This window comes from Zalophus californianus, chromosome 1, assembly GCF_009762305.2.
Source record: "Zalophus californianus isolate mZalCal1 chromosome 1, mZalCal1.pri.v2, whole genome shotgun sequence".
Taxonomy (NCBI): Eukaryota; Metazoa; Chordata; class Mammalia; order Carnivora; family Otariidae; genus Zalophus; species Zalophus californianus.
In genome coordinates, this window is record NC_045595.1 from 131,874,083 (window position 1) to 132,018,261 (window position 144,179).

At 36.9% G+C, this 144,179-nt stretch overlaps 2 protein-coding genes and 1 pseudogene across 9 annotated transcripts; 1 reads left to right on the forward strand and 2 right to left on the reverse strand.

The window, feature by feature from the left end:
* The first annotated feature begins 34,319 nt into the window (after nucleotides 1-34,319).
* On the forward strand, nucleotides 34,320-92,120 carry FXR1 (FMR1 autosomal homolog 1). Of its 8 annotated transcripts, XM_027583865.2 has the most exons (19): nucleotides 34,357-34,483; nucleotides 46,638-46,791; nucleotides 53,740-53,792; nucleotides 55,573-55,666; nucleotides 65,333-65,404; nucleotides 65,812-65,960; nucleotides 66,186-66,279; nucleotides 66,732-66,848; nucleotides 68,164-68,334; nucleotides 69,760-69,838; nucleotides 73,436-73,545; nucleotides 78,653-78,739; nucleotides 80,127-80,184; nucleotides 80,272-80,334; nucleotides 84,412-84,615; nucleotides 86,403-86,603; nucleotides 87,306-87,386; nucleotides 90,859-90,950; nucleotides 91,697-91,867. In XM_027583865.2, exons 2-19 carry the CDS (start codon nucleotides 46,642-46,644, stop codon nucleotides 91,865-91,867), a joined length of 2,046 nt encoding a protein of 681 aa, XP_027439666.1. In that variant the 5' UTR covers nucleotides 34,357-34,483; nucleotides 46,638-46,641. The 8 variants fall into 8 exon arrangements, with proteins under 8 accessions (XP_027439667.1, XP_027439664.1, XP_027439666.1 ...); XM_027583863.1 differs by having other exon boundaries at nucleotides 34,355-34,483; nucleotides 80,127-80,334; nucleotides 91,697-92,120; XM_027583867.1 differs by lacking the exon at nucleotides 87,306-87,386 and having other exon boundaries at nucleotides 34,359-34,483; nucleotides 91,697-92,120.
* Nucleotides 92,121-99,102: 6,982 nt separating this feature from the next.
* On the reverse strand, nucleotides 99,103-105,021 carry DNAJC19 (DnaJ heat shock protein family (Hsp40) member C19). The gene is made up of 6 exons (XM_027583873.2): nucleotides 104,854-105,021; nucleotides 103,980-104,031; nucleotides 103,827-103,900; nucleotides 102,575-102,654; nucleotides 101,641-101,711; nucleotides 99,103-100,428 (listed from the first exon to the last, which is right to left on the reverse strand). Exons 1-6 carry the CDS (start codon nucleotides 104,854-104,856, stop codon nucleotides 100,358-100,360), a joined length of 351 nt encoding a protein of 116 aa, XP_027439674.1. The 5' UTR covers nucleotides 104,857-105,021; the 3' UTR covers nucleotides 99,103-100,357.
* Nucleotides 105,022-111,728: 6,707 nt separating this feature from the next.
* LOC113915937 lies at nucleotides 111,729-113,498 on the reverse strand (annotated as a pseudogene).
* Between the last annotated feature and the right edge of the window lie 30,681 nt (nucleotides 113,499-144,179).

Sequence of the window (144,179 nt, forward strand, 5' to 3'; positions counted from 1 at the left end):
GACTTGAGCCAAAGGCAGACACTTAACGACTGAGCCTACCCAGGCACCCCTGAACCACCACTTTAAATCACATTTTACGGTCTATACCTCATGGGAATCCAAAATTCCAATTCCCAGGTCATTATGTTAACCAGCACTTCAATCTCCATTAATAATAGGATTCTCTCTATTTATCCTCTCATTTAGCAAGGACATGATTATAGGGAGGCCTTTGCAAAAGGGGACATGTTAGACTTCTTTCTTGTTTGTTTACCTCCTCCCACATTCTCAGCTCCCTTTGCTGGCCCCTCTAAGTTGGAGTACTAGGAGGGAGGAGAGGAAAAGGAGGCAGAAAAGTTCTTCCATGATTGGTACTATTTTTTTTTAAGATTTATTTATTTATTTATTTGACAGAGAGAGAGAGAGAGAGAGAGAGAGACAGCGAGAGAGGGAACACAAGCAGGGGGAGTGGGAGAGGGAGAAGCAGGCCTCCTGTTGAGCAGGGAGCCTGATGTGGGGCTCGATCCCAGGACCCCGGGATCACAACCTGAGCTGAAGGCAGACTCTTAACGACTGAGCCACCTAGGCGCCCCTGATTGGTACTATTTTAAAATGGCTTTGCACTCTCTGGTTTGGCAGATGTTTAAAGCTGAGTCATTCTTTTTTTTTTTTTTTAAGATTTTATTTATTTATTTGAGAGAGAGAGAGAGAGAATGAGAGATAGAAAGCACGAGAGGGAAGAGGGTCAGAGGGAGAAGCAGACTCCCTGCTGAGCAGGAAGCCCGATGTGGGACTCGATCCCAGGACTCCAGGATCATGACCTGAGCCGAAGGCAGTCGCTTAACCAACTGAGCCACCCAGGCGCCCAAAGCTGAGTCATTCTTAAATATGGTTTTATGGATTCTTTGGAGACTATCCTGCTAGATCCTTCCAACTGCAACTCCCATTACATGAATCATTCTTTCTGTACTTATAGCAACTGATACACCTTAGTTGCTGGTGTAAAGGTAGCGCAATTCTCAGATTCTCTATTGGTGACCCATTACCTTTCCAGGCAATCTTCTTAGAACTTCTTGCTATGTGAAATTATACATTTTTCTTATTAAGTCAACTGAGTCATAGTCTTAGATTATCTGCAACCAAGGCACTTTTACTGATAACAATGACACATCAAATTGTATTTTTCCCTTCCTGGTGTTCTGCTTGTTTTATTGGAGGGGAGTTGCCAATTGTTGAGAAGTCTAATGAATTGAATATGATTATAAATAAAAATTATAATAAGGAATTATATTTTAAAGTCCTGAGAGCCTTATCCCAAAACAAACTAATGGCAAGGCTCCCAGACTTTTCTCTTTAAACCTCCCTAAGTGAGTTTTTTCTAAGATTGACAGATTTTATTTTTACTGTATTTTGGAAATCAGATGGAATGCCCATATGTTGTAAGCAATAACTGTAATATATTTGCCTTAAAAACTGATAAGAAACCAAAAGAACTAGAACGAAGAGCACTAATTTTGTACCCAGCTGCATGCTAAACACACAATGAACCAATTTGAACCCAAATATTACTGCTATTTTCAGATGTCTGTTTAATTTCTTAAGTAACCCATGAATATGTTCTATTATGAAAGATTCAAACAATCCCAAAGTTCCTTTCCTTTTATAAGTATTTACATATATACACACATATAACTTTAAATATTTCACATAAATGGAGTCATCGTAAATGTATTGTTCTGCGGCTTACATTTTTAGTTAATAATTTGTTTTGAAAATTTTCTAGTTGTACAGAACTCATTTTAACAACTGCATGATATTCAATAATGGAATGCATATAATTTATTCAACCATATCTATTAATGGATATTTAGGTTCCTTCCAATTTTTAGTTATTACAAACAATGCTACAACAAACCATAAACATTCCTTGCTTCACATTTTTCTGCAGCATTTTGAAAAATCAATTGAGACAGTATATACGTAGAAGAACAATATATCCCCTGAATGACTCCCATATGCTTGATTAAAGTTCTTGCTTCATTACATATAGAGATTTATCTAACAGGTTATAATAACATATTAATTGAACAAATGGATCACTGCCTGTGTGGATGTTACCTAAAATAGTATGCTTAATAAAAGTCTCACGTCTCAAAATGGAACTGCCACAGACAAGTTCACGAGCTGACTGATCTAATTGGGAACGCAGGCTGACTTTAGGCATGGTTTATTAGACCAAATTTCTTTCCTTCCTTCTTCCCTCCCTCTCTCTCTTCCTCCCTCCCTACTTTCCCCCCTTACTTCCTTCTTTCCTTTTTTCCTACTTCCCTCCTTCCTTTCTTCTTCTCACCCTTGTGCATATCAGTAACCCCTTATTAAATGTTAGAATATACCTTTCAAGTCTTGGTACTTCCACTAACCACTGAGACATATCTGTGAAATAGTTAACGCTGTATGAACAATTACTAGGAGGAGTTTCTAATTTTCACAACTTTGAGACTTAAAGATCAGTTTTTAAAAAGTGGTTCTCTTTCAAGCAATTACAGAATTATACTTGTCAGGCTGTTTTTCATTACAAAGGAAGACTTGCATTATGTTTTTATTGCCTGGAAAAAAACCCAGCCATGTTTTTCATGTTATCATGTAATCTATAAATAGATTTTCTCATTCAGCAGAAAGGAAGCAGAAATTTGATAAGTTTTACATAAGATATCAAATATTCCTATGGTTCATGGGTCAACAAACTGAACTACACCAAATCTCCCTCATATACTACAGTCCGCATTAGCAGTAATTCTTAGTTTAGCAACCTAAGAAGAATATTGTAACAGAATCAAGGTCTGAAGGCATCAGAAGGTATTTTTAGACTTCAGTGGGATCATGATCTGTTCTTTTTAGGTGTGGGTTTCATATATTAAAATTCAGTGGCTAGTTTTCCCAACTTCATAAAAGCCTTCAGGAAAAATGCATGAGGAAAAATTCTGTGGGGTCCCAAACAGTAACAAGGGATATGTTTTAATTTTATTTCCAGTGTTGTTTTCAGTAGTTATTCAACTTGTTTACTGTTATGCCCTAGATATACCTAGGCAGCCAGTTGTAAAAGGCTTTTGTGATTTGGCAGTATAAGAGAACATAAAAGAATGGACACTGAGCTATTTCCAATTAGCACAAATGCCAGGTTAGATACCAGTCAAGTGCGGCGACAGATAACATTCCTTGCATGTGTAAGGAATTTTTGTTAAACAAGACTTCCTGCCAGGTTGATTTAATTTAAACATACTAAATAAAGAAAACTTCCGGAGACTTTGTAAATAGATTTCTTAGAAGGCTATAAAACTGGCTTGGCTCTCAGTTAAGTCTTTTTAAAAATCTTAATTATACTCTCTCAGCATTTTCATACTAACATCCATAGCAATCTCTTTGTACTTTGACCAAAGATTGTTTTAAAACGTAATGAAGTAGAATCGTGCTTTCATTTGCATCTGCAAAGGCACTTACAAAATTAGGGAGAATTTTTTAAATGCACTAGTAAATCCACAAGAGATTTTCATTTAATTTTGATTCATCCTAAATAATTTTAGGTAACTGTCAAAATGATTTCATATCACTTGTGATTTGTAAATCATAAATGCTTTCTCAGGTTTTGACTGTATGATGACATAGTGTTCCAAAATGAGTCAAGTATTTAAAACTTGTATTTTTTTTTTTTTTAAGATTTTATTTATTTGAGAGAGAGAGAATGAGAGCCAGAGAGCACGAGACGGAAGAGGGTCAGAGGGAGAAGCAGACTCCCCGCCGAGCAGGGAGCCTGATGTGGGACTCGATCCCGGGACTCCAGGATCATGACCTGAGCCAAAGGCAGTTGCTTAACCAACTGAGCCACCCAGGCGCCCTTAAAGCTTGTATTTTAATCACATAGGGGCAAAAAGTGACTACTATCAATTCTTAATTTTGCAGCATGTGCAATTTATTTATTTATTTTTAAAGCTTTTAGTTATTCATTTGACAGAGAGACAGAGAGCACAAGAAGGTGGCGCGGCAAGCAGAGGGAGAGGGAGAAGCAGGCTCCCCACTGAGCAGGGAGCCCGGCATGGGGCTCCATCCTAGGACCCTGGGATCATGACCTGAGCCGAAGGCAGACGCTTAACTGACTGAGCCACCCAGGTGCCCCATCAGCATGTGCAATTTATTTGATTCCTGCTCGGTAGTGGATGGGGTTAGGTCATGAGAGGTGAAAGTTCCACTCATTATTCATTTTCTCTGACCAAAATTTGCCAAATATTCACCATTAACTCCTTGGTTGCTTTTTTATAGATAAGGAATATAAGGCATAGAGATGTTGAATAAGGAATATAAAGCATGGAGATGTTGAATAACTTTTCCAAGCCCACATAACATGTCAGTAACAAATCAGAATAGTCTTTCTGGAAATTTCAGGATGTGACTTAACCTCCCAAATGATCTTAAAATGCTAATGCAGTGACTGAACATAGCAATGAATTGTAGCTGATGCCATAGAGCAGAAGCTTATTGTATTTAACACTTTTCCTAAGAGGGAAAAAAAAAGGGCAAAGTATATAAATAGAACAAGAAATATAATAAATTACCAATTAGCATATAAAAATATGTACTCTCGGGGCACCTCAGTGGCTCAGTCAGTTAAGCATCTGCCTTTTGCTCAGGTCATGATCCCAGGGTCCTGGGGTCGAGTCCCACATGGTGCTCCCTGCTCAGCGGGGAGTCTGCTTCTCTCTCTCCCTCTGCCTCTCCCGCTGCTTGTGCTCTCTCTGTGTGTCAAATAAATACACAAAATCTTAAAAAAAGGAAATATGTTCTCTCACTAAGAATTAAAAAAAAGGTAGGCATACATGGGGTACCTGGGTGGCTCAGTCGGTTGGGCTTTCAGCTCTTGGCTTTGGCTCCCGTTGTGATCTCAGGGTCCTGGGATTCAGCCCCACCTCAGGCTCCGCGCTCAGTGGGGGAGTCCGCTTGGGATTTTCTCTCTCCCTCTCCCCCTGCTCTCTTTATCTCTCTAAAATAAACAAATCAATCTTAAAAAAAAAAAGTAGGTTTACATAGAACAAAGACTGGAAGAATACATACCACTTTTAATAGTAATTAGTTTTGGGAATCAGGATTGTGGAAGGCAAATCTTTCATTTTTAAATTTAAACATTTTTGTATTGTTTACATTTGTTATAATCAAATAGCATGATAGTCAACAAATATTTATTGAACTTCTACAGTGTACCAGCACTGTATTTGGACTACATCAGTGAACAAAACAAAACTTCCTGTTGCTATGAAGCTTCCATTCAGCTTCTATTATATTGGAGTTCAGAAAACAGCTGAGACACCTTTAATGTGAGTTTAATGTAAACTGCGGCAGAAAAAATTAACAGAGGGAACTGCTTTCTCAAGCAACGTAAGTTACATCAAGGTAGATATGTTTGTTTTCAATGACTAGGGGAAAAAAGCCCCATGCGGAGGTGAAAAATGGACAAAACAAACACATTAAAAACAGGATTTAGTGATATCATAATAGGTAAACTGTCTTTAACTCCAATACTAGCTATGTTCCATGATTTCAAAAAGTTATCTAAAGGATGAATCAGAAAACATAAAAAGTAAACCAAGAAGTGGAGTTAGAGTTTATACTTATAATAGAATATGGTTTCTGGAGCACATTTAAGAAATTTGCATGTTTTTGTAACTTGGGTGTCAGGTGACATGGGAGGAGTATATCTATGAAGGAGATGAGAGTATAACAAAACACAATGTGAAATGCAGCTTTGAATCTCAGTCCACCTGGTTCAGCTAATTTGCTGCACAAGGCAATTGTACATACTCCAGAGCAGGAGCATTTAGTGCATTGCAGCTGAATAAACCGAGGGGCCAACAGATTGCTTCAAAATCTCCCTTTAATTAAAAATTGATTCCCTTCTTACAAGAGCCAATTCATATTTCTTATTTAATATTTTCCATTATCAAAAAGTGGTTTACACTGTTCCACACTTAGAAGGCTCTACTTTTTTTTTTAAAGATTTTATTTATTTATTTGATGTAGAGAAAGACAGTGAGAGAGGGAACACAAGCAGGGGGAATGGGAGAGGGAGAAGCAGGCCTTCTGTGGAGCAGGGAGCCTGATGCGGGGCTTGATCCCAGGACCCTGAGATCATGACCTGAGCCGAAGGCAGTCGCTTAACTAACTGAGCCACCCAGGCACCCCAAGGCTCTACTTTTTATTTATGATCACATACATATTTTTCAAATGCCTTTCAGATGGATACATGATATGTGTCCACATGTGTTCAGATATATATGTGAATTGTGGATGATATTAGGTTTGATTTTTAAAATGTTCTTAAGTGTATATTTGAAGATTTTCTCTGCTGCATGATACATGTTATCTGAGTTTGATTTTAAATACTACCAGAAAGTTTTCAAAATGCTATATATACCATGTACTTCGTAAGTCATACTGAAGAAAACACTAATTTCTGAGTACTCATCCATAACAATCATAGCTATATTCCTATTAAATACAACAAATTATGCTATAGAGACTATTCCACATATGATGGTGAGTTTTGTATCATATACTCATTAAACTTTCATTTTGTTCATCTTGGATTATGAAAAATATATTTTTATTATATATAATACATACTGTGAATCTATTAATGTTTATAATATGTTAAAATATATCATACAGACCTATATATTACATGTTTTTTATATATTGTATATATGTTTTTTCTTAATTTATTTAACTAGCAAATAAGAGGCAAAATAATATCAGTGGACAATGATTTCTTAATATTAGAAGAAAGAATGAATATTCTTGTTATACTTAATATTATTTTTCAAGTGTTAATACTTACCAGTTAAGCATTCCACATTTTAAAATCACATTTTCCTAGGAGTGAGGTGAATTATGTACTATGAAGTGAATCAAAATACTCTTGATTCTTTTACACATGATTCTTTTAAAAGGTTCTTGGTAAAATCAAATAGTCATCCAAGAACTGATAGACATGTTTTTTGGAATTGTCTATGATATTTTTATTGTTAAGTTCTACTTTTGGTTTTACCTTCTCAAACCAGAAGTTCTATTTTATGGAATATGAACTAAACTGATGCTGAAAATCTTGAATTCATGCCTAAAGCTCTGAATTTATGAAATACAAGTTAATTGGAGCAGGTTGGAATGATTAATTTTGCTGTGGTGTTAGGAATCAGAAAGAGTAGGTTTTCGTTTTCTTTCAAATTCTGATTTAACTTAATGTCAATGATAATACCCACAAAATATTTACATATTGTTTTAGTAGCCATCAACAAAGGCTAGGGGAAAGAAAAAAATAAATACCTAACAATTGTTGGAGACCCGAATTTGCCAGGAATTGATACAAATGTTTTTTCTTCAATCTCTACAACAGTATTATGAGATCGGGAATGTTATTTTCAACGGTTTAAATTTGAAAGAAAGTAACTTTCTCAACGTCACACAGCTATTAAATGGCTGTGTGGTTGAACCCAGGATTGGTGACTTCAGAAACTCAGCCCTTCATTACTCTACCCTGATGCCTATCGGATTGGTCTTAATTTCCTTTTGTTTCCTGGTTCACTGTTAACTTCCTTATTTGTATCCTACTTTCTTTTCTTCTCACACCCCCTCTTTCTTTCCGTTTCCAATATGAATGGAAAAACACAAGAGAACAAGTACGGCTTCATCGTATTGGGAAAAATACAATATGAATATCTGAGGCATTTTACCTTAATTATTTTCAAATTCTTTAGGGTAAAGCTCAAAAGCAGCAGAGTCCTAAAGGATTTTATCGGTGAGGGACTGGTAGGAAATTGAAGACATACTCAAATTGGATCATTCAAGGACAGTTTTAAAAAGAGACTATTTTAAAAGTGCCCTCAGGATGTAGGGAAACTACCATATGAGATAGTGCAGTAGGAATTGGGCTGCCTTGCCACTGGTAGGCCTGCAGAGCAAGCGGATTTGTGGCTTCCAGAACCTGGAGACTCGGAAGGCTCTGTGGAGAGGGCGTCTGACAGATACTCTAACCTTCAGTCAATGGATGCAAACAGATGTGAGATGGTGGAACCGGCTCCCCATGGCTACTGCCCTCCTACCATCTCCTTCAGGGGCTCTGTCTTAGTGGCAACCACTCAAAGCTAGAAGGCAAAAAAAGCCTGCGGAGGCAGCCTCTGCCGGTCAGCCTCCCAGCTCACAGAGCAGGCTGAAGGAGAATGGAGAGAGGGCCTAGTGAGGTAAACAGAAGATAATCCAGCACAAGGTCTAAATTGTGATAAAAAGAGGCAGTGCAACTTCTCTAGCAAGGGGTGATTCCTTGGCTATCAAAAGCTTTCGTTTTTGCTAATATCAGAAATAGTTCTCCCTGATTAATCCCCATCAAAATGCATGTAATTTCTTTGTACAAATTGCAATGACATTAAATATTTTATCTACGCCTGATTAATTTATTGTTTCTTTCACGCATATCATTGTTCCTAAGTTTTTGCAATGTGTATATTTCATGTATGCTACTGCTGAGTCATAGAAAGGAGCAGGGCTGGGGCCTCCTCGGTCAGATGGCTTGGCCCTGGAAAATGTTGAGAATGCTATGGTCCCCAGATACTAGCCACAGGTAGCCTGTACGGCACAATGCTTAAGAATAAAGATTCTGAGGGGAGCCCAGGTGGCTCGGTCGGTTAAGCAGCTGACTTTTGGTTTCAGCTCAGGTCATGATCTTGGGGTTGTGAGATCGAGCCCCACATCAGGCTTTGCACTGAGCCTGCTTGGGATTCTCTCTCTTTCTGCCCCTCCCCCTGCTTGCTCTCTCTCTTCGTCTCTCTCTTTCTCTAAAATAAATCTCATTCTCCCCCTGCCCCTACCCCTCCCCCCTCTCTTTCTCTCACTCTCTCTCTCTCAAAATAAATAAATAAAATCCTAAAAAAAAAAAAAACAAAAAAACTACAATAAGGGCTCTGGGGGTGCCTGGGTGGCAGTCAGTCAGGTGTCCAACTCTTGGTTTCAACTTAGGTTGTGATCTCAGGATCATGAGATCAGGCCCGTGGTGGGCTCCATGCTCAGTGCAGAGTCTGTTTGAGACTCTCCCTCTCCTTCTGCCCCCGCCCCCGACCCTGCTCACTCGCACTCTCACTTTCTCTCAAATGATTAAATAAATCTTAAAAAAAAAAGAAAAAAAGACTAAGGGCTCTGAAGCCAGATTCTGCTACCTGCTAGCTGTATAGTGTTGGGAAAAATTATTTCTGCCTATGCTACCTATTCATAAAATGGGGAGTAATGATACCATCAACCTCAAAAGGTCATTCCAAAGTTTGATGAATTAACATGTGCAAAATGATGCCTGACACATTATAAGCACTACAACAATGCCTGACACATTATAAGCACTAAACAAATGGTAGCTTTATGGTCTCAAAAACGATGTTTCTGGTCTGACACAAATGAGCTGATTGAAAGAAGACTATGCATAAGAGTAAAGATAGATCAGTATACATTACAATTCTAAAAGTAACTCAAAGTGACTTCAAGACCGCATAAAGAAACATTGGGGCAGAAACCGTATCTAAGTGGCCAATTTGCAGCAAAAACATGAGTCCAGAAACCAGTTTCGCAGTATGGCGTCTCACATCAAATCTGCTTTATGTTTAGGTTGACTGTCATAGTTCCCTTATTCCACAACACTTTACCAAGTATTTTTGAGTCATCCAAGTGACCACAGGTCAAATTGTTTTCCCTCTGGCTCCTCCTCACTGATCCCATATCTCAAATGTCTTGAATGAGCCACTTTCCCTCTCTATGTCTCCAGCTCTGATCTGGTTTCATTTAATGCTACTTTATTTTCTTTGCTCCTGGGGACAATGGTTTTTTTTCACCATTTCTGTTCCCACAGTTCTCTTCTTAACTTTGCCTAGTTCACGCTTAGGGCCCTTGGATTATTCTCTCCAGAAACCTATAGCTTTATCGACTTTATTCCTGTCAAACAATTTCTACTTCATATAAAGTGATTGCTTTTGAGTAGTCATTTTATATATATGTCCTTAACTTTTGTATCTCCAAAAAGTGAAAGCACAGAAAGCATGTTATCATAGGTAAATGAAAAAGTATTATTAGTAATCTAACAAGCTCAAGGTTTTCTAAATTGTAGGCCATGACCCCATTATAGGTCATAAGCTAAGTTTAGTTGGCAGACTCTAGAATTGTTTTAATTAAGCAAAATATAGTAAGATAGGATGGGATAAAAAATAGAAAGCAGCCATAAAATAAGACTATGCATTGTTTCATGTAACTTTGTTTTAGTTATTTATGTGTGTATGTGCTTGGTCACCATGTAAGGTCACCACGTAAAATGTATTTCTTACTCTGGGCTCAAAATATAAAAACTTTGAAAGCCACTCTACTATATCTCATTTACTTGTTTGTTGCTTTAAAAATGCTCTTAGTCCTTTCTATGAGAACATTTTTATGTTTTCAATTAGATTGTAAGCTGTTTGAGGGAAAGGACTCATTTCATTTACCTTTTGCATAACAGCTCCACTGTTTAGTTGACCAACATTACTGAAAGCCTTAACACATACAATATACTAAGGATTTAATAAACATTGGCCATTTTGACATTTATATAACTAAAGAAAAATGAAGGGAATGCTAGCTGAAAATAAATCATAAATGAAATATCCAATTATAACAGATCTCCAGTTTATCTTATTTGCTCAATACCATTAAATTAAATGAAAAATTTCTCTCAATACTATACTCCAGACCAGGCATTTTTCTAGGTGTTTAAGGGAGAGATGTGATTAATATATGGTCCCTGCTTGGAAAGAGTTCATGATCTATAAGAGATATGTGTTTTGATGAAAGAGAACTGAATGGTAAGTATTAAGCATTTGGTGTTTTCCTCTCACAACATTCTTTTTTTTTTTTAAAGATTTATTTATTTGAGAGAGCGAGAATGAGAGAGAGAGAGTACATGAAAGGGGAGAGGGTTAGAGGGAGAAGCTGAGCAGGGAGCCCGATGAGGGACTCGGTCCTGGGACTCCAAGATCATGACCTGAGCCAAAGGCAGTCGCTTAACCAACTGAGCCACCCAGGTGCCCTCTCACAACATTCTATTAAAGTGGGTATCATATTCCCACTTTAAAGAAGTGGAAACATGTTTAGAGATGTTAAAGTACTATTGGGATTTTAATCCCTCTAAATTCAAACTCATGACTTTCCACCTTATCCACTGTATTAGGCCTGAAATTTTTATGTGACTTACTTTGCCAAATCCCAGAATGTGGAGGGGTGTAGAACTGTAACATTCAGATTTATTAACTAATCAATAAATTTTTGAGGGCCTACTATATGCTCATGTTCTAGAAAGAAGATAAACATGTGAAAACTTAGCATAGAAATTAGCTACCAAATGCAAGGAATCCCACAAGATGAACAAAATCAATTGCCAGAGGGATAGACTTCATAAGAACCGCTACAAAAGTCAAATTGTAGAAAATTGCTATCGAAGTCAAATAAGTCAAGTTAGGTCTGGTTACATACAGCATTGCAAAGCATTTCAAAGAAGTCATAGCTCCTATATAACAAAATTGGAATAACCCTATGAACCACTGCTTGTATGCCTCCCCCAAACTCATTCACTCTAAAATGTGTAAATCTGGACCAAAATGGCTGAGAATACCAGTGTCAAGTAATTATGGTTTACTGTAGTAGTTTTCCCCATAATTTTACAAAACTCACAGTTTCCTCTGTGGCAAACTTACAATGAAATCTAAAATGGAGAAGAGATAAAAGCAGAGCTAATCGTGTAGCAACGAACGGTCACACAGAACAACACTGTTCCCACCCAAAGTGTCCAAGTGTTATATGATTAGAAATAATTCAGTCGGGCTGAGTTTCCTTGTTTACTTCACTACTTACTGGCATTGGTGCCAACCCTCAGGGGACAAGAGGAAGTTGGAGGAGCATACATTTAAACAGCCTTTAGGAGTTTATAAAATACATTAATACATATCATTTTCTCAAAACAATCCTGTATGATAGGTTCTGGCAGAGATTTTAGATACTTGGGTCAAGATTGTGACTTTTTTTTTAATTATTTTTTCCTTCACGAGTATACATACAAGTGGCTTTAAAAATATGTTCTTAAAATAATGTTGAAATCAAGAAAATATTTTGAAATACAGGATTCCTTGGTAATACCAAAAATCCTTTGCATTTTATCTCAGAATAATAATATATTGGTGATTAGTGATGGTAAAATGAGTCTAAACTTTTTCATTGTCTTATTCAGTATGCTTTGAGACTTCCTGAATAACTGAACATTTTACATTCTTGGTTCTCTTGATTTTAAATTGCCAAGCAAGAAAGGTTTATTTTTTTAAAAGATTTTATTTATTTATTTTTTACAGAGAGATTGACAGCAAGAGAGGGATCACAAGCAGGGGGAGTGGGAGAGAGAGAAGCAGGCTTCCCGCTGAGCAGGGACCCGATGCGGGGCTCAATCCCAGGACCCTGAGATCATGACCTGAGGTGAAGGGAGACGCTTAACCGACTGAGCCACCCAGGCACCCCACAAGAAAGGTTTAAATTATGTCAGCTTTATATATTCATACCTTTTTTGAAATATACCTAAGCTCCATATACATTGATTCACGGGATTAGAATCCTGATTATACTTAATATGTTTCCCATTCTTTAAAGTGGGGATAAAGTTGCTCACCTAAGGATAATCTATTGTAAAATTTACCTGTCAGATGTCAAGTTTGTGAAGGTTTATGGATGTGTCTTTAAGTATTTTCATTATAAAGCTTAACCTTGAATGACATGGGTTTGAATTGCACAGGTCCACTTACATGCGGATCTTTTTCAACAAATACAGCATAGCACTATAAGTCTATTTTCTCTTTCTAATGATTTTCTAAATAAAATTTTATTTTCTCTGGCTTACTTTATTGTAGGAATATAGTATGAAATACATATACAAAATATGTGTTAACTGACTGTTTATGTTATCAGTAGGCTTCTGGTCAACAGCAGGCTGTTTGTAGTTAAGTTTTGGAAAGTCAAAACATTATATGTGGATTTTCCAATGTACAAGGGGGTTGGCACCCCTATCTCCCCTCTTTGTTGAAGGGTCAACTGTAATTTCCATATATTCCAATTATAGAGGTATTGTGTAATTTCTTACTGTAAGATCTCAGCTTAACCTCACTTCCTCTAGGAAATAATGCATTGCCTTTTCCCATGATTATGTTATGATACCCTGCCCTGGGGTCTAATAGAATCCAGTCCTTTCCCCATCTGTAACCTGTCTCATTTTATTATAATTCCTTGTTCATTCACCTTCTTGCCTGATAAACTGAAAGCTCTTAGGGAACAAGGACTCTATCTGTTTCTTACCATTATATCCTATGTGTACCTAGCATAACATACAACAGAGTAAAAGTCTAATAAATACTTGCAAGGTGAATGAAAAATCAAAGTTGGAGCTCTTTCTCCTTTTCATAAAACTTTCATTATTGAAGATTATTATTTTAAAAAATAATTTTATTAGTAATACAATTCCCTAAGATTTTGATCACTTTAATCTTCCTCTAACCCATTAATATGAACATTTTTGCATGGAAAATGCAATCATAATAACAAATAATATTAAAATGCCTTCACAGCATATTTGCCTAGAAAACTGGTGTCTTTGAATGAGGAGTCATTAAGATGATATTCAGAGTTATCACACTTGTTGAGTTGCTATGAGTTAATTACATATTATTCTCTAAAAATGTTGTCTTACCAAGGACGTCATTTTCCCCTAAGAAGACAATACTTAGTAGAGAGGAAAAAAATGTTTCTATTTTCTAGCCATGGGAGAAAAAGAATTTACAAAGCAAGATCACGAAAAGAAATAAATCTATAAGCAACTTTCAGAAAACAAAATTGTAATAAAATATCAAGACTGCACTGGTGCTTTAACAATTTTTTTTAAGTTCTCAAGCCATTTCTTAGGTGAATTGTATAAATTTTGGTCTTTCTCATGATAAATACCAAGCCTATCTTAGTTTAAAAATACAATATGAGGGTCGCCTGGGTGGTTCTGACGGTTGAGCATCTTGCCTTCAGCTCAGGTCGTGGTCTCAGGGTTCTGGGATCAAGCCCCACATCTGGCTCCCTGTTCTTGGGGAGCCTGCTTCTCCCTCTCCTCCCCATTCTTGCTCTCTTTCTAAGTAAATAAAATCTTTAAAATGAATAAATAAATAAATAAAAATACAATATGACCTCTGAATAAGAGTATGATAGTTTCTATTTTGATATTAAAGCTTATGTACAATGTAATTAGTAAATTGGAGAATTCAAAGGAAATTGGAGATCAAAGAATTATCTCCTTTTTTCCCTCTTTTCTCTCACTGTTTACTCCCTGGGGAGGGGAGGGATAATTCACATAATATAAAAAATTTTACTCAACATATACCCATCAAAAGAAAATGAGAGTCAAGTAAATTAACTGTATATATATATATATATATATATATATATATACACAAATATATATCTATTTGGCACTTAACAAATGCTTGACATGTTGTATATATCCCAGAAGTGTTTAATTGATGGATGAAAGAAAAACAGATTTTATAATTAGTTATTCTTAAGATCACATTAGAATTTTCAAAAATTCTATCTTAGTCTCCATACAAATGTGGATTTGCTTATATTTTTTATGTTAACTAATACATCTAGTAATACTTGGCAGATGAAAAAACTTATTTATGGTCAAGAACCTAGCTTTATTTAGTGGACTGAATCCAATACAACTTCTACATCACTGCTTTTATGGTTTCTTAAAAGCAGTGTGTCATTAGAAGAATTACTGCAACTCCTTTTTCTTAAATCATTAACTTATTCACAGAGAGCAGAATGAAAAACTCACAAAAGAAAAACAAACAAACAAAATAGCTAAACCAGGTCAAAAGATTCATCAAATCTAGGACAACCAAAACTTTTTTTGTCTACCTTCAATTAGAGATGTCTTCTTTCCCATTTTGCCTAACTGAATCTACCTGATTTAATGTTCTTTATATAGAAGTATCTTCCTCTCAACATCACCAAGTATAGATCTAAAGCAAAACAATTTTAATCAAATTCACATGCAGATTATATGGGCTCCAGCCAATTCCTCTTAACATAATTGACCAGAACTGTGGTACTGCCGTGCTTTATAGAGTTTTAGAATAATTTTCTTTGATGCACATTTCATATCATTATGATATGGACTGTTTAAAAATGTCTTATAAAATTGTTTCCCTCTCCTGTCTTATTAACTCTTGAGAGTACTGAACAGTAAAAATTTTGGAAGTTATTTATTTCCATCTTTTTGGTTTTGAAATTTCCTTTATATCGGAAATCGAAGAAAACACTATTAAATTTCAGCTGTTTCCAAGTAGTTTTACTTATCCCAAATATATATTTTTTAAATAAATATATTTTAATAGATAATTTATATGTATATTTTAAGTAAGCTCTAGACCCAGTATGAGGCTTGCATTTATGACCCTGAGATCAAGAGTCACATGCTCTACTGACTGAGCCAGCCAGGCACCCCTCCAAATATATTTTGGAAGTGTTATGAAGTATGTGTTATCTGCAGTTATGTCTCATAGAAATGGCATAGTCAAAATTAGCCAAAGATGTTAAGTCCAAAAGACAAGGAATTGTACAGTAAAACTGGAAATGCCTATCATTTTTTTAGTTTGTAAATCATCTTTAAAACATTTTAATATATATCATACATTCATAAAAACATAAAAAGCAGACCATCTAGAGAATAAAATAATCTCAGAATGAACACCCATAAACCTGGTAGCCTAATAAATAAAACATTACTGGTATCTTAGAAACTTTTTCTATGTCAGTCTCAGATTGAAAAATCTTTCCTTCGGGATGCCTGGGTGGCTCAGTACATTGTCTGATTCTTGATCTTAGTTTAGGTCTTGGTCTCAGCTTAGGTCTTGATCTCAGGGTTATGAGTTCAAGCCCCACCTTGGGCTCCACGCTGGGCGTGGAGCCTACTTAAAAAAAAAAAATCTTCCTTCTCCGATCTCAAGAGGTTAGCTGCTATCCTGATTTCTCTGTTAACCAGTCCTTGACTTTTCCTATAATTTATATCACCTATCCCTAAGCAATTACCTGTTTATTGTTTAATTTTAAAAACCTCATTAACAGGGCGCCTGGGTGGCTCAGTTGGTTGAGCGACTGCCTTTGGCTCAGGTCATGATCCTGGAGTCCCGGGATCGAGTCCCACATCGGGCTTCCTGCTCAGCAGGGAGTCTGCTTCTCCCTCTGACCCTCTTCCCTCTCGTGCTTTCTATCTCTTATTCTCTCTCTCTCTCTCAAATAAATAAATAAAATCTTTAAAAAAAAAAAACCTCATTAACAAACCCAAATCTAGATCTATATAGGTCTATATTGCTACTGTTACACATACCTTCCAAGGAGAAGAGAAACTGAACAGAGTTTTTATGTTATAGTCTTGTTTCAGCTTCCCTGAGAATTTAAATTTAAATGAGCCCCTTTTTAAGAATTCAGTGAGCAACAGTTGGTTAAGCAACTGCCTTCGGTTCAGGTCATGATCCTGGAGTCCTGGGATCGAGTCCCGCATCAGGCTTCCCGCTCAGCGGGGAGTCGGCGTCTCCCTCTGACCCTCTTCCCTCTCGTACTCTCTATCTCTCATTCTCTCTCTCTCAAATAAATAAATAAAATCTTTAAAAAAAAAAAAGAATTCAGTGAGCAAGGCCATAAGTGAATAGATAGAGCATCAGTCAAGACAGTAATGTGGGTCAACTTGAAAGAAACAGACAATGAAAGGAGGACAAACTTACACAGGATCATTACTCAATAACATGATTAATATACCCAAAATGTAATAGGAATGTATATATATACCTATGTGTGTGTATATGTGTGTGTGTGAATTTCTCTGAAGTATATAAATTACATATATAAAAACCACATACATGCAAAAACTGCATACATTCAATGGACTGAATGGTTATGTTCCTCTAAATTCCTATGTTGAAATCTTAACCCTCAAGTAATGGTTTTAGGAATTGGGACCTTTGGGAAGTGATTAGTTCCTGAGGGTAGAGTCTTCATGAATGGGATTAGTGCCCTTATAACAGAGGCCCCAGTGAGATCCTGTGCCCCTTCTACCATGTGAGATTATAGTGAAAAGATAACTATCTATGAGGAAATGGGCTCTCACCAGATACCAAATTGCCAGCACCAGGATCTTGGACTCCCTACCCTCCAGAACTATGAGAAATAAATTTCTGTTGTTATAAACCACCCAAACTGTGATATTTTGTTATAGTGGTCCAAATGAACTAAGACAATTATATATTTATTTATTTTAGAAAATTAGAAAGAGCCCCTGGATATTAAAAATATGATAGCAAAATGGGGTGCCTGGGTGTCTCAGTAGGTTGGGCGTCTGACTCTTGATTTCGGCTCAGGTCATGATCTCAGGGTCATGAGATCAAGCCCTGCATCAGGCTCTGTGCTCTCTCTCTCTCTCTCAAATAAATAAATAAATCTTTTTAAAAAAATTCTGATTCTAACAGTGTAATCAGTGCTTCTGGAGTTTAATAATAATAACTAGGCACTCATTATATGCCAGACACTTGTACTCAGCACCTTTACATATATTGCTTCACTTAATTTTCTCATTAGTCCTTAGGAGTGGCTATTAGTATTCCTCATTTCACAGAAGACAAAACCAAAGCTTAGAGGTGTTAACTAACTTGCCAGAGATCATATAACAAAAACCCAGGTCAAATTCAGTCTTTCTAACTCTAAAGTTCATATACTGAACAGTTACATTATAATACCTTGTACCATTAGCAAGCTAATTAAGGTGGAATGGGCACAAGGGTTAGATAAGTTTCCTCAAAGGATGGTGGAGGAAGTCAGCTTAAAACCAGCCAAATGGGGCACCCAGCTGGCTCAGTTAGTAGAGTGGGCAGCTCTTGACCTCAGGTTTGTCGGTTTGAGCCTCATGTGGGTGTAGAGATTACTTAAAAATAAAACCTTTTAAAAAAAATGGACAAATGATGTGATAATATGGGCGAGGAACAGGAATCTGAATTTGAGAACCAAATCATGTCTGTTGACCTTCTGAACATGCTTCCACTTTTCTTAGACACCACTGGTGTTATCAGACATCAAACTTTTCAGTCCTGGATTCTCAGCAGAGCATACAGGATACTCTTTCTTTGTTTTGAAAAATTATATTTTTCAAATATAAATTGTCTCTTTCCCAGAGACAACCACTTTTAACTTTTAGCTTATTATTTTGCTATCTTCTATATCTCTAAATAATATGTAGGCATTATCTACTGACTTCCCACTGTGGAAGAGTAGGCCTCAGCTCTCTTCTTTTTACTGCCTCTACTACATATGCACACTTTCTATTGTTCTGTTGTTCTTCCTCTTATTTAGTCTTATTGGAATTTAGGTTGGATTATCATATATATTATATTATATTATATTATTATATTATATTATACTTATATGATATATATTCAGAGCTGAGCCATAAGATAAATAAGAGTTACTTTTCTGGGATGATTTTATATTTTTCCTAGAGTTTTAATATTTTTTTACCTTGCTTAATGTTTTAATTACTTATCAACAATTAAGTCCCAAACTCTTCACAAGTTGTCTAAACATCATTTGAAGGGGTGCCTGGGTGGCTCAGTTCATTAAGCATCTGCCTTGGGCTTAGATCATGATCCAGGAGTCCTGGGATCAAGCTCCATGTCTGGCTCCCTGTTCAGCAGGGGAGTCTGCGTCTCCCTCTCCCTCTGCCCCTCCCCCCACCACCCCGCTTGTGCTCTCTCTCCTCTCTCTCTCTGTCTCTCTCAAATAAATAAATAAAATCTTAAAAAAAAAAAGACCCTGAGATCATGACCTGAGCCAAAACCAAGAGTTGGTCACTCAACTGATTGCGCCACCCAAGCACCCCTAGAATCAGTATTTTAATTTAAGCATGAGACTAATTTATGTGAAATCACTATGGGCTCTTTGTGCTTTCTAAAACTGATTCACTGGGGCGCCTGGGTGGCTCAGTCGTTAAGCATCTGCCTTCAGCTCAGGTCATGATCCCATGGTCTGGGGATTGAGCCCCACATCGGGCTCCCTGCTCTGTGGGAAGTCTGCTTCTCCCTCTCCCCCTCCCCCTGCTTGTGTTCCCTCTCTCACTGTGTCTCTCTCTGTCAAATAAATAAAATCTTTTAATAAATAAATAAATAAATAAAACTGATTCATTAACAGATTATGGAATCAATTCAGTGGATCATTATCAACTTTTAAAAACAAAAACAAAGTAGTAATTAATAAACCAGAGTACTAAATGTAGTGATCCAAAGGGGTATGTGCACCCCAATTTTTATAGCAGCAATGTCCACAATAGCCAAACTATGGAAAGAGCCTTGATGTCCATCAACAGATGAATGGATAAATAAGATGTGGTATATATACACAATGGAATATTATGCAGCCATCAAAAAATGAAACCTTGCCATCTGCAACAACATAGATGGAACTAGAAGGTATTATGCTAAGCGAAATAAGTCAATCAGAGAAAGACAATTATCATATGATCTCACTGATATGTGGAATTTGAGAAACAAGGCAGAGGATCATAGGGGAAGAGAGGAAAAAATGAAAGAAGATGAAACCAGACAGGGAGACAAATCATAAGAGACTCTTAATCTCAGGAAACAAACTGAGGGTTGCTGGAGTGGAGGGGAGTGGGAGGGATGGGGTGGCTGGGTGATGGACACTGGGGAGGGTATGTGCTATGGTGAGTGCATATGATGTACTGATGAATCACAGACCTGTACCTCTGAAACAAATAATACATTATGTGTTAATTAAAAAAACGAAAGTTAATTAAGAGCAATTGAACTAGACCATAAAAATTAAAACTGCTCCATCAATGGCTAAGGCGTCATAATGCTAACCTAGGAACACCATTCTGACCAGGCCCACCCCATGCCGGTGGGGCCCAGGGTGAGAAAAGAAATGAAGGCCTAACCACATGTAGAAACATTTTGAAGTAATAAACCAAGTGGACAGACTGTTAAAAAATAAAAAATAAAAAACAAAATAAAACAAAACAAAAAGCCCAGAGTACTTTGTACCAATAATGGTTTATTTAAATATTTGAGAAATATTGGCCTAAGTGTTGATGGGAGTGAAGCATGCTATCTGAAGGTAGTGGTGGTTCTCTCCTTTAAGTAAAAGCATAGTCACAGAAAAATAGGTTAAAGGTGTTATGAATAATTGTGTTTTTCAAAGTTTTTGCTGCAATAGTAAGCTATAATAAAATCTAAAGTCAAGTCCAATAAAATAATTCCTAGTTTTCAAAACTACCAAAGTCCAAAATGGTGTTTTTTGGAGTCCATTGCATCCTAGCTCATCTTGCATGCGTAAGAATAAAATTCTGAAGTCTTATAAATAAATTTAGTTTATACAAGTGTCTTTGACAAAATTTCATTTTTTAAAAGAAGAAGGTATATATTTATCATTCAGACCTTGGTTTCTAGATCCAATTCCATGATAAAAGTAATCAGGGCTCTCCAGAGAAATGACTATTTCCATAACAGAGGGTAGAAAAGTATAAAATGAACTTAGAACATATTGTCATGCAAGAAAGTACATATTGCTTAAATAGTGATGAGCCATCTTAAAAGAACTTGCTAGCCAGTTTGAAGAGATTCCTGCTGGCCAAATCTTTGACAAGTTGTGAATAAAAAGAAATATTTAGAAAAATATTGGGCTGAGGTAGGGAAAATACAAAATGAACCTCAATCATCTTATAGTAACAGAAAACAAGTAAATACACAAAAATGAAACAATGGGAGTTTATCAAAAGACAAATGGAAGTTTATCAAAAGACTCCTGTGTCTTTTGGTCAATGGCCAAAGCTGGAACAATTTGAACAAAATAAATAAGTAGTATTGGATTATATCCAAAGTATAAAATAAATTACCATGATTCCATACTCATATAATTAAATGATTGAATAAATAAATGAGAGTGAAGGGACAAATTTCCCTTACTGTTAGATTTCAAAAAACATATGAAGATACTCTTTCCTCCTAGAAATTAAGCTTAATTCCACTTCCCCCTGTCCATTCCCCAAAATCCCTTGCCTTGAGTGTGGTTTGGATTTTTTTTTTTTTTTTTTTTTAGAGAGAGTGTGCATGCATGCACACATGTGGGGGTGGGGGTGGGGCAGTGGGCAGAGGGAGAGGGAGAGAGTGAATCTTAAGCTGGGCATGATCACAATCTCAGCAGAAATCAAGAGTTGGACTGTTAATCAACTGAGCCACCCAGGCACCCCGGTTTGGATTTATTGACTTCCAAAGAATACAGTATAGATAAGGGAAAATTGCAGTGGAAAAATCTGGGAGACGCTAGCTTACCCAAGTGATCGAGGCTAATATCATTAGTAACAAGTCATGTTGTTGACATTTTACCTCTGATATGATGTGATGAAGACACTTCACCTCTATGGTATTCTTCTTCCAAATTCATAACTCCAGTCTAATCATGAGAAAACCATCAGATAAAAACAAATTGAGGGACATTGTAAGAAATATCTGTCTCAAAACCATCAAGGTCATGAAAAACAAAGAAAGACTTAAGAAACTGGCACAGACCAGAGGAGACAAGGAGACATGACAACTATATGCAATCTGTTATCTGGTATCCAGAATTGGATCCTAGAACAGTGAAAAAGTATTAGTGGATAAACTGTTGAAATTTAGTAAAGTCTGGAGTTTGGTTAATACCAATATTCCAATGTCAGTTTTTTGGTTTTAACAAATCTATGATGATAATGTAAGAGTAACATTAGGGGGAACTAGGTGAAGGATATATGGGAACTCTCTGTACTAACTTTGTAATTTATCTGTAAATTTAAAATTACTCCAGGGGCACCTGGCTGTCTGTAGAGCATGCAAATCTTGATCTCAGGGTTGTAAGTTCAAGTCCCACATTGGGTGTGGAGCCTACTGTAAAACAAACAAACAAAAAAATCATTCCAAAATAAAATGTTTTAAAAAAGAAGCAAATATAATTTAATAACAATGTTAACAAAGAGTTGAAAGCAAAGAACTCTAGTATAAGGAGGCTCATAATCTTTTATGCAAGTTCTGGAAAATACACAAAGAAATGTGGAGGTAAGCAAGTTTTTAGAAAGTTGATCACAGCCCCCAGATGATAAGAATTTGAGATCACCGGGGCGCCTGGGTGGCTCAGTCATTAAGCGTCTGCCTTCGGCTCAGGTCATGATCCCAAGGTCCTGGGATCAAGTCCTGGGTTTCCCGGCTCGGTGGAGAGCCTGCTTCTCCGTCTCCCACTCCCCCTGCTTGTGTTCCCTCTCTCGTTGTGTCTCTTTCTCTCTGTCAAATAAATAAATAAAATCTTAAAACAACAACAAAAAAAGAATTGAGATCACCTATTTTCAGACTCATATTTAGAGAGTTTGAGAATTTTCCTAAGGTCACCTGGCCAGGCAAGTCATGTGAACAGCTCTTCTGTGATATAGCCTCTGCTCTAAACTCCACGTTTTGATGAAACCATATACTTTTTTGCATGAACTGTCTGACCTCATAGAGCCACATCTTTGCTTTATTTTACCTTTAGTGGGTTCCTATTGTTCTCAGTATAAAATTTAAACCCCTTGGGCGCCTGGGTGGCACAGTCATTAAGTGTCTGCCTTCGGCTCCGGTCATGATCCCAGGGTCCTGGGATTGAGCCCCGCATCGGGCTCCCTGCTCAGCGGGAAGCCTGCTTCTCCCTCTCCCACTCCCCCTGCTTGTGTTCCCTCTCTCGCTGTGTCTCTCTCTGTCAAATAAATAAAATCTTTTAAAAAAATTATAAAATAAAATAAAATAAAATTTAAACCCCTGGGGGCCTGGGTGGCTCAGTGGGTTAAGCATCTGCCTTGGGCTCAGGTCATGATCCAGGGGTCCTGGGATCGCCCTGCATCAGGCTCCCCGCTCAGTGGGGAGTCTGCCTCTCTCTCTCTCCCTCTCCCCCCGTTCGTGTTCTCTCTCTCTTGATCTCAAATAAATAAAATAAAAAAATTTAAACCCCTTAATTGTTTGCCAAGGATCTCTAGCCAGGTTCATCTCTTGTCATATCCCCCTTATACTCTACTCTCCAGCCATTCTGCCCCTCACGAAATATTTTTCCTCTGACTAGAATATTGTGCCCTTCACTACTGTCCCCATTCTACATGGTTAAATCAGGAATCATCTTTCTCAGGTTTCTGCATAATGGCAATCTTTCAGAGAGGTGAAATGACTACCCTAAGGTAACCACAATAGAACTGGGCCTGCCAAAGAAAGCAGTTCTCTGGCCTTCTGGCCAAATATGCTTGAACAGTTTTCTTTCTCATTAAATTACATTATGAATGGAACTCCAAATAAATGCGGGAGAAAAAAGCAGCATTCCACCAATCATACTAACAAATTAAATTTTTTTCAGTTGTCTAAGTGCTTATTCTTATCTATGTGCACAAATAAACTTTACATAGTTATATCATTATGCAGACTGACTTTTATGTTCTGCTTTATTTTTTATTCACATATTGTTAAGCATTTGCCATATTATTACATAGATTAGGTGTTTATTTTTATTATTCCTATTCCTAAATTCCATACATTTATTCATATTTAGAACCTAAAATATTTGGAGTTCTAGGCAAGATGATGTTGTACAGAAGCAGAAATAAATCTTGGCTCTAGAGGAGTTTTTATCTAGTTTACATTAGTCAGAAACTTTGCTTTCTATCTTTTATTAATATTATTATTATTAAATACTATAGTCTATATTAATAAGATAAGATTATCTTGTGTTCAGTAAGTTATACTATGTACCCTTTTTCCAAATAGTCCCATCTATAAATTGCATTTACTCTTATTTCACTTTCTCCTCATAAGCTTTCCCTAATCTCAATTGCTTCCCTGATCTTTTTTTTTAAAAGATTTATTTATTTATTTGAGAGAGAGAGAGAGAGCACAAGCAGGAAGGGAAGGGAAGAAGAAATCTCAAGCCGACTCCACGCTGAGCACAGAACCTGACGCAGGGCTGGATCTAACATCATGCGCTGAGCCAAAACCAAGAGTCCAACGCTTCATTGACTGAGCCACCAGGTGCCCCTGCTTTCCTTATCTTAAATGCTGAATAGTCACCACAGACTCCCAAAACTTAATCTCTACCCTACACCTCTACTAAAACTTCACAGGATGTTTTGAAAACATCTCAATGCCATATTTCCAAAATAGAACTTCTCATCTGCCTCCACAAATCTTCCCTTATGTTCTAAACTAATAGCATCACTATGTGCCCAATTGCCCAGATAAAAGCTAACATTTATCCTTGAGTCTCTCATTTCTCATCATATCTCTAGCTATTAGATCCCATTGCTTCAACATTTTAAATATCTCAATTTTATCTCTTTTTCATTCTTATTGCTTTTATTTGTGTTCTATTTATCTCTTATCTAGCTTGCAATAGCCTTTTAACTGGTTTCTGTCTTCACTACTGTGATTTTAAAATCTTTCTCCCTCTCTACTAATAAAAATTTTCTTCCTTAAGACCCAAACGTGGTTAAGTGATCTCCCTACTTCTGAACTTGTGATGGCTTGTTCATTATCTAACTCCATCACCATTTACTGAACATCTAATATATACCAGGCATTCTTCTAAGTTCCTTATACATATTATTTCATTTAATCTTTGCTCAAAGTTGCAGCTAGCAAGTGGCAGAGCCAGTAGTTTGACTTAGCATTGGTCCTCTTGTATTACATTACATTACAGCTGTCTTTCAGAAATATAAGAATTCTAAACCTCTTGACATGGCTTATAGTATTCATACCGATTGGGTCCAAACTCCATCCATCATTTACCAAATATATACTAAATACCAAGTACAGTTGAGTATAAACAGAAACTTCTGAGGCGCCTGGGTGGCTCCGTCGGTTAAGTTCTGCCTTCGGCTCAGGTCATGATCTCAGGGACCTGGGATTGAGCCCCACATCGTCGGGCTCCCTGCTCAGCGGGGAGTCTTCCTCTCCCTCTCACTCTCCTTCTGCTCTCTCCCTCTCTCTCTCTCAAATAAATAAATAAATAAATAAATAAATAAAAATCTTAAAAAAAAAAACCCAGAAACTTCCTTCAAAGTGCTTACAGGTTGGTGGAAAATAATATGAGTGCAAAATGTTTCGATTAAGTGGTATAATACAATGAGATAGAAATAGTCCCAAATTCTATGTGAACAGACTAAAAAGCTTCAGCTGGACTAAATTTTCCTCTTTCATACATCTGGTCATTTTTCATGCTGTTCTAGGGTTTGGAATGTCTCCTTCCTTGACTACATGACAACTACAGTGTCTGCAAGGTGCCACTAAATAGTCTTCTGCTCTGTGGGGGCACACTGACTTCTCAGCACAGAATTGGCATTTCTCCTTGGCATATCCATTTTACATGGGGCAAAGTTGTAAAACAGTATGTTCTGTTTGAATTGTATTGCTTATTTATGGAGCTATCCTCTACCCAACCCCCAAACTATAAACAGAGATCAGTCTGATTTTTCTTTATTTTTTTAAAGATTTTATCAATTTGAAAGAGAGAGTGAGAGAGAGCATGAGCTGGGGGAGAGGCAGATGGAGAGGGAAAGGAGAGGGAGAGGCAGATGGAGCGGCAGACTTTCCTGCTAAGCAGGGAGCCTGATGGAGCGCTTGATCCTGGAACCCCGGGATCATGACCTGAGCTGAAGGCAGACACTTAACACCCAGCAGCCCCAGTCTGATTTTTTATATTCCCTTCTATCACCTAGCATTGGTCATACACTATCAATAATTGCTTAAAACATAAAAGATGTCACCATTTTACTGTTTACCATGTATTTGGCTTTCTTTTAAGTGTTTTAGATAAATCAGATGAATAAATTAATAAAATGAATGAATGAATAAATAACAGAAATAGTCTAGAGAGAGGCTGGTTGGTTAAGGCTGTGCTTCACAGATTCCCAGAGTCACCGGTAGGTTCTGCTCTCTTTTATTGTGGTTGGTAGAATTTTATTTATTTATCTTTTAAAGATTTTATTTATTCATTTCAAACACAGAGATACAGAGAGAGAGAGCATGAGCAGGGGGAGAGGCAGAGGGAGAGGGAGAAGTGGGCTCCACGCTGAGCCAGGAGCCTGATGTGGGGCTCAATCCCAGGACCCTGGGATCATGACCAGAGCCGAAGGCAGGCGCTTAACCATCTGAGCCACCCAGGTGCCCCGTCAGTAGAATTTTAATATGACTCTCCTGATGCTTGCTCCCTGGGTACTGATGTTTTTGTGTGGGAAGAATATGTAACTAGCTTCCAACCAATAGAATAGGGGAAGGTGAAGGAGTTTTGCAGATGTTGTTAAAGTTCCTAATAAATTGATTTCAAGTTACTTAAAAAGGAGATGATCCTGGATGGAACTGACCTAATCAGGTGAACCCGTTAGAGGAGCATCTAGAAGTCAGAGACCATGATGGTTAATTTTGTTAGCTTGGCTAGTCTATTGTGCCCAGGTGTTTGGTCAGACACTACTACTGTAGATGTTGCTGTGAAGGTATTTTAAAGATGTGATTAACTTTTATATCAGCAGCATTTGTTTTGAGTAAAGTAGATTGCTCTCTCTTTTGTGTTTTTTTCCAATACCACCCAACAATTCTCCAATTCTCAGCAGACACTAACTGGGTGTTCTACAAATTTTAACTCAATTTTGACATTATCAACCTAGAGATAGCATCAGATCCCACAGTTTAAGGGACCAGTCCCATAAGACGTCACCTACCGCAGAGGCCAATAGCCAAGTCCAGGTTGTCCTGGGCTTCAGCCCACAAATTGGAGTTTTCCATGACCTCTTCCTTGGGTTTAACTAATTTGCTAGAGCAGCTCACAGAAACATTTACTCATGCTTACCAGTTTATTATGAAGGAAATTATAAATGAGACAGATGAAGTGGTACATAGTGTGAAGTCAGGAAAGATCACCAGCATAGCAGTTTCTGTCCCTAGGGAACTAGGAAGCACCACCCTCCCAATATGTGGACGCATCAACTTATCTCCTGGTTCAAGACTTTTTTGGGTTTTTTTGTTTGTTTGTTTGTTTTTACAGAGCTTTAATTTGCAGCCACTCACCCATGTTCATTACCAGAGGTCAGGGGTGGGGCTGAAAGTTCCAACCCTCTAATCCCTTGGTCTTTCTGGTGACCAGCCTAATCCTGAAGCTATCTGGGGGGCCCCATCCTAAAACACCTCATTGGCATAAACTTAAGAGTGTTCAAAGAGCTTCCATATGATTAACAAAAGACACTTTTATCCCATTTAGGAAATTCCAAAGGTGATAGAGAGAGACAGAGACAGATAAAGGAATTGCCTCAAGCAACAGTGAGGGCTGGAAAGTCTGAAATCTGCAGGATAGGCCAGCAGGATGGAAGTTTGCAATAGGTGTTGTGGTCTTGAGTCTAAAGGTGGCTCAGTCGGTTAAGTGTCTGCATTCAGCTCAGGTCATGATCCCAGGGTTCTGGGATCGAGTCCCACATCGGTCTCCCTGCTCTGTGGGGAGCCTGCTTCTCCCTCTCCTCCCTGCTTGTGCTCTCTCTCTCTCTCTCTGGCTATTTCTGTCTCAAATAAATAAATAAAATCTTAAAAAAAAAAAAAGGTGACCTGATACATATCTTTAAAAAAATAAAGGCCTTATCCATTCCTTCCAGTGGGTGTATATTATTCAACTTTATGGATAAGTTTGCTCTAATTACTGCTCTATGAAGGGTGAAGTTAGGCTCTGATTTTTATTCTTTCCTCTTTTATTTTTTGTTCTTAATTGTGACTGTGAGTTCCTTCCACCAATGAAAAATCCTTATGAACAATCTTGCAACCTTATTGAGTAGATCTGTAAAAAAGAAGTCCTACAATTTGAATTGCTGGCTTAAACAGTATGATTAACTTAAACATTGATATCATTTAAAAATGTCTCCATGGCGGGGTGCCTGGGTGGCTCAGTCGTTAAGTATCTGCCTTCTGCTCAGGTCATGATCCTAGGGTCCTGGGATTGATTCCCGCATCGGGGGTGGAGAGCCTGCTTCTCCCTGTCCCACTCCCCCTGCTTGTGTTCCCTCTCTTGCTGTCTCTCTCTGTCAAATAAATAAAATCTTAAAAAAAAAAAAGTCTCCACTGAGGTTGAACCAATTTACACATTTGTTACCAATATGACCCTTTTCCAAATTTTTTTAACACTTATTTCATCAAACTTTATATATTTCTATATATTTATTATTTATATATGTATATTATTTATAAATCTTTATGTTTCAGAGAGGGAAAAAGTGTTATCTAGATGTATTTCTTTGTTGAGGGTTTTAGTTGTGTTTTTAGTATGTTTATTTACCATTTATATTTAGTATTATGTCAACTGTTCATGTCCTTTATCCATTTTTCTTTGGGATTATTTGTGTTTCCTTATGGTTTTCAAGAGATCTTTGTACGGTAAGGAATATAGTCGTCCCTCCCCCCCAGTCTGTCTTTTGACTTTCTTTATAATTTTTTTCCTTTGAGAAGTTTTAAATGTTCATGTATTCAAATTTACAAGTCTTTCCCCATTGGCTTCTAGGTGTTTTGTTTTGGCAGATTCAATTAAAAAGTAATTTAAAAGGTACCCATACTTACCTGTACTATTTTCATGGTTATTTTTACACTTGGTTTTGTTTCAATAGGAATTTATTTCGAAGCAAGTAGTAGAGTAAAAATTTTAGTAGCCTAAAAGCATTGTCTTCACATTAATAAAATTTTCTTTCTCATTTACATATAATTCAAACTAGAAAATGACAAAGCTGGACTTCAAAAGGGCAATCCATGTTCAGAGCCCACGCTCTTAATTTTATTAATTATTCTTCAAGTGGACATGTGATCTAGTCCTTTTTGCTTTAAGTTCAATTTTGCATTAGGTTAGGGCCTTGGGGAGGAAGGAGATTCAATTTCTGACTTGCAAAATAAAACCAATATGGTTTCTTTCTTCTTTCACCTTAATTTTCCAATGTCATAAGAAATAGATTGAGGGACTTACTACAATATGAAGACAACTAAACTCAATTTAGTTAGGTTTAATGTTGTTTTCTTTAATATTAATTCTTATACTCCATGTTTGATAATACCTAGTTATAAAAAAAATCAAAGATGCCTGTGGAACAAAAGCTGAAATATTTTAAACTATGACTCCTGAGTCTTTCATTAGTTATTTATAAAATAGGACACAATTTGTTTTGGAAACTGTTGGTTGAAATATTAAAAGTTAGTTCACACTTTTTTTAAGTTTATTTATTCCTTTTAGTAATTCTACACCGAACATGGGGCTCACACTCACAACCTTAAGATCAAGAGTCACACGCTTTTCTGACTGAGCCAGCCCAGCACCCTTATTTCACATTTTCTAAATCTTTGTTTCTTCAGGAAGGAAAACTCATAGTCCCAATTTAGTCAAATTTAAATTATTTTCCAAGTCAGTACTTAGAGAAGATTTAAAACGATGATAGTATGTTTCCATATCACATTTCATTAATACAACTCAAACTAAATATAGTGCCACAAAGTTGATAAAAATCTTAAATTCTTAGTGTTTCAGTAGCTCTGTATACAAAGTTTCATTATGCACGTTTAATTCTATTTTTAAAGAACACATTATTTTTTTCTAAAGATTTATTTAATTATTTTAGAAGGAGGAAGGGGCAGAGAGAGAGGCAGGAAGAGACTCCCAAGCAGACTCCCCCTCTGAGCACCAAGCCCAATGTGGGGGCTCGATCTCATGACCCCAAGATCATGACCCCCAGCTGAAATCAAGAGTCAGACACTTAACCAACTGAGCCACCCAGGCATCCCAAGAACACTTTCTTATTTCATTTATAATTTTTTAAAATTAGAAATGGTACTACTTATCATGGCAGAAAACTTGGAAAACCGAAAACAGGGAGAAAACTGATCATTCATAATGATACTGCCTTAAGATAACCATTGTTAATTTTTTGGTAGAAGTCTTTACAATGTATTTTCATGCAATATATGTATATATTTCCTGTACAAAATCGATTCCACAAATAGTATTTAACCATCTTTTTTTATAGGTATGTTATAAACATTTTCTCATATCAATAAATTTTACTCTAAAACTTCATCTCTAATGGCTGCAGAATAGTCCATAGCATAGTGTTTAAAACATGATAATACTTTTTAATGTGAGAATCAAGTGATTTGCTCATTCCAAAAAATCCAAACAGTGCAAAAAATATAACAATTATAAAATTTATGTCAACCATAAGTCCACCTTCTGGAAATATACACTACTAATACACTATTTTAAATGTGATTATGCATGCTGTTTTGTGCCTTTCTTTTCCTTTAAAATTTTTTTTTACTTTTACTTTTTTCCAGTTTTATTGAGATATAATTGACATTCTTCCCTTTTAATAACAAACATCCTTTCAAGAACATGGAAATAGATTTACATCAAAATTTTAAACTTTGTGTAATATTTCATTATGACTATAACAGGGTCATTGATGGAGGTTTTAGAAATGGAAAGGGGAAGGGTGCCTGGGTGGCTCAGTCGTTAAATGTCTGCCTTGGGTTCAGGTCATGATTCCAGGGTCCTGGGATGGAGCCCCACATCTGGCTCCCTGCTCTGCGGGAAGCCTGCTTCTCCCTCTCCCACTCCCCCTGCTTGTGTTCCCTCTCTCCATCAAATAAATAAATAAAATCTTAAAAAAAAAAAAAGAAATGGAAAGGGGAGGGAGTTCCTGGGTGGCTCAGTTGGTTAAGTGTCCAGCTCTTGATTTTGGCTCAGGTCATGATCTCAGGGTTGTGAGATTGAGCTGCATGGGTTGGGGGGGGGTGTCTGTGCTCAGCAGGGAGTTTGGGGGAGATCCTCTCTCTCCTGCTCCCTCTGCCCCTCCTCCTGCTGGCGCATGTTCTTTCTCTCTCTCCCATATAAATAAATCTTAAAAAAAAAAAGGAAATGGAAGGGGGAAGACTTAAATTCTAGTCTGCTACTTAAAACTGTGCGATCCTAGATAAATCACTGGTTGCTGTGAATCTCAATTGCTTAATGGAAATCATGAGGTCAACTTAGCAGTAGTAGTAAAGTTTTAGCAGGAACGGGTGGGGGTGGGGGCAAACTCAAATGTTTTTAGCATGCATGTCCTGAAGAGGACCAACTTTAATTCTTCAAAGTTCAGATAATATGGAATACTTTAGTTTGTGTCCAAATGGAATTTTTGTAGCCCTACCCAAAGTCACTCACATTGGGAAGCAGAAGAAAACAATACACTGAAGGCCAAAACAAGAAAGAAAGAAGGGAAGGAAGAAACAAAGATGAAAAAGAGAAAGAAAGGAAGAAGGAAAAACCCATGAAGCAAACTAGACCCTCATCCATTGCTGATGGAAACACAAATGGTGAAGCCACTTTGTTTTTTTCTTTTTTTTTTTTTTAAGATTTTATTTATTTATTTGACAGAGAGGCACAGCGAGAGAGGGAACACAAGTGGGGAGTGGGAGAGGGAGAAGCAAGCTTCCCACCGAGCAGGGAGCCTGACGTGGGACTTGATCCTAGGACCCTGGGACCATGACCCGAGCCTAAGGCAGACACTTAACGGACTAAGCCACTCAGGAGCCCGGTGCAGCCACTTTGGAAAAGAGTCTAGCAATTCCTCGAGAGATTAAGTGGAGTTATTACCATATCAAGACAGGGAAACTGAAGGACTCCATAAAAATCTGCTTTTTGCTCCTTTTTCCTGCTTCTCCACCCCACTTTACACATGCCTTGTAAATCGCATCTATCCTCCTTGTAAGGGACAAGGAGTAATGGTTCTCCAGAATAAATAACATCTAAAGAAGGACCAGGTGAGAATGACCAGGGAAGCTATCCTAATGCACATTCCAGACCACTGGAGCTAGACATCTGAATGCAAGACTCCCTGGTTCCAGGGAATGACACCTGGGCCCTTGTCTTTGTTCTAACTGGTTCCTGGATGCCTGAGAGGACCATACACCAGAACTCCGTCCTCAATAAAACCCCCCAGGCCCCGAAGAAAGATGAGACTCACTCCTTTCCTTTCTGAGTCTCCTGGACACTCACTCTGTTAATTGCTTTCTCTTTTTCTTCAATAGACTCTGCTTTCACCTCCTGCTGGCTCACGTTTGATATCCATCCTGTATGAAGCCAAGGACGGCCAGCCTGCTGGCATCAATATGAGCCAGCAATTTCAATTCCAGGTATATACCTAAGAGAAATGAAACATACATCTATTAACTTGAACAGGAATCTTCATTGCAGCATTATTCCTAATAGCCAAAAAAGTGTAAACAACTCAAATGTCTATCAAAGGATGAATGAATTAATAGAATGTTATATATCCATGCAATGGTATATTTGACAATAAAAAGGAATGAGTAGTGATACATGCTTACAACATGGATGAATCTTGAAAACACTATGTTCACTGAAAGAACTGTCATAAAAGACCACATACTATATGATTTATTTCATGTATATGAAATGTCTGGATTAAGCAAATCTATAGATAGAAAGTAGGTTAGTGATTACATAGCTCCTGGGGCTTGGGTGAAATGGGGGGACTGCCCACAGGTACAGGAATTCTTTTGGGACTGATGAAAATGTCTGAAATTGATTGTGGTGGCAATTGCACAACTCTGTTAATGTACTAAAACCCGTTGAATTGGACACTTTCAATGGATGAAATGCATGGTATATGAATTCTATCTCAATAAAGCTGTTGGAATAAAAAGCAAACTAAGGCATTGTAATTCTGAAAGATCATAATAAGATGGTATATAAAGTGTTGGACAGATGAAGCCCTTAATAAATGGTGGCCATAACTCATTGAGGGAATTTAGTTTGTTTACATTTTCCTCACCATAATCAACATTTTATAAAGATCATTTTGGGGGCGCCTGGGTGGCTCAGTCGTTAAAGTGTCTGCCTTTGGCTCTGGTCATGATCCCAGAATCCTGGGATCGAGCCCCGCAGGGAGCTCCCTGCTCTGCGGGGAAAGCCTGCTTGTGTTCCCTCTCTATGTCTCTCTCTGTCCAAAAAAAAAAAAAAAAAAAAGGTAATTTTGTATATAGCAAAACAATACCGAATACTGTTGCAGACTGTTTTCTTTCTGAACCTTTGGAGATGTAGATGTGCTGATGAGACGTTATGTACATTATTTTTAGGACCCCCTGTCCTCAGAAGGTCTGGGCCCATGGGCATTACTTTGTGAGTATGGAGTGCCAGCAAAGCATCCTTTTTAAAGTTTTTCTGTCAAAATGGTAATAAAACACACACATAAAATAGTCCTAGGATTTTTTCCAAAGGCTTTGCTTTGGGAAAAGGTTTTGGTAGTTAAAATAGATATTCAAACTATCTCCAACACAATGCTTGGTAGAAAGCCATGCAAGATGACTCTGCTTTGATCCGTTCTGTGGAAATTTGCATGCATTGCCGAGGGGGAAAACGTGGTGTCCTGCTCAGTACCAAGTTTCCCTATTTCTAACAATGGGTATTAACGTAAACTCTCATGCAAGTTGTAAACACGTCTGACTCAAAACTAACTTCAATACTTAGCCTGACTTTTAACTAGCTGAAATGTTGAACAGGTGGGGACAGGGATCCAGCGAACTGTGTGAGGAGGTGTGGGACTGTGCGTTTGAGTGAAAAGAAGGCCACCGATTTAAATAAAAAAGTGCGAGATTAAAGAATTTGGAGGACAAAGTATGTACAATTTTAGGCTCCCTCCCCCGCCCAAAGGTTGTGCCAGTGGGCAACTGGAGCCCCCAAACTTGCTCTTCCCTCGTGAGGAAGTTAGTTCAGGGCTACCAGCACTTGCAAGAAGTTTAGGGGCAGAATGCCCGAGCGCCGCGGTAAGCAGATGAGTGGGGCAGACGGCGGCCGGACAGTTCACGCCGAGGCGGCTGGAGGTACCCACCGGCCGGAGCAGGAAAAGCAGTGGGTACGGGAGGGCGGGGACGTAGGGGTGGGTCAGCAAAGGTCTGGCGATTGTGTCGGGAGGCGAACGGGGCGTTAGCAGCGGCGGGCGGAGCCCAGGACCAGTGATGTAAGGAGCGGAGGGATCCCACTGGGAGCGTCGGGTTTGCGCTGTGAGACCCCAGGGGTGTGGGGCGGGGGATCCCAGTCCCCGCCCTGTTTTCCCCGCCCCTCCCCCCGGTCGCCTTTACGCCCCTCCCCCTCCTCCCCTCTGGTTGGAAAGTTTCTAGAATCTCTTCCCAGCGGCCTTTGCGGTTCCAACATGGCGGAGCTGACGGTGGAGGTTCGCGGCTCTAACGGGGCTTTCTACAAGGTACTGACCCTCTTGCCGCTTTGTCGGCTGTTCTGGGGGCTAAGGCAGGTTTGGGGGAGGGCTGGTGGTCCCGGAGAGTGAGGTTTGGAGTCGAAGAGGGCGGCCAGGCCGAAGCCCGGTGCTGCTGGGTTCCTCGCTTCTCCCCCCTCCACCCGCGGTTTAACGGTCTCGGGGGCCGGGGCTCCGTTATGTTTTGAAACAACACGTCGGACACCTCTTGCGTTTTCCTACTTATGAACCTTCTTCTTGGATGCTAGTGCGGCCCTTCGCGCGCCGGTGAGGAGAAGCCGAGTCTCTGCTGGGCCGCGGGGAGCTCCCTGGGAGCAGGCCTGAGCGCCGGGAGGTTGGGGAGTCGTGAAAGGAGGTGGTGGGATTGTGTGGTCACAGCCGCTCCCCCGCCCCTCGGACTGGGCCGAGCGGGAGCGCCTCGGCCCGCTGCTCCGACCCCTCCCCACCCCTTTGGGGGGGGGGGCTGCGTCGCGGAATCTTAAGAATTCACCTTTGTATTAGGGTCTCGGGATAATAAACTTTAGTGTCTGACGGGGAAGCGGGTGCCGAATTGAGGGTTAGGATCGAAGAGAAAACTGGAAAACCTTGTAATGTGGCGGGTTGAAATATTTTTGCGGCCTGGGAAATTGGGCGGCGCCTTAGCCCCTTTATTACGGAAGAAAAGGCTAGAGTTGGAGGCTTTAAAGTAAGATTGAAAAAACGAAGTCGATCAGGGAGACTGGTGGGGAGGTGAGTAATTTCTTAAATCTTAGTTATCCAGTGTTTCTGGGAAGAACTGTTGATTTTTGTTTCTTCCCCACGAGGTTTTTTGTTTGTTTGCACCGGGAGATGCATTATTATGGGATGGGGACTGGAAAACAGAGGAGGAATTCGAGAGTAGAGGAATTTAGTGGGGGCTTCCAGTGTAGGGGTCACATAACTGAAAATGAAATTCTTACAGTTTAGTTTTGCCATTATAACGGCCCCTTGTCCCGATTCTTTCTCCAAAAGTATACCACGATATTACAAGATCAATACAAAATCTCCCCAGCTGTGTCTGTCAGTCAGTCTTACTAAGCCAGGATCTCAAATGTTTGAGAGTCCTGGCTATTTTTATGAAGGGCCTTCTCTTAATACAGGAGTATTGGGTGTACGCAGAATATGTTCTCCCTGGGTTTCATTTCAGCGTACCTTTTGTCCCACGGGGTGGTCGTAATTTCCTTTGGTTAGCGTTGTTTTCCCTTTTGTAGTTTACTGATAAGCTATGTGGATTTGCTTTAACTGTCACGTGGTAATAACCTGGTAGGGAATCACTTGGCGTCTAAAGGATCTCTCTAAGCTTTTTACAAGTTTAAGTCACCTTAGGTGGTCAACAAAAAGTAAAAACAGTGACTGCCCGGTGGAAAGGAGTCTTTGCTTGACTCCATATATATATATATTAGCAGTCTAGATTTAACATTTGGCGTCAAACAAAAGATCTAAGTGAAATTTGAGTAGATATTTCATTGACTTCTGTTATTGAAACCTAGTGGTTGCCTTCTCTTACCCCAGATACAGTTGTGGCATAATGCACAAAGAAGGGCTTGCCATATTTTTCCTGTCAAGGGTAGGTAAGGTTCATCATTTTTGCACACCGCCCGTGGAAAAGTTTCATATTCCCACTGTATGGTGATACAGTTGTTGTGTAACGGAGGTATGCTTTTTTTTCCCCTGGCAAATTGAAAAAGTAAAATTTTTTTGCCTTTGTAGCATGTGGATGGTAGATAGGACATGCCTTTTTTAGCCAAGTATTTGTGTTGATCGCTATAGAAAATACTTCTTATTTTTATTTTATAAGATTATTTAAGGTTATCAGTTTGAAAGTTTAAGATTGTTTACAGTTTTTTTTTTAAGATTTTATTTATTTTGAGAGTGAGAGAGCATGAGCAGGGGCAGAGGGAGAGAGGGAGAAGCAGAGTCCCTGCTGAGCAGGGAGGCCGGCGTGGGGCTCCATCCGAGGACCCTGGGATCTTGACCTGAGCTGAAGGCAGATGCTTAACCGACTGAGCCACCCAGGCGCCTCTGTAGTGTTTGTTTTTTCAGTTTTTTAAAAATCAAATTCACAGTGATTGTCCCCATTTTGGAACCCTGAAGTATTGTTGATCCTTATCCTTACTCTACAAATCTGCTTGGTTCTACTTAGACGTTGAGTCCATTACTCATTTTTACTTCACAAAGGAAGGTGGTACTTTGGCAAAGGTTGGGAAGGATCCTAGCCACATTGTGTGTACTAAAATAATTGCACTTGAACGTTTGGAATTTTATGTTTTCGTAATCCACTTGTACATTGTGGAAACTGGGGTCCTCAGAACTCTGAAAGATCGAGAATGGTGAGGCGGGAGGAGACCTGGATTTGAAGTTAGATAATGGTAAACTGAAAGTACAGACCTAGAATTCCCATGTGTTTACCCATCCGTGCACTCCTGAGCATATCTTTTCTGTAAAATGAAGGGTTTGAAGTAGTTCATATCCCCTGTTTTTTAATCCCACGGAACTGCTCACTTGGAAAAAAAATTGGTTTACTGAACAAGCAATTTATTATTTTAACTACACTAATTGTTTTGGATTAATTTGCATGTGGTAAAATTCACCTTTCTGGTACATAATTACGTGAGCTTTCGTAAATGTCCTGTAGCAACCACCAACATGATGGAGATAGAAGAGTTCCACTGTCCCCCAAATTTCTCTCATGCGCCTTTGTAGTCACCTTCTCTTTTCACCCCCAGATCCTAGAGGGTTTTCCTGTCCCCATAGTTTCACCTTTGCCAGAATGTCCTCTATGTAGATTCATACAGTATGCTGAGGGTTTTGATTCTGGCTTCTTTCATTTAGCATAGCAGCAATTTAATTTTAAGTAAAATTTTCTAATTTAAAAACAATATTGGTCAGTGAGGGCATTTTGGAAACAAAAGTTGCCTTTGGATAACAGCTGTTAACATTTTGGTTTATTCTCTCCCTGGTGTATTTTTTCGTTGTGCAGGTGATTCTGATTTTCCTCATTTTCTCCCCCCCCACCCCTCGCCACACACAGCTGTAAATGCTAATCGCAGTACAATTGCAGTCATGGGTTTAGTAGCCAGTATCATCATGCCTTGAGGCAGTGCTCTGTAGACATTAAAGATTTTCTGGTGGAACTGAAACTTCATCTTACAAATTAATTGGAACCAGTGAAAAGCTAAAAGAAGATGTGACCTAAAATTAAGATCTTGTTTTTTTAAATACTGTTTTGCATCTTGCTTTTTTTTTAAACAATGTATCTGTAGTTTGTTAAGGAGGTAAAAACTTGATATGCTTCTCTTTGCAGCTCTGTAAATCTTTGGGGATTGGGAAGAGTGGGAGATATGTTAAGTACCTGATAGGGGATATAATTTTATATAAAAATTTGTTTATAGCCTTTTTTACCTAGAGTGAGGCATCTTAGGGTTTATACTACTGGCCATTGAAGGTGCTTTTATTTAAGATAGAATTTACATTTTATGTTTGTTAGTGTATTTATAGAGTTGTGCAACCATTATCACAACCTTACTTTAGAACATTTCAGTCAGCCCCCCAAAACCCCTCTGCCCATTTGGAGTCTTTAAAATGCTTAACAACTGATGTATGTGATACTGTGCTTTGTAATAGCATTGCAACTTGCATAGCCGTGGGCAGAATATAATTTAAATAGAAGTTGAAAGTAAGTCCCTCGATTTCTGGCTGATGTAAAGGAAAGTTTCCATGGTGTTCCAAGGAAATGTGTCATCTCTAAGATGGCTGAGTGAAATTTCAGGCCTTCTCTAGAAGACAATTACTTTTGGAGTTCTGCAGTTTCAGCTTTAACTGACTACAAATTTTAAAGCACTACAATATTTCCAAAATTTCCTATTATTTACCTTAACTTAATATTAAAATGGAATTTGAGTGTAAATTATGCAGTAGGTTTATTAACATTAATGATGATGACCTATCGAATTTTAGTAGAGGAGTTTCTTGATAGAGTACTGACTTTTCAAAGTTAGCATTGAATATTGATTTCTTTGTGCAGATTAGTAATTAAGAAAAAGATAGTGGTTGTCTTAATACTAGGGACACTGTTAAAAACACGTTTCAGATATTTTAAAGATAATTCTCAGTTGTACTTTTTTTGTTGAAATATTTTTTTAGCGAAAGATTTAACTTAATACTGTACATATGGGGAGTCCACACATGGAAATTCCAAAGATCGCCCTAATCATGCAGATTTTAAAATGTGTTTTTATAAAAACATAAAAGAACTAAGATTTAACTGAAAAGGTCATTGAATTTTTAAAAATTAAACTTTTTTGTAAAGTTTTGTTTTTGTATTATAAAAGCAATATGTAAGTATGAAAAAATCTGAAAACAGAAAAGCAACAAAAAAATTTTACCTACCGAGAGATATATTGTCAAGGCCTGGCTTTATGTATGTACAGAAAACATACTTTATCCCATATTTTCACGCGCCTTTGTTTTTTTTTTTTTTAAAGATTTTATTTATTTATTTGACAGAGAAAGACAGTGAGAGCAGGAACACAAGCAGGGGGAGTGGGAGAGGGAGAAGCAGGCTTCCCGCTGAGCAGGGAGCCCGATGTGGGACTCGATCCCAGGACCCTGGGATCATGACCTGAGCTGAAGGCAGACGCTTAACGACTGAGCCACCCAGGCGCCCGCCTTTGTTTCTTGTAACATCAGATATTTGTGTGCATTTTGTAAGAATAGTTTGCTGTGTCTCTTATTTACTGGATAGCCTATGAAGCTTATACTAATGTTTTCTGATTTTGTTCGTTCAAAAACTCCATTAGATACTTTTTTTTTTAAAGATTTTATTTATTTGACAAGGAACACAAGCAGGGGGAGTGGGAGAGGGAGAAGCAGGCTTCCCGCAGAGCAGGGAAGTTTTACATACTAGGAAACTGACAATAACAAGTAACTTGTCCATAAATAAACTAGCTGAAATGAGATTTCACTCTAGGGCTTCTCACTTCCAATGCCTAATTTAGTATAGCATTAGACGTTCTAAAAAGGAAATCTCAGAGTAGTGGGCTTATACTTAAGTATTTTAGTTAGACAAGGCAGGGTGCCTGGGTGGCTCAGTCTGTTAAATGCCTTTGGCTCAGGTCATGATCTCAGGGTCCTGGGATCCAGCCCCTTGTCAGGCTCCCTTCTCAGTGGGGAGCCTGCTTCTCCCTCTCCCTCTCTCTCTCTCTCTGTCCCTCCCTGCTGCTTGTTCTCTATCTCAAATAAATAAAATCTTAAAAAAACCAGGCAAGGCAAACACTTGATAATTCAAGAAGCGAGTTCTCTACCACAATGTTAAGGATGTAGTAAACTAGTTTTTTTTTTTTAAGTTTTATTTATTTTTAGTAATCTCTGCACTCAGCATGGGGCTCAAACGCATGACCCTCAGGTCAAGAGTTGCATGTTCTTCTGACTGAGCCAGCCAGGTACCCCAAACTAGCTTGCCTTTTTTTTTTTTTAAGATTTTGTTTTTTGAGTGAGAGTGCATGAGCAAGCACAAGTGGGGGCGGGGAGAGGGAGAAGCAGGATCCCCATCCCAGGACCCTGGGATCATGACTTGAGCCAGAGGCATATGCTTAAAGGATTGAGCCACCCAGGCGCCCCGCCTTCTTCTTTTTTTTTTTTTTTAAGTAGTGGGAAGAGCTATAGGCGTTCCATGAGTGATCCTAATTCTTGTACTAGGTGGTCGTAAGACCCCTCTTTTTCTTTCATCTGCAGTATTAGGCAGTTAGATTGCTTTTTAACAGTTTATCAAGTGGTGGTCTCTGCTAGGTTCTGTTCGTTAAGGTTCTGTCTAGTTTTTTTTTTTTAAGATTTATTTATTTTGAGAGTGAGAAAGAGAGAGAGAGTACACGAGAGCAGGGAGGGTCAGAGGGAGAAGCAGGCCCCTCGCCGAGCAGAGAGCCCAATGCGGGACTTGATCCCGGGACTCCAGGATCATGACGTGAGCTGAAGGCAGTCGCTCAACCAACTGAGCCACCCAGGCACCCTGGTTCTTTCTAGTTCTAAGAAAACTATGGAGCACTCAGGCTGTCTATCAGACTGTGCAGATACTTTATATGAATTTATCTCGTCTCGTCTTCTGAATCACAGGGAAGGGGAGATAATGTTACCAGCAGCTGAGGAAACAGGCAAGTGAATCTAGGTCCGTAAAATTAATAGGCTGATTGGAAGTTCAGATTGGTTTTTCAGACTTTGGTAAAGTATGATTTTTTTTAAATACATATATTTTTATTACAGAATTAAAATAAAACCCAAAATGCAATATTCTAAAAAACCAAAAATTTACTACCAATACTAACCTACAAGTTTGCTGTGCTACAGTACATGTACGCAAGTCAAGAAATTAAGAAAACTTAAATATTTAGAAACATTCAACATCAGAAGCTTTAAATTCTAACTGTAGGAAAACGTCAGAAAGCTACAACCTGCATTTTTATTTTTTATTTTTATTTTTTTTGAAGGTTTACTTATTTTAGAGAGGGAGCAAGTTATGCATGAGTGGGAGGGACAGAGGGAGAGGGAGAGAGAATCTTAAGTGGACTCCCTGCTGAGCGGGACGTGGGGCCGGATCCCAGGACTCAGATCTTGACCTGGGCCAAATCGAAACCAAGGGTCAAACTCATAATAACTGCACCAACCCAGGCGCCCCAACAACCTGGGTTTTTAAAAAAGTATTTTCTCTAAAAAGAATCCTATCAGCTATAAATAAAAATCTGAACAGTTTTATACTGAAGCTAATACTCAGCTGCACTTAAATCCACATTTTTTTTTAAGATTTTATTTATTTCAGAGAGAATGAGAGCACAAGAGGGAAGAGGGTCAGAGGGAGAAGCAGACTCCCTGCGGAGCAGGGAGCCCGATGTGTGGGACTCGATCCCAGGACTCCAGGATCATGACCTGAGCCGAAGGCAGTCGCTTAACCAACCGAGCCACCCAGGCGCCCTTGAATTCACATTCTTAGCAGAACAGTTGTCCAAGTACACATGCACACTCCTCACATTATTATTACAGGATAGCCATTCTTCATCTTCCTTCTCTTATCATCATCATCATCTTCTCATCCTTCTTTGAGCCTGTTGGCCTGCCAGGGCCCTTTTTTCCTCCTTCAAAGTGATTTTTTTAAAGTTCAAATACATGGCTTATTTTGTTATTAATTACATACTATTCCTAACAAGCTGTTAATACAGTGGGAGTCAAGAGAAAAATGATTTAATCATGTTTTAAAATTTTAAAATGGGATTACCGGGTGCCTGGGTGGCTCAGATGGTTAAGCGTCTGCCTTCGGCTCAGGTCATGATCCTAAGGGTCCTGGGATTGAGTCCCGCCTGCATCGGGCTCCCTGCTAGGCGGGGAGCCTGCCTCTCCCTCTGCCTCTCTCTCTTTCTCTCATGAATAAATAAACATTAAAAAAATGGGATTATCTATTAAAACATTTTGGATGCATTGGATTAAAATTATTGACATTAATTTACCTGTTTTCATTTTTTTAATTTAAATATGGCTACTAGAAATCTTAAAACTAGGTATATGCTTTGTAAATATACTTTTCTCAGTTGCTACTTCATATTGCTCATTGTACAATGTATTTTGGGAAATATTTGAAATGCTTTATGCATAAGCAGTTGTAGGTTTCAACTACATGCATCCACTTACATGTATAAATGTATTTTGTCCTGATTTTACCATTTTTTCTAGCTTTACTATAAGAATACTGTATATAATACATATAAAATATGTGTTGATAGATTGTTTATATAATTGACAATGCTTCTGTTCCACAGTAGGCTATTAGTATTAAGTTTTGGAGGGGTCAGATGTTTTATGTGAATTTTCAGTTGTCTTGGGGTGAGTACCCCTATCTCCTGTGTGTTCAAGGGTCAACTGTACATGAAACTTTTTCAAATTTTCTTATGATGAGGCACCTCTGGGTAATCTTGCCACATAGTATTGCGTATTAAAAGGTTTTAGCATATTATTTGGAAGATGTTTATTCAATAGTAAGAGTCTTTGATCTGTTAAATTTTCTAATACCAAGTCTTAATACCTTGAGCAAAACAAAATACAAAGGATTCCTTTGTTGATTCAAATGTATATATTATTTATACATACAATTTTAGTTTATTTGTCCTTATATTAAAAGATGCTGAAAGCAGTGGCAAAATTGAGCCGGCATTAAATCTCAGTTAAGTATCAGTTGTTTTAACTTGTTTCCTTTACTTTAGCCTCAGCATTTTTGGCTTAGCTTTTTTGGGAGAATGAGTAGAGGTCTCCTCCAGTAATAACTGATGAAGTTTGTAGTTATTTTTGGCAGATGAACATGGCATGCCTTCTCTGTTGATTTCTTCAGGGTCAGACTCTCAGGCTTTCTGTATCTCTGTGTTTCTTACAGTGGCTAATTAATCATAGTACAACTTTTCTTTCTTTCCATTTTGTAACTTTCTGCTTTTATAGTTTTTCATATTATAGGATATTTTCAAGTCTTAAGTTTTCCGGTGGCTTGTTATGTGTATTTAGTACATCGTAGGGCTTTTGTCTGTGTTTGCTGAATGAACAGATGAATCCCTCATTCTTGGCTTTGGGACACACTGATTTGTTTTTAATTTTAGGTAATGTAATGGCATACATGCAGAATTAACTTCATTTCTGATTCTAATTGACTCAGTTGAAAAATTTTTTTTAGCTGTTATATATTGACCTTGGTTGAGTTCTGATGTGGTCACAGAACTTTACAGATACCTAGAACTATGGGGAACTTCAACTTCTTGCCAACTGGAAAGTCATAATAGTTTCAGGTGGCTGTGTGGAACCACTAAGGAATTCAAGGAGAGCTGTTGGACACGTGAAATTAACAAGCCAAGAACAATGATACACAAGTGTTATTAGGTATTTATGCATTCTTATGAAATCTTCATATCTTCATTGTCATTTTTTTTTTTAAAGATCTTATTTTTTATTTATTTGAGAGAGTGAGAGAGAGAGCACAAGAGGGGATAGGGTCAGAGGGAGGAGCAGACTCCCTGTCAGGGAGCCCAATGCGGGACTCAATCCTGGGACTCTGGGATCATGACCTGAGCCGAAGGCAGTCGCTTAACCAAGTGAGCCACCCAGGCGCCCTTCATTGTCAGTTTTTAAAACAGAATAGTTAAATGTTCAGTACTAATAAATGCTGAAGGTTTACTTGGAATAATTTTTTTCCGTGTTAGAACTTACTCCATAATGCAATAACTTTTCTAACATAATGTAATCAGTAAATTTGTGGACTTTATTTGTAGAACATGTGTCCATTGATTTGAAATGACTTCCACTTGTAGATTTAGTTGTGCAGGTCTTCAAAAAAAAGTACTACTTGAAGTTAAATTTGATTGCAGTATTAGTCTTAAATATTTGTGCTTGTTATTGGAATCAAATTACAATTCAAATATTTTAGGTGTAGGCATCAAACTAGTTTGTTAATTAGAATCTAGATTTGCGATCCCTAGGTATGGAAGAATTAAAAAGATAACGGAGTGGTGCTGTATATATGTGCTGTATGAAAAAAGTGCTGGTTGACATCATGCTTTAGGATAGTATTTCAATTCTTTTAAGAATATATATATTTTTAAAGGTTTTATTTATCTGACAGAGACACAGAGAAGCAACACAAGCAGGGGGAGTGGGAGAGGGATAAGAAGCAGGCTTCTTGCTGAAGAGGGAGCCCGAAGCGGGGCTTGATCCCAGAACCCTGGGATCATGACCTGAGCTGAAGGCGGATGCTAAAGGACTAAGCCACGCAGGCGCCCCTCTTTTAAGAATATTTATGCTTGCATATGTATAATTTTACATGTAGGCATTGAGTATTCACGAACTTGCTTTGTTGTAAATTTTTTTCCTTCTTTTTCTCCTTGCTCCCCTTTGCCACATAATCTCTCATTCCCACTCCATTTCGGGTAATATGTATAGCCAGGTATACATCATACTAGATTTTTCTCTACACTTAATAGAATGGTACATAGATACATACTCATATACACATGTAGGTTTTTTTTTTTTCCCCCCAGTATTGCTCTCTAAAAATAGGATTGTCTGTATTTTGGCTGTCTTCCCTTGGAGTGTAGTTTATTTTTAAATGGTTACATAATATTTCATGGCAAGAATTATGATATCCAGCCCTTCCCCAGTTAGTTAATAGACACTGTTTTCAGTTTTTTGCCACTCCACATACCTCTTTCCATTGGAGAGGTTTCAAAGAATGGGAAGCTTGGTGGAAGGGAACTTTTCTTTTTTAACTCTAATAAATGTTAACATTATTACTAAAAGGCTTAACCCTTCCTATTTTCTCTGTCAGTAAATACAAAAGCTTTTCTGTACATCCTTGCCAGAAAATCTTTAATTTTGGCCAGTCTGTTGGATATAAATGGTTATCTCAATGGAACTTTCGTTTGCACGTTCCCTCTTGTGAATTTTAATGTTTGTTGGGCATTTGGATTTGCTTTTCCATAAACTGTTGTTTGCCTGTTTTCCTATTGGATGTCTTTTGTCACTTTTTGAGATCTCTTAGGACTCATTCATTGTAAGAGTGCCCCCTTCTCATTTAATACCTGTTGACTTTTTGGTATCTCTGGTTATAGAGAAGTTTTATTTTTTACATACTGAACTATTTTTTACTTATCAGGGCTCCAGGGTTACCAGTTCTGGTTAAACGCAGCCTGTGTCATGTTTATACATAGAATTTCTTAAATTTTCTTGTGTTTTTAATTCATTTATTTTATCTTCACTACACCAGGACTTATTTTTGAATATTCATAGGCAAATGTGCTAGTACTGCGTATTAAAAAAAAAAATCTGTTTTCGGGTTTTTTTGTTTTTGTTTTTGCATATGGGGGAGTTAGGGGGAGGATGCCTAGCATCCAGGAGAGCTGTCTCATTCAGGTTGGATAGAACCTTCAGAGAATTGCTCCAGAAAGTCTCTGGAGTGCTCTGGGAAGAATGTAAAGACTCTTTGAATGAGGACATTGTGACTTGCTTTGTAGCAAAAATACAGCCAGTTAGGAGTCTTATTACCCTTACCTTACTGCCCTCACCCCTCTTGTTTTACCTGTCACATAGTAAGTGGATCTGAGACCCAATCTTAACAGTGAACCATTGTGCTGTAGTGAGGTTTTTTTTTTCCTTCTTTAATGAGTTATTTCTATATCTGTTACCTGAATACACAGTCCAGAAACATAAATGTTTAATTGTCAATTGTTTACATTGCTTGATATAAAAGCACCAGAAGGAAGATTTCTCATGGTATTTTGGGGGAGAGTAGCTTTAAGTACTTCGGGCACTTGAATGCCTGGGAATACTAAGAAGCTTTGATTCTTTACGTTTGCAAATTAAGACATATATAAAGTTACGCAATGATGATTACCTGTGTTAGGAGCCTCTAAGTCAGTTTCTCAACATAATAGAGTGTCTCATCCAAATTATAACTCAAACACTATTTTCTCAGTTCTTGTAAGGATAGTGCATAGCTAGTACCATTCTAGATGCATGGGAGAGAAGTTAGTTTATTATCCATAGTGAATGTCTTAGTGATTGGGCTGTATTCTCTTAGAATCCTAGTTAAAAAATACTGTGTGCTGTATTCAATTTTATTTTTACTCTTGTAAAAAGGATCATAGCATGTAGAGTGCAAAGCAGGACAAGAAATGATTCTGATGACGTGTTGATTTGAGGTATGCAAGTGAGCCAACGGCAGGGGTGTCTGTACAGTTAAATTGGGGTTTAGAGTCTAAGGAATAGGCTACTTTTCTATACACAGATTTGGGAAGTTAGTGGAAGATCCGTACGGTTTCATCTAAAGTGCCATTAGTTCTGAGAGACACTAAGAAGTGTTGTCAGTTAACGTCTGTAAATGGTAGTTCATACTTATTTTTAAGATCTTTTAAGTAGTTTCTACGCTCAACGTGGGCTCAAATGTACGACCCCAAGATTGAGTCTCATGCTCCACTAACTGAGCCAGCCAGGCACCCCTGAAAGATGTCTTTAAACGCTTGCATGCATAAAATAGAAGATATAAACAAACTAAATTGGTTAGAACATCTTCACATTCAGGTGATTGTGTTTCTTCTTAAAATATCTTCCTCAGTGCCATGGAGAGCATTGATGTTGCAAGCATACTTGAAAAGAGCTCTCCTCTATTATCTCCAGGATTTTCTTGCAAGAATTTTCATCCACTCTGCAAGTTTTGGTGCTGGTGCTTTCTTGATTTTATCAGAAGGTGTCAACAGAACAACCTTCTGGTAAGAAACCTTAATCCTTCCTAAAATTGGCCTTCATTGGTTTGCTGAATGAAATGTCAAGAGGTTGTAGTCAAGTGGTGCAGAAAATTACAAGCAAACCAAGTTTGAACATGCTCAGTGACATTTATATCCTGATTGCCATGTGGTTATCTGCTATTCTTTAAGATTTGCCATCAATTGTAAGATGTATCCTGGTTTCAGAGATACTAAATTGTTAGATTTAGTATCTAACAAATTGGGCTGGGAAGGTAGACTGGGGCCAAACAATGAAATCAGTAAATAAACGGTTAATTGATCAAAGGATAACAAGTGATAATCAAATCTGCAGTGGCAGTTCTTGGGGGTGGTGCATGGAAGGACCTGAGGTGAATTTTGTACAAATTATGCTTTATTAACTTTTCCTTTCTCTTGGTTGTGTTTTCATAATCATCTTTATCCACAGCAGTAATTGATGCAGCTGGGGAAAATGGAGAGTTAGCCCATATAGAGGTAACACAGAATCTAACAAACCGTGCCCAATGTCTTTAATATAGAGAGAATTTATTGTAATCCACATATTTTTAGAAATACAGTAACTTGTCACAAGTTTGGTTCAGTAGTTAAGTCATCAACTGTGATGTTTTAACACACTGGAAAAATGTTATTTGACTGTTGTGGCCAGGTAGAAAAATAAAATTTAAAAATTTCATGAAAGTGATCCTGAGAAAGACTTTAGGAAGAAAAGCTTTGATAGAAGTATTAAAGATAGAGTGAATCTTAAATTATATAAGAATATTTTGAAGGAGGCAGTGATGATTGTGAGAACTTTTTACCTTTTGCTTAGAATAAATGTGAACTAGAGATTTTTGATGGATCCTTTGCTTGGAGTCTCAAAAAAACCTACCCTCCATTTAGGAAGATTATATGGTTTCTTGTGGCAGTTTTTGGCTCAGTCTGTTGGCAATCAGTAAACTCTTCTAACAAGAATTTTGAGTTTGGGGCGCTTGGGTGGCTCAGTCGGTTAAGTGTCTGCCTTCGGCTCAGGTCATGATCCGATGGTCCGGAGATTGAGTGCTGCTTTGGGCTCCCTGCTCGCTCACTGGGGAGTCTGCTTCTCCCCTCCTACCCCTCCCTCCTGCTCGTGATCTCTCTCTCTCTCAAAGTTCTTAAAAAAAAAAAAATTTGAGGTTTAAAAGTTACAGCTTTAGGGTATATATCTTCGGATTTTGGATTTTCCACTCTAAAATCTTACTTTAAATTGAGGGTTCAAGTTGTCTGGTTTCTGGGTAGTTTGCTGAGTATTAAGCTTTTTGAGTTTGTTTTCTGTTTGATAAGGAATGTAAATTTTGTGATGTAATGAGTTGCAATTATAGGAGGTTACTAGTGGATTTTTGAGAAATTTAAAGAAATGGCTGAATTTGAAAGGATAGTTTACCTTGCAGTCAAAGGAATTTTTCTTGACTAGGATGTGTTCTTAGTGATTTAGTGGGAATGCTCTCTAAGGGATTCAGGCATCTTTTTAGATTTGTAAATCACACTTCAAGCAAGGCTTTTGATAAATTGGTTTAAACACTAAAATTTTGTTTCGAGCCTTTTTTGGTTAAGATAGCTTGCCTTTCCAGTTGTGAAGTATATATTGAGGTCCCCCCCACCCCCCGGGAACTTTGCCTTAAATAGGCTTTTTAGGAATGGCGCTTTATTTCTTCAAATTAGTATTGCTACCAAACTTAACCTTTTGGAATTTAAAAGTACAAATCAGGAAAAGCATTTTATCATCTGATTGGAAATGAGTTACTGAAGAGAGCTCCAGAGAGATGAGTGTTTGAATTCAGCATTTATAGCCGTCTAGGGAGTGAATTTTGGGACTATGTAGCTGTATGTGGTTTTAGCTTCCCTTTCACTAAAATGAGGGATCTGAAAGGTCTGTAAATGAATTTTTTTTTTTTTTTAAGTAAGCATTATGCCCATTGTGGGGCTTGAACTCACAGTCCTGAGGTCCAAGAGTCCCATGCTCTACTGATTGAACCAACCATTTGTCCCAGTAGAAATTTTATCTTCGGAATCAGGTAACTTTCCCACAGACAGGGTCCCTGATTTTTATCCTGATTTTTGACTATATTTATAATCTTGGTCTTTCAATTTCTGAAATAATTCATACCATGTTTCTTTCTGCTTAACCAGTTGGATTCCCCCCCCATGACTGCCCTCATCAAGCTGAAAACCTGTTTTTCAGCTGTAGTGTTCTCTGTCATCACAAATGTATCTTTAAGTTAGGTAGATAATTCTCTGCACTTTGTTCTTTCCCCAAGCAGTTTAAGCTCCCACCTCAAAATTGTTAGGTTGCTTTTTGTATTCTGAAATGGAATGATCTACAGAACAAAAAGTGGGAGGAGAAAAGCAAAGTTCAGAACAAATCACAGTAAACATAAGATTTTTTATTTTTTTAAAAGATTTTATTTAGTTTTCGACAGCGCGAGAGAGGGAACACAAGTAGGGGGAGTGGGAGAGGGAGAAGCAGGGAGCCTGATGTGGGACTCGGTCCCAGGAGCCTGGAATTGTGACTTGAGCTGAAGGCAGACGCTTCACGACTGAGCCATGCAGGCACCCAAACATAAGATTTTAAAAACGATTTATATAATTAAAACTACAACTTATTTTTTCTGTGACTACCCATTCACATAGTTCATACCCATTGTTACTTTCGCTTATTAGCTTGTTCACCTGTTAGCTCACCTGAGACTATAAATTGGGAATTTAACTCAACTGTGTTTTACCCTCCTTTCCTTTCTTTGTTATGATTATTTTTAGCTTTTAGGTAGTGTAAACTTAAGCATTTTGTGGCTTTTTTTTTTTTTTTTTTTTTAAGATTTAGAGGGAGAGCCCACGCGTTTGTGTGCGCCTGTGAGGGGCAGAGGGAGAGGGGTGAGGGAAAGAGATCCTCCAGCAGACTCCCTGCTGAGTGCATGGAGCCTGAGGTGGGGCTTGATCTCACAACCCTGAGATCATGACCTGAGTGGAAATCAAGAGTCAGATGCATAACTGAGCCACCCAGGTGCTCTTGTGGCTTTTGGGTTTTGTGTTTTTGGTTAGAAAGGTCTTCCTTAGTCTGAAGTTATAAGTAACTTAGGTCTCTCGGAATCTCTGTTGATTTAAAAAACTTTGAATCGTTCATCCATTATATTTTTGGTGAAAATGTCTATTTTCATTTTTTCCCAATAATTATTCAGACGTCCCAATACTATTTAAAAACAAACCATTCTTCCTCCTATTTGTAATTTCCTAAATGACTTAGACCTAGTTTTGGAATTTGTTTTGTTCTCTTAAAGTGTGTGTGGGTTTTTTTTTTTTGTCTTGATTGTTATAGCTTTAAAATAAGCTTTAATATTTGGAAGGGATAATGTGTTTTCTTTACTCTCTACTCCCACTTAAAAGTTTCGATTTTGAGTGTTTTAACTTACTTTAAATATAGACATTGGTGTTATTAAGATTAATCTCTTTTCCCCTAATAGAATCATAAACTCTTAGTTATTTTAGTGGGGTCCCACTTAGGGGCATGTTAAGTTTTTACAGTATCAAGATCTCCTAAGGATGTGATAAGATTTACACTTTCCTGAATATTCTATATATATATATATATTCATTAGTCGAATTTCAAAGATTCTGCACATAGCTCCTGTACATTTTTGTTGTTGTTGAGGGCATTCCTAAGATTTTAATTTTTCATTGCTGCTGCCGTTAGATTATTTTTTGTCTGTTTTCTTTTCCAGCTGCTTATTATTTTATCTAGAGAGCAAACTGATTATTAACTTGCCACCTTATTGAATTAAAATTTTTTTAAGGCTGTATTGCTTTTAAAAAAAATCAGTTCTTCAAATAGTACTTCTGTAGCTCAGGGATTTTTGCTGTTTTCTTCATCCCTTCCCTTACCTCCCATTTTACACATCGTTTGTGGCATTCCTGGGTTTTTACTGTGTAATGTTCTATTTGTTGCTTTGTTGGGGACAACATTCTAAAGATACTTTGATCACATTTTTGATGTGTTAAACTTCCTTGTTGCTTATTGATGATACTTTGTAGTTAAGAATTTCACATAAGCATACAAAGGGACAATTTTATAATGTTTCGGAATTTTCGTGTTTGCATATTATGTGGGAAGAGGAAAAAGAAATGTAAAAGGTTTTATTCTGAGAAATACAGGTCCTGGGCCAGATGAATGATGAATAGGAAGAGAGACAAAATCCCCAAAGGTTGGATTAGAACATGAGGAGGTACAGAAGTTGTGGAGACATAAAGTCATAAGGCCCTGCTGTTGTCTTGTGCAGACAAATATGACCATTGTTATTTACTGTCCCCTGACTTGGATTTTGGCAATGACCTAACCCTGCCATTTTGCGGCTTGAGTGAATAGGGAGCTAGCGTCATCATTCTGGTGACTTTGGAGCATACAGAAATACCATGAGAAGTGATGTCTGAGTCCTGCATCAAATGGACAAAATTTCATGGAGTTCTGGCCTTTAGAAGCACCTTATCCCTAGAATCAAGGGTTTGGGGATTAGAAAGTGTTTGCTAACTAACAGTTTATTGTTAGTCTATTTAATTTTATGTTTGGAGGGTATTAGTAATTTGAGTAGGTGTCTAGAGTTGTATTTTTTCTCAAAAGTTTGTGGAAAACATGCACCCAAACAAAAATGATGGTGGTGATGGAAGTAAAGTGGGGATGGGTTGGAAAGAGTTGAGTAAATGTTGACTTTTAGATAGAAAAATAGATTTTTAGTATAACGAAGGGTAAAATTTCCCAGTGGCTTGGAGCTCTGACTTGAACTCATTTTGTAAATTATACAGAAACTGCAAAGATTTCTTAGTAAAACATTCTAGACTCTGAAAGTTGTGAAGGACTAGAAAACTTTAGTCAAAGTCGAAAAGGACTAACCTCTTGATGGTAAGATATGTTTTACTTCATATTTATGAACTTGGAAATTCTCAGTTTCTAAATATTCCTTACAAGTGTTAAGGGTATTAATAGAGATAGATTTGTTGGTAACATAACTATGAAAGTGCTGACCACAGTGATTGCAGAAAGTGATCTGTGGTTGAACCTACTGGGAATAGAGAAACAGGCCAGGCTGTCATTATTATGGCATGGTCAGATAATCAGAACTGGAATGGCAGCTCTTAATTTTTAACTTTGGGAAAGAGGAATAAAAATGTCTCTGGCATTGCATGGCAGGAGTTGGTATAGCACTCTTGAATGTATCCAGAGTTTAGCCTCACATGAGGATATTTGCATTGAAATGTCCCATAGCACACAAATAAAGCAGATAATAGACATTTGAAGCTGGAGTGACATCAGGGCCAAATACAAAATCATGCAATTGAGTAGCAAATGTGAGAGGAGTGCAATGACTTTAGATTTATTTAGTTACCTATGTTTTGTGATTGGTGAATCTATATTAATGAAAATGATTTTATATTTAGCCACATCTCTTACCTTCTCCTTTCCAAGAGTTTCTATCTTTAGATTTTCTGGGGTGGTAGTAGTGATCTGCTCACTTTTCTTTTGGTTTGTAATGCTTAGAAAAATGTCTGACATATAGTAAGCATTTCAGTATTAGTAACTGTTGTTTTATTTTTTAAATTACTGATACTTCTGTTTTGTAAATTTCCAAAATGTTGCAATTTTTTCTTTGCTCTTTATTGTCTATTCTTGTTGGTTTATGCCTTAAAGTTCCTTTAGTATTACTAAATGGATTTTTGGGGGAGGAAGATGAAGTAAACTGGAAATGTTCATCCCTGCCTTGTTTTAACCAGGTACTGCAAGTGTGTTTATTTAGCTAGTTTTTAATGGATATTATGGAGTCTAGTGTGATAAAAATGTTTTAGAAAATTATTTACTGAGTACCTTGTGGCTCAAAGTATATGTAAGCATTTGGCTAAGGTTTGAGAACTTCGCATTTCTTCTTGACAGTAATACAAAGTGTCACTTAATGTCAGTTGTAATCATACAAATGTAAAGTGGACTGCACTCCCAAGGTTATGCAGTGGCAGAGCAAGAATTTGAACAGTTTTTCTACACCCGTCCTTTGCTCTTTTTTGAATGTCAGATCTTAGAGTTTCTTTCAGCAGTATCAAATGAAGATAGATTAAAAATATTAGTTTGAAAATTAATTTTCAGACTAGAAAATGACCACCGATTTTTATTGTGAATCTTTATATTCATTCCAAAATGGTTTTGAAGCAGTGTACTTAACTATAGTTCAATTTTTTTTTAAGTGAAGGAGGAAGGGAAGTTGGTAGGAAAAATAAAATTAAATTAACTGAAGGTTAGTATTCAAAATGTAGTTATGATTTTTACTAATGGTGGAGGGTAATATTTATTGATATTTGTAATTTCACCAAGTACTATGGTGAACATTAAATCTCAATTTTCATAATTCCATGAGGAATGATGTTGTAATGAACCATTAGGTTAAAATTATGCCCAAGAATATGTAAATGCAAGAGCTTGGGATATGAATCCTGGCAGCCTGATTCTAAGAGTCTGAACTCCTAGTCACAGTCCTAAAGACAGCCTTGCTCAGTTTGAGTATCGATTAGTATCTATGATGTTTTGTGGGTGTACATTCATTTTTTCCTAATTCTAGGGTAGGTGACACTATGTAGAAACAGATTCAAAGAGGCTAACTTCTGAGGTTCTATAGCTCATAAATGATGGAGATGGAAATCAAACCCACATCTGCCTAATTCCAAGCTTTGTGTTCTTTTCGGTGTTCCATATTTGTATGTGTAGTATAGGCTTTTGCAGTTAATGTAATTTTTTTAAGTGCTCTCTCTGCCCAAAGTGGGGCTTGAATTCACAACCCTCACAACTCAAAAAGTTGCATGCTCTACCGACCAAGCCAGCGAGGCGCCCCTAACGTAAGGTTTAATTGGATATTGACGTGCTTTTGATAATGTTTTTGTTTTTTGCAGGGATTTATCAAAGATGTTCATGAAGACTCCCTCACAGTTGTTTTTGAGAACAAGTAAGTCATTTTTTATCGATAGAGATCTTAAAGATTGGTTGTGCTAAATTCGTGTTTGCTTCTGGGTGTTCTAGTTTTGATAACTTTTCACCTCTTTCTCTGCCCACAATATATTTGTTATTTTTTCATGACTTTTTTTTTTTTTTGCCAAAACATGTGAACATGAATTAGTATTTTTTGCAAAAATAGATGGCACAAATGGAATTATACTATGCCTAATTCTTAAAATCACAGAATGCTGGAACGATGTTGTAGAAGGCCTTCCAAATGGCTGCTGTTGTGTATTGGGCCACCTTTAATTTACACTTGATATTAATAAGGAATAATATCAGTTTTATAGTTGTTGTAGGGTCTAGGTCTTGTTTAGAAAATGTGTAAGACAGGGCCACCCAGGTGGCTCATTTGGTTAAGCGGCTGCCTTTGGCTCGCATCATGATCCTGGAGTCCTGGGTTTGAGCCCGCATTGGGATCCTCATGCAGCGGGGATCCAGCTTCTTCCTCTGCCCCTCCCCCTGTTCCTGTTCTCTCTCAAATAAATAAATAAAATCTTTAAAAAAATGTGAAAGACAGTATGTTGGGCTTGGTTCAGAAGAGTTTTAAAGGAGCACTGTATAATTGAAGGTCACAAGTCTTCAACTTTCACTTTTAAGCTGCTTCTGGAATGGCCTGAAGAGAGCTCTGCCCAGCAGCTGTTTCATGTAGAAACATGTGTTGGGGTGATTCCTGTCTTTGAGCAGCTGCCATTTCACAGTAATGGTGAAGAGAAAGCACTCAAAAATCTTGTCTCCTGATGTTTTGCCTAGCATCTGCAGTTGGAAGCTATAGGAATTTATTTGCTATTTTATGTGTTAGTGTGCCTCCCAGGCATATGAATGACTTCTTAGAATAGGGAAGAATTTTTTTTTTTTAAAGATTTTATTTATTTATTTGAGAGAGAATGAGAGCACGAGAGGGAAGAGGGTCAGAGGGAGAAGCAGACTCCCTGCTGAGCAGGGGGCCAGATGTGGGACTTGATTCCGGGATTCCAGGATCATGACCCTCAGGTCATGCTGAAGGCAGTTGCTTAAGCAACTGAGCCACCCAGGCGCCCGAATAGGGAAGAATTTTTAACTTTATCAACCCAGTTTTTGCAATATGACACAAAAAATGTTATCTAACCAACAGCCAAGTTTGTTTTAATTTGGTTATATTTGCTATAAAGTTAAATGTCAGCTTTTCCCAAGTTTTAATATTAACATATTCATTGCAGAAAATGTTAATTCTGTTTAAGAAAGTTAAATCTTGTAATTCAGCTGTGCAAAATAACTAATTTTCTGCATTTCTGTGAACATGTACACACAAAAAATGCAGTTAATATTTTATAAGCTCTGAAATTGTTCCTTTGATAGGTCATATAGTTGTAAAATTGTTTGAAATAAGTTGGTTGCACTATTCATTGACAGTGTAGATGTGACATTATTTCGAGTCTAAATTATTACGATGAACTTAAGCTATTAAAATGTATGTACTGTTCCTTGAGTAATTTTGATGGCAATACATAATTAGTATTAATGATGCTAATTTATAAACTTCATTAAGAGTCATGCAAAATCTATTTTACCTCAACAGACTACTTACTTGGAAAAATATAATATGAATGAAGGTTGCTTTTTATTAGAGAAAGCTAAATGATTAACTCACACTCAAAAAATACACACTACCATAGACTGTATAGCTTCCATATTAGGGACTTTTAGAATAATCTGTTTCAGATTTGTTAATTCCTTTTCTGATCTTTCAGCTGGCAGCCAGAACGCCAGGTTCCATTTAATGAAGTTAGATTACCACCACCACCTGACATAAAAAAAGAAATTAGTGAAGGAGATGAAGTAGAGGTATGTATTTTAAGTTTTTGTGTGTGTCTTTTTTTGTTCTAAATAAATATTCTTTTAGGAAAATCTGTTTAGCTGATAGACAATAAATTTCTTTTCTCTAGTCTTTCTATTATTAATTGGCTGTGTAATATATATAGCAGGGCTTGAGTTTGAAATCAGAACTGGGATTCATATATTAGCTTTACCATTTTTAGCTTTGTGGCCTTGGTCAAGTTTCTTTACTATGAAAATGAAAATAATTTGGGAGTAAGAATGATAGTGTATTTGAATTGGTTTGTATGGAATCTGGCACAGGGGGCTGTGTGGTATTGGTTGCTGTTTTCCTTTTTGCTAATTACTTTAAATTTTTTCTTGTACTTTTTTTTCTTAGTATCTTTGTAATATATTAATAGTCCTTTATTGTGATCATTAATATAGTTGATACATAAAAATGTGAAATATTGTAATTAGCATACAGCCTTGTTGAATAGTTTAGAAATGTCCAGAAAATTTTTAAAAGTACAGAAAAACCAAAAGGACTAAATAGGAATTAATGTGAGAAGGAAAAAACCACTGTTCACCATTTTTGTTATTCCTAGGCTCTCTCTCGCCCCTATTTTTAAAAATAAAAGTGGGATTATATAGTGCTGCTGCTTTGTACATTGCTTTTATTCACACTTAGTAGAGTTTGGATGTCTATTTTCAATATGTTAGTGTTGTTAAATATGCTTGATGTTATGTGAAATGAAACATGGAAATAATTGTCAAATAGAGGTGTTGTGAGTCTGTTGGAGACAGAAAATTTGATTTGTGATTTTCAAGAAATTGATGTAATTCCTTCAAGGTGCTCTAATATGCTAAATATATTTTTCTAGTTTATGTAGGATGGGATTGGGGGAACTGGAGGTATAGGAGAACCTATACAGATGAAATATCTGTGTGAATGTTTTTATAAGCACTTAGGAGTACATACTCTGAACCAATGTTCTGAGCACTTGGCGCATGAACTCAGTTATCTGTCTTTTATTTTTTGTAATTCTTAATAGTAAATTTTGAGTTCCCATTAATTGTAGATGTTATATGCTAGGAAACCAAAGAATGGTGGCTCGTTTTAATTCCTGGCAGCCTAAACTCCTTGCCATTCTGAAATTTGGCCTAGATTTTAATTACTTGCTCTAAGTTCACTGGGCACCCTTTTGCTTTTGCTAAATCAAAGTATGTTATAACTTAATTGTGTCAGGGCACCACGAGACCACTCTGTAATGGTATAACCTTCACTTTACTTTTTTCTTTTATAGTTTACTTCCACCAAAAGTGGGAACTAAGAACTTTTTTTAAGATCTGTAGCTGTAGTCTAGGTGTGGTGTGTATTTGTGTCCTTTAGGGAAATGTCATAGATGGTATGGGAAGACACAGGGAAACAAAGTGGGAAACTGTTTGCCGTAAAGTAAGGAGTGTGAAATAGGGTACTGGTGCATACTATGAACTGTAGCCATGATGCTGCTGATTACTACTCTACTTGTTCACTTGGACTTTAGACTCCAGTGAAAATGTTTTTCTCAGTATTGAATCCTTTTCTAATCAATATCTTTTTGTAAGGATGGGTAAAAGAGCTTGATTTGTTTTCATTTTTCAAAATTTCTGTTTTAGAAGTTTTTTCTTACGGAATTCTGGTGATGGGTTAGGTCAAACAAGGAATGACTTCATTTTGGAAATGTTCTAGAATTAGAAATGTGTGGTGGTCAATTTTGAGACTAGTGCTTTTCATACTTTTTAAATTGTTCAGATAATGAAACGGTAAAGGCTCAGATTAAAGGAAAAAGTTGGTGGTGTGCTCATGGTGCTTTCCCCTGTCTCAGACTAAGAAGTTCCTGGACCATCTTTTTGGCCTGCCTCTCCAGCTGTGTACAAAATATCGGTGTAAGAGATGGAATGATTTGAAAATTGATTGCAGTGTTTTCTTTCACATTGTATTTTATGGTTTAGTCTTGGTGAAATTTGTTCCTTAAATTGTGAGAATCATTATCTGAAATTAAGATGTCATTTTTTTCCACTTCTGAAAAATTTGAAAATTCACATAAAGAAGTTTAAAATCGATCTTGCCACCCACGGATTCACTGGCTTTTTCTTTGTCCTTTTTTCTTTTTTTTTTTGGCCACCATTAGTTAGGAAACTGTATGACCTGAAATGTTTAGGAATTATGGTTGTTAATTTTGAACCAAATACATTTTTGAAAATTCCTTACTCTTTTTAAATTTTTAAATTTTTAAAAATTTTAATTCTAGTGTAGTTAACATAGTGTTCATTTAGTTTCAGGTATACAATATAGTGATTGACTAGGTTCATATATATTACTCAGTGCTTATCAAGATAAGTGTACTCAAAATCCCCTTCACCTTTTTCACCCATTCCCCCACCCACCTCCCCTCTGGGAACCATCTGTTCTCTGGTTTGTACTTTGGTTTGTCTCTTTTTTTTTTCCTTTGTTTTATTTCTTACATTCCACATATGAGTGAAATCATATGGTGTTTGCCTTTCTCTGACTAGCTTCTTTTGCTTAATATTCTCTCTAGCTCCATCAGTGTCATTGCAAATGGCAAGATATCGTTCTTTTTTATGGCTGAATAATAATCCGGTGTGTGTGTGTGTGTGTGTGTGTGTGTGTGTGTGTGTACGTGTGTACACACACACACACACACCCCCCACGTCTTTGTCCATTCATCAGTTGATGCACACTTGGGCTGCTTCCATAGTTTGGCTGTTGTAAATAATCCTGCAGTAAATATAGCGGTGCATATATTTATAACCCTTTGAATGAGTATTTTTGTATTCTTTGGGTGGATACCCAGTGGTGTGATTACTGGGCCTTAGGGTAGTTCTCTTTTTAATCTCCTCCTCCTTTAAATTCAAATAAAGTTTAATGTAAAAAATGATATGATACAGAATTATATAAAATAAAAAGCGAACTTTCCCTCTTAGTGTAGGTATGTTTGTACACTCTAGCTTAAATCTCATTTACCAGAGTTGTGTTTTTCTTTGCATTTTTAAAGAATGTTTTTTTTTAAGTTACAGAAATTGGGATTATGTTATATATTTGTGATTTCTGTATTCAGTCAGTTGGGATATAATAGACATTTTCATGCTGTACATACAGATTTACCTGATTCTTTCTAACCACCCCATAATATTTTTTAGTACGGATGTATCATAATTAGAAATTAAAATTACTGGCAGATTTTTTGCTATTGCCAAAAAATAAAACCCAGAGTTAATGTCCTTATGTAAATCATTTTCTGATAGTATGGAATCTAAGTGGTTCACTTGCTAAATTGGAGGCATGTGTATTTAAAATTTTGATGGTACCAAAATGTACCAATTTTGTCCTCCAAAAATGCATTTTGATTTACTACTTCATACTTTTGCTAACACATGGAGTTCAGTCATGACAGTTTAATTCTTGTAGGTCAGGAATGGTTGAATATTGACAATTTCATATGGTTTATCCTAAAAAATTTTTATTTTATTATGTTAATCACCATACATTACATCATTAGTTTTTGATGTAGTGTTCCATGATTCATTGTTTGCATATAACAGCCCGTGCTCCATTCAGTACGTGCCCTCTTTAATACCCATCACCAGGCTAACCCATCCCCCCATCCTAAAATTTTACTACTATAAAAGTGGCTACTTGAGGTTCATATTTCCAGTCAATTTACGAGGCTTACATGGAATTATAGAACATAAATTAGTGTCATGGTCTAATGTCCTCAAGAAAACAGTATATGATTTATAGGAGAGAGATGGTTTTGAAAGGTTTAAAATTCAAAGTTTTATTTTTAAACCCTCTTAGTGCCTTTTTTTTTTTTTCCCTTAGTGGCTTTTTCTTTGACTTTTTATTTAAAAAAAAATTTTTTTTATAGATTTTATTTATTTATTTGAGAGAGAGAGAATGAGAGATAGAGAGCACGAGAGGGAAGAGGGTCAGAGGGAGAAGCAGACTCCCCACTGAGCAGGGAGCCCGATGCGGGACTCGATCCCGGGACTCCAGGATCATGACCTGAGCCGAAGGCAGTCGCTTAACCAACTGAGCCACCCAGGCGCCCTTCTTTGACTTTTTAAAAAGTGGCGTATAGGGCACCTGGGTGGCTCAGTTGGTTGAGCGACTGCCTTCGGCTCAGGTCATGATCCTGGAGTCCCGGGATCGAGTCCCGCATCGGGCTCCCTGCTCAGTGGGGAGTCTGCTTCTCCCTCTGACCCTCTTCCCTCTCGTGCTCTCTATCTCTCATTCTCTCTCTCAAATAAATAAATAAATAAAATCTTAAAAAAAAAAAAGATTTGAAGAAAGAAGAAAAAAAAATAAAAAGTGGCGTATATTTTAAAATCTAACGTTTAGTAGAATTAAATTTTTTCAGTAAGTATTTGCTTGGTTGATTTTGCTAACTTAAGATTGCTAAGAAAATGCTCACCTTGTGGAATTGGAAGTAATGGGAAAATGATTTCTAGATTTTCTTAAGCTGGATATATAATATAGTATTCTGGGATATTGGAAGTGCAGTAGAAAATGTTTTTTCTCCAGTGATTTCACATGTGAAGTGTTTTGTCTCTTATTATAGATAACTGCTTTGTTCAGCAAGTTAGTGTATGAGCTCACACAAACACATTCCATAGGAAGCCTGACACTCAAGCCAGTATATAATTTTACAGGGTTTTCCTCTTGGGTTTAATATATTTGATTAAGCAACTTTTTTTTTTTTTTTTTAATTGTGATGCTTTCTGGTTGAGGTAAGATTGGCAAGTTTCTGTTCTTGTGACATAAACCTTTTATCTTTTACGGTGGCTTGTCAGACATTATGTTTCTATGTCTTTATGTTTTAATTATAATGGGATAGATGCCTTGAGAGAAATAAGGGTAATAAGAATAATTTGAGATCAGAGACTCCCTTACCGGAAAATTTAAGAAAAACTTTTTTTTATTTATTGGGGGGAGGGTTGCGGGTTGGGGGAGAGGTAGAGGGCCTTTGAGATCATGTGAGTTGGGGGGAGGGGCATAGAGGGAAAGAGAGACTGTCAAGAGGACTCCCTGCATGGAGCTCAGGGCAGGGCTGTCTCACGATCTTTAGATCATGACCTGAGCTGAAATTAAGAGTCGGATGCTTAGGGGCAGTTAAGCATCTGCCTTTTCTCAGGTCCTGATCCCAGCATCCTGGGATCGAGCCTCACATCAGGCTCCCTGCTCAGCAGGGAACTTGTTTCTCCCTCGGCCTGCTGCTTCCCTTGCTTGTGCTTGCGCACGCGCGTGTTCTCTCTGTCAAATAAATAGATAAAATCTTAAAAAAAAAAGTTGGATGCTTAACGAACTGAGGCACCCAGGCGCCCACGCTTACGTTAAAATTTTTAAAATTCAGTATTTTTTTTAATGCAAGAGACATGTAGTTTCCATTCTACCTTTATTATATTTTAAAGATTTTAAGATTTTATTTGACAGAGAGCACAAGTAGGCGGAATGGCAGGCATTCTACCTTTAAAAAATACCTCAATTTGATTCTTGCACCCAGTCTGAAAATTTTACCTATCTGTATTTAGTCTGTCTTATAATGCCAAGTTTATTGTTAGTCTTAGTGCTTAGGAAATTTGCATATGTTAAAGAGGTAAACATTCTTGTTTATTATATGGGAAATGGCTATTTTCCAAGACTTAAGAAACCCATTTGTTAAAAGTGTCAGCAACGTATTTGAGAAAATACTATTACATAGGTAGATAAATCACGTTAGTGTGTTCTAGATGTTAAACTTGCTTTCCTAATGGACATTTTCCATTCATAATAGGTTACGATTGTAATGAGATGAAATAGTGAATATAGAGGAACAGTACTTATAAAACTGGCTGTTATGATTAAGTATTCAGTTTAATGGTTAACATTATTTAGAAATTTTCTTAGTTAATTTGGTGAAAACTGGTAAAAAAAATTATTTCTGGTGTTCATATTTGGTTTTGACTTTGAAAAGGATAGATATTATTAACTTGACTGAAAGGTTGATAACATTAGGATCCAGACTGGAATTCCATTTAAGTAACAGTTTGGTTGTGGGTTAGAATTTAGAGGCTGTTTTTTAGTATGGTTTGACTTGGAGTTACTTGGCAGAAAGAACCCTGAAATAGAATTCTGGAATTTGATTTTTCATATTCCATCCTCCACTCCGTGAAATTGGACTTCTTCAGCCTGAGTACTGTTGTGCTTTTAGGTCTTTCACGGGTCTTTTTTTTAAAGCTCTTCCTTGGATTTGTAGACACTTAGAATGTTAAAACAATGAGGGCTATTGCTTTAAAGCGTGATTTGCTCCTTGGGAATAGTTTGGAAATTTAAAGTCAGAATAAAGGGAATTTCTATGAGGTGCTCCTATTCCAGTGATGTAGTCATAAATACAGTAGTCAACGTCTGGGGCAAAGTATACTAGGGCATAGTTTTAATGCTGCAGCATTAAAGTGATTTTTTATTGTGTGAGATAAACTGTTCATTTTGGAAAGAATGTGATTTGACCCACTGCACTCAAGTGGAGCCAGATTCATAGTGTTTGATACAAGCTCAGGAACTTGGATTTAGTTGGCTTTATGAGAATGACTTTGTCTTTCAGCGGTAGAGTTTTTAATGAAGCTTACAGAGGTAGGTTAAGTATAAAATGGAATCCAGCATTTTAATGTTCAGTGAGAAATACAAAGCCTCAAGGCAGTCCAGAATGGTTTATTCTCTTTTTTTGGTGGTAAGCTTACATAGGAAGCCACATGCCTAGAAAATTGTGTTTTGGTGAAAGTAGAATTAGAGCAAAGGGATTTAGGTAATTTAAAGACCCATTCACTCCTGCCCCCCCCCCCCCGGAAACTTTTGAGGCACCCATTCACTAGATCACCAAGAGATACTCCATTCTGTTTAGCTGAACTGCCTTTCTGAGACAGTGTTTGGAATGGGCACTTTCCCTCTTCTTCTTAGGTTTTCTTTTAGTCTGGCATACTCAGGGAAAATGGTCATCAGCACTTACCATTTGGGCCCAGTGGGCCATTTTTAAGAAAAATTTAAGTCTGTTTACATATAATTTCACAGAAGTTAATAAAAGGATGCTCATGGTCCACACTAAGTATCTTAATGAGCATTTAAACATAGCAAATATAGGGACACTTCGGTGGCATAGTCGGTTAAGCGTCTGACTCTTGGTTTTTGCTTAGGTAGTGGTCTCACGGTGGTGGGATAGAGCCCTGTGTTGGGCTCCGTGCTCAGAGCGGAGTCTGCTTGAGTTTCTCCTTCTCCCTCTAGGGCCCCCCCCCCCCGCCGCCTGTGCGTTTTCTCTCTCCTCTCTCTCCCTCTCTCTGGAATAAGTAAATCTTAAAAAAAAAAAAAAAAGGGGCATAACAAATACAACTTTTTATTCCATATTTTCCTGGTTTTGACAATACATATACCTAAAATGAGTACAGGTCTCTAAATATTACTTCTCATCAGCTATCATGCATAAACGCAGAATAAATTCATCTTACAAATTCTGATATCAAATTTAAAACACATCTAGTAAGTTCTAGTTTATCATTTCATTCTGGTTCATCTTATACTTGGATTATCAGAAATGCAGTACTTTAGGAATATTTTGGAACTCTTAGTGGCTTCTAATTTTATTGAACAGAGCATAGTCATCTTTGTGTTATAATTATACCATTTTCATATTTAACCAATTGCATTGACTAATCCATTGAATTTTTTGCATGTCTTCATCATTTGTTTCTAGTCATCTTTGCCTTTGGCATTTGTCCACTTCGCTGTATGGGGGTACATTTTGGTGTACAATCATAAAAGATGAAAGAATATGGTCACGTGTCCTTTTAGAAAAACAGAATGGTCCCGAGTCTTGTTGCAGGATTTTGTATGATGAAGTCCTAGTTTGATTAACTGGGTGAGGATACTAAATTTCCCTTTTCTACTTAGAAGTATATTGTTTGGGAATATTCATCATCTGAAGGCTTCATGGTGGGAGATTCTGCTTATAATTTCACATTCATCATTAGAATCTAGAGTGCTATTGTCTGTCTCTGCATCAGTCCTGATTCCTCTAATAATTGTGAAAGCCCTTCCTCTGTAAATTTTGTCTTTGCAGTTATGGGTGGAAAATTAAAAATTCTGAATTCTTAACTGTTCAGTGAAAACCAAAAGCAGACTTCAAGAATGGTGTCTCCAGTCTTTTTATACTTTCTTGAAAGACTATGCAGTAAAGAAACTACAGGATGATGCAATAGTAACGCTATATTTCACTGTTGTGTTCTTCCAGGTGATACCATCATTCTTCTTCTTTTTTTTTTTTAAGTCTTTTTTAATGCACAGTTGGGAATAATTGATGAATGATGATGAAATAGTGAAGTGTTTCAAGATACAGAAGAAAAAGATCGCTAGATTTCCCCTTAAATTTATAAGAGGTTCCACTGGATATATAATTGCAAGATAGAATGAATTTTGTTTTATTCTAAAAAAAAGTAAAATTTATTGTTTTTTGGAGACTATAAGAAAGGATGAAAGTTACGAAATAGATGGGCTCATAAAGAAATGCAGAGCTAAAATTGAGTCCCCTGGAGCCTGATTGGTATGTAGATCTTCCTTTTTTCCCATCATGGTGCACAGTAAAGTTGATCATGAGGTTTTGGCTTACTCAGTTACATTTCCAGTATTCCCCCACTTCTAAGATTACTCTCAAATCACCTCAGTGAGGCTTCAGGCTTTCCAAAACTATTTGCTTATTATCAGTAGTTGTTTGCATTTAACCCAAAGATGGGTGTTAACATATATTGGTAGATTTCTCTCTCCTCCTCTGCAGAGACATCCTTTGTTCATATAATAAAAGATTTTTATGGGGCTCTTCTTGGTTGTCTCTTCCCAGATTCCCCCTTCCCCCAATTTTCCACATATTGAAAATATATCAAGATGCTGTACCATAAGAAATAACTCTAATACCTAAAGGAAACTTCCCTAATGTGTCACGTTACGAAATACCTGATAATTAAAAATACAGAGCAATATAAGATAATTTTTTTTATGGAAGAGGTTTGTAAGATTCTTACGTACTGTGCTAGATGTACTAAATGTGTATAATTTAAATTTTTATTCAGCTGAACAATTTTAGTGCATTTGATTTAGGTTCTTCAGGAAGGAATCTAAATATCATATCCTTGAAGGTTTTTAAAATTGGGTTTCTTTTTGAAAACCATTCTTGATTTCAACATCTTAAAAATATTGTTATGAGATTTGAAATGTCTATAATTTCTAGCTTATCCTTGTGTCTGATACTTGAATCATCAGAATGCAGTGCTTAAAAGTGAACAGTATTGACAAACTGTGAAAGAACTCTGTTTTGCACTATGTTAAACTGCCTTGTGGAAAGCCTTCTTTCAAATAATATTTATGTTTGGAAAACCTCATGAATTTGGAATTAGATTTTCAAGGAGCCAGATTACCCAAAAAGGGTTCAGTTTTGGTTTTCAGTAGTAAAATTTAAGGATACATGACTTCTTTTATTAAATTATGGTTAGCTCATCAATTTTAGTGCAGTGACGTTTTTCTAGAGTTTAATGGGATTTGGCATATATAGTAAGTCATTATAATGTTGAAATCTTTCAGGATGAATGGATAAAGGCCTTTTTTTCTCTTCTCAGGTATATTCAAGAGCAAATGACCAAGAACCATGTGGATGGTGGTTGGCTAAAGTTCGAATGATGAAAGGAGAAGTAAGTGATGTTTACACTTGCATTGTGACTAGTGTGCAAGGAAATACCTCAGCTCTTGGTTTCTGTAAATGTTACTTCAATTCTTAGTTTTTTTTTTTAAACACCTAATTTGGAAATAATTGATCATACATTTTAAAAATTCGTTAGACCATTTATTTATTTATTTTTTTCCTGAATTTGCAAACCTCAAAGCTTCTCTTCAGGGATACACTTCAAGGATGTGAGGACCACCAAGGTTCATGTTGTAAGAGCCAATAATCTAGTTTAGGCAAATCAGATTGATGTAACTAAGCTGTGCTTAGTATTGTGCCACAAGGGGGAGGGTCTGTTGGTTAAGCTGAGCAAGGCAATTAGAACTCATTATTTTTGTTCAGATGGGATTTTTAAAGTATTTTGATGTCTTTTAGTTTTATGTCATTGAATATGCTGCTTGTGATGCCACTTACAATGAAATAGTCACATTTGAACGACTTCGACCTGTCAATCAAAATAAAACTGTCAAAAAAAATACCTTCTTTAAATGCACAGTGGATGTTCCTGAGGATTTGAGAGAGGCGTGAGTAATTTTGTTTACTATTGAATTGCTTTGTGAATTAAGAGGATTTTTTAGTGTTATAAAAATCTTTTTTTCCCAAACACCCAATGAAAAACTTCTGATAGATAATCTTTTTAGTAAACAAAAGTTTTAATGGGTAATGTCAAAATGAAATACTTAGTTTGCATTATAATTGCCTTCTGAATTTATTATTTAGGTCTTAAATATGAATTAATTTCTCCCTAGGTGTGCTAATGAAAATGCACATAAAGATTTTAAGAAAGCAGTAGGAGCATGCAGAATTTTTTACCATCCAGAAACCACACAGCTAATGATACTGGTAAGATAACTACATATTTTAAGGTAGCCAATGGATATTTCACAGGTTTTATAATTAAATATTTGAAAAGATAAAAGCTAACTTGGTATGCAGTGTATTTGTTAATGCATATGAAAGAAACTTTTTTTTTACAGCTATAAAATGTTAAATTTCTATCTTTTGTGTGGAATAAGGAGGAAAAAATCTTAATATGGCATTCTTAACAACATGAAATTCTGAATGTGTGGGATCCTGGATCCTCCCCTGCCCCCAACCCCAATCATTTGAATAGCAGAACTAAATACGGGACTTCAGAAAGGGGAGTGGGGAGTAGGGTTACCTGTGGGAGGGGGCGTGGTGGGGGGGAGAGAAGTGTAGTAGATGAGGGTCAAGGACAGCTTTACGTGCAAGGTTCTTATTTGTATTATCTAGAAAAATAAGATTTTTTGAGTGATTAACTTGTTTGTTTATAGTCTGCCAGCGAAGCAACTGTGAAGAGAGTAAATATTTTAAGTGACATGCATTTGCGAAGTATTCGTACGAAATTGATGCTTATGTCCAGAAATGAAGAGGCCACTAAGCATTTAGAAGTAAGTGGGTTTATCAGAAGGTTTTTTGTGTGTCCCATTTAGTTTCATAAGTATATTATTCACGTTCCCTGGCTTAAACTACTTGACTATTAGGTAAGGCAACTTGGGACCTGTTTTGTGGCTAATACCAGGAGGCATTGTGCCCTTAGAACAATTATTTTTTTTCTGTTACTTTCCCCAAACAGCCTTCGTTTGCTAAATGCCTGTTGAGTTTTTTGTTAAGACTTAGATAACAGGTGCGAAAGAACTTAGAAACTCATAAAGATATCTAGTAGAACTGTATTCCTGGTTTTTCTTTACTCTGTCCTTAACCTTTTTTTACTACCCTTTTAGCTGTCATTCATAACACACTTCCATTAGTTAACTAGTTGACTATAATAACTCTTACGTAAGAGAGGAGGGGAGGACACAGCATGTACGTTTTAAAAAAGAGCCTATTTCTTTTCTATCCCATCCTAAGGTATTCCTTTGTTTTCTCTTATTCTTCATTGCCACACTAGTAGGAGACTCTTCCCCCTCCCCCATGCACCACATTCAGATCTTAGAGAAATTGAGGTATATAAACATATCTTTATATGTTTAGGACGTATTTGCAAGTACCGTTAATAATTTGAAAGGTTCCAAACAAGGGATATATGGTGAGTGAGAATTGAAAAATGAATCCTCTGAATTGGAGAACTCCTTATATCAGTAATTCCAGAAAATTGTTTTAGAATTAACTATTTTCTGTGATCATGATTAATATACTTATCAAACTGTTTTTCCTCTTCTATTATATGATCCCAAATGAGTATCTTTTTTTTCTTAGTTTTTTTTTTTAATTTTGGTAAAATACAACATAAAATTTACCACTTAATCATTTTTAAGTGTGTAGTTCAGTAGTGTTAAGTCTGTTCATGTTGTTAATCAACCAATTTCCAGAACTTTTCATTTTGCAAAACTGAAACTATATCCATTAGACAGCCACTCCACCCCCGCACACCTCAGGCAACCACCATTCTACTTTTTATTTCTATAAATCTGACTACTCTAAAAACCTCGTATAGGTGGAATCGTAACAGTATTTTTTTTTTTGTTCCAACTTATTTCACTAAGCACAGTGTCCTCAATCCACATTGTAGCATGTGTCAAAATTTCCTTTTGAAGGCTGAATGATTTTATATGCCTATATCTCATTCTGTTTATCTGTTCAGTCAGTGCACATTTGGTTTGCTTCCACTTCTTGACTATTATGAATACTACAAGCATGGGTATATGAAAAACTTTTTGTTTTTGATGTTTTGTAATATAAGTTCTAATATACCTCTTTTACTAGTGCACAAAACAACTTGCAGCAGCTTTTCATGAGGAATTTGTTGTGAGAGAAGATTTGATGGGCCTGGCAATAGGAACACATGGTAGTAACATACAGCAAGCTAGGAAGGTTCCTGGAGTTACAGCTATTGAGCTAGATGAAGATACTGGAACATTTAGAATCTATGGAGAGGTAAGCTATTGTCTGTCCCCCATCTCAGTAACTTTATTTAAAAAAATGTTTTTCAATAACTTTATTATAACTATTGTTTGATTGTATATTATTTGGGGCGCCTGGGTGGCTCAGTTGGTTAAGCGACTGCCTTCGGCTCAGGTCATGATCCTGGAGTCCCGGGATCGAGTCCCGCATCGGGCTCCCTGCTCAGCAGGGAGTCTGCTTCTCCCTCTGACCCTCCCCCCTCTCATGTGCTCTCTCTCTCTCATTCTCGCTCTCTCAAATAAATAAAATCTTTAAAAAAACAAAAAAAAACAAAAAAAATATTAGAGTGTCTGTGAGTTCAAAGAGCACAAGTGAAGGGGGTAGGGACAAAGACTCCCTATTGAGTAGGGAGCCCAGTCCTCCCTAGGACCCTGGGATCATGACCTTAGCTGAAGGTAGACACTTAACCGATTGAGTCTCTCAGGTGCCCCTCAAGTCATGACTTTTCATAAATAGTTGTTCTCATGAAAAGCTGGGTTATATAGTGAATCTGACTAGAGGCCTGATTTTCTTTCTTTTTTTCAAATTTTATTTCTGAAACCTTTAAAAGTGGGCAGTATACAGTAATTAAGACAGAAGGCTTTGGAGCCACACTGTCTGAATTGGAATTGTCTCTACCACTTGGAGTGAGCTTGGAGAAAGTTAGTTACTTAACTTCCCTGCATAAGTTCCTCATTTAGAAATGAAAATAGTAGTGCTTATGTTATGGTCTGTGAGGATTAAATATACTTAAAAAATTTTTGTGTTACATGATATGATGAGCACACAATACACTTCATCTGTTGTTATTAAAGAAGAAACAGTAAAAGTGGAAGGTAACTTCCTGAGAACTATAGATTCCCTGTAGAGAGACTCCCTTCCCCAGTCTTTCAGTCTTAAAATTTTACCCATTAGAAGTTAGGAATTTTAATGATCTTATCAGTAGGTACTTTAAAAAAAATGCATCTCCACAAAAACAGCTTTTTAAATAATTTATGTTGAGAGTGAAAAAAAGTGTGGACAGTGTAGACAATATGAATAATTTGTATTTAACATTCACCTAGAGAAATTTAACACGGGAGTATGGACCAAATATATTTACGATTGGGTTAAAATTTGGCTAATGTAAGTAAGCTAAATTCTATTTTCTCAGCTTAGGGTTCCCTCCCCTTCCCTTAGCGATGTTCTAATACTATGTTTTTTTCCTAGTCTTTTAGTAATTCTTTTTTTTTTTTTTTTTTAAAGCACTTCATGAATTACTTGACCTGAAATGTCACTTTAGTGGGCTGAGCAGAATCTTGTACTAGAGCATAATAAATCAGAATTTCTCATTTCTTGTGTGGGTTGTTTTTTTTGTTTTTGTTTTTTTTTTTGGATTGGCGTTTTCTTCAGGGTTATATTTTATGTTTTCTCCTGCAGAGTGCTGATGCTGTAAAAAAGGCTAGAGGTTTCTTGGAATTTGTGGAGGATTTTATTCAGGTTCCTAGGAATCTTGTTGGTAGGTATTTCTACTAAATGTTAAATAAGTTAAATGTTATTATACAACAATTTAATTGAAATTTAATCTTGTCTGATACCGTATTTATAGTTACATGGAGCATTTGATAGCCGTACTTTTAATTTTTTAGTGATGTATGTGACTTGTATCTCGTTATTATCGTAACAAAAAGTAAAGATATTTCCTTCTGTACAGGGTGCCTCACTAATATGACCCATGATTTTTATAACAGTTTGTCATTACATTTCTTAAAAGCCATTTCACCCCTTGGGCTTGCTCTTCTTATTCACTTAATGTTTTTTTTTATCACTCATATGTCCATCAAAATTGTCATGGTATTTTTTTAGAAGGTGTTTGTGATTTTTTTTTTCTTTTGTTTAGTGCAGAAGAAAAAGTAAGAGTGGACTAACAATAGGGTAATAAACTTCTACACAGTAGGCCCTGAATAAATAATAATTGGTTGTTGCAAAGGCATAGAATAAGGTAAGAAGTCATGGGCAGGAGAGAAGAATGGTGATGATGATAGAAGGGGAGGATTCACTATTAAGTTTCTGACACCATTATGGAAATTATGAACCCATGGGCTATAAGTTAAAGTGACAGAATTTTGAGTTTGAAGCTGTAGTTAAAGGAGCTTTATAGCTTGGGTGAGTTGTTTAATAGCTTTGTTATTAATATTCCCTACATTGGTGTTATCTGTCCTTTTAAATGCTGTTTGAGACAAATGGAAAAATTTTGGTCATGCATTAAGTAAATCCTGTGATTATCCTAAACCTTGAAAAGTAAGCATTAACATAAAGCAGAGACATTTACTAGGAGGGGCTTGAGTTTTTGTCCATTGCTGTGTCTGATGAGTTTTTTGACCTTATTGAAACAGAGCCTCTTGGGCTCCATTTATATACAGTTAGGCCTGTTTTGCCTTTTGGAAATGACTTTTTTTGCTATAGGTGTTCTAGTTGTCAAATCCTGTTTCAAAAAAAAAAAAACCTTAATAGAAAACACATCAAAACTTCCACTTTAAAAAGATGCTTGTTTTGACTAGTAACAAGTTAGCATACTCTGGAAGAAGAACTTGGACAGTTTCTTGGTATTCAACTATTAGTTTGTCTCTTCTCCCAAGCATTTGGACAGGTATGACATAGTGCCAGATAAGTAAGCTCCATTTTATTGGTTCTTGTTCACTGTAGGTTGAACTGCTGGAGAGATGAGATGTTAAAATTAAGTATAAGCTTGAAGAGTTTTTGTATAATTCTAACAAATATTAAGGTACAAAATATCAAATGTTCATCATTCTCAAATGAAGTCACCTTTAACAGGCTGCTTTTGAAAACGAATCCCCTATTTTCTTTAAATCACAATTATTGACACCTGTTGGTAGTAACATTGTGGTTGCTGCTTTACATAACAGATTTAACTTAGGTTTCTTCACTTGTAAAACTGATTTGGAGATGAGGGTGTGAAAGGAAATCCGGGTTCTTTCCAGCCCAACAATTCTATAGAAGAGAGCCTTGGTCTTACAGAGTTTGTGATAGTGTTAATTTTGAGTAAAAATTCCTGATATTTCAGAAATAAGGAAATTGGGTATATTTGTAGTTCTCTGGTTCTTCTCTTTATTCATTTGTCTGTGCAATGATGTACTTGTCATGTCTCTTTTCTTCTACTCTTGTCTTGGTTCGCTTTGGTGATGTGGGTTATTTGGGACTCTTCGGAAAATACACATTAGCAGCAACTATTATATGTTGGTGAAATACTCAGAGGTAGTGTAATGATTTCTTGGTTGTTGTATATAATAATACATTTCCCTCCAAAATGTTTTATGGGTGAAGCAGTCTTTTGAAAAATAGTACATTCTTAGTCCAAGTGAAAAAGAAAAAGTGGACTGAGGAGTAAAAGGGAATGAGGACTACTTGGTGGGTAAGTTCAAGAGAATTCTCTTACACATTCGGGTTCTAAGAGTTCTAGACCCCTGACCATAGCCACCCCTCCTAAGTCAAAAGAAAATTATTATATGAACGTTGATTTAAAAATAAACTGAAACTTTTCACCTCCTGGAAGCCTTCCTTAATCACTTCTTTACTCTGTCCCTTCAGCATTTATGCTCAGTGCTCAATTTATACTACAGGTCTGCTTCAGTTTGTCAATATGCTTTGGAATTTAATGGAAATGATCATTTAAAATATTGACGGTCTCTGGTGGGACTAAATAAAACTTTCAGGTAGGTCCCTGCCACAGACCCCAGAAGGGTGATGGATGTACACTCACCACTGGTATAGTTCATAGAAGGAAGGGGCAAAGATTCTGGGGGAGGGATTATGATATATCAGTCTGATTTTTGTATTTTCGAAAAGACATTTGCTTATTTTTAGCAGGGTCAAGGATGGAGTTGCTGCTTGAGCTTCACTGTGTTAACAATGAAGGTTGCTTTTATATACTGCTGCTAGGGCTGCTCAGAGAAGACCTACATCATGTGAATTCCCTGTCCTACTCTTATTTTTTTCTTTTTACCTGTTCAGTTGCTGCTGCTTTTAAACTTAGGGTTATTAATGGGGAAGGAGGTTTGAGAATAGGGATAGAAAATCCTGTAATGGTGTCTTTGCTGTACTGACCCATTTACTCTTGCTGTTGTTCCCTTATTTATTCTTTAATGGAAACTTGTTTTTTCAAGCATGCAATAGGAATTAACTCCCATTTTAACCCCTTTCAACTGAAATTAATTTATTCTGGAAATAGATTGCTGATTTAAAAAAGAATGAGGGATTTGGACTTAGTAACTTTTATAAGGGATACATCTATTTCATACGGGGAAGGTTACCTGTGAATATTTACTTCTTTTACCAGGTAACACTATCTATTACTGCTTTGCTATTTTACTAGTTTGCTGTAAGTTCCTAAGGGGGAGAGAATTTCCTGTCCCCCCCTTTTAGTTTCTCTTTTAGTTATTGGATACTCAGTAACTGCTGTTTGACACACTTAAATGTTAAGTGTGGAGAAGGTAAATAATTTGGAATTTATGTCAATATATTGTATTTCATACCTAGGAAGACAGCATTAACATATACATACTATATGTATTTGTATAGCTATGAAGTACTTAAAAACTTGGTCAAAAATGTTAAACGTAAACATTTCATTGAAGGAGAGTATTCATTTTAAAAGTATCTTCAAGTTAATAGGTGTGTTTTGGACGAATAGCAACTTGAATATGAAAGCAAGATTGAATTTGTTAACAGTGCCAAAATAAGTTTCTTTTGCCTTTATACGTCCAAAGTTTTGGAATGGGTTACATTGATATTTTAAAAATATAGAAATGATGGTAGAGCACATTAAAAAATGTTCTAGACTTGGAAAATGACTTACATGTGAGTAACATTGTCAATCCTAGTTAATAATAGCCTTAGGCACTCTGAAGAGAAGGAAGTTTTTCAGACCAAGGATAAAATTCCTCCGTAGTCCTCAGGGTGAATATATTGAGAGTATAAAAAGATGGAGATTTGCTTGATTTTTTAATTTGATAGCAAGTCAAATTATTTGGGCTAGTGTTGGAAGGATAACAGTATTGGTTTTAACTTACTGTTATATTTTTTTCTCTTATTAAAGGAAAAGTAATTGGAAAAAATGGCAAAGTCATTCAGGAAATAGTGGACAAATCTGGTGTGGTTCGGGTGAGAATTGAAGGAGACAATGAAAATAAACTACCTAGAGAAGATGTAAGTATTTAAAATGTAATTTAATCCCCCCCTTTTTAAATCGTGTTCTGTTCCTGGTTGATTTATAATGTTTTTTTATATTTTGGAAATCATTTTGATGAGTTTTAACTAGTGAACTACTTACAGTCTGATGCAGTGGATTTTTTTCTTTTTTTAAATTTTATTCCTCACAATATTGCTTTCTGTGCTTAAGGAATCCACAAGTCATCTTTCAATTGTGGGCCGTGGGATCTTGATTGGTTTCTCAGTACTTCAGTAAAAAGCCAATTTTTGATAAAATGGTTTCAATTTGAGAATTTTAACAGTTCTTTTTTGTACTTAAGTTTGTTATAAAGGAATTCTTAGTAAATAACTGTGTACTTAACCTTTTTTAGAATCTGAAAACACTGATCATTTCTTAACTGAAATCTTTAATATTTTGTGTTGTTATTGTGACACGAACTTTCTGAAATTTCTTTTTCCGTCTCCTTACATGTTCATGTTCTGTCTATAATACTGTTCTTTACTCCTCATCCATAACTTGAAGGATCTCTTACTTTGTTGGCTCCAGTGGCTTAAACTTTGTATGCCTATGAATGAATATAAGGCAAGGATTTTCCTCCCATATTATCTCTCGGGAAGCAGCTTCAGTTTTGCACAATAGATTCTTGCTTACTAGCCTGTTGGAAAGAATGCGTTTTCTTTAAAAGAAAGATTAGCTCAGATAACCTCACATCAAGTATTGGATGTTGTAAAGATGTCTGTTAGGGAGCCACTTCCTTTATTCCTTTTAATTAGAACGTAGAGGCAAAGCAAACAAAACGATTAACATAGGACTTAGTATTACAGAAATGAGTACTTGTGGCTGAGATTTGTTTCATCCTACACTGCTTCCAAAATTGCTATAAATCTCAAATAACCTTTACTTTGAAGCAACCCTCCCTCCTGAAGAGGATTAAAATCGAGGTGTCATAAAAATTCACACTTTCCCCTTTCTTTATACCCCCTATTTAATGTATAAAAGAATGGTGATCCATTTGGCATACAACCACTCCATAAAAGTGGTCTGGACATCAAGGTGTTTATTGGTCAGGACCATTATATGAGTCAACTATAAATTTCTTAGCTTGATATGAGTAGCTACTCTTAGTTTGTTTTATCCCTAGTTGCTTTCCAGTGTTTAACATTTTGTTGCAAAGCTAATTCTTCTAAGTCTGTCTTCATAAATAAGAACTTAACTTTACTGTTTGTAGTTTTGGTTATTGTTACCCCCATTTCTGTGTCAGGGTTAAGAAACTTAAATGCTTATAGAAACCAAGCAGATTACTTGGTTTCTGGTTGGGATATACAAGATACACATAGGGAGGGTACATGGTCTCTTTCTATAAAAGAAGCAGATGCTGCTTAGCTTTAATCTGGTTGCTATATCTTTTGATAAGAGAAGTTGGAAACCTATAATATACAAAATTTAAAAATTTTCAGAACATTGCATGTTAAAACAAATTTGAAGGTTGGTATTCACTTATTTGGGGCCACCATTTCATAATTTAAGCTGTCTAAATCCCCTGACAGACTGTTTATAACTGGTTTATGCTGAAGTCTTTGGTGACCCACCTTGAGCCTGAGATGACCTTTCCCACCTATGTGTCATAGCAGTTACTGTCTATGTAATTGTGTATTTAATGATTTTTCTCTCAACCTTATATTTTTTGTTATCTCACCAAGCCACATTATGAACTCTGAAATCAAGAAATAAAGTCTGAATTCCCATATTCTCTGTTTTTCTCTAGCTCAATGAAGTGTACAGAGTTAGATGCTCAGTATTTTCAATCCGTTTTTAAGATTGGATTTGAGCTTTTCACTGTAAAAGAAATACACTTAATGTAAAAGTTAGAATAGCACAGAAGGATATAGTGTGAAAAGTAAATGTGTATCTATGTCCTGTCTGTGTGTCTCCTCTCTCCATTGTGTCTTAGAGATTTTAGCCTGTTGCTGGTTGCCTTTTAATGTTTTTGTTTTGCTACTAAAAACAATGCTGCAGCAAATATCCCTTAACCACTGGAGAGTAAATTCTGGGATGGGTTTTTTAGATCAAAGGGTAAAAGGCATTTAAATATTTAGATCTTAGTTTTCCCACACATTCTTTTTTTTTTTTTTTTTAAGATTTATTTATTTATTTTGAGAGAGTGAGAATGAGAGAGAGAGAGAGAGTACATGAGAGGGGGGGGGAGGGTTAGAGGGAGAAGCAGGCTCCTTGCTGAGCAGGGAGCCTGATGCGGGACTCGATTCTGGGACTCCAGGATCATGACCTGAGCCGAAGGCAGTCGCTTCACCAACTGAGCCACCCGGGCGCCCTTTCCCACACATTCTTTCCACCAGTGTCGGAAATGGGTCTATTTTCCACATACTTGCCATTACAGAGTTTTATCAAACTTTTAATTAGTGCCATTCCAGTGTACATGTTCTCTCCATATGCTTAAAAGACATTTTAATTTTTCTGTTAAGCAGCTTGTCTTTTGTATATTTTTTGCCTTTATTACTAAGTTGTTAGAACTTTTGCATTTTAAGGAAGCTAGTCTTTTGTCTTTTTATATTTGTAGCAAATACTCTTTTTCCTTGATTATTTCCCCCCAATATAAGTTTATGTTGGAATTTTTTTAAGGCTTTTGCTTTATGACTTAAGACTTGCATTTTGTGTCCTGCTTGGCGGGATCTTTCCTACATGTAGATCATTTAGAGACCCATTTATATTTCATTCTCCAGGTTTTTTAAAAGTATGTAAATTTTTAGGGGCGCCTGGGCGGCTCAGTTGGTTGCGCGACTGCCTTCGGCTCAGGTCATGATCCTGGAGTCCCGGGATCGAGTCCCGCGTCGGGCTCCCTGCTTGGCGGGGAGTCTGCTTCTCCCTCTGGCCCTCTTCCCTCTCGTGCTCTCTGTCTCTCATTCTCTCTCTCTCAGATAAATAAATAAAATCTTTAAAAAAAAAAAGTATGTAAATTTTTCACTCCAATAAATTTTTGGGGGCGCTTGTAAGGTATTAGGAACCAGGGATCCTGCTTTATTTTTCCCAAGTGCTAGTTGGTAGTGTCAGTGCAATCTGTTAAATATAAGTAACCAGTGTTTAGCATTTTTTAAAAAATCTAGAAATTTCGGGGCACCGGGGTGGCTCAGTTGGTTAAACATCTGCCTTCGGCTCAGGTCATGATCCCAGGGTCCTGGGATTGAGTCCCACTTCGGGCTCCTTGCTCGGCAGGGAGCCTGCTTCTCCCTCTGTCTGCTGCTCGCTTCCTGCTTGTTCTCCCTCTCCCTCCCTCTGACAAATAAAATCTTAAAAAAAAAAAATCTAGAAATTTCATGGAAATAACTCTTAGAAACAAATTTGTATATTGAGTATTAATCATTTACTTTTCAAATTTTTTATTATGGCTCTATAGTAGCCATTAAAGTATTCCATAAAATATGTCTTTAAGGTTGCATTCTTAACTGTACTTTTCTTTGGAGGTAACTATTGGTGATAGCATCTCAACTTCAGGGTCAAGGCATTGTATTTCTCTTACTCTCCTTACAGATCGTCTGTCTGGAATGACTTTTCCTTTACCTCCTTGGTAAAATTTTGTTTGTTTTTAACATTTACTTTAATAATGTTCTTAGGAGTTCCCCTAAGTTTCCACATTTGGGATGGCATAATCCACATTCTACTTAATATTGCTGTGTTTTTCATTGATAACCACTAATGCTGTGCAGTAAGATTATTGCAGGAATGTTTAGTATCTTTTCTGAGATTGTGATTGCCTTTAGGGATTTTATTTATCCTTTTTCATTAGTGTATATTGGGGCAAGTGACAAGTGATTGTTACTTGGAATTAGGTAAGTGGATATGAAATTGGCTGGCTCATTTGCTAATTGTATGACTTTGGGGCAAATTGCTTTCTCAACTGTAAAATTGTTGGAGTTTTTTTTTTTAATTGGAGTGTTTCTTAAAGTTACTTTTTAATGAATATTAAATAAGATACAGGTGAAGAATAATATACTCCTAGAAATATGGTATGTGCTTAAAATATTTTAGATCTTTTTTAATCCTCCATCTTTCATTCACTTTGCTGTCTTTCTTACCTGCCCATGAATTCCTGAGGACAGAGTCAAGACTTCTTACTTCTTAAGCTTCAGTTATAGTCCTTTTTTTCATGCCCTCTTAAGCCAATCTGTTTGAATAGCTGTTAGGAACTCATCTGTAGAATCAAGAAAATGAGACACTGAATCTGCCTGGGGAAGTTTATTTAGGCTCTACTCCTTTTTTCCTTAGCCATTAGGAAGGTAGAAGTGTATTTCTTTATAATTCAGCAAAATTAATCCTTTGATTGGCTTTAATATTGGTGACTAAATATTTGCCCATATCAGTAATTCCTTTATTTTACATGGTGTAAATATTTGTACTCTGTACGTTACACTGTTAATGGTCAGGAAGCACTACTTCCAATATACAACATTGACAGTTTTGTTATGTGAGCACGTATTAGGGATAACCTACCTAATGTGCTTTACCTTTTTAAAGCCATCACTACCAACGTGATCTATCTGGTCTATAAATTTATACCAGTTTGAAGGAAAATTTCATTAAAAGGCGGTTTATATATGGAGAAAGACTGAATTAGGAATTAGAAAATCTTATATAAACTGGTTATTTTAAAGGTAATTTAAATTTTTAGCATACTTAAATTGTAGGGCAAATACAATAAGTTATTGAAAACCTCAGTATTTCAAATTACACTGATTTTTTTCTTAGCAGTTTATTTTTTTATTTTTATTTTTTAAAGATTTTATTTATTTGACAGACACAGTGAGAGAGGGAACACAAGCAGGGGGGAGTGGGAAAGGGAGAAGCAGACTGAGCAGGGAGCCCGAAGGCGGGACTCGATCCCAGGACCCGGGGATCATGACCTGAGCCGAAGGCAGACGCTTAACGACTGAGCCACCCAGGTGCCCAGCAGTTTATTTTTAAATTTTGAATTTTAGTAGATATAAATTGCTGTATTTTTAGAAAAGTTTTCCAAATTATATATTGGTATGTGAAATTTAGGCTAGACTTTGTTAAAATATGAAATACTGAGGATGTTGTGTTTTCTTACAGGGTATGGTTCCATTTGTATTTGTTGGCACTAAAGAAAGCATCGGAAATGTGCAAGTTCTTTTAGAGTATCATATTGCTTACCTAAAGGTTTGTATACTGTTCACATTCATATCATTGTTGCTTCATATGTTAAACTGCAAAATACATCAATTTTATATTCATATTAAATTTCAAATCATTAAATATTTTTTTAATTCAGCTTCAGCTTTACCCTGTTCTCCTACTTGAGAATTCAGGAGTAAAAGATCTGTTTGCCATAATAAAATGATTGGCCTTAATGCACATTGTTTCTCTTTTTCTCTGAACTTTGACATTCTTTCCTTACTGTTTAAGAAATGGTCACACTTATGTTCCTGTGATTTGACTGTCCTCACCTTATGTATATACATGTGCTATACTGAAACCATTTTGTTTTTACCTTGATGTTTTAAATGCAAATAGGGCAGGGAGTAAGATGGGCTTTCTTGGTAACTGGTATTTGAATCAGAGGTGATACCCCATAGACATCATTTGGTAATTCTTAACCATTTTTAAGATAGTCTATTTGAGTTGATAAATAAAGAGCAAAGATTTGAAAAAAGAAATGGCCCATAAATTATTAAAAGTTGCAATTGTCATTTTCTACTTTATCTTTTATTATTAAGTTTCTCTTCTAATATCCTCAACTGTTCTGTCTCTAGTAGGTTTTAGTCCTTTTAATCACTCATATCATTGCTGTTACGTTAATATTTTGAAAGCACACATGATGTCATTCTTTTAAAACTCATGTTTATAAATCTCAATTCAGTCTGGCATTTTAAAGCCCATGCTTTATCTTCCAGTACTCTATTACTACTTAGCCAGAAGCTTTGTCTGGTCGCCTTACCTTCACATTCTGTAATGACCTCGGTTTCTGAATGACCCAGTCTCCTAGTTCATGTAGGCCACAACTCAGGTGTCACTGTTTTGATGGAAAAGTAGCTTAATAGTCCCTCTCATACATGGCACCTGTATCTCACTTAATCAGAGTTTTAATTTCTTGAAGGCTGGATCTGGTAATATTGTGTAATTAGTCGCTATTTAACAAACCGTTAGTTCATTCATTCATGCCAGGAAGTTAAACGCAAACTTTGAATATTGCTCTAGCATAAGAAACATTTGTTTTGGCCCTGTAAGCACCAGCAGATAGTTTATTTTAATGCTTGTCTGTTAAACATACCCTTGAAGGTGGAGAGTCCTTGTCTTTTTCTATATTGTATGTTTGTAGCACTTAGCATACTTAGTGCTCGCTGAAGTATTCAGTAAATGTTCAGTGAATTGAGTCAGCAAATGACCTTGTGAATTGTATTTACTAGGTACACAGTTGTATTTTACCAAATAATTGGCCAAGATCACAGCTACTTTCATTGGTAGGGAGTATAGCTTTAACTGTAGGCTTTAAGAAGGTAAAAATGGTACAACATAGAATATTTACCCTTTTTTGTTTTGCTTATAGGAAGTAGAACAGCTAAGAATGGAACGCCTACAGATTGATGAACAGCTACGACAGATTGGTATGGGTTTCAGACCTTCTTCCACCAGAGGGCCTGAAAAAGAAAAAGGATATGCCACTGATGAAAGTACCGTCTCTTCTGTACAAGGTTCTAGGTCTTATAGTGGAAGAGGCAGAGGTCGTCGGGGCCCTAATTACACCTCCGGTTATGGTAAAAAAACAATTTTTTGTTAGTTGTTTTAGTTTAGGCACTTCAAAACTTTTTTCTCGTTATTATTCGTTGCTCTGTCTTGGCTTTGGGGGCAGGAGATAGTTTTGAGCTATGTCTATGGTAGTGAAGGCATACTTCATATTAATGACAGTGAAAGATATATGATCATGCGGCTTTGTAATGAGATCAGACATGTTTTTGTTAAGTTGGCAGTTCATGATCATGTTTATTTTAAATAATTTAGAATAAATATAGGTGGCATTTGTATATACATGTATACAAAAATGTATACATATCAAAATCTAGTAATGGTGATAATACTGCTAGGAATCTCTTTAGCCTACTCTAGGAAAAGTAAAAATGAAAAATAATGCTAATCAGTGTGCTAAGGTTGTGTATAGTACATCTGTACTAGCTTTATAAAATATACTTTATTGGCTCTCTTGGCAGTTTTGAATATAAATATCTCATATCTGGAATTATTTTATGAAGTAACATTTCACTAAAATGAGGACTTTTTAAAAAGCCGGAACCAAATTAACATTTTATAAATGAACATTTTTCTAAAATGTATTTCAGTGTGAGGATGGGGCCTTAACCCATATAGGAGGGGGCCAGTGGATGGTGGTGGTCAACAATTTTCTAATCCTAAATTTTCACTTATTCTTCTTCAGCTTTGGAGTTGTTCCATTTTTCTGCATTTGGACTTGGATCTTAGCAGTGACCTGATTTTTGTCTTCCCTTGTTGTCTTCCCTTTCTATTTCCTTCTCCTTTCTCCATACCTCTCTGCTCATCCTAACTACTTTAGAAAAATAATTCATAAGCCTTTTCCAAAATAGAAGGCATTTAGGGAAAATGGATAAACATAAAAGCTTACAGAGTGCAGATTCCACACCCAGATTTCATGTTTGAAGGATCATCTAATGATGCCAGAATTATATTAAATTTGTCCTTTCATTTGTTGTAGAGCTGAAAGGTTAATTATCCCTTCCCTTTCATGTATTTCCACGTTCTCATTTCTTGATAGTTTTTATTATTTAAAGTTAACTGTTGAAACTGAAAAACAAAATTCTAGTAAAGTGTTTAGCATATGAAGGGCAGAAAATTGTGAAGTACTGTATTTCCTGAAAATACATTTAATACAAAAGACAACTAACCAGTAATTAAAGAAAAATTACATTGAATGATTCTAGAGGCACAAATTACTAGTACAGATAATCAGATTTAGTTTTTTGGTTGATAGGATGAAATTCATTGAAGACTTTTATAGGCCTCTGTGGGAAGTCAGCTTATTGTTGAGGCCAGTCTTCTGCAAAATGCCTTTGTTGACAGTAGGTAAAATTTTTATGAGTTAGTAAGTTTTTATGAGTGGTAGAGGAGTATCATCTGGATTGAAGAAAGTTATGCAAGTTGTTCAGTAGATGGCACTCTTACCTCTGAAACGTTGCGGACTGGTAGTAGTGCATTTCTTGAAATAGCTATTGAATTTAAGTGGACTTGAGAGAAAAACCATTTAAATTTGGTTATAGATGTTCTCTTACCTACTTAATATCAGGATATTTAGGTGATAATTTATAAGTTGTATAAGAAACATTTGTCATGATGTCCCTGAAGTTGGTATGTTCCTTAGAATGAATGATATTTTAAAGCTAATGGGCAACATTTTTTTTAATGGCACACAAAATATGTCTTTAAAATGAATGGATGGCATGTTGGAGTTGATAAAATACGCTACTTTAGCTATTAGGTTTAGTGTACATGAACATTGAAAAGGATGTGAAGTATCTTCAGGAGTGATTTTAGAATTTTTTAGGGGAAAATCTGATTTGCAATTCTGTTAAAAACAGGTTTTATTTGTTGGAGTCATTAAAAATTGGATTAGTTTCATGAATCATTTTTAGAGCTACTTAAAAAATTTTTTTGGATCCATGAACTTCTAGAGAAGTTCCTTTTGCATATGACTCCCTCTTTCTTGTAAAGCTAGTGACTTCATAGTTCTGCTCTTTGGTTCTCTGCAGCTGAGATTTGTATGATTAGTTTGGCCTCACCTGGATAATCCATGATAATCTTCCCACTTAAATATCCTTAATCTTATCACATCTGCAAAGTCCCTTTTGCCATCCCAGAAACATTTAAGCTTTATTTAATATGACTAAAGCAAGAGCACTAGCCAATTCAGCCCTTTTTGTTTTTGACTTTAGTATCTGTCTTACCTACTGAAACCTTATTTATGTTTCAGACCACCCCCTTTAAGTATTTAGAATACTAGATGAAGCTTAAAGTTTAGGAAGAATTTCCTTGCTTGTGATGCTGAGTTAAATACTACAATGTATTTCTGGAGGAAATTCAGTAGGGACTCTTGTGAAAAATTTAAAAATGAGATACTCATTTATCTTCAAATTTTGTTAGTGTTTTCAGGCAGTGTATAGGCTTGTCAGTAAATTCAGAAATTCTTACATATTCTAAAAGATGTTTTCATGACTCATGAAATGATAAATTGCCATTATTCTAACAAACCATGACATGAGCTAGTAAATTTTTTGTCATTTGGAGAAATAAATGGGAGATGCATTCTCTTTTGCGAGACTCTCAATCTTAATAAAACTTAAGTGTGAATACTAGAAACTTCCTGTTTTTTCTAAAATAATAGTTCAGTGTATTAATCCAGTTTTATGTAATTGAGTGGTTACATCCATATTTAAGGTCATGTGGAAAAAAAGGAATTGGAGGAGAAAGGAAGTTGTTAGACTCCCTTCATTTCAGTTTTATTCTGGGTACCTTAATACTTGTACTTTTGTACATCTGAGGAGTTACGATGTTTTACTTTCATCATCAAATGACTGGAATTTAAATGTAGGGAACTTGTAGTTTATCATGGAATCACTTTTATTTGGGAGCTAAGCAAACGAACTTCAAAATCATTCAACAGATTCATTTATCAAGAGAGAATTGTTAGGCAAATTGTTAGGTGTCTGGGGCATGTAGAGGTAGAAGAAAGAGCTCTACCATTTAAATATAGACCAAGTGGGATGTAAATCCAAAGGGGAAAAAATGGAAAAAAACATATGACAACATTGCATGATAGACACACTTTGCTTTTCAGGTAATAAAAGGAGAGGAGAGGTCTATTTTCAGTTAAATTGGTCTGAAACTAGAAATTGAACTGGGCTCTGAAGGAGATAGATTTGGACTTATGAAAAGGAGAGGTGGAAGTGGCATTCCAAGAATTAAAGAATAAAAGTGAGAGTATTGTAGTGATTGAATCGTCTAAATCTGGCACTTTGTGATACAATAGTAATGATATTGCAAGCTTTTATAGAATATTTGCAGTGTTTAAATTTTTAAAAAGTCAGTATTAAAATAGGTCATTGAAACCTTAGAAATGGTCTGTCAACCTTTAGAGTCATAATGAATTTTTCTCTTGTTAAAGTTGTCTTAGCATTCTTAAAATTTGTTCTGTAATTTCACGTAGTGTATTTAAGCCACTATTGCACATAAAACATTATTTTATGTACAGCCACTAAAAATACACTCCCAGTTTATAAGAGACCATCAATTATAGGAAGCATTGTGATTTCAGAGATGTTAAAAGTGTGGAAAAAATGTGCTTCCAAAAATCAATGAAATAATGGTAGAGTACACTATACAATTAAACTGCTCCTTTTTCTAAATATGATTTGGTTTTCAATATTGGATAGCAGTTATTTTTATTACACTAATTTGCTTCTAAAACAAAAATGGGCAAATTTTTTTTATTATTTCCCCATACTAACTGCATTTGCATATTATATGTAATGTTTTGTGTGTTTTCTATAATCTCTTGGCTCTATTTCTGCACATCCAAACCAATTTTTAATTTCCCATTAGTAGATCCTGTATTACTAGTCTAATATTAACATGTGATTCTTTCTTAGTACATTTCAAACTCATTTTAATTTTTATTTAGCTTTCTTTGAATCAGCCAATTAGGGTTATTAAAATAATGATCTGTAGGAAGTAATTTTGAAAAATTTCACTCCTTTTTTTTCCCCTTTAAAAAAAAAATAATCTAATTGGTTTATGTCCTCTTTCCCAAGGTACAAACTCTGAGCTGTCTAACCCCTCTGAAACAGAATCTGAGCGTAAAGACGAGCTGAGTGATTGGTCATTGGCAGGAGAAGATGATCGGGAGAGCCGACATCAGCGTGACAGCAGGAGACGCCCAGGAGGAAGAGGGAGAAGTGTTTCAGGGGGTCGAGGTCGTGGTGGACCGCGTGGTGGCAAATCCTCCATCAGTTCTGGTAGTCTTTTATGTACTATGTCAGCATCCTTACTTTGTAAACAGTATAACTTTATACAAGTTAATTCATTTCCCAAGGCCACCCATTTTGGGAAGTGTCTTCTCACTGAGGCAAGTAGTGGAGCATATGGCAAGATAAAGAGAAACCCTTTAGGGTGTTTCTCAGTGAAGGTTTAGCTAGAATATTCAGGTCAGAGAAATTTTGGTTGGCTGATTCTCTTGTTTTGATGGTCAAAGTTTTCTCTCTCCAGTTTTTGGAGGCTTATGTAATTAGAATGTTTTTTTCCCCTAGGAAATTTGGGCTTTATATTTGTTTGCCAGACAGACCCAGAAAATTCTAATGCACAGAGAGATCTAAGTAACTTTACATACTTAATATTGAAAATTAACAGAAGAGTTTTTGCTGCACTATGTACTATTTTAGGAACAGAAAAATCGTGAAATTAAATTTTTTTTTACTGTTTGAGGAATTGAGCTGAGCTGTAAAGAAGGCTGTTTAGACAGAAATGAGGTGCATAAGCAACTTTTTACTCACGTCTTTTTGTAGGAGTTGCGAGAATGTTTTTGCTTAGCATAATGGGCTAGGGGGGAAGAATTGTCAGCATTATATGGACTAGATTATATGACATACAACCTTTACGTATTTTTGTTGTATACCACTTTAAGAAAACCACTCCTAATGTTATAAAAGTTTATAAGTATTTTAAATGTTGAAAACATATATAATGAAATGTATATCAGATTTGCTTACAAACTACAAAAAACTGGAACAAATCACAAAATTTTAGGGGCTTTTAAAAGTACTCTAGTTTCAGTGATATTCTTTGAGCCCTAAGTTTAGTTTATAGGTGTTTAAGTGTTTAGGGAAATACTTTTTATATTCTACTACATTACATTGCTATTACCAAGGTTTATAGAATTGTAGTATGAATTGCACAATAAATGTACTTTACCTAGTGCTTATGATTAATGGATAAACTTAGTGTCTTTTGCAAAGATGCTAGCTTGCTAGCTGTTACCAAAGGAAACTTAGGAAAAATCGTGATTAGGTGAATTTCTTCTATAATTTGATTGGTGGAGGCAATAAATGCACATAGGTAAGATGGGTATTTTTTTTTCTTACGAATTATACTTTAAAACTTTCCCTTTCCCACCCTCACCCCACCTTACCCCGCCTTCACTCTTTGTTTCTGGAGATGGGAGGAGTAGTCAACATTCATTTCTCTCTTTTCCTATAACCAGTTAGAATTTGAACCTTTTTTTTTTTAGTTTACTTTTTTGTGTAGACTTGTTTTGATTGCTTCAGTTCAGTAATATTTCTATTATGCCATGGAGTGCAGGTGTTGAGAATTATTTGGGAATAGTCCATTAACATTAGCCCATAGCAGCAGCTGACACCTTGAACTCCATAAAGGTGGCAGAATTGAATATTTCTCTTCATTTTCATTTCTCTAGCCTCTGGGCAGGATTAGCCGAGAATGTGAATGTCAAAAATAGCATGTCATAATATACTATTTTCTAATACATTTTCAAAACAAGTCCAAGAAGTGGTAGGAAGCTGTGAGGGTATTTGCTCATCTTCTTTAATTTTTCATTGCCATTTGAAGTTCTTCATATTTGTTATTTTCCAGGGAAAATAGTGATACAGAAAACATTTATTTGAATACAGAATATAGGGGGAGAATTGAAGTTTCTTTATCATTAATAGATAAAGTTCTATAGATCAAAACATTACTAATGACTGCAGCTCTCTTAAACGAATATTTCTTGCCTCTGACATGCATATAGTGCTCAAAGATCCAGACAGCAATCCATACAGCTTACTTGATAATACAGAATCTGATCAGACTGCAGACACTGATGCCAGCGAATCTCATCACAGTACTAACCGTCGTAGGCGGTCTCGTAGACGAAGGACTGATGAAGATGCTGTTCTGATGGATGGGATGACTGAATCTGATACAGCTTCAGTTAATGAAAATGGGCTAGGTATGTAAGCACTTAGGGAAAAGATACATTATTGTATAATATTGTATGACGCTTTTTTCAAAAAAAAAAAAAAAAAAAACCAACCCCAAACGTAATGCAATTCCCATATTGAATTTTCCTTAGTGTTTACTTCAAACAAGATAGCTTTGTGTCTGAAGTGTCTAGTTCTCAGATTTGTACAGCTAAATTATTTGAAATCAGAAGGGTTTATTAAAGTGCCCTTTGATGCCGTTAAATCAATACAGATATTCAAACTGCAAGCCACTTAATACTCTTTTTGTTCCTAAACTAAAATTGGGCTTTCAGCTTGCCTCTTTAAAATTTATTATAAATGACAGTAGTGAAGGTATGTATATTGAGTAGGTATTAACTTCCAAAGGGCTAAAATGTTAACTTTGCTTAAAAACAAAAAACCCAAAAACTAAATTGTATTGGAAAGGAAGACTTTATTCCTGAATGATGGTAATTGTTGAGTTTGTTCAGTTAAGAGTTTAAAACCCTCTTAATTTCCAGGTGATAATTCCATTTTTAATCTATTTGAAATGTTTACAAAATTATTTTCCTGTCAGTAATGTGTATTGTTTTATCCTCCCTGTTTAATTAAAAAGTCTTTCCCCATTCTTAAATCTTTGAAGGAAAGAAGTTTTTTTTTGTTTTGCTTTTGTTTGTCAGAATAGTTCATGGTAAACTTTGCAATTACAGATGATAGTGAAAAAAAACCCCAGCGACGCAATCGTAGCCGCAGGCGTCGTTTCAGGGGTCAGGCAGAAGATAGACAGCCAGGTAACTTGAGTGGACCTGTTGACACCACCAGGTCACAAGCATGAAAAAAATGTCATGTGTCTGCTTTCTAAATATATTATACTTACTACATGTACACGTGTGCATATACATTCAAGATGTGCATTGCATAAATTGTTTACTCAACTAATAAGACTACTACTCTTAAGAAAATGCATTCTTTCTTCACTCCGTAAATGTTCAGTAACCTGTCTAATTGAACTAATGTTGTGTCTTAATTTTTTTTTTTTTACATGGAAATACTGTTGAGAAGACCATTATTTTGTCCACTTGGCAGATTCTTCATACTTGAGTTTAGGCCTGCCATCCCAGGGACTACGTTGTAGATTGTGAATGAGGTTGATTGGCAAAACTGGGCAACTTTTGCATGGTGCTGCTTATTATATCTGAATTCAGCACCTCATTTTTGTGGGAATTTTAATACCCACAGTTAAAAAAGAAGTATAATTGAGAAAAATACTTGAAGGTGTCTTTTTTCTAATAAGAGGAATGCATGTTATGTTTTGTTTGTTTATTGTGGTGTGTTGCCTTTTCCCTTACACCTACTAACTATTCAAATTAATAGTACTTATTTATTAGTTTTAGAATGTTAATTTAAGTAGTCATAATTTTTAGTGACTTCAAACTTGTTTGCTGTGTCTATATTATTTTGAACATAATTCCATTTCCTGTATACAGAAAATCACGTGTATATTCACAGTGAAGAAATTGTGTGCACCAAAAATAAACCCCTTTTAAACTAATCAATTTCTGCATTCTTTCCAAAGCAAATTCTTGGATGTGTTTTCCCCAAATAAAGAATGTAAATTCAAGTATCTTTAATTAAGTTTAGTGGTTGTGTAGAGACATTTGGGAAAACTGGTTAAAGGTGTTAGTTCCCATTCTTGAAGAAAAGTTCATGTTTTAAAGATAGTTGTTAAGTTTAAAAGGAATTAAATACTGTCAAAAATAGAAAGTTTCCAGAAAGTGTTTTACTGTTTTCCCTTCTCTTCCCTCTCTCACTGTAGTGTCAGAAACATTCTTTAGATCAAGAGGTCATGTTGTTTAAAGTTGGCATGGCAGTGAATACAATTTCTGCCATACTTTGTAAATAAGAAAATTCAGACTATCCTTGTGCGCTTAACATAGGGTAAATAACAACACAATTTGTTAACTAGATAGATGGTGGTTTATTACCAAGTCAGTGGACATAAAAAACACAGTGGTGTTGAAGAGGCAGAGAAGTGAAACTTGAGTAAGTTGGGGTGTCCAATAATTTGATGATTGTTCCATACTTGCATTTATTCCAGTTTTACTCAGTTCTTTGGAATTACTTTTTCTGTTTAGAAATCCTTGTTTTCCCTATTCTGCCTTCCCCTAAAAACGTTTTAAAGCCCCCTAAGATAGCATCGATGGAACAGGCACGTCATTTTCTCCTTGCCCCTGTCAGTACTTCTAGAAAAGTGGCTTCATCTAAAAATATCAATATTCCCTTACATACACAATCATTTCATTCTCATTTGCTCAAAATTTTTTGATTTTAGTGTAAATTAAGCAGTGAATATTCCTTATTCTGCTTAGAAAGTGCTTGTACACTTGTGTCCAGTTGATTTACTTGGGCCCCTTAGGAGGAAGTTCTATATTCCAAATTATGCTGCACAAATCGCTTATTTTTCTTCTAGATATCATGTTTATTAATCTTTAATGTCCTTTTAAATGGCTAGTATTATAAGGACTGGCTGTAAATAGGCTTTGAGTCACCTAAGTTTGTTTTTGGTTGTACCTCCCTTTGTGGGGGAGGGGCACTGATAAGTTTTTACCTTTCCAGCTAAGTGCCTCTTAATTTAGTTGATACCCGTATCAAAGTATTATTCTATGAGTGTACATAGTGGATGAAGGGTTCTAAGAATTGTCACATACTCAAATTTAGCAGTATGTTTGTGCAGCAGCATGGTTTCCAAGTTGCTGAGTTCTTCCATGTGTCACTGAGGGCTGAACTATGGAAACAGAATGAATTCATTTAGGTGCTCCCCAAACTGGAATCATTTCTAGAATGTTTTGCCACCATATATGTAGACATAAATGGATTTGACAGTATTCCTCTTCTCAGTTTTGTTAACAGTGGATTAAAATGATTTTTTGAAAGCTCTGAAATGAGCACACCGAGTTTCTTACAGTTTGGAAGAAAAGAGGCAGTTTTAGACAGGAAACATCTTTATTTAGTGCTGTTTCTTATAAATGATTTGTATTCTGAATTAAGTGGTTTCTTTGAGATTTAAGATTCATTTAGTAGTTTCAGAAAATTCTTGGATCTTAAAAAAGTATTATGTTAATTCATGGTCACAAAAAATGAATTGTAAATACTATCCAGCTTCTTTATCAAAATGATTTATTTTCGTATAATTTGAACCTGATGGACCATTTCTCCCCTAGTGACTTTTAAATAAATAATTTAAAATTTACTTGAGTTTTCATTCTTTACATTAACTTGCTTTCATCCCGTAAGTTAAAATACACTATATTTCATATAGTCAGAGATTTTCCTGCCCAGTTTCTGATAGAAAATAATTCTTTGAAAGAGAGCAATTATTTTGATATTTCTCCAAATCAGAAAATTCTAAGCTGTAAGTTCTAAAGAGAAAGGATTGAGGTGTAAAGTGAGGCCAGAGTAGAACAGAGATGTTGCACTTGGGTTGGCAGAAGGGTGTTAGCTTGCTTTAGTCTTATTCTTAGGTCACTATTGCCATCCACTTTCTTGCAAACACACATACACTTCAATCAGTCCCTTGAAAGATTGTCAAAGCGGGGAAGAGGAGGTTACTGAATTAATGGTGGCCCTTTTCCCACCAGGATCATTGTCCACATTTTTAGGGTGCTGTTCTGCCATCTTTAGTTGGCTTGTAGTTTTTTATTTTAAATCACTCAGAATGGTTTCTAGTGTGAAACATGAAAAAGGAACCATAAAATACCACAGTTGGGTATCTTAGTTGCGCTTTAAAAAAAAAAAAAACAAAAAACCCTAACAATTTGGTAAATCTTTGATATCTGATGAAATTTTCAAATTGAAGTATATGTAGTACACCATGATTTGCACCAAATATTCCCTCCTTTTTTTTCCCCACTGAGAATTGCAAACACTGGGCTTAGAATGCTGTATTTCTTATTCTTGGTTGTGGATTTCTGTATCAAGCTTTATCCCACAACTGTAGAGTCAGAAGCAATGGCTGGATTCCTGTGAAAGCAGACTTAAATCTAGGCTTCCTTGGATCTCCAGCTTGGAATTTTCTATTGTCAGCACTAAATCACAGGCACATTTTTCGACTTTTGTCTTTGGTTGGAGGTGGTACCCAGCTTAAAATTTTGGAATTGGGTTACCCACCGTCAGTTTATTTTAAAAGTAAAATTACTCTTTATCCATAAATAAACTTTAGAAATATTTTTTCAACACCTGTAATTTTTTTCTCATCTTCAACAGTCACAGTTGCAGATTATATTTCTAGAGCTGAGTCTCAGAGCAGACAAAGAAACCTCCCAAGGGAAACTTTGGCTAAAAACAAGAAAGAAATGGTAAGGAGAATTTAACCTGTAGGTTTTGTTGTTTTTGTTTTTTTGGGTTTTTTTTTTTTTTTTGGTTCTGTTTTGGTTTTTTTTGTTTTGGTATGGTTCAGCTTTATTTTTACTTCTTGACTTACTGTATGATCGATCACTTGTTTCCCCAACTAGACAAATAATATTTTAAAGATTACTCTTGATTTTGTTCTTGGTCCCAGGTAACTGAAGATATGCATGCTTGAGCCTGGAATACTTTTCATTTAGAATTCCAAATAGCATTTGTAAAATTCAGTCTACCCAGAGATGTTGGGCATAAAGTCTGTTGGCTTAATTTGGGGAGCAATAGGCTATATACCTCTTCTCAGTGATGGATGTAGACCTTTTTTAAGTTTCAATTCTTTAAATGCTTTAATGTAAATGAGTTTCAAAAAAAAAAAGGTGAGTAAAATAGGTGTTTATTTGCTTAGGGTAACTTTATATCTTTACATGGTGAGCTTTCCAGTGGTTAAAATTAGGTTCAAGTTTCCAGTAAACAACAGATTCTTCTGTGATTTAGCACTGCTAGGTACTAGAGATAGAGTTGAAAGTAGAGGTGGAGTACATTGGTATATGCTTTGAAAACTTAAGAACATTTTAATCCTTTGATCCAATGTGGTTATGAAACTAAAATGATTTATTAGCTAATGTTTATATAGCTGTTTTCCTCCTCAGCTGTAGATTTCATTTATAAAGAAGTTGAAAAAGTTGTCTCCCTTTGGCAGGCAAAAGATGTGATTGAAGAGCATGGTCCTTCAGAAAAGGCAATAAATGGCCCAACTAGTGCTTCTGGCGATGAAATTTCTAAGCTACAGCGTACTCCAGGAGAAGAAAAGATTAATACCTTAAAAGAAGAAAACACTCAAGAAGCAGCAGTCCTGAATGGTGTTTCATAAACTGAAGAAGTTCCTAGTTTACAGTTCTTTTACATTACATTTTACAATAGTGCTTGTACAAGCTTGCCAAAGATAGAATATGGATCGCCAGTCTTTACATCGCACTTTCAGTTCCTCCATTTGGAATTCAGAAAGGGGAGGGATCCTGAAGAAATCATATGTTAAACATACTTTGACACCTACTGTGTTATAAAATATATCATCAGATGTGCCTTGAGAATAGTATATGTAACATTAAAAAAGTTGCTGGCTATAGGAAATGTTATTTTGTTTTCAAAATATGGCAGAGATGGGGGGAAGTGGGTGGGGTGGGATCCCTAACGTAATATTCTTTATGAAAGCATTAGCTGCTTTTGTTACATTTTTAATAATATGCAACCACTTCTTCACCTGAGGAAAACTAGAATGAAATGCAGTCTAAAATATTTTGCACTGAATTGTAATTTCTCCATTAGTTTAGTCTGGAAACTGGTCTGTTTTAATGTGTTTTTTAAATGCTGTATGTAGAGGAAAATCTGCAGACCACTGGAATACATTTGTTAAACTCTCATCTGCAGGGACACTGGGTGATATTGGCAGTGACTGTTCTACATTGAGGCTTTGTTTGGTTTATTTATTAAAGTGTACAGTATTTAAAAATCAAACATAGCTTTAGTTAAAACACTAAGCTGAATTAGTCATGTCCATTTCAGACATAACCTGAACTACTGAAAAGATCAATTTCCAGGAGGTTTATTCTGTATAAAAGTACATGTTAGTCTTCAGTAGAGTATCTTTCCTTTTTTCTTTTCCTTTTTTTTTTTTTTTTTTTTGATTTTGGTTGTTTGATGTGCAATATGTTTTTGTATGCAGGTAGTAAATAAACTTTGATCTTCCATTTGCTGATTAACTTTCTACTTTTTATACCAATTGTAGCAAAGTAGTTGGAGCTAGTAATAGGCCTAGAATAGTTAACCTGATTGCTTTTTAAAAAGCATTTATACTTATAAATAGTATTAAAATATTAATTGGTTGATCATTTTGTAATATATCCTCTGAAACCTTAGCACTTAAAATTTAGTCTATTAGAATAGATTGGCTTAGGGAATTGATCATACCTTTGATACTAGTAAAATCTTTATTATCTTATCAAAGGCAACTTTTGGAAGGCAGTGGGGTAAAATCCAGAATTTTGCTTTGGCCTTTGATAATTTATTAAAAATTATTTTTATAAAGAAGCATGGTGAGCAATTTTTAAATAAGAAATAGACCATTAACTTAGTTTTTGATTCTCAAGGAAATAATTTTGAAGGTTGTCATATTAATGATTGTATTTTTTGTATGTATTTTAGCCACGTGGCTTAACTTTAGGAAGATAAAGACTGCATAAAGTGTGTTCAGAGTAACAGCGATGAAGTAATTATGCAGATATATGTGAGGTCATATCAAATGTGGATTTACTGGAGGGTCCTCCCCCCATAGAAACACATAGACCACTGAGCAAGAAAGAGCCATTTCTGTCATTTGGTGTTTGAAGTGTTTTTTTATGTGCATAAACTGTCTTAATTTGTTATGTGCATAAAACTGTTAAGTGATTTTAGTTAATTTATAATGACTGAAAGACAACTGAAGGTACTGCTAAAATGTAATATTTGCCAGGTCAGTGTCCATATAACCACAGACCTCAAATTTATTATCACTACAGTTAAGATGTGATGGTATTAAATGCTTTTTCCTAAAACCCTAGTAAGAGAATTTATAAGATGTGGTACAAATAGGGCAATCCTTGCATTTTGAGTAACAGTATCAATTTCATATCCTGATTTTTAAAAACTTAACCCACAAACATCTTTTTTAACCATGAAAGGTTAGAAGTAAAACTGTTGGCTTTTTTTTCTTTGTTCTCTTCAGTATCAGGGTTACAGATTAATTACAAGGTATGAGAATTTTCATTAATTCCCAAATTGGTAAATATGGTATAAATAAAGTGATTTTTCATTTTCTTTCATATAGAATAGATTCATTAAGATCCTTCCATTAAGATTGTTTCATTGAGAAAGTAACAAAACCATCTTAGAAAATAGGCATAGTACAAGCAGTTTAGTAGAAAAACCGTATTCTACGAAATAAGTATCAAGATTTCATTATTTACAAACGACTAAACCTAATGCCTTGTGTAGTGTAGAACCATAATCTTGTTTTTTTTTTTTTCCTTCTTAAGAAGAGAGAGCGAGAGAGGGGGGAGGGAGGAGCAGAGAGAATGGAAGAGAGAATCTTTAAGCAGGCTTCACACGGCCAGTATAGAGCCTGATGGTTTGATCTCATAACCTTGAGGTCATGCCTTGACCAGAAATTGAGTCAGATGGTTGACTGACAGCACCCAGATACCCCCATAATAGGCTTTTCTTGGGGTAAATACTGATTTAGAAGTGGAAAGGGCTACTCCTGAAGGTAGTAACCATTTGATTCAGGTAGCCTTCCAAATTATCTTGAGAGGGGTGCATCTTTTTTGGCTACTTCTACACCAGTTAGATAAGGTGTTGCTATGGGAAAACTTACTGGTAAGTTAGGACATGCTAAAAGACACTTAAGCAAAAATTATTAAATAAAGGTCTTGTGCAGCCCTCACATTGTTTCAGTATACTTAGGTGAAATCACGGAAGCTTATTAAGATTACATGGGGCCAAACACCTTTTCCTGAAACTTTGGGAAGCCTAGTATTCTTGTTTGGCATCAACTTATTTTTCATAGATTTTGTTTTTAAGTAATGTCTATACCCAGTGTGTGACTCTCAGTCCTGAGAGTGAGTCACATGCTCTACCGACTGAGCCCAGCCAGGTGCCCCTGGCATCACCTTTTTAAAGCCTTCAGTGGGTCTAAAACTTTTGCAAAATGGTGTAAATGAGTCTTTGTTGATAGCTCAGTCACTGTTGGTAAAATTATAAATTGTGTATTTTAATGTGGAGTTGAGAAGCAGCACATCAAACTGGTGGTGAGTTCATGAAAAACCTAACAGGCATTCCTTAGAACCAGGCTGAGGGAGATCACTTAAATGATTTTGCAAAAGTACAGGTGTATGTAGGCAAGTAAAGTAACCTAAGAATAGATAACACTAAGCTAGTGAGGAAGAGGCAAAATAGCTAGTATTTTATTGTATTCCAGGTCTCTATGTCAGCCATTCTTTTGTATCTGGGATCCATCACCTTATGCTGAGTCACAGGTGTTTTTGTAGCTGTTTTCTGAGTCAAGCATGTAACTTGAGAAAGGTCTCTGCAGAGTTGGCATATAAACTGAATGTTGCAGTTAGCTTGGGAAATTGTACCTTTTGTCTTCACACAGATTTGCACTTTTTTGAGGTTAAAACCAACCTAGTTTTCTCATAGGCAATGTCTACAATATAAGAACAGATGAATGGAAAACTAGCTATAATGCAGTAAGTCCTACATCGGATGGTGGTTATTGGAATGAAGGTAAAGGAAACCTCACACTTGGATTTTTCTAGAAGGCCTTAAGGAACTTGAATTTGAATTGGATCTGTGTGTTTGACAAAATTTCAAAAGGCAAAAGGATGTTTGATGAGAAGCCTCACTGTTTCCTATCTTTGCTGTTATGGTTTGGATCCCTGATACCTCTTAGAAGGATATCTGGTATAGTGAATTTGGTGACTCCTTCTTAAAATTTTTAGTTATTAGTAAGTGTTCTTGAATGGATAGTAGTTAAAACCTTTGACATTTGGGTTTTATTTCAGGATCTGCAGTAAAGCAACAATCAGTCTGTAATAGTTAAACTTTGGCAAGTGGTAGTAATTTGAAGTTGCACTCAACTGTTCGTTGAGAATAGGTCAGTTATGTTGAGCCATACGAAATTGCCACTAGTTCACCATTTTGACCCAGGAAAGTGGGAGTTAGTTTCCTGTGGCTCAACCTAAATACATTTTTAAGTATGATCACTTACTTTAGAAATCCAAGCAAGAGCCTAATCATTCAGAAAATCCCTTATTTCTCGATGGATGTACATTCTATAAGGAAATATATTAATTTTGTAAGAAGGGTTTATTATTTATCGGTGGATTGCTTTAGATTCAGAATCCTCTGTACCTTCTGTATTACTACTTCAAGTACTCAAATAAGGTATAGGCTGTAATGCAGGCTATAATCTTTGTAAGAGGATTTCTACAAGTCCATTTGGCTTGCCTCTTTCTTCCTTTGATAATTTGAAAATTGTAGGTATAGGTGTACAGAATTGGGAGTTTGTATATACCTAATGCAGATGTTTTCCAGCTATGCTGTATGCAATCTAAAGACAAAAAAGCAAGGGCAAGATTATTTTTCACTGACATTCTCAGTCTTAAAGCCCCACTATTAAGTATACTAACTAGTGAATAGCTTCTTAAATTTGTGTTTCAGTGATTGGTACGTTTTTCTTGGGGGTGAAATTACAGGAGTATTTTCCAAATACTTTGTACCTCTTGGACTGTCAAAAGCTACTCTTTTTTTTTTTTTTTAAAGAGTATTACAAAGAATTTCTCATAGTTTTGTAGATAGACCAATTTAATTTGTCTTGTTGCCTGGAGCTTATGCCTCAACCTGATTGAGTTTCATTTTTCAACCTGCCGTTTACTTGGTTGTAAAGAATGTAAACACTATGTTTGAAATTACATTAATTCTAACTGTACTAAAGTAACAGCAAGCACTAACATATTCCAGATTATACTTTAACACTGGACTATGGACCTTGTCATTGGGTCAGGAATAATTGTAACACTGGGTAGAAGCTCTTTTTTTAAAGATTTATTTATCAGAGAGAAAGAGTGGGAGAGAATCTTCAAGCAGACTCCCTGCTGAGCATGGGGCTTGATCCCACAAACCTGTGAGATCATGACCTGAGCTGAAACCAAGAGTCGGATGCCTAACTGACTGAGCCACCCAGACGCCCCTGGATAGAAGCTCTTCCTATAGCCTGTTGCTAAGGCAACAGTTAGCTATAAGCAGACACATTGTACCCTGAACAATAGTGCCAAAATCAAAAAGAGCTTAGGTCATTTAAGTTTCCTGGTACTCAAGGTTACTCTCAGTTCAGGATTCTTTCTAAAACCCAAACCCACTCTAGCATTAAATAGTGTTTTTGTACTTTACCTCAAATTTAAATTTTTTTCTATCCTACTTTTCTCCCATTGAAACAATTCTGTATTCTAGCCAGAAGTGTGGAAACTTAAAACCTGACTTGTCAACTCTAAATGAAGCATTCTGCCTGAGTGAATTTTTTAAAGAATTCTGATGCAAGGTTTTGAGGTAGGGCATACATTTTCAATATGCCGAATATAGCTTTTTAGTGTGGCACAGTTCAAAATGCTTAAGGTTTTACTCTTACGTTAAGATGTTAACCTGATATTTTCCAATTAGTGGTTTTCTGGCTGCTTTTTACCCTTTTTGTTTTTGTTATAAACTAAGGTTAGCAGAGAAAACCTTATAATCAGGCTTTGGAATTAGAATATATGAGTATTCCACCTGTTTTCATACAAGTTTTCAATCATTTCTTGAATGGTTTGGGTGTTGTGGGATACTGATTTGTGTAACTAGGGTTTTTTTTTTTAATGCTTCCATAGGTATTCCCATCATTTGGAAAATAGTTGAAGGCAAGAGAATTTTCCTAAAATTCTAAGAGTGGGAAAAGATTTAACTTCCAGGACCGTTCATTATAGCCCACTTTTATCACCAGCAAAGCAGTTTTTACAAAGCAGCACAGGACTCATAGTAATGTCAACCCAGAGGCAGTGAAGGCAAAATGGAAGGGACAAAGTAGGGAAACTTAAATCTCTGGTATGCCAGATCTAACATTAAGGCTGTGGATAGGAATTCCCCATAACCTACCTTAATTATTCAGGACTAATAGAACCATGTACAAATGAACAGAGTAAATTGGAGAAGACCCCCAGGGCTTGCTTATTACAGTTTCATTAGTTGTGTAACCTCTGAAATAATTTGCTGTTTTTGTTTCCCTACCCACAAAATATGGAGGAACCATTAACTTTTTTTTTTAAGTTGGCCATTAACAGATGGGGAGGCAGAGGCCTAACCACGTAGTGTACTCAAAGTTGTCTGGCCATTATTGCCCAAGTTTGACTTGAAACCTGCATCTCCTATCTCTCAGTGTTGTGTGCATACCTTCTTCCCCTTGAAGAAGAAAAAAGTCTGAGTATCTACTGATAAAAAGGCCCCACGCTAAAGGTGTAATGACAGCTCTCAGACTTGAGCGTTCATTACCACCAAGGAAAACATCCCTGGTTATCAGATTGGTGACAGGTTATCACAGGTTAACAGCATGGACTTTAGGTTTAAGAAAAATCAGCCTTCTCACCCAGAATATTGTTTGGGCGTTACTTCACTTGTAAAACATATTTAAATGCTTACTTAGCACAATACTAGTATAATGTTAAGTAGTCAATAAATGTTAACATTACATATCAACTATTTTGTTAAAAAACATTGAAAGATGAAGGCTCTCTTCAGATCATACTTGCACCAGTTACTATGATCTGAAGCCCTCACACAGGTGGCTTTTTCCCAAGAAAAATGGTAGGTCTGGTTCATAATCTACAATGAAATGTGGATTATTCTACTTAAAGGTAAGCCTAGAGGAAATAAAACTGATTACTGAAAAATGTGCTCTGTTGTGCTCCTTAGTGTTATTTGAAAGCATTTTTCATTATCTTAATAGTTGTCTTAAAACAGGTGTGCTATTTGCATTAAACACCTGAAAATATACCCACTACACGAAGTTTTCCCTTTTAGGGCCAATGCTTGATTGTCTCTGGGCATATTAGCTCATATTTCCTATCTTTCAAAAATTTGCTTTTAAATTATAATTGATAATCTCTTAAGGAAACTTTTGATTAGTCCAAAAGACTGAAACAAAACGTTAGTAAGCCAAAATAGTTGATTCTCATTATTAGTAGATTCCTTGTTTGCAAATTCACAATCACCCAACACCCAAAGTGATGCTTGCCTTGTTTCAGTTACCATACTGTAAATAAGCATTCCTTCTGTGGTCCAGTTAATGCTAAGTTTTTCACATTTTTGTGCTTATTGGTGATTTTCCTGTTTAAGATGGCCCTCAAGCCTAGTGAAGTGCCGCCCAATGTTCCTAAACACAAGGCTGTAATGTAACGACAGGAGTTAGTGTTGGTTGCAAGTTTAACGTTAATGAATCAACAACATAAGGTCTTTAAATAGAAACACATATAAAACAAGGTTATATATTGACTGATAAAAACATGACCCAGAGGGTCAGAGGAACCTTTATTTCCCCTATGAACACATGGTTCAATATTTTCTAATTTCATTGTTTAGAGTAACTTCATAGAACATTACTACTTTGAATAACAAAGTGTACCTTCATATCCCTTCTCCCTAGAAATAACTAAAAAGATTTATCTTACATAAAAGCCATGGCTGCCTTAAGCTGGTGCTTTCTCCTACTCTAAATCAGAAACGGGAAGATAAAGAGCAGATATAACCCAAATCTGAAGTGCTGGTAAACACATTCTGACACCAAACAGGACTGCCGCCACTATTTTGATCTTAACTGACCTTGAAAGTCTTGTGTTCTCCATTAATTAGAACTTTTAAGATGATGTAGGTAGTATACTTTATCATCTTACAGCTAACAGTATTCTTGCTGGTGGCCGCAGACTTTTACTTCAGATGTTTTTACAGGTCCACTAGTTAAGATCCTTCTATATTTTATGTTAGATCAATAGTAAGCCAATTTACCCATAAATGTTATTTAAATATGTTTATAAATTCTCCAATAGTCCATGCTGAGTATTTTCCATAAGTGAGAGCATTTCAGATTTTAGTTTTGCTAACGGTGTTTAAGCTTAGTCATAACAAATGCAAAAACTTACTACATAAAAAAAAAACCCAATAATTTACAAACTTTTGGTTTAAGTGGCTAGTTCAATACATTGTAAATACTTCTTGATTAAAAACAAGACCTCTACTGTCAAATCTTACACTGTTAACAATTTTTGTATGAAGTCTAAATTCTGCCAATTATATATATAATCAGATATATTTCTTAGGTCAAAGTTGTGGCTAAACTCACTTTTAAAATTTAAGGTTCCAAGCAGTGGGGTTGGTTTTCTCAACTTTGAGCAGCCTTTTCTCCCAATAGGATGAATCCCTCCTATAACAACCTGTGCAAATTTTATCCTAATATCACACTGTATTTTAATTACCAATTTTTCACTATCCCATTAGATTGGGGGCTCCTTCACAGCCAGAGACGGTCTAATTTCTATTCAAGTGGTATCTATAATTACTGAATGTTAAATCTCCAAATACTCTATAATCTCATTTAAAATCCTCACATTCAAAGAAGAAACTTCTACCAAAGCTTTGGTTTAGTTTGTGCCAAATCATTTAAAATTTGTAGCTTTGAGGCATTTTATTATAAAAAGCTAGCACTTGTATACATAAACAAGAACTTAAAATTTGTCACACATTTACTTCATTTTTTAGCTTGACCTTCTAGTAAATCTTTAGCTTCATTGATTTTGGCTGCTATATAAGGAGATCCTCCTATAGGAAGAAAGAAAAAAGGAATAGTTATAATACGGCTTCTCAATTTCTGCTTGGTGAACACTCGTTTAAAGGATTCCTATTGCTTATCTGAGAGGTGGAATTCGCAGAAACAGCATTTTGACTTTTTAAAATAACTATGACACAGCAACCAGATGACCAAATATATGGTAATATCTTTGACCAATGGGAAATGAAGTAATTCACATGAAGATTTCCACAAAAATGGCACCTTTAAAGACTTAAACTGATAGAAATAGAATTAAAAAACCCCTACATATGTGACCTTGAAATAGTTACTATTTATGATGATTGTCATAAATGAGCATGAATTTATTGTACTATGTTACTTTGAAAATGTTCTCAGAGGTTTCTGAGCTTTGTTGGAAAGCCCCCCCCCACCCCCACTATGATTTGTACTCTTTTTCTGTCCTTTACAAAGGTTTTTCTCTCTTCCTGTTAATTGTGCCTTATGATGTTGGGTGCTTTCCTACTACTACGCTAGAGCACTGATTCTCAAAATACAGTTCTCAGAGCAGCAAGCATCAACATCCCAATAAGAAAATACAGCTTTACAGGCTCCATACTACACTTAATGAATCAGAAGCCCTTCAATAATAGAAGCTAAATTTTGTAAAGGAGGCTACTGCAGTCCAATACCAAACAATCACAGCCCTGTTTAAACTCAAAACATTCTTAAAAGGGCCTATGCGTTTCTGAGGATTTTGGGATCTATATTTTGGTATTCCTACTAATTATTTGCTTTCAACACAGTCAAGTCTGCTTAGAAATATATCAGAAACACATCTTACAGGTTTCTAAATATGGATAGAAATGGATAATGATTAGAAAAAATTTTTAGTTTCCTTAACTGAAACTTAACATTTCCTTTAATAATATAGACCCCCCCCCCCACCAAAACCAGCAGTATTGATAGTACTGACTAGTAGAAGTCACATTTTATCACTACTGCAGATCTGAAAATGGTAATGTTATCACTACTTTCAAATTAACAGTAGTTACTAGATAAGCTTATTCTATAAATTTTTCACTCAGGATTTATTCTTTTAAGACATTGGAAAATGGATGGATCCAGCCTGGGCAACAGTGCTCACAGATAGATTTAGGCATTTCCCTTGAAATAGGCAAGAATTAAATATGAAATTGTTCTAGTAACAGTCACTCATGTACAAGAATTTAATGGCTACTTACCCTTGTCTGGGTGGTTTAAAAGCATAATTCGTCGATGAGCATCTCTTATTTTTCCTTTATTGGCAGTAGGGCTAATTTAAAAAGAAAAAGGTGTAGTTTACCTCTGGATCACATCAAAAAATTGTACATAAAGGCCAATTAAAGATACTGTGAAACTGGAGTCAAGTCAAAACAACAATATGAAAATGGTTTAGGAACCTCTTCCCTAACATACAAGGATGATGAATCTTCTGAATCAGGGAACTAAATAGCTCCTTAGGAAAGTAAGGCATTCCCTTTTTTTTTTAAAGAGATTTTATTTGAGAGCATGAGAGAGCACAAGTGGGGGTGAGAGGGAGGAGGAGAGGAAGAGGGAAAAGCAGACTCCCCGCTGAGCAGGGAGCCTGACATGGGGTTTGATCATGACCTGAGCCGAAGACAGACACTTGACTGAGCCACCCAGGCACCCCATAAAGTCATTCATAAAAAATTAGTTGAGGGGCACCTGGGTGGCTCAGTCAGTTAAGTGTCTGACTCGATTTTGGTTCAGGTCATGATCTTGGGGTCCTGGGATAGAGCCGCTCTGGGCTCTGAGCTCAGCACGGAGTCTGCTGCTCCCTCTCCCTCTGCTCCCACCACTCATGCTCACTCGCTCGCTCTCAAATATTAGTTCAACTTTATAATCATTATAAAAAGCATGTTTAAGTATCTGGAAGTGGAGAATTTCACTACAAAAGTTATAGAGAACACTGCGCGCTGCAACTATCGGTTTAAAAGTATCTGAGTGAAATAAAAAGTGCTTATGTGCCAGTGTGCCTTCTCAATGTACTTTTGTAGGGAGTGTTTAGATCTTACGATGTATGTTAACACTATTATAAGTCTTAATAAAAGGTCTTTCTACATTTGCTCATAGTTCTAAGAGTTGTACAAAAATGTTACAAATATTAGAAATTACCTTACGCCTAGTATTAATGCTGCTTCTCGTTTTGTCATTTTGGGTTCAAACCCACCTCTATAATAGCCACCACTGAAGGCCTGAAAGAGGAAATGCATCCGTAAAAATAATTATTAGAATAAACTGAAAACTGCTAAAAAAAAGTGTTGAAAATGTTCATAGCAGAAAAATTAAGACATTTCAGAGAACCTTAACTGCAACTCTTACGTCATTTTAACTTTACAAGTAGCAAAGAATATTTTAATGATTTAAACATCCCTCAGAAAAACTATCTTAAAAATGTAAGACAAAGAACAGTGCCTCAAAGCCAATTCTTGGAATAAAGGGAAGATTATTCCATGTTAGCTATGTTATAGATAAAATTTGATCTACGAGGGGTGCTTGGGGGCTCAGTCAGTTAAGCATCAGCCTTTGGCTCAGGTCATGATCCCAGAGTCCCGGGATGGAGCCCCACATCAGGCTCCCTGCTCAGTGGGGAGTCTGCTGCTCCCTCTGACACTTCCCTGTCTCATGCTCTCTCTAAATCTTTAAAATTTAAAAAATTTGATCTAAGAATATGTTAGAAACACAAGTGCTTTAAGAAAAGGATTTGGAGATCTTTTCAGATGAGTGGTTTAAGGGTATTTTGAGGTTAAAGGTAACTACTAAAACAAGACTTTAAGATACGTATTGAGAAAATCAGGCTACCAGGTCTTCTGACCTTGTTACGTCAGAGATGATATTGGTAAAATCTACCATCACCCTATTCTGTCACATTCAATCACAACAATAAAAATAAATACTGAACAAGCTGTCACAGCCAAACATCACATCCACTCATACTCTATAGCCTACTTAACTCCAGTGCTACCCAAGAATCTTATTAGGGAGTGCCAGGGCCACACAGTTAAGAATGGATCACCTCAGACCCCTAGATCTCTCCGTGTTTGTCATGCAGAGCGGATAAGGGAAGGCAAGAATTTGGACAAATGCTGCAGAAGTTAACAGTATCTAAACAATAAAGTGATATTAATTTTCATGATACTAGAATTGTGTTAATACCCCAATTCTGTCATACAAAACATTTTTTTAGGACTAACAATATTACAAAGCTCAGAACTTCTAAGAAAACCCTTTTTGTGGGAAGGAAGAGAAGGGGCCCAAAGCAATCTCTCAGAACTTGATGGATGTTTGGAAATTTACCCTCTTCAAGTGTGACTCTAGGCTTCATATACAGGAATTAGAATTAGCAAAAATGTTTAGTAAGTCTTACAGATTTTGGTAGACTCTGAAAAACTTGTTTTACTTGCGGCTCCATATGTTTCATGGCTTGCAAAACATAACGGCCTAAAAACAAAAGCAATAGACTAATTAAGAAATCTCCAACCTCCCCTACTTCACTTCCACTCCCAAACCATAAACAAACCTGCAAATCCTGCAGCAGCAATGGTCAGTCCAACTGCTACCACTGTACTGGCCTGGTAAAGGAAGCAGAGTCAACAGTTTACTTCTGGAATTCTCACCCTTCCCTATCGTACCTATTGTCCCATCCCAAACTCATTACAAGTTTTATTTCAAAAGGAGAAACAACTTTTAGGAAGTAAGTAGTCTGTCCATGATCCTTTAACTGCAACTTTTATCTCCAATTCATTGTAAAGGTATGGGATTTTCACTGTGAAAGACAAGAGCGAGTGGATTTGCTTTTACAACAGTGAAAAAGATTACCCTCCCTTTGAAAACCTCTCACCTCCGGGCAAATGAAACCACATTAATGTTCATAAAGAACAATGGAAATAAAGTTTCCGCTAGAGAAAGAACTAAAGTCACTGTAGAATTTTGACAACACGTTTCAACGTTAAACGTGGGCTTAACAAGAATAGTTTTTCACAGCGCCTCTGGCACTGTGGCGTCTTACGGTCACTGCACAGAGGCCCAAATGTATTCAGGAAAAGATGTGTCGGCAAAAGCCAAGGGGAAGGAACAGCAAAGTAGAGAAGGTACTGTGAGGCTGTATCAGAGGAAGGGCAGATATAATCAAATGCGTTTCTACTAATCACTGGGCCTCTAGGACGACGAACCAGGGACTGGAACGCCTTGTAGAAGGGCCATATGAGAACATAAAAGCCCTCGAGGACTGAGCCAACAGCTTTGTGTCCTGGAGAGCGTGGCTCTCTGGGGCCCTGTATCTCCAGCCCAGAGTCGCAATGGGGAGACAACCTCGGCTCCCCTCCTCCGAGATCGCGACTTGAGATTAAGGCCTGGGCCTGAGATCGCTAAGGAGACCAGAAGGCCGCACTCACCATGGCTCTGGCTCGGCTCCCCGGCCTCCACCGAGAGCGCGGTTCATCCCAGCCCAAAGGCCGCAGCCACCAACTCCCACTCCTCTACCAGACAGCAACGCGACCACCACCAGCCGGCACAAACCGCCCAGATACGGACGCCCCAGGAAATACGACAGTAGCCGCCGCAAAAAGGTCGAAAACTGTCGTAAAAGGGGACGCAGTGGGCCAGAGGGAAAAGGTCGCTCAAGCAGTGGGCAGGTGCAGAACACGACTTTAGATTGGTTGAAGGGTGGGCGGCTTGCCTCCTTACTTGGGCTCAGAGCTGGGGCTTCTCTGTGTTTTGCACTTTGCTACCGGGCCGAAGGTGCTTGGAAATTCCTGTGGGGAAAGGTATTGGTGCAGAAGGGCGAGAACAAATACTGTGTAGCCTTACTCAGAACGCCCCCCCCCCCCCCCCACTTTTCATCAAGTCCATTCGCCTTTCATTTTGTTTATAACTGTCAAGGGTAATGAATATCCTTAAAAATGCCGTAACAGTTCCACCGTGAAGCCAAATAAATACGCAACAAGCCAGTATAGCAAATGAGAATATGTCCCAGAAAACCAAAACAACAAACCAAATTGTGTTTCAGGGGTGCTCGGTAGCATTTTCTTATTTAAAATAATTTTATTTTAATTTGTGACTTGACCTTGTATAAATATTTGAGGTTTTGTTTTGTAGAATGGAATTATAACTTCAAAGTCAGTTAATATTCTGATCATGGGATTCCCCAAATCCCAACTGAAAAATGCTATTTAAAATTTCTCTTCCTCTCCTCAAAAACTAAGGTTTGGTTTTGCCATTACAGGGCATCAGTTTCATATATCCCTCCATAAATGCTTGAGAAGAGGAAAGTAATGGAGACAGTAATGGAAGTTTTACAATGTTTGATCAAGTAAGTTTGGAGTTACTTTCCACTTAGAACTTATAAAGTATTAGAAATCGGTTTACATTGCAATGAAATTCTGCTTTGATGAGCAGGTTGCATATTAGACAAGTATGCAAATTTGTTGGCCTTGTTTTCCCCATCTGTAAAAAGATTCTGCATTTGGATCCTTAAGAATTCATCTAGCCCTGAGAGTTTTGTAATGTAATTTATTGTCAACCAAAATTTCTTATGTATTATATAAAGAATTTTTTATCATGTATATTTTTGGTAGGTACAAACTATAGCATATAGGTTGCTTGAGGAACAGGTAAACGTACAGAAGCCCAGTCTCAGGAAACCAAGGATAGGTAATATAGGGAGACACTTGAAGTGGACAAGGCTCTGTTTTTGGAGGCAAGTCAAAGTAGATGTACAACCTAGTTCTGTCACTAGTTGTATGATTTTGATTAAGTTATTTCTGACTCTGAATTTTCTCATTTGTAAAACAAAGGTAATGATGACTACCTCACCAAATTTTTGTGTGGATAGAGAATTATGTACATGTATGCTCTGCATGTAATTATCACTCAGTGTGTTGGCCATTATTATGAAGCATGTTGAAGTACAAATTGGTGTGCAGAGGCCCTCCCAATTCTCATGATACCTCACTCATGGACGTAAGTCTGGTAATCTTTTTCCTTCCCACTAAGGACATGGAAAGAAGCTATAAAAGTAATCTTTTGAAATTTCCATCAGCTGATGAATGGATAATCATTCCTTGCTTCTTCTAGCTTCTGATGACTGCCAGCATTCCTTGACTTGTGACTCCATCATTTCAATTTTCAAGGAAGGTCAGTATCTTGAAATCACTCTCTACTCTGTCTTCACATTGGCTTTCTTTGTGTGTAGAATCTCCTCTTCCTTTTAAAGGATACATATAGTTGCATTTAGGGTCCAATCCTATAATCCAGGATAATCTCCCCATCTCAAAATCCTTAATTTAATCATAGCGGTAAAGACTTTGCTATGTGAGAGGTGAGAGTAGAAAGAAGTGTTCTTGGTTGTGCTTTTCAAATACTTTTTGACCATGACTCTTAGTAAGAAATACATTTTATGTTGTGACCCAGAGAACAAATACATACTTGAACACACACACAGAAACACACACATGTGCACACAGAAATACACATTGAATTTAATGGGTATTTATTTATTTATTATTACTTTTTATGACTAGCACATTTTTTTAAGTGCTTGAAAGGCAAACATAGTTTAGAGCGTATAGCAGAGAAAGTGGTAAAGGTTCTCCAATAGAGAAGCTACTACACCAGAGATTTATAGTAATAGGTACAAACTATTCAGACCTCTTAAATAGGAATATGAAAGAATCTTTGAAAGGAAACAAAATCCTATATAATTTGGGGGACAGATCCGCAGCCTTATCAGGTTAGGAAGACTTGACATTGATGAGTCACTTTCTACATTGATTCTATATTGCCTTCTTCACCTTTCCTTCTCAGTAATCAATTTATATTCTGGGACAGCTCAGTGAAGTGGCTCATTAATATGTACCCATAGAGCTCTGAATCTAAAGTGCTATGTTCTATTACTAATAGAAATCCAAGTATCAGTGAGATCATTCTTAGGTGGGTATAGCCAGGAATTCCCACGACCACTTACCCTGAAATGAAAACGACACTCTCAAATTAGTTTAAAATGTTATGCACAATCAAAAGTGATTGTTAGAGATGATCTCTCAGAGTGATGTAACCTATCATTACTTCTAGATCTGTATTAAAAACAGCAAATGAGGGGCTCCTGGGTGGCTCAGTCAGTTAAGCACCTGCTGTTGGCTCAGGTCATGATCCTGGAGTCCTGGGATCCAGGGATCCAGTCCCGTGTCAGGCTCCCTGATCATTGGGGAATCTGTTTCTCCCTCTCCCTCTGCCACTTCCCCTGCTTGTGCTTGCTCTCTCTCTTTCTCTGTCAAATAAAATAAATAAATAAATAAATAAAAACAGCAAATGACCTGACTAGAACCTGAAAGAAGATGACATAGGACTTGAGAAACTATGGGAATACTTAGAATACTAGTAGAGCTGCAGACATCTTCAGAGAAAAGCCTCCTTATTGACCATTTCATTAAAACACACTCCTCTGCTCCATTCAGAGCTGAGGAGTTTGCTGAAACCAGAGGTGACTCAGGAAACCGGGTAGTCTCCTGCTTTCTGCCAGTCCAAAGCAAACTGCTGTCTGTCTGCATGTCTTGCATCCTGAGCCCTCAAATAACTGCTCTGCGACGTTAACAATGTCAGAATTCTAATTTGCATTTCTTGTTCTAAACTATTGTTGGCAGAATGTTTGTGCTTTTCTTTTCTTTTCTTTTTAAGAATATAAAATGAATGTTTAATTCAGCATAGAAAAAAACGGAATAAATGTTCAATAAAAGAATAGTTACATAATTTGTTTCGTTCTCTGTACAGTCGACATAATACTAGTATTTCATTGCATTGTTTTAAGAATGAACTTAATGTATGTAAAGCATATAGTATATAAATAACATAATTGCTCAGAGAGCATATTATTTTTACTTCAGCTTATCTCCTCAACCCTGTAACCTCTAATTTAGCTCTTTCCAGCTCAGGTCAAAGTTCTCTGACCTGGCCCCACAATTCCAGAGAGTCTCGTTATTCTGTCAATTTTTAGGCTCCAATGAGATGAGATTCTTCTGTCAACCTAATAGATACCAAGGTAAAGTATTCCTCTGTGTCTTATTTCTCACAAAGATGCGTTCTGCTGCGTCGTTTTGCAGGTATTCAGTATGTCTTTCTGATGGACCTAAATCCATCTTCAGCCACAAATTGCCAACTCTAAGGAATTAGGGCTGCTTGGCCTATACCCCTGGTTTGTCCGTTTCTCTTTTGACGGCTAATTTGTCCAAGTTTTCATTTACTTCCTCTTCCTTGGGATTGTGCTTTTCTTTTTTGTCCTCTCAGAGAATATTTAACATCAGAGTTTATCAAGAAAGCCAAGTTTTCTCACAGATTGCTAAATGATACTTTGTCTTGCCAATGGCTGAACATTCAGATAACCAAGAGACAAATTTCTTAAAACATGATATATTACAAATACTTTCTTGCAGTTTTGAGATACAGCCTTCTGAGACTCCATATTCAATCCAGTGGGTTCCAAATGGATCTAAAAGGGTTCAGTTCAATTGGAAATTGATGTTGGGTGCTACAGTCAGTTCTAAGATAACCAAATTGGAGAAAAATTATTAAAACTATATGACTGGATCTGGTTTTAGACTTTTAGGTAAGTTCACCTTAAAATAATAGGATTGTGGCATGTGGCAAGGAAACAGAACTTCTGATCAGTTATATGTCAGAAATCTTGGATGGATTTGAGAAAAAAGCAAACTTAAAGGCCCATGCATGGGCTTTATCTTACTCTCTTGCAGAGGCTGAATGGGTGAGAGGGTAAGACCACCTTTCTGATGCAAAAGAACAAACTCTCTTTTCTGCCTGAACTTGGATCAGTTCTGTGACCTTCTCTCTTGCCACAATATATATCTGCTTTCCCAGGGCCCTGGAAGCCATTGCCCTGCTGGTTTTGGAGTGTATTCAACCAAGAATCAAGTTTGCTCTTTTTGATACATAAATCATTTGTCTGATGAAGCTTTGGGTGTGCTTCTTTGTCTTTGTCATCAGTTCCCATTGCACTTGAGCAAGCTTTTCCTACTACATCTTCCTTTGCATTCAGTAATTCCTTTCAAAGTTTCTTGATCTTTAGCTCTTCAAATGTTGTGTTCACAGAAACTCTCTGAAGGGTTTCTAGGTCCATCCCACAGCTAAATTTGCTGATCATTAGTTGTTTCTTCCATTTTGCTTATCCTTTTTACCATCTCTCTTTTTTCTCAGATAAGCTGTTTACACCTCTTTCAACATTCTTTGTTAAGTTTTTGTTGCTTGGAATTTTCCTCATGGAGTCATACAATTTGTTCTTGCAGCCATCCCAAGGAATGGTTAGAAAAGACCAAGGTTCCAGAAAGATCATTAGGTATTTCTCCAAATACTACATGCTCTATCCAGGGGAGCTTGAGTGGAATCATAACCAGCAGTTCATACAGCCACTGCTGTGTCTCTAATTGGTAAACTTCTAGGGCCTCCTTTGCTGCATTCAGGTTATTTGTCACAATTTTTACTTTTTTGGATAGTGCATCGTATTTCTTTTTGAGGTTATTGGTAATTTTCTTTTCTTCATCTAAGGCCTCCTCAGTGTCCATCCTTTTCTATCAGAGTGGAAGGGCCAGTTCAAAAAGACCCATATCACAATTTGTTGGGCAAATAATATCATCAAAAACCTCATTATGAGATTCATATTCATCCTCATCACTCTCCCAGCCGGATTCTTCTTCACTTGATTCATCATTATCCTCAACTTCATCAGCATCTCATTCAACCTCCTTTTTCTGCATCCACTTACTACTCTTTTAAGACTTCCATGAGGAAATTAGCAGATTTATTGTTTTCTCCAGTGGCAGCTTGGAAGCCCATACAGAGTGACTTTTCTTGGTCCTGGAGCTTGGCAATTTCATTCTTTTTCTCTTCCATCTCTTTAAGAGTTTGATTTATTTTCCATTGCAAGTCCGGTTCCTCTCTGCCTCATGAATTATGTGCTCTTGAAGTACATTCTCCTGTTTTTCACAATTCTCGAGGAGAAGCATTTCTTGAAATAATGTGACATGGTGCTGGTCAGATCATTTCATCTGAGTATCTAGTTTTAGTTTCTGATGCCTTGGGAGATAGAGTTCTGCGTCAAAAGCGACAGTTCTTTGATCCTGTTGGTCAAATACTGTTGCATGTATAAGTGTTTAATGTCATCCCTTTTGGTAATCTCCAGCTTCCACATCAGTTGGATCTGCTTTTTCAAATTCCATTAACTTTGGAGTATCTAGGCTGAGTGTTGATGCCTTTGATGATCTAGACGATTAATCTCATGTCATCAGATCACTGTCCTTTCCAGAAGAGAGTCTGAGGAATCCTCCATCTGAGCCTGCAAGACCCTGACTTTTCATCCTGACTCAAGTGCTGTTGCTTAAAACTAGGAGAGTTTCCTCATCATACTGAAATCTCTTTTCTGGAACTTCTGGGTATATCTGGGGGATTTGGAGAATAGGGATATGCTTGGATATGTGAAGAATCAACTGAATGCTCTTCAGTTCTTATACCAGGCACTGTATTTCCTTGATGACAGCCACTGTGAGGTCTTGAAGAGAGAGGATGCACCTGTTCATGTGCATTTTTTTTGAATGGGCCATGGGATCTAGGTGTCCCAGTTTCTCTTTCTTCTTTGTGGCTGAGGTATCTTATAGTATAAGGCTGTCTTCAGATTAAAGTCTCCCATATACAACTGGTCTCCTTGATGGCTTCAGAATCTTTGGAATCTTCATAGTCATCATCAGGTTTACTCTTGTACAGTTCCTTCCATTCTTTTTTTTTCACTGCTCAATCTTAAGTTGGGCCCCTTTCAGCTTTTAATATGTTTCTTCCTTTTCTCAATTTGATTTTTCACCATAATTTCTCTTAGGGTTTTAGGTAGAATTTTTTCCCTTTTTCTATAATTGATTCTTCTGGCATACTAATATTCCTACCTGTATCTTTTTTGATATCCTTTCTTTCAGCTCCCTCTTTTTCAATCCTCTCCAAATTGCTTGTTCTTCTCTCTGATTGACTTGCTCATTTGGAGTTGGAGTACTTAGGGGGATTCACAAGCTGATAGGAGGATATCTTGTGATCACTTTGGCATGGCATGAACCACAACAGTAGCATTTTCCAATGAATCATGAAATTTATTCTGTAGCTTCATGAGGCCAATTTGATATTTCTCTTCTTCCCAAGGTAATTCCTTTCCCACTTGTTGAATTTTATAAGCTGTTTTTCTGCCAATCTCAGCATGAATTTTGGAATCTAGATCAAAATCTGTTCATTTAAACTGCATATGCTTTGGTAATTCTTCATTCATTTCTAGAAGTTTCCAAAATTTATTCCTTAAAGCTTTGAGTTTTCTCTTTCCAGCCTTTATTCTCCCACTTCTTTCATTAACTTGTTATGTTCTCTTTTTCTTCTGACATTCTCAATACTGTAGGCTTTAGGATCTTCCATATCTTCTGGAGTTGACTGTGCTTCAGTTCCTAACCTGGGAGACAGCAGTTTGGCTTTGATGGCTTTGTTTAGCTCAAATTCAGAAAATGTGGTGAAAACAAAATATTAATACCTGTTCCAGTGATCACCAAAAAACGGTCATCAAAGCTAGGATAGATGCCTTTAGTCCATAACCATAATTATTGGCGTGCATATTGAAGTGCCAGTAGTCTACCATATTTGTCAATGAAGGATTTTTCTGGCTTAGAATACTAAGACTTGAATTTCTCTATTTTGCTTTCCACAAAACATCAGTCTTGGATGCTGAAAGTGATAGTTTGGTTGGGATTATTCTCTGTGTCCTCAAGAAGAAAATCAGAATGCTCATCCTTCTTTTCTCTGATATCACTGCTTTTGTCATATGGGGGAACTCACAATGATATGGAAAACCAGAGTCATAGCCACCCAAAGAAACCCAGAACTTCCTTGGCTCAGAGTAAAGTCCACAGAGGATGTGACAGGGAATTGATGGAATAAAGATTTCCGGTAATGGCTCCTCTTCCTCCTCTTGACCCTGGAATTCCTTTTCTCCATCTTCTCCCATCTCTGCTGCTAGCCTTTTCCTCCTTTCCTTTTCCTTTGACTCCATTTGTTTCTTTCTCTTTTCTGTTTCTATTAATCTCAGAATCTTAGATTTGACACTTGAGAAATGGAAACATTTTATGCACATGTCTTTGATTTCCTAGGAAACAACATTATGATCTTCCTCTTCCTCCTTTGTTTTTTTAAAAAAGATTTTGTTTATTTATTTGAGGGAGAGAGAGAGAGCAAGCCTGAGCAAGTGGGAGAGAGCATGAGCAGGGGGGAGGGGAGAGAGAGGGAGAGGGAGCAGCAGACTCCCCACTGAGCAGGGAGTGCGACATGGGACTTGATCTCAGGACCCTGGGATCATGACCTGAGCTAAAGGCAGATGATTAACTGACTGAGCCACCCAGGTCCCCCTTTTCCTCCTTTGTAGTTGGAAATGGAGTTTCAAGAACATGGTCATTCTCACAGATAATCAGTGAAGTACTTTGAGGATGGGAGATTGAAGACCATGTTAACTGGCAAACACATCCATATTATATAATATAATCGATTGACTTATAATCCTTTTCTACCTCAAAGAAGAAGACAGTTTGATCTTTACTCCCTGTAGCTAGAATTTCTCCATTATGTTCCTAAGCTAAAACAGTGACACAAACAGTATGGGATTTGAAAACCTGTTTCAAATGAATATCTGCATTTGAAATTTTCTTCTGTCCTACAAAATTATGAGTCATTTTGGATCATAAAGTTCAAGAATTTGAACAACTCCATATTTGAATTCTACAATAATCTGTGTTTATGTGTAGCTAACCAGTTAGGGTACATAAGCAAGGGCAGTACCTCCTACTTTGAATTTCATTTGAGCCAAAGGAGTTTTGCTAGCAGAATCATAGATTCAAACAGAGCAGTTCAAGGCAGTAGTGGCCATGAGATACATGAGGGGAGAGATAGCCAAGGCTTCAGTAGTTTCAGAATAGAAGGAGAAGAGGCATTCTGGGTCTTGAGTCATATTTGAAGTTTGAATTTTATGTGTGTTTAAATTAAATTTAATTGAATGGTTTTTTCTTTTATTATGTTAATCACCATACATTACATCATTAGTTTTTGATGTAGTGTTCCATGATTCATTGTTTGCATATATCACCCAGTGCTCCATTTAATCTGTGCCCTCTTTAATACCCATCACCAGGCTAACCCATCCCCTGACCCCCCTCCCCTCTAGAACCCTCAGTTTGTTTCTCAGAGTCCATAGTCTCTCATAGTTCATCTTAATTGAATGTTTTTGAGACAATACTTATCTTTACTTCATGAGACATATGCTGGTCATTTCTATTTCTTAAAAAAATGCTGGGAAACCCTTTAAATTCACAGCCCACTAATTTGTCATGATTGGAAGTATGGAAAGCCTCATGCCATAAGATTCCACACTTGGAAATATGATGCCAGGCAAATAAGAGTTGTTTTTTTCCCTAAAAATTATGTGGCAGGCATTGTGCTATATTCTTTATGTAGATTATTGCACTTTATTCCATGACAGTAATACTTATTTCTGCTTTGCAGATGAAAATATTTTGCTGGATATATTTATTTTTCCCTCCAGATCCCTTCTCAAGGTTAGGAGCCTCTCTCTTCTTCTGGCTTAGGATTCAGTTATATCCATGATCAGAAGATCAGAAGGTAGGAGGACAGTGAGTTAATGATGTTCATTTCTCCATCTTCATTCCTGGTGGTTGCCACAGGCTGATTGAGTTTGTCCACTGAAGAATACAGTTTCTGTTGCATGTGTGTTCAGGTAATTATTCCCACTCCTTGCTCCTTCAGGTCTAAGAATAATAATGACTTCTTTGGCCCCAGTGGCCTTACCATACTCAGGATAGTTGGCCCTCATTTGTGAATTTCTCTTAATCTTGTGTGTACCTTTGTAAACAGTCCCTTTATTAAATTCTCCTCAGTTACTCCATTTGGGTATAGTTTGCATCTGTTTCTAGCATGGATGGTGATTATTATAAGAAGCTACTTCAATAATTCAACTAGCAGTTGATGGTAACAGTGGAAATGGAAAGAAGGGCTGGACTCCTGCTTATGTGTTCAAGAAAGAACCGATAGAATTTGCTGACGGACGACATGTAGTATGTGAGAAAAAGAAAGGATTCAAAAGTGATTCCAAAGCTGTAGTCTCGAGCAGCTGGAAGGATGGAGTTGCCACTTAATGGGACTGGAAAGACTTCGGGAAGAATAAGCTGGGGAACTTTCGTCATGTTAAATTTGAACTTAACTAGGTATTCAAAGAGTGTTTTCACATAAGCATTTGGATGTATAAGTGTGATGTCAAGAGAGAGTTCTGGGAGTCATCAGCCCGGAGATAGTCTCCAAGGCCATGGAACAGATGAAATCATCCATTGCCTGAGTGGAGAGAGAAAGAAGAGGAATAAGGGCTGTCTTGTAGAATCTTCCATGTTTGGAATTCAGGGAGATAAGGAAGAACCAGAAAATTAGATTGAAAAGGGGTGACTAGCAACGAGGTAAGTGTGGTGTCCTGGAAGCCAAATGAAGAAAGTGTTCGGTGGAGGAACTGTGTAAAATTCTGCTAACAGTCAAAAGAACAACTGAGAATTGACTACTAGAGAGATCACTGGTGACGTTTCTGTGAAGAGTTTCTGTTCTGTGATGGGGACAGAAGTTTGATTGGAGTGGATTCAAGAGAGGATGGGAGGAGAAAGAGTAGAAATATGAATTATAAGACATCTCTTTCAAAGAATTTTGCTGAGGGCGCCTGGGTGGCTCACTTGGTTAAGCGACTGCCTTCGGCTCAGGTCATGATCTCAGGGTCCTGGGATCGAGCCCCGCATTGGGCTCCCTGCTCAGCGGGAAGCCTGCTTCTCCCTCTCCCACTCCCCCTGCTTGTGTTCCCTTTCTCACTGTCTCTCTTTCTGTCAAATAAATAAATAAAATCTTAAAAAAAAAAAAAAGAATTTTGCTGAGAACGGAATTTGAGAATTAGGATAGTACCCAGAGGCAGAAGCAATGTAAGGAGAGTTTTTTGTTTTTGTTTTAATATAGAAGAAATAAAAGCATATTTATCTGCTATAGGAATGACCTTATAGAAGGGGAAATCTGACAGTTCATTGAATCACATAATCGTATAGTTAATACTTTAGTTCAATAATTTTAATAATATTAGATAGCATATTAATAAATTATATAATCTAAAAATGAGAAGAAAGTATAGATACCATTTTTTCCCCCAATGGCATTGCTTTAGTAATGAGAACACAGGGCCTCAGAGTAGCTTACTGATTTCTAAAGCCCTGGCAGAGTCCAGTACCTGCCCACCCTTGCTGTCCACTTTCCAGCTGTGTATAATGTTAGGGTCATAAGATGAGCGATAAGAGGGTCACAGAATTGCCTTTCCCTGTATTTCCTGACCATTGTTTTTAGGAATTATCTCAGATCTGGATTAATGGAGTTGAAGTTCCTAACTAGCAGCCATTTAGTCTAGGGAGTATTGTTGGGGAATTTGCTCACATAATGCTCTATGTAAAACTAAATGGCACTCAGTAAATATTTTCTTCCTTTCCTCCTTCATTCCACCTCTGCTTATCCTATTCCTTCCCTCTTTTCCTCCAGTGATCCTGCCATCACCTGATAATCTACCATCGGGAATTCATCTTGTTGTCCCCTGTTTGTATATGACTATTCTTGGTAGATGATCACACTGAACTGTGGTCTACAGCTCTCTCTGAAGTATTTTAAGAGATCATTTTGAGGTTATAACTAGTAAAAGGAATACTTTAATGGGGTACAGAAAGCAAGGAAGAAGAGATTTCAAGCAACAGGGACAAAGGACAGGCCCAGGTAGGAGTCATATGAAGACTAGGGCAGCAGAGAAGTGGAGGGAGTGCAGCGAAGCCAGAAGGGAGGGCCCAAGGTCCAGCCACTCTACTCCAGTCATCTGCACCCAGTCAGCTGAGCTCACCCTGCCCTGTGGCTATTATAAAATAATTTATAGCTATTTCTCCTGTGATTTTTCTCTCCCCTTTTCTCAAGTTGTTTCATTTTTTCCTCACTGCATCTGTTTTAGTTTGATTTCCTACTTTGCTTTTTTAATTACAAGAACTGTTGTCCTTATTTAGTTTGGAGTAGGAGTAGAGGGCCAGTCAGAGAACTGAAATATGTTTGACCAGGGTGACAGCACTTAGGAGGCATGTATTTGTGGATAAAGGCTTTGCTCTCAGTCTATGAGGAAGGAAAATTGAGGCACTCAGGATTTCAGGGGACTTGGCAATTGGGGTAGCCTTGGCATCTTTTTGCAAATGGAGATTTTCCATTCAATCCTCCATTTCATTCCATCTTTGCATGTCTTTTTCTGTTGCATTTCTCAGTTCTTTTTCCCCCTTCCCTAGCCAGGGTTTCACTTGTATGTAGCAGCTTTATGCATTGAATAAATCAAGCCCTCCCTGCTGAGCTGTCAGCAAATGGAACTGACCAACAGAACAGCCTGTGTAAGTGCATCTTGTGCTGGGGCCAGACAGACAAGCACAATTATTTGATTGCAAGAGATTGCCACTAAACGAGAGTGAAATAGTGGGTCTGAGACTTGTTGGTGAATATTATTAATAATATAGTGTCATGCATTAATAACATAGTGTCATGTGAAACAAAGCTACACTGGAGGGTCTGTCTGAAGTCCCATTTTAAATCACATTTTCAGGGAGGTAGAAGATGGAGGAGATGAGATAAAATAAAGCGAGGTGTCTTTAGGCACCCGTTTGGGAGTTTCAGTTTGATGTAGGCTGAAGTTAGGAGAATACATGTTGCCATCATAAGTTATTTGGTGGCCAGAATGAAGCATGGGATTTGTTTCTGGCTAATTGTCATAAAAATCTCATTACTATAATGCTCTATTGTGAAAATCATCTTCACTCTTATTAGAGTCCTTGAAGAGAGGCCACTGCAAAAACTCCATGAAAAATAGAGTATGATGTCCTTCATTATTGCATAGTCAACTTCCTTAGCCCACCCACCACAGACAGTCATTCCATACTCTTCCACCTCTCCCTACATAAACCTCATCATCCTGCCAAATAGGATGCATCACCATCGTCCTCTAGATGTGCTTTGAAGTTCACTGCCCCTGGGCTTTTACTCAAGTCATTCTCTCTATTCCAAGTGCCCTTTCCCAGTCTTATCTCTGTCCATCAGTTAAAGGCCCAAATCAAATGTACCTTCTGTGAAGCTGTCTTTGTTTATTCTTTTTTGTTCATTGTGAACAGGTGTCCACAAACTTTATGTAAAGGAACAGATAGTAAAATTAGGCTTTGTAGGCCACCTATAGTCTATTTATTCTTTGTTTTATCAAAATGTGAAAACTAGCTCATGGACCTTGACAAAAACAAGTCGCAGGATGAATTTGGCTCATGGGCCTTAGTTAGCCAATCCATGGTCTAAAGTGATCTCTCCTTTCTCTGAACTTCTGTACAATTTTGTTTGTGTTACACATGCCACTTACCACATCTAGACTTGTATAGTAATTAGTGGTATATGAGTATTTTCTCTATTGGACTGAAGATTCTTGACAGTTGAAATCATGTCTCATATACTTTACAACATCTATTGTAATATCTGAACATAGAAAGTAGCCAAAGGATATTTGTAAAATGAATGAATCTATTACTTATAATATCTTTCAGCAAGAACATAATTTATTTCCCAACCCTTCCAAGCTCTTCCAACCCTTGACTTTCTGACAGGTAGGTCTTCCACCTTTACTCTGAAGCTGGACCCCTTAATAAGGCCATTGTGCACTATAAATACAATACAATGTATTGTATTCTGTACATACAATATTGTTTTCATTTATTAAATATTGTATTCATTGAGCAGTTATTATGTGCAAAGCTCTGAGAAAACATCAATGAATAAGATAGACAGCAACCTCAGCCCCTGTGGTGCTTTTGCAGTCTTGGCTGGGAAGCATGATCTTAATATGAGCTCCCTTCCTGACATGTCTCAACTGCACTTTTCTGTTTTTCAGATCACCACTTAATATTTGCTACTTGGTTTACCAGGGTAGAAGAAATAATAAAAATTATAATACTAGAAGCCAACATTTATAAAAGATTTTATTTATTTATTAGAGAGAGAGAGAGCACAATGAGGGGAGAGGGGAAGCAGGCTCCCCGCTGAGCAGAGAGCCCCATGTGGGGCTCCATCCCAGGACCCTGGGATCGTGGCCTGAGCTGAAGGCAGCCACTTAACCAACTGAGCCACCTAGGTGCCCCTAGAAGCTGACATTTAGTATATACTTCAGACAGTAATAGATATCCTCTTTAATACGTACAGCCATAGGGACATTAGGGAATTTATCCTTAAGGAATTTGTCCATAAGGAATTTAAGGAAGCAATTAACTGTGTTTAGTTATTTTGTTGTCAATCTGGATAGGCTGGTGATCACAGCTGTCACTTAACCAGATTATTGCAGATAAACCAGTCTACTAGAGGCAGTATCTTGATCACCCACTAAAGTAAGCAACATCAGTTAGCATGGGCACATTAGTGGTGGTTTAAAAAGATAATTTAGCCAGTAAGTGAAGGACTAGAGATTTGATTTAAGGTCTGTTTGAGTCCTAAGTCTGATATTTCCAGTGTAATCAAAGTAATGTTGCCTCATGTTGTTTCATTCTGAGCACAGATTTGCATTAATAGGAACAACAGTGAAGTAAAATGTAAAAATTAGAAACAAAAATAAGTACACATACAATTTGTTGAAAGAAATTAAGATATTTATGGCAATCTCTGAAGAGAATATTTAAAGAGGGACTAAGTTCTTAATAGAAGAATACTGTCTGCCTCACACAAAATCCATTGCCAAACAAAGCTTTTAGCTCTCCCAGTTCCCCCCAGTGCTGTTTGCTCAGCTCTTTTTCCTCTTGCCACCATTCCTCAATCTGTTTTGTTACCTTTTCCACTTACTATGTGCGCATTCAAGGTTTTCCTATTCCTTTATATTATCTCCCTCCCCACAGTCCACACTGTGGTAAGTCAAACTCTAAGATGGTTCCCAAGAATCCTAGGCACTGGTGTTCACCTGCTCTATGATTTTATCCCCATGGGTGTGGGCTGGACCTGTGAACACAGTGGGCTCATTGCCCCTTGATTAGATTAGGTAATATGGCAAAGGTGATTAGATAGTCATTCCTGTGGTTATAGTACTTTCTGTAAGAAACTGTTGTAGCAGACCAGAGTGAGATTCTCATGCTTGCTTTGAAGACATAAGCTGTCATGTTTCAAAAGGCCTATGGTTAGGACCTGAAGGTGGCTTTTGGGAGCTGAGAACAACCTGTAGGAGCTGACAGCCAGTAAGAAAATGGGGCTTTAGTTCTACACCTGCAAGAACTGAATTCTGCCAACAACTTCACTGAGTTGGGAAGAGGCCCCCAAGCCTCAGATGAGATTGCAGCCCAGGCTGATATCTTGGTTTCAGCCTTGTGAGAACCTGAGCAGAGAAGTTACCTACAGTGTCCTTTCTCATCTTCTTCTGGATGAGTCAAGTGTTTTGTTTTGTTTTGTTTTCAATTCCATTTCTGGGGTGCCTTGGTGGCTCAGTAAGTTAAGCATCTGCCTTAGGCTCAGGTCATGATCTCAGGGTCTTGGAATTGAGTCCTGCATCTGGCTCCCTTCTCAGTGGGGAGTCTGCTTCTTCCTCTTTCTCTCCCTCTGCCCTCCTGCCTGCCCCCCCCCCATGCATGCATGCTCTCTCTCAAATAAATAGTCTTTATTTTTTTTTGTTTTATTTTTTTATGTTCAGTTAGCCACTGTATAGTACATCATTAGTTTTTGATGTAGCGTTCAATAATTCATTAGTTGCGTATAACACCCAGTGCTCATCACAACACATGCCCTCCTCAATTCCCATCACCCAGCTATCCTATCCCCCCTCCCCCCTCCCCTCTGAAACCCTCAGTTTGTTTCCCAGAGTCCAGAGTCTCTCATGGTTCGTCTCCCCCTCTGATTTCCCCCCTTCATTTTTCCCTTCCTTCTACTGTGGTCCTTCATGCTATTCCTTATGTTCCACAAAGAAGTGAAGCCATATGATAATTAACTTTCTCTGCTTGACTTGTTTCACTTAGCATAATTCCCTCCAGTTCCATCCATATCGATGCAAATGGTGGGTGTTCATCCTTTCTGATGGCTGAGTAATATTCCATTGTATATATGGACCACATCTTCTTTATCCATTCTTCTGTTGAAGGGCATCTCGGCTCCTTCCACAGTTTGGCTATTGTGGACATTGCTGCTATGAACATTGGGGTGCATGTGCCCCTTCTTTTCACTACATCTGTGTCTTTGGCGCAAATACCCAGTAGTACGATTGCTGGGTTGTAGGGTAGCTCTATTTTTAACATCTTGAGGAACCTCCATACTGTTTTCCAAAGTGGCTGTACCAGCTTACATTCCCACCAACAGTGTAAGAGGGTTCCCCTTTCTCCACATCCTTGCCAACATTTGTTGCTTCCTGTTTTGTTAATTTTTGCCATTCTAACTGGTGTAAGGTGGTATCTCATTGTGGTTTTGATTTGTATTTCCCTGATGGCTAGTGATGTTGAACATTTTTTCATGTGTCTGTTAGCCATTTGTATGTCTTCCTTGGAGAGGTGTCTGTTCATGTCTTCTGCCCATTTTTTGCTCCCAAAAAACAAGAGTCCAGGGCCAGATGGCTTCCAAAGGGAATTCTACCAAACATTTACAGAAGAATTAATACGTATTCTACTGAAGCTGTTTAAAAAAAATAGAAACAGAAGGAAAACTTCCGAACTCTTTCTATGAGGCCAGCATTACCCTGATCCCAAAACAGGCAAAGACCCCATCAAAAAGGAGAATTACAGACCAATATCCCTGATGAACATGGATGCAAAAATACTCAACAAGATCCTAGCCAATAGGATCCAACAATACATTAAAAGGATTATTCACCACGACCAAGTGGGATTTATTCCTGGGATGCAAGGGTGGTTCAACATTTGCAAATCAATCAGTGTGGTAGAGCACATTAATAAAGGAAAGGGCAAGAACCCTTTGATCCTCTCAGTTGGTGCAGAAAAAGCATTTGACAAAATACAACATCCTTTCCTGATTAAAACTCTTCAGAATGTAGGGATAGAGGGAACATTCCTCAATATCATAAAAACCATCTATGAAAAGCCCACAGTGAATATCATTATCAATGGGGAAAAGCTGAGAGCTTTTCCCTTAAGGTCAGGAACATGACACAGATGCCCACTCTCGCCACTGTTGTTCAACATAGTACTAGAAATCCTAGTCTCAGCAATCAGACAACAAAAAGAAATAAAAGGCATTCATATTGGCAGAGAAGTCAAACTCTCTCTCTTTGCAGATGACATGATACTTTATGTGGAAAACCCAAAAGACTCCACCCCCAAGTTACTAGAACTCATACAGCAATTCAGAAATGTGGCAGGATACAAAATCAGTGCACAGAAATCAGTTGCTTTTCTATACACTAACAATGTAACTGTAGAAAGAGAAATTAAGGAATCAATTCCATTTACAATAGCACTGAAAACCATAAGATACCTAGGAATAAACCTAACGAAAGAGGTAAAGGATCTATACTCTAGAAACCACAGAACACTTATGAAAGAAATTAAGGAAGACACAAAAAGATGGGAAGACATTCCATGCTCATGGATCAGAAGAATAAACATTGTTAAAATGTCTATCCTTCCCAGAGCAATCTACACTTTCAATGCCATCCCTATTAAAATACCATTGGCATTTTTCAAGGAGATGGAACAAATAATCCTAAAATTTGTATGCAACTAGAAAAGACCCCAAATCATCAAGAGAATGTTGAAAAAGAAAAAGCTGGGGGCATCATGTTGCCCGACTTCAAGCTATATTACAAAGCTGTGATCACCAAGACAGCATGGTATTGGCACAAAAACAGACATATAGACCAATGGAACAGAATAGAGACTCCAGAAATGGACCTTCAACTCAATGGTCAAATAATCTTTGACAAAGCAGGAAAAAGTATGCATTGGATAGACAGTCTCTTCAATAAGTGGTGCTGGGAAAATTGGACAGCTATATACAAAAGAATGAAACTGGACCATTCTCTTATACCAGACACAAAGATAAACTCTAAATGGATGAAAGACCTCAATGTGAGACAGGAATCCATCAAAATCCTAGAGGAGAACATAGGCAGTAACCTCTTCAACACGAGCCACAGCAACTTCTTTCAAGACACATCTCCAAAGGCAAGTGAAACAAAAGCAAAAATGAACTTTTGGGACTTCATCAAGATAAAAAGCTTCTGCACAGTAGATAAAGTCTTTAAAAAATTCCATTTCTGCTCCTCCATTACTTGTTGGTTACATACTCTTTTACAATTTTTGTGGTGGCTACTCTTGATAGAACAGCATGGATCTCAACTTATTAGAATCTAATATACGTTAATACTTACGCCATTTCTTTTCCCTTCCTGCCTTTTGTGTTGTCAAGTATTTTAATTATACATGTATTTTAAATACTGAAAACTTTATTTTTATTTTATACCATTAATATTCACTAAGATTTACCCATATAGTTATCATCTGTATTGTTCTTTATTTTTTTGTTTTTCTTTTCTTCATTTCCATGTCTCTTCCTGTGGTCATATTCCTTCCACCTGAAGAAATACTTTTAGTATTTCTTTATTGCAGGCCTGTTGGTGACCTACAATTTTTGTTTGCTTGGAAATATCTTTATTTTGTCTTACTTATTAAAGGATATATTTACTGTGTATATAATTGTAGATTAATAGTGCATTTCTTTTATCACTTTAAATAGACCATTTCATTGTCTCCGGCTCTCATTGTATTCTGGTAAGAAGAAAGGTCTCTGGATAATTTTGTACTTATATAATTTTGGGGGTATGTGCTTTTAAGTTTTTATCTTTTCTCTAGCAATTTAAATATAATATACCTAGATATAGATTTTTTAAAATTTGCATTTCTTGGGGATAGTTTTTCTTCATGAACCTATGGATTTTTGTTTTCAGCTTGAAAAATTCTCAGGCATATTTCTCTAGTATTATTTTTACCCTGTTTAGTATTTTCTCTTATTCTGAAACCCTAGTTAGATGCATGTAAAAATTTCTTACTGTATCTGCTTTCTTTTACTCTGTGAATTTGTTATCTATGACTAACAAATCAACCCAAAATTTATAGCTTAAAGCAACAAATATTAGTTATTACACAATTTCTTTAGATCAGGAATTATGGAGCAACCATCATTTTGGCTCAAGCTCTCTCATGAGTTTATAGTTGATGTTGGCCAGAGCTGTAGTCATCTAAAGATTTTATGTGGCTAGAGGGAACTCTTTCAAGATGGCTTACTCATATGGCTCTTGAAAGGAGGTCTCATTTCCTTACCACATGGACGGTATGTTTCATAAGGCTGCTTGTGTGTCACAGGATATGACATCTGGCTATCTTCAGATAAAGTGAAATGAGACAGAGTGCAAGGAAGAGAGTGTAATGCCTTCTGTGACCTAATTTTGGAAGTCTTACACTGTTACTTCCACCATATTCCATTTGTTAGAAGAGAATTATTAAGTCCAGCGCACAGTCAGGAGGAGAGGAATTAGGCTCTACCTTTTGGGAGGACAAATGCCAAATAATTTTTGGATATATCTTAAAATCAACACACTCTGTAAGGAGGACACTTGTAATGAGCACTGGGTATTATATACAAGTAATGAATCACTGAATTCTACCCCTGAAACTAATACTACACTACATGTTAACTAACTTGAATTTAAATAAAATCTTAAAAAAATTTTTTTTTAATTTTTAATTTTTAAATTTTATTATGTTATGTTAATCACCATGCATTACATGATTAGTTTTTGATGTAGTGTTTCATGATTCATTGTTTGTGTGTAACAGCCAGTGTTCCATTCAGTACGTGCCCTCTTTAATACCCATCACCAGGCTAACCCATCCCCCCACCCCCTCCCCTCTAGAACCCTCAGTTTGTTTCTCAGAGTCCATAGTCTCTCATGGTTCGTCTCCCCCTCCGATTTCCCCCGCTTCATTTTCCCTTTCCTGCTATCTTCTCCTCCTCCTTCTCCTCCCCCTCCTCCTCCTCCTCCTCCTCCTCCTCCTTCTCCTTTTAACATAAATGTATTATTTGTTTCAGAGGTGCAGGTCTGTGATTCAACAGTCTTAGACAATTCACAGTGCTCGCCATAGCGCATTACCCTCCGCAAAGTCTATCACCCAGCCACCTCATCCCTCCCACCCTCACCAGTCCAGCAACCCTCAGTTTGTTTCCTGAGATTAAGAATTCCTCATATCGGGCGCCTGGGTGGCTCAGTTGGTTGGGCGACTGCCTTCGGCTCTGTTCGAACCTTGCAGCCCAGGAATAAATACCACTTGGTCATTGTGAATAATCCTTTTAATACACTGTTGGATCCTATTGGCTAGTATATTGGTGAGAACTTTTGCATCCATGTTCATCAAGGATATTGGTCTGTAATTCTCCTTTTTGATGGGGTCTTTGGTTTTGGGATCAAGGTAATGGTGGCCTCATAAAACGAGTTTGGAAGTTTTCCTTCCATTTCTATTTTTTGGAACAGTTTCAGAAGAATAGGTATTTAATTCTTCTTTAAATGTTTGGTAGAATTCCCCTGGGAAGCCATCTGGCCCTGGGATTTTGTTTGTTGGGAGATTTTTGATGACTGCTTCAATTTCCTTAGTGATTATAGGTCTGTTCAGGTTTTCCATTGCTTCCTAGTTCGGTTTTGGTAGTGTATACTTCTCTAGGAATGCATCCATTTCTTCCAGATTATCTAATTTATTGGCATAGAGTTGCTCATAATATGTTCTTATAATTGTTTGTATTTCTTTGGTGTTGGTTGTGATCTCTCCTCTTTCATTCATTATTTTATTTATTTGGGTCCTTTCTCTTTTCTTTTTGATAAGTCTGGCCAGGGCTTTATCAATCTTGTTAATTCTTTCAAAGAACAAGCTCCTAGTTTTGTTGATCTGTTGTACTGTATTTACAGTAGATGTTTACAATTGTTAGAGATTCTTGTTGGATAGACCCTTTAAGTATGATATAGTGTCCTTCCTCATCTCTTATTATAGTCTTTCACTTAAAATCTAATTTGTCTGATATAAGGATTGCCACCCCAGCTTTCTTTTGGTGTCCATCAACATGGTAAATGGTTTTCCACCCTCACTTTCAAATGGGGGTATCTTTGGGTCTAAAATGAGACTCTTGCAGACAGCATATTGATGGGTCTTGTTTTTTTATCCAATCTGATAGCCTGTGTCTTTTGATGAGGCATTTTGCCCATTTACATTCAGGGTAACTATTGAAAGATACGAATTTAGTGCCATTGTATTGCCTGTAAGGTGATTGTTATTGTATGTTGTCTGTGTTCCTTTCTGGTCTATGTTACTTTTAGGCTCTCTCTTTGCTTAGAGGACCCCTTTCGATATTTCTTGTAGGGCTGGTTTTGTGTTTGCAAATTCCTTTAGTTTTTGTTTGTCCTGGAAGCTTTTTATCTCTCCTTCTATTTTCAATGACAGCCTAGCTGGATTTAGTATTCTTGGCTGCATATTTTTCTCATTTAGTGCTCTGAAGATATCATGCCAGTCCTTTCTGGCCTGCCAGGTCTCTGTAGATAGGTCTGTTGCCAATCTAATGTTTCCACCATTGTAGGTTACAGACCTCTTGTCCCAAGCTGCTTTCAGGATTTTCTCTTTGTCTCTGAGACTCGTAAGTTTTCCTATTACATGTTGGGGTGTTGACCTATTTTTATTGATTTTGAGGGGGCTTCTCTGTGCCTCCTGGATTTTGATGCATGTTTCCTTCCCCAAATTAGGGAAGTTCTCTGCTATAATTTGCTCCAATATAATATACCTTCTGCCCCTTTTCTCTTTTTTTCTTCTTCTGGGATCCCAGTTATTCTAATATTGTTTTGTCTTATGGTATCACTTATCTCTCGAATTCTGCCCTCGTGATCCAGTAGTTGTTTATCTCTCTTTTTCTCAGCTTCTTTATTGTCCATCATTTGGTCTTCTATGTGACTAATTCTCTCTTCTGCCTCATTTATCCTAGCAGTTAGAGCCTACATTTTTGATTGCACCGCATTAGTAGCCTTTTTGATTTTGACTTGGTTAGATTTTAGTTCTCTTATTTCTCCAGAAAGGGTGTCTCTAGTATCTTCCATGCTTTTTTCAAGCCCAGCTAGTATCTTTAAAATCGTCATTCTGAATTCTAGTTCCGACATCTTACTAATGTCCATATTGATTATGTCCCTGGCAGTCGGTACTGCCTCTTGTTCTTTTTTTTTTGAGGTGATTTTTCCATCTTGTCATTTTGTCCAGAGGAGAACAAATGAGAGAACAAAATGCTAACAGGGTAACAACGGCCGCAGAAAAATATACACTAAACAAATCAGAAGAGACCTGAAACCGGGGGAAAAGAATGGGAAAGAAAATAAAAAGAAAAAAGAAAAGAAAAAGAAAAAGATAAAACAAACAAACAAAAAAACCAGAATATGATCAAATATCAGGCTGATGCATAGATTAGTGCCACATACTAGATTTTGGGTGTATTTTGCTCTGTTAGAAGAAAGTGCCTCCCAAAATTTTAAGGAAAGAAAAGCTGATATATGTACAAAAATAAGGGTAAATACGATGAAGGGATGGAATATGACTGTAAAGATGAAAATTATAAAAGATTTTATAAAAGGAATTGATAAGATAAGAAGTTGGTTGAAAAAAGAAAGAAGAGGATTAAAAAAGGGAGAGAATGTGATCAGGCTGGAGACTAGAACAAAGCCATACACTAGAGATTTAGGGTATATTTTGGTCTGTTAACTACTATGAGGGGATAGAATATGACTCTAAAAATGAAAAATAAAAAAGATTTTTAAAAAAGGGATTGATAAGATGTTGGTTGAAAAAGGGAAAAAGAAAAATTCGAAAAAAAAAGAAAAAGAAGAAAATTAAAAAAATTAACTTTGAAAGACTAAAGAATCATGGGAAAAAGCCATGGATTCTAATGTGCAGTATTCCCCTAGCGCTGGAGTTCTGCCGTTCTCATTGATCGGTAAACTTGGTCTTGGCTGGCTGTTCTTGCCGATCTTCTGGGGGACAGGCCTGTTGCCATGGTTCCCAAATGTCTTTGCCGGAGGCTGAATTGCCCCGCCCTTGCCGGGTCCAGGCTAAGTATCCTGCTCGGGTTTGCTCTTGGGAGCTTTTGTTCCCTGCAAGCTTTCCGTTCAGCTTCGGAGGACGAGAGTGAAATGGTGGCCTCCCAATCTCCGTCCGGAGGAGCCGAGAACTTGGGGCCCCACTCCTCAGTGCTCCCCCAGAGAAAACAGTCAATCACTCCCGTCTCCCCGGTCTCTGGCCGCACCACACGCTCACCCGGCCTGTGACTGAGCGTTTCTATCTCTGGCACCTGACCCTGTTTGCAGTCTCCAAACCCAGCAGATCCCTGCGGTGTGCTCCCAAACCACTTCTCCTGGGGGAGGAAGGGGAGTCTCCCCACATCTGCCGCTTGTTGGGTCCCTGCTGGAGGAGCAGTGGCCTGACTGCCGTGGATCACGGTTTATGGCAACTCTGAGCTGCGAGCCCACTCCTCGGCTCCATCTCTGCAGCTGGCTTCCCTGCTCCGATACCTGGGAGCTCTGCCGCACTCAGGCACCCCCAGTCTTTCTGTGACCCCGAGGGTCCTGAGACCATACTGTCCCAGCAAGGGTTCCACCCCCCCCCCCCCCCACTTATGTGCTGGAGTGACGTCCCTCAGCGGAACAGACTTGTAAAAGTTCGATTTTTGTGCTCTGCGGCTCTATCACTTGCCAGTAGCGGCTGATGGAGGCCCCCTCCCCCACCATCTATCCTCCCGAATATTGCCTTGGATTCACTTCTCTGCACATCCTACCTTCCAGAAAGTGGTCGCTTTTCTGTTCAGACAGTTGCTGCTATTCTTTTCTTCGATGTCCTGTTGAGTGCGTAGGTGTTCAGAATGGTTTGATCCCTCTCTAGCTGAATTCCTGGGACCAGATGAAATTTAGGTCTCCTACTCCTCTGCCATCTTGCTCCTCCTAAATAAAATCTTGAAAGAAAAAAAAAACCCCCAAAAACCTTACCACATTCTGAATTCTGTTTTGTCCATTCTTTTCTATTTCTGTGCTTTATTCTTAAACTATTTTTTCTGATCTTTCAGTTTACAGAGTCTCTCATTAGCTGAGTTTAGTACGCTGTTAAATATACCAAGTGAGTTCTTAATTTTGGTTCTTTTTCAATTCAAGAATTTCTATTTGGCTTTTTTTTTTTTTAAAGATTTTATTTATTTATTTGACAGAGAGAGAGACAGTGAGAGAGGGAACACAAGCAGGGGGAGTGGGAGAGGGAGAAGCAGGCTTCTGGTAGAGCAGAGAGCCTGATGCGGGGCTGGATCCCAGAGTCCTGGGATCACGACCTGAGCTGAAGGCAGCCACTTAATGACTGAGCCATCCAGGCGCCCCTCTGTTTGGCTTTTTATAAACTTCTGGTCACTGGGTATAGTTTCTATCTCACTGACAACATTTTTAATCTTTTCAATGAGAAAAAAAGCATGGCTATTTTAAGTTCATAGTGGATCTGTTCAAATCTGGAGCTGTTTGTTGTTTATACTCTTTCTTGTTTGTGTTGTCTTGAATCCTCATGTTTGCTTATTTTCTCCTGGATATTTCACTTGAAAAATATTTGCAGAAATTAGTTGGAATTTGAGAGATGTTATTTTCTTCCATAGGGGATGTTTTCCCCTTCTTCAAAGTGTCTACAAAAACCTACCTTTGGGATTACTTTAATCCAGTTTATATTTTCTGAACCACTCAGATGACTTGAAGCTGGGTTTTCATTCTGGTTCTCCTGAATCACTGAGTCCAGTTCTTTGGGAGTGCCAATATAAAGGTGGATGTTTTGCTGGGGTTCCTATCATTTGGAAGCCTGGAATCAAGTTTGTCATCCTTGCTGCTAAGCCTGTCAAAAAGTGTTCTTCAGTATCTCAGTCACCTGACCCAAAGTTGACAAATGCCATCAAGGCAAAAGAGGCAATGTTTGGCTTCCTTCCTGAATCTCTGACTTCTCCAATATCTCAGATAATTTATTTTTAAATCTTGTTAGCTCTCCTGACCCATCCAGGTCAATGTTTTATGTGTGTTATCTATTCTTTCCAGTTTTCCTTTGTTGGTAAGATGATCTGAATTACTTTTGCCACCATCACTGAAATACAGTCTCCCTGTTCTTTATAGCAATTATAAAAAAAACTAGCAAGATCTGATTTTAAACAAATAAAGGCTCTTAACAAAAAACTTGAAGAAATTACAAGATTTTTCCTTTGTTGCAAAAATATTGCTTATTTTTTGGAAATGGATATAGAAAATCTTGCATACCTTGCTTGAAAGCACAAATGATCGTTATCCCATTTACTTCCAGTGAGGAGGAACCCAGTTGAATGGTAGTGAGGGATCTCTGGCTTCATGGATATAATTTTCCTTGGGAGCTCTTATACAAGGTTATGTGGCATTTTGAATTTAGTTGATGAGGGAGGAAAGAGGGAGAGGGAGAGAGGAGGGTGGAGGGAGAAAGAGAGAGAACAAACTAGTTTGCAGTGATATTACTGCAAGCCTTAACAGATTTATATGTATGCCTGTGGGATAAAATGTCATGGAGTTTAATTGCGTAAGGATTGTGGTTGGATGTGACTGGAAATGGGGAGGAGCAGAGCGTGGTACTTTGGATTTGAGGCTGAGCTCTGTGGAGAGAGGAACTTCAGGCAGAAGCTGAAGTTGTTGCTTTAATGATGGGCTTATTGAAATGAGGGCATCACCAAAGCTCTTCTAATTCCCAGTGACAAGTGAGACACAGAATGGCCCTGAGAGGGTTTGGCACTGAGAACTCTGTGGGAATGAAGTGCCATTTAAGTTAAGTAGTTTGGTGCTGTGACAATGAGACATCTAATGAAAGTTCAGTAGGCAAGTGGAATTATGGAGTGTGAGTTAGAATTTAGTATGGAAAAAATCAAATTTGGCAGCCATTAGCCCAGAGGTGAGATCAATACTCTCAGAAACAAGGATATTGTTAAAAATAATGATGCTGTATAAACTGTAAAAAATTTTTATTTTAAAGACATAGTTCATTTATGCTTGCATTTCTTTATTCTGAGTTGAGATGATTAGATCACAGTTGAAGGGTTTTGTAAAAGGAACATAACAGTGAAGCAGTGATGCCATTGAAAGGAGTCTGTCAGGTAGCAGAGTAGGATTAGCTTGCATGTGAGGGCTTAGTGAGGGTTAAAGAAATGAAAAGAAAAATGGAATTAACGAATCATTCATTCTCTATAAACTGGAATGTAGTTTATAACAAATAAACTGCTATAGTTAGAAAGACATAAGGGCTCAGTCTCAGATACCAGAAAGCATTCATTAGACAGAATCAAGGGTAAATTTGGAGTTGAATGAGTTCTGTGAACTTCTCCTTCTTCTTTCCTCAGGTCACCTTTCAGACAGTTGAGAAGTCACTACCTAGGGCACTAGGAAGTCTGTTTCCCTCTTGTTCTGTTTTCTTCCCATTTTACCCCTCCCTCTACCAGGCTTCTGTCTTGTCCTGGATATTCACATTCTCCAAACTGGAGACCTGTTGAACAAACAAAACCTTCCTGGTGCAGTTAATTTATTATTATGGTAAATTTCTCCTTTCCACTTGGTGTGCGCATGGGGTGGGATGAAAGAGATCAAGGGGAGAGGGAATCCTGTCCCACCCTTCTGGTGAAGATCAGGTGGAACAAAGGAAGGGGACAGAGTTTCCAGTCCTGTCTTACATGTGAATGATGAAAATACATACTCTTTACGTGGAAATATAGTAGTCAAGAAATGGCCATGTATTACAGAAGGCTTTTAAATGTTTCAAATGCTATTTTAAGATTATCAGAGTGTAGTCACTAAAGGGGAGGGTGTAGAAATATGCAGAGTCAAACTTCCTTTTTAATGAGGGCATTTACAGCTATAAATTTCCCTCTGAGTCATGCTTTGACTCAATTCCATGTTTTTGTAAGTGGTATTTTTATTTTTATTAATCTCACAGTATTTTCTAATTTCCATTCTGATTTCTTTTGACCCATTGGTTATTTTGGAGTGTGTTGTTTAATTTCCCTAATTTCCTTCTGTTACTGATTTCTAGTTTCATTCCATTGTTGTCATAGAATATGCATTGTATGATTTCAGTTCCTTAAATTAATGAGAATTGTTTTATGGACTAACATATGGTCTATTTTAGAGAATATTCCATGTGTACTTGAGTCGAATATGTATTTTCCTGTTACAGAACGGAGCACTCTATAGATGTCTGTTAGGTCTAATTGATTTATAGTGTTGTTTAAGGCTTCAGTTTCCTTACTGATTTTTTTGTCTAGCTGTTCTGTCCATTACTGAAAAAAAGGAGGGTATTGAAATTTCCAACTACTGCTGTTGAATTATCTGTTTCTTTCTTTAATTCTGTCAGTTTTTTATTCCTGCATTGTGGGGCTCTGTTGTTAGATGCATATGTATTTATAAATGTTATATCCTCTTGGTTGACATTTTTTATCATTATAAAATGTCATTCTTTGTCTGTAGTAACAATTTTTAAAATATTTAATTTATTTGAGAGAGAGAGAGAGAGAAAGAGAACAAGCTGGGGCGGGGTGCAGAGGGAGAGGGAGAAGCAGACTCCTCACCAAGCAGGAAGCCTGATGTGGGTTCGATCCCAGGACCCTGGGATCATGACCTGGGCTGAAGGCAGACGCTTAACTGACTGAGCCACCCAGGCACCCCTCTAATAACAATTTTTGCCTTATTTTTGTTTGTTTTTACTAATTTTTTAAAAAATTTATTTTATTTTATTATGTTATATTAGTCACCATAAAATACATCATTAGTTTGTGATGTCATGATTCATTGTTTTCGTATGACACCCAGTACTCCATGTAGTACATGCCCTCCTTAATATCCACCACCGGGCCAACCATTCCCGCCACCCCCCTCCCCTCTAAAACCCTCAGTCTGTTTCTTGGAGTCCATAGTCTCTCATGGTTCATCTCCCTCTCCGATTCCCCCCCTTCATTTTTCCCTTCCTTCTCCTAATGTCCATGCTATTCCTTATGTTCCACAAATAAGTGAAACCATATGATAAATGACTTTCTCTGCTTGACTTGTTTCACTTAGCATAATCTCCTCCAGTCCCATCCATGTTGATGTAAAAGTTGGGTATTCATCTTTTCTGGTGGCTGAGTGATATACCATTGTATATATGGACCACATCTTCTTTATCCATTCATCTGTTGAAGGGCATCTCGGCTCTTTCCACAGTTTGGCCATTGCAGACATTTCCACTATGAAAATTGGGGTGCATATGGCCCTTCTTTTCACTACATCTGTGTCTTTGGGGTAAATACCCAGTAGTGCAATTGCTGGGTCATAGGGTAACTCTATTTTTAATTTTTTGAGGCACCTTGACACTGTTTTTCAAAGCCACTGTACCAACTTGCATTCCCACCAACAGTGTAAGAAGGTTCCCCTTTCTCTACAACCTCTCCAACATTTGTTGTTTCTTGCCTTGTCAGTTTTTGCCATTTTAATTGGTGTAAGGTGGTATCTCAGTTTGGTTTTGATTTGTATTTCCCTGATGGCTAATGATGATGAATATTTTTTCATGTGTCTGTTAGCCATTTGTATGTCTTCTTTGGAGAAGTGTCTGTTCATGTCTTTTGCCCATTTTATGACTTATTTGTTTTTTGGGTCTTGAGTTTGAGAAGTTCTTTATAATCTTGGAAATCAACCCTTTGTCTGTAGTATCATTTGCAAATATCTTCTCCCATTCTGTGGGTAGCCTCTTTGTTTTGTTGACTGTTTCCTTTGCCATGCAGAAGCTTTTTATCTTGATGAAGTCCCAAAAGTTCATTTTTGCTTTTGCTTCACTATCCTTTGGAGATGTATCTTGAGAGAAGCTGCTGTGGCCGATGTCGAAGAGATTACTGCCTGTGTTCTCCTCTAGGAGTTTGATGGATTCCTGTCTCACGTTGAGGTCTTTCATCCATTTTGAGTTTATCTTTGTGTATGGTGTTAGAGAATGGTCGAGTTTCATTCTTCTGTATATAGCTGTCTAATTTTCCCAGCACCATTTATTGAAGAGACTGTCTTTTTTCCATTGCATATTTTTTCCTGCTTTGTCGAAGATTATTTGACCATAGAGTTGAGGGTCCATATCTGGGCTCTCTATTCTGTTCCATTGGTCTATATGTCTGTTTTTGTGCCAGTACCCTGCTGTCTTGGTGATCACTGCTTTGTAATATAGCTAGAAATCTGGCAGCGTGATGCCCCCAGCTTTGTTTTTCTTTTTCAATTTCCTTGGTGATTCGGGGTCTTTTCTGGTTCCATACAAATTTTAGGATTGTTCGTTCCAGCACTTTGAAAAATATCATTGGAACTTTGATCGGGATGATGTTGAAGGAATAGATTGCTCTGGGTAGCATAGACATTTTAACAATGTTTATTCTTCCGATTCATGAGCATGGAATGTTTTTCCATCTTTTTGTGTCTTCTTCAATTTCTTTTGTGAGTGTTCTGTAGTTCCTACAGTATATATCCTTTATCTTTTTGGTTAGGTTTATTCCAAGGTATCTTATGGTTTTTGGTGCTATTGTAAATGGAATTGTTTCTCTAATTTCTCTTTCTATAGTTGCATTGTTAGTGTATAAGAAAGCAACTGATTTCTGTGCATTGATTTTGTATCCTACGACATTACTGAATTGCTGTATGAGTTCTAGTAATTTGGGGGTGGAGTTCTTTCGATTTTCCACATAAAGTATCATGTCATCTGCAAAGAGAGAGAGTTCGACTTCTTTGCCAATTTGAATGCCCTTTATTTCTTTTTGTTGTCTGATTGCTGTTGTCAGGACTTCTAGTACTATGTTGAACAATAGTGGCAAGAGTGGGCATCCTTGACATGTTCCTGATCTTAAGGGAAAGGCTCTCATCTTTTCTCCATTGAGGATGATATTGGCTGTGAGTTTTTCATAGATGGAAACCAATGAGAACGAAAACACATTGGTCCAAAACCTATAGGATACTGCGAAGGTACTTCTGAGGGGGAAATACATAGCCGTCCAAGCCTCACTCAAAAAAATAGAAAAATCCCAAATTCACCAACTAACTTTGCACCTTAAAGAATACAGAAAAAGCAACAAACGATGCCTAAGCCACACATTAGAAGAGAAATAATTTAGATTAGAGCAGAGATCAATGAATTAGAAACCAGAAACACAGTAGATCAGATCAACGAAACTAGAAGCTTGTTCTTTGAAAGAATAGTAAGATCAATAAACCACTGACCAGACTTATCCAAAAGAAAAGAGAAAGGACCCAATTAATAAAATTATGAAGGAAAGGGGAGAGATCACGACTAACACCAAGGAAATAGAAAAAATTATTAGAAATTATTATCAACAACTATATGCCAATAAATTAAGCAACCTGGAAGAAATGGATGCCTTCCTGGAAACCTATAAACTACCAAAACTGAAACAGGAAGAAATTGACAACCTGAATAGGCCAATAACCAGTAATGAGATTGAAGCAGTGATCAAAAACCTCCCAAAAAACAAGAGACCAGGGCCTGATGGATTCCCTGGGGAATTCTACCAAACATTCAAAGAAGAAATAATACCTGTTCTCCTGAAGCTCTTTCAAAAAATAGAAACAGAAGGAAAGCTTCCAGACTCATTCTATGAGGTCAGCATTACCTTAATCCCCAAACCAGGCAAAGACCCCATCAAAAAGGAGAATTTCAGACCGATATCCCTGGTGAATATGGATACCAAAATTCTCAACAAAATCCTAGCTGATAAGATCCAACAATACATTAAAAGGATCATCTACCACGACCAAGTGGGATTTATTCCCGGGATGCAAGGGTGGTTCAACATTCCCAAATCAATATGTGTAATAGAACACATTAATAAGAGGAGAGAGAACCATATGGTCCTCTCAATTGATGCAGATAAAGCATTTGACAAAATACAGCATCCTTTCCTAATTAAAACTCTTCAGAGTATAGGGATAGAGGGAACAATTTTTGTCTTAAATTCTATTTTGTTTGATGTTGATATTGTTACTCCAGCTCTTTTCTTTCCTTTTGCATGGTATATCTTTTTCCATTCTCTTTTAACCTATTTGTGTCTTTGACTCCGAAGTGTTTCTGTTATATAAAGCATATAACTGGAACGTGTTTCTTTGTTCATTTTGGCAACTTCTGCCCTTTAATTGGAGAGTTTAATCTGTTTACACTTAATATAATTACTGATAAGGTAGGAATTACACATGCCATTTTGCTGTTTTTAATATATCTTATGTCTTTTTTTTTTTTGATCCTTCAATCCTCCATTACTCCTTTCTTTTGTGTTAATAGAGACTTTCTAGTACAGAAAATATCAGTTGTCAGTTCTTTTACTATGTATCTTAAAGGTATTTTCTTCAGTGGTTGCTGTGGGGATTACCTTTAACATCTTAATGTTAGTTTATAAAACAGTTCTCATTAATTTAAGGAATTGAAATCATACAATGTATATTCTCTGACAACAATGGAATGAAACTAGAAATCAATAACAGAAGGAAATTAGGGAAATTAAACAACACACTCCCAAATAACCAATGGGTCAAAAAAAATTAGAAAATACTGTGAGGCTAATAAAAACAAAAAAACCACTTATAAAAATGTAAATAACTTAGTAATTGTTACTTGATGGTTTTGTAGAAGATTAACAAGTAAAGGCTCTTTGGTCCTGGTTTCTTTTTCTTTCTCTGTCTTTTTTTCATTCATTGGTGAAAACTGAAAATGTAGATCTTTGCCAGTTCAATTTATTTTATTCCGTTTGTTTACTTCTTTTTTAGTCACTTTTGTTACTTTTTCTTTTATAACAATCAAATATTTCATCTAAAGTTTTTAATAGTTTAGAGTTGAATATAACAGCAGTCTTTAGAGTACTTATCTCTGAGGATATGACAATGTTCCTAAGGGTCTGTAGCCCATGAGTTTTTTCATGAGAGTTCTAGAAGAGCATAGCTTTTATCCATTCCAAATCTTACCATGGTATATTGTTCCAAGGTGTCAAAATTCCAGTGTTTCAAAGAAGAGATAAGTTTAAGGGGCGCCTGGGTGGCTCAGTCATTCAGCGTCTGCCTTCGGCTCAGGTCATGATCCCAGGGTCCTGTGATCAAAAGCCCCGCATTGGGCTCCCTGCTCAGTGGGAGGTCGGCTTCTCCCTCTCCCACTCCCCCTGCTTGTGTTCCCTCTCTCACTGTGTCTCTCTGTCAAGTAAATAAAATCTAAAAAAACAAAAACAAAAAAACAAACCTTCAAAATTAAAAAAAAAAGGTAAGTTTAAATTATTTGGCTCAGCAAAGTCTACTTCAATTAGGGCATACTTTTTAAATTGTTTTGTTTCTCTGAATTCTTGCTTTTCATCCAGAGACAATTTCTTTCTGTACTTTCCATATTTTTTGTCTGTCATGCTGTAGATTTCTTGCAAATATCTGATGATTTTTACCTGGAAGTGAAGGAAAATGAAGATTGACTTGGAGCTCAGTGTGAGGGAACCATACATTGTGTTGGAGGACCCTGAATACCAGGATTAAGAAAACATCATTATGGAGTACTGGCACCCACAAAATACTAGCAAACTGAGTTTAACAGCTTAGGAAAAGGATTATACCCCACGATCATGAAGGATTTATCCCTGAGATGCAGGGATGGTTCAACATACATAAATTAGTAAGTGTGATACATGTTAAAAGAAGGAAGGATAAAAATCATATAAATATCTCAGTAGTTGTAAACAAAACATTTGACATAATTCAACATCCTTTCATGGTAAAAACTCAAACTGGGCATAGAAGAAATATACCTCAACATAATAAACAGGCCATATATAACAAGCCCACAGCATCACCCACACTAATGGCCTTGGTTTTTCCCCAATGGGTCATTCAGATTTTTTAGAACAATTTTGGCGATGGAATGATGACACTGGTAGTAGGATATAGTCCATCAAAGAATCTCATGAATCTCCCTATTTTTTTATTAAAGATTTTATTTATTTATCTGACAGGGAGAGAGAGAGAGAGAGAACGAACACAAGCAGGGGGAGTGGGAGAGGGAGAAGCAGGCTTCCCGCTGAGCAGGGAACCTGATGCAGGGCTCAATCTCAGGACCCCAGGATTATGACCTGAGCTGAAGGCAGATGCTTAACAACTGAGCCACCCAGGTGCCCCTGAATCTCCCTATTTTTATTTTTATTTTTTTTAAAGATTTTATTTATTTGAGAGAGAGAGAATGAGAGATAGAGAGCACGAGAGGGAAGAGGGTCAGAGGGAGAAGCAGACTCCCTGCTAAGCAGGGAGCCCAATGTGGGACTCGATCCCAGGACTCCAGGATCATGACCTGAGCCGAAGGCAGTCACTTAACCAACTGAGCCACCCAGGCGCCCTGAATCTCCCTATTTTTAATTGTTGTTTTTTATTGTTGAGTTTTAAGAATTCTTGGTTTATGTTGGATAAAAGTCTTAGATATATGTTTTGCTGATATTTTCTTTAAGTCTTGGGGTTGTCTTTTCACTCTTTTAACAGTGTCTTTCACAGAGCAGAAGATTTAAATTTCAATATCATCCAACTTATTGATTTTTTTCTCTCATGGATTTTGCTTTTGGTTTTGTATCTAAAAAATCAGTCAAACCCATGGGCACCTACCTTTTTTCCTGTATTATATTCTCTTGTATTACATTTTATATATAGCTTTGTGTTTTACATTTAGGTCTATGAGCTGTTTTAATTAATTTTTTTGAAAGGTGGAAAATCTGTGTCTAGATTTCTTTTTTCTTTTCTTTTGCATGTACGATTTTTTTTTTGATGTACAGTTATTCTCCCACCATTCCTGAAAAGGATATTCTTTCTTCGTTGAATTGCCTTTGCTTTTTTGTTAAAGATCAGTTGACTATATAAGTGTGGATATATTTTTGGGCTCTCTAATCTGTTCCATTGATCTGCTTGTCTATTCTTTCACCATTATTGCACTGTCTTAATTAGTATAACTTTATTGTAAGTTTTGAAGTTAGGTAGTGTCAGTCCTTTGACTTTGCTCTTCTACTTCACTATTGTGTAAGGCTATTCTTGGTCTTTTGTGTTTCCTTATGAACTTTCAAATCAGTTTGTTAATATCCACAAAATAATTTTCTGTTATTTTGATTATGATTGCATTGGATTTAAAGATCAAATTTGGAAGAATTGTCAGTTTATCAATGTTGAATTTTCTTATTTGTGAACATGAAATATCTACCCAGATATTTCATTTTTTTTAACTCAGTGGTTCCTATTTGTTTCTTTTATATAGGTTTTATTTCTCTACTGAGATTTATCATATTTTCATTTGTTACAAACCTATTTTCCTTTATGTCCTTAAGCACAGTTTTATAACTGCTTTAAAATTATTGTTTGCTAATGTCCAGGTCATCCTGAAGTCACACTTTCCTATCCTTTCTTTTGAGTATAAGTCATGTTTTTTTTTTTTTTTTCTTCCCATATGTTAAGTGATTATAGATTGTATCCTGGACATTTTGAAAAATACTGGAGACTGGAGACTCTGGATTCCATTATGTTTTAAAAAAATCTGTTTAACTTATTTTTTAATTAAAGACTTATTTTACCTTTTGACCCTTTCTTTCGCCCTCCACTTTTCTTTCACCCTCCACTTTTTGCCTCTGGCAACCACAAATCTGTTTTTTGTATCTATGATCTTGTTTTTTTTTTCTTTTTTAAAGATTGCAAATAAAGGTGATATCATACACTATTTGTTTTTCTCTGTCAGACTTATTTTACTTAGCATAAAACCCTGAAGTCTTGAAGTCCATCCATGTTGTCACAAATGACAAGATTTCATTCCTTGTTATAGCTGAAGAATATTCCATGTATATCTATATACCATAATTTTATTACCCATTCATCTATAATTGGACACTTAGGTTGTTTCCATATCTTTCCTATTGTAAAGAGTGCTACAGGAAGCATGGGGATGCATATATCTTTTCAAGTTAGTGTTTTCATTGTCTTCCTATAAATACGAGAGTGGAGTTGCAGAATCATATTGATAATTCTATTTTTAATTTTATGAGAAACCTCCATACTGTTTTCGATAGTTGCTGCACCAATTTTCATTCCCACCCAGAGTGCACAAGTGTTCCCTTTTTTCCATATCTTCACTAAAGCTTGTTTTTTCTTTTTGATACTAGCCATTCTAGTAGCCTCACCAGGTGTAAGGTGATATCTCACTATGGTTTTGATTTTCATTTTCTTGAAGATTGTTAAAAAAGATTTTATATATTTATTTGATAGAGAGAGAGAAAGCAAGTGCAAGCAGGGGGAGTGGCAGAGGGAGAGGTAAAAGCAGGCTCCCCACCAAGCAGGGAGCCTGATGTTGGGCTCCATCCCAGGACCCTTGGATCATGACCTGAGCCGAAGGCATACGCTTAATGACTGAGCCACCCAGGTGCACCTTCTCTCAGTTTTTAAATAGGATTATTTGTGTTTTTGCTATTGAATTGTATGACTTCTTTATATATTTTGGATATTAACCCTTTACCAGTTCTATGATCTGCAAATATCTTTTCCCATTCAGTAGGTTAACTTTTTATCTTGTTGATTTTTTCCTATGTTGTGCAGAAGCTTTTTAGTTTCATATAGGGCTACTTGATATTTTTGCTTTTGTTTTTATTTTTAGTGTCAGATTCAAAAAATCATTGTCAAAACTTAGGTTAAGAAGCTTACCACTTATGTTATCTTCTAGAACTTTTATGATTTCAGGTATTACATTCTTATCTTTAATCCATTTGAGTTATTTTTTCTATATGGTATAAGAAAGTCCAGTTTCATTCTTTTGCATGTGGCTGTCTAGTTTTTCCAGCACTATTTTGAAGAGACTGTCCTTTCTCCATTATATATTCTTGGATTCTTTCTTGTAAATATATGTATGCATTTGTTTCTGGGCTTACACTATTCTTTTCCACTGATTAATATGTCTGTTTTTATGCCAATAACCTTACTGTTTTTAATTATTATAGCTTTGTAATGGAGTTTGAAATCAGAGAGTGTGATGTCTTCAGCTTTGCTCTTTTGTCTCAAGATTGCTTTGGGAATTTGGGATGTTTTGTGATTCCATACACATTTTAAGATTGTTTTTCTATTTCTGTGAAAAATACCATTGGAATTTTGATAAGGGTTGCATCGAATCTGTAGATTGCTTTGGGTATTATGGACATTTTAACAATATTAATTATTCCAATCCATGATCACAGAATATTTTTCCTTTTTTTTTTTTTTTGTATCTACTTCAATTTCTTACCTTAATGTCTTGTAGTTTTCAGTATATAAGTCTTTCATCTCCTTGGTTAAATTTATTTCTAGGTATTTTATTGTTTTTGATGCAATTATAAGTGGGTTGTTTCTTAGTTTCTCTTTCTGATAGTTTGTTATTAGGGTATAGAGATGCAGCAGATTTTTGTATAATGATTTTGTATCCTGTAACATTAGTTCTAATAAATGAATTATGGTAAAATTCATAAAACATAAAATCCAACATTTTAACCATTTTAAAAGTGTACAATTTACTAGCATTTAGTATATTCACAATATTGTGTAACTCACCACTATCTAGTTCCAGAACATTTTCATCTTCTAAAAGGAAACCTGTGCCAGTTGATTACTCACTTCTCATTCTCCCCTGCTCCTATCCTCTGGAAATCACTAATCTGCATTCTTTTTTATGGATTTGCCTACTCTGTTATATAGATATGCTATATTTTTTATCCATCCACCAGTTGATGGACATTTGGGTTGTTTCTACCTTTTGGCTATTGTGAATAATGCTGCTAGAAACATTCACGTACAGGTTTTTGTTTGAACACCTGTTTTCAGTTTTTTTGGATATGTACCTATGGTTGGAATTTTTGGGTTATACATTAATTCTCTGCTTAAATTTTTGAGGAAACACTAAACTGTTTTCCAAAGGAACTGCACAATTTTATATTCCCACCACCCTTCAGGCCTGAGAAGGCTCCAAAGTGTATAGGGAGGCAGTAGAGAAGCCCCTGAGCTGATCTCTCAGTGGGCTACCAGATAGGTCAAAAACACAACAACAGTTGTTTAAGAACAAGGTTCATATTGCTCCTCTTGTCACTAGCAAGCTGCATCAGGAATCTGGGCCACCATCTTCATGGTTGCCACCTGATCTGGGAGTGGACAGTGGGGAATTTTAGAAGTAAGATAAATGCCATAGTCCTCTCTTACCAAAATTCAGTAGTTTCTTTCTTTATTAAGTGTTCTCTTGGATGTTGTAAGTCTTTGATTAGATTCCAGAGTTCTGAAAAAGTTGATTATGACTTTTTTTTTGGTCAGCTTACTGATAGCTTTAATGGGGGGTGAGGGTTTGGAGTTCTCTGCCATTTTTGGTAATGTCACTTGTTGTTATTATTATTTTTTTTTGTCAGTTTGGCTCAGCTCAAACTGAAAATTTGGTCTTTCTTATAAGAGAGCAGTAGCTGAAGTTTCATTTTATTTCCTCTAGACTTATCTAGGCTGATTGTAGATTGCCCTGTGTAAATGGTTCAAGAGTTAGCCAGAGATTTAGGCAGAGATTATATAGAGAATTTGGGACACTTTTTTCTGGCCCTCTTCATCCTGGGGTGTCATTTTTTCTCCCAGATGTTGTGGTCTTGGAGTCTTTCCTTAACCTGTCAAGCTTGTAAGACTGTGGGTTTCTATGTAGTTTTTAGTGTCCCAAATGTCATGTACTTGGTCCTCAGTTGTGAGCTTTTAAGTAATTTAAGAGGAGTACTTACAGTGAAGTTTCAGGCACCTTCTAAAAGGGTGTTATATTAGGGATTTGGTATCTGTATTAGTCTTCTAGCTCTGCCATAACAAAACACCCCAGAATGGGTGACTTAAACAACAGAAATTTATTTCTTACCATTCTGAAACCTGGAAGTCTAAGACCAGGGTGTCAGCAGGTTTGGTTTTTCCTGATGCCTTCTCCTTTGATTGCAGATGGCCACCTTTTTGGTGTATTCTCACATGGCCTTTTCTCTGTACATGCATAGAAGACCCTTGACATTTCTCCCTCTTTTTATAATGACACAGTTTAACTGGATTAGGGCCTCACTCATATAACCTCATTGATTCTTAATTATCTCTTTAAAGGTCCTGTCTCCAAATGCAGTCACAGTGGCAGTTAGGACTACAACATATAAATTTGGAGGGACACATTTCAGTCCATAGCAGCATCTTCTTAGTCTCATAACATAAGTGAGATCAAGGAGAGCTGTGTTTGTTTCTCTGAGGCAAGCATGTAAAATTTAAAAATAAAAAAAGAAAGATTTAAAATCAGCTTTCCAAAGAAAATATCTGAATTGTGGTATCACTGGCCACTCCTGGATGGCTGGGCAACAATTGAATACCAGAGCATTCCTTTATTTTCCTGCTAGTGAAAACAAAAGGTTCTCTTATAAAAGTAATTATCTGAATATTTCCAACTAATTACTGGTCTTATTTATTAATTTATTATGTTTTTAATTTTAATTCCAGTGTAGTTAACATACAGTGTTATATTAGTTTCAGTACAATATAGTGTATCATGTTGATTGATTTGCAATATATATATATGTACACATATATATGTATACATATTTAAAGATTTTATTTATTTGACAGAGAGAGAGCACACAAGTAGGCAGAGCGGCAGGCAGAGGGAGAGGGAGAAGCAGGCTCTCTGCTGAGTAGGGAGTCTGATGTGGCGCTTGATTCCAAAACTCCGGGATCATGACCTGAGCCGAAAGCAGCCGCTTAACCAACTGAGCCACCCAGGTGCCCTGATTTGCAAATATTGAACCACTTTTTCATCCTGGTAATAAATCCCATTTGATGTGGTGAATGATTTTTTTTTGATGTATTGTTGAATTGGGTTTGCTAGTATTTTGTGGAGGATTTTTGCATCTGTGTTCATTAGAGATATTGGCTTGTGGTTCTCTTTTTTTTTTTGTGGTATCTTTATCAGGTTTTGGTATCAGGTCATGCTGGCCTCATAGAATGAATTTGGAAATTTTCCTTCCTCTTCTATTTTTTGGAATAGTTTGAAAAGATTGGTATTACTCTTTTTTTTATTTTTTGAAATTTAAATTCGATTAACAATGTTACATATAATAATATACATTATATATATAATATATATTACATATATTATATATAATACATATATAATAGTATATACATACACATATATAACATATATAGCTATAATAATCATATATAGTAATACATGTAACATAATAATACACATTATTAGTTTCATGGGTAGAGTTCAGTGATTCCTCAGTCTTATGTAATACCCAGTGCTCATTACATCACATGCCATCCTTAATGCCCATCGCCCAGTTACCCCATCCCTTCACCCCCCCTCCCCTCCAGTAACCCTCTGTTTGTTTCCTATGATTAAAAGTCTCTTATGGTTTGTCTCCCTCTCTGATTTTGTCTTTGATAGGGATTGCATTGAATGTATAGATT

Bases quoted from the DNA above. Each gene is read 5' to 3' on its own strand.
- FXR1 (XM_027583863.1), top strand. From the start codon at position 46,642: ATGGAGAGCATTGATGTTGCAAGCATACTTGAAAAGAGCTCTCCTCTA. The intron at 53,793-55,572 runs GTAAGTCATTTT...CTGATCTTTCAG, and splicing joins ACAGTTGTTTTTGAGAACAA to CTGGCAGCCAGAACGCCAGG. The intron at 87,387-90,858 runs GTAACTTGAGTG...CATCTTCAACAG, and splicing joins GGCAGAAGATAGACAGCCAG to TCACAGTTGCAGATTATATT.
- DNAJC19 (XM_027583873.2), bottom strand. The intron at 102,655-103,826 runs GTAAGACTTACT...TTCCTCTTTCAG, and splicing joins TTCAGAGTCTACCAAAATCT to GCCTTCAGTGGTGGCTATTA. The intron at 101,712-102,574 runs GTAATTTCTAAT...TTTTTAAATTAG, and splicing joins GCATTAATACTAGGCGTAAG to CCCTACTGCCAATAAAGGAA.